The following is a 111123-nucleotide window of genomic DNA, read 5'->3' on the forward strand; positions in this document are numbered from 1 at the left end:
GGATTAAAAGCACTCATGAGCTCTGTCTGATAGCCTACTATAAATTCCCACATCAAATCGCGCGCACACGTGCACGGGCACCGATGGGAGAGTTTAATTGTCCCTAGTGTGAGCTGGTAATAGTGCATTAGTCAAAGTAGCAGGAGAGCCTCTTCATGTGGTCTGCCGTTTCCTCTGTGCTGGACTGGCTAGAGACAGTGGGTGTGAGGGATGTGGGTGAGAAAACAGCGGGGCGAGGGGAAGAGAGGAAGTGTGTATTTATCTCCACTGGTGGGGCTACTGCTCCAGCTTTGATCTGTGTGGACCAGCTCCCCTTAGCCGCGAAGTCCATGGGTTAAAAAAAAGCTGGCTCCGCTTTCTTTTATTCTCAGCTTCCCATAATCTGTTGTCAGTGTGGCGTATGCCAGCCACGCCTGCAAGTGCAAGATATAGATTGGTTTTGGGTGCCACCAGGAATATGAGGTGGTCTTACTCTTTTCTTTTCCTTTCTTCTACTTTCCGTTCTTTTTTTAAAAAGGTGATGTCATGAGGTCTTGAGAACGAGGATGTGTAACATCATTGCAACAGGGGTTATGTTTGTGTAAAGCGCAGACGGTGAACTAAACCATGGGCAAGGTGCAAAGCTGGGCAAAGAGCAGACAAAAATAAGGTGGTGTGTGTCACGCTCTCATACATCTCAGCTTTCGAAAAGGAGATTTACATAGATTTGAAACACACCCTAATTTTCAAGGCTGTCAGACATTTATAAAGACTTAACTGTCATCCACCTACACGCTGGTGGTCCCCATTCCAATGCTGGGCCAAGTGCTTTGAGTGGAGCAATAACAGGCAAACAAAGTGTCTCTCCCTGCAAAGCTATCAAGTGGCGTGTGGGAGCATTGTACTGACCCACCCATGTTTGCCCATTCGGATACCTTATGGTATTAAATTAGTAAGCCAAATGATTATGTTTTTGTTTCTTGTTTTTGGCTCTTTGCTCTCCGCAGTGCAATTTGTCCATGGTTTCGGTTCAGGTTTCATTATGGACTGGGACACAGCCCTTGTTGCAACAGCGTAACATATCCCTCTGCTCCTGACATTCAGGATTTCAAGCCACAGTCGTCTAGAGTGATTTTTTCTGTATTAGTGGCACTCCTACGCGTTGTCTGCTTCTTAGGGTAGTGCCTGCCTAAACTTACATTACTGCATAAAGGCCTGAGGCAGCTCCACCGGCTGCTCTGTTAATATGGGGATATATCATCAACATGTTTAGAGTATTTACCCGACCTTTCATCATGCACTTTCTTGATTGTTTAAGTTATTCTTTCATTTAGACACTGAGGTGTGTATGTTGGTTTCATCATGGTTTCTGATTTCATCATACTTTGTCAAAGTGAGGAATTCTTCCAGGGAGGCAAAGGGCTGAGCTGAGGCCCAAGGCACCCTTGATATGTACAGTAGATACACAAAAATACACATTGTGAGTATGATGTAATAACATGTACTACAGTTGTACTTACATGTTATTAGACCAGTTATTTGACTGTACCTAATGAGTAAGTACACTGTAATTAAAGTCCCATTAACCCCTTATCGCAGCACTATGACTCTCTGTAATGTCATAGCAATGTTGTTATGATGTAGTTAAGCATTTTTAGCAAGTGAATAGGGTCGCCGACAACCACAGCATAAGAGGCTACAATAAAGAGTGCTACCATGAGTGAATGTATGCCGTGTTCAGAAACGACCTGAACAGTTTCTTTGCCCGCTTTGAAGCACAAAATGACACTCACCCACAGAAAACTCCCCCTCCCCCCCATGATCAACCCCTTTACCTGTCCTCTGCCAGTGTTAAGAGGACACTGGCCACCATCAACCCACGCAAAGCAGCTGGCCCAGACAACATACCAGGCCGAGTGTTGAAGGATTGTGCAGAAGAGCTGAAGGATGTCTTCACAGACATCTTTAACATCTCTCTGGAGCAAGCAGTCATCCCATCACTTTTCAAAGCTGCTACCATCATACCTGTGCCGAAGAAATCATCACCATCATGCTTCAATGACTACCGTCCTGTAGCACTGACGCCCATAATCATGAAGTGCTTCGAACGGCTAGTCCTGTCACACATCAAAGCCACACTACCCCCCACCCTAGACCCCTACCAGTTCGCATACCGAGCCAAGCGATCCACGGAGGATGCAATTTGCTCTGCCCTCCATCCAGCCCTCACCCACTTGTACAATAAAGACTCATATGTGAGAATGCTGTTCATTGACTTCAGTTCAGCATTCAATACCATAATACCACAACAACTCATCAGAAAACTGGACAAACTAGGTTTCAGCACCTCCCTCTGCAACTGGCTGCTGGACTTCCTGATGCAAAGACCACAAGCAGTACGGGTAGGGAACAACACCTCAAGCACCCTGACCCTGAGCACGGGGGCTCCGCAAGGTTGTGTTCTCAGCCCCCTGCTGTTCACGCTGCTGACACACGACTGCACAACGACCCACAGCACTAACCATCTAGTGAAGTTTGCGGATGATACAACACTGGTGGGCCTCATCACCAAGGGCGATGAGACTCACTACAGAGAAGAAGTAGACCTGCTGGCCAGATGGTGCAAAGACAACAACCTCCTGCTGAATGTCAACAAGACCAAGGAGATTGTTGTCAACTTCCAAAGGGTCCAAAAACAACTGCCACCACTGACCATCGACGGCGATGCTGTGGAGAGAGTGAGCAGCACCAAGTTCCTTGGAGTGCACATCAGCGACGACCTCTCTTGGACCACCAACACTACATCACTGGCGAAGAAGGCCCATCAGCGTCTCTACTTCCTGCGCAAACTAAAGAAGGCAAGTGCTACACCCTCCATCATGACAACATTCTACAGAGGAACCATAGAGAGCGTCGTGTCCAACTGCATCACAGTGTGGGGAGGAAGCTGCACGGAGAAAAACAGGAAGACACTCCAGCGTGTTGTGAACACAGCGAAGAAGATCATTGGAGTACCACTCCCCTCCCTGCAGGACATTTACACCACACGCCTCACCCGGAAAGCACTGATGATCATCAAAGACACAAGCCACCCTGCACACAAACTGTTCAGCCTCCTGCCCTCTGGAAAGAGATACAGGCGCCTCCGTTCCCGTACCACCAGGCTGGCGAGCAGCACAATGCACCAAGCGATCAAGATGCTGAACACTCAACCCACTCTCCCTCCACTGTCAGCCTCTAGCCAGCAAGGCCACTGACAACCCCCCCCCATACCCCACCACCATATCTGCGACTGAACATTCCACCTGCACTACTATACTTGTGACTGAACTTTCAACCTGCACTAACTCAAAACATGTGCACACACACACACACACACACACACACACACACACACACACACACACACACACACACACACACACACACACACACACACACACACACACACACACACACACACACAAGCACACTGCACTTTCTGCACTAAACCCAAACATACACACACTGACACACACTGACACACACACACACACACACACACACACACACAGACACACGAACACACACACAGACGCACACCGCACCTTCTACCTGCACTAAACACATACACACATACACACACACACACACACACACACACACACACACACACACACACACACACACACACACACACACACACACACACACACACACACACTGCTGCCGGTGTACTTGACAGACCTTTTTAATATTTATTTTTCTTCAAAATGCTACTATTACCATGTCAGAACGCTATAAAGGACTTTTTTAAGAAAAGCACAAAAGTACAACAATACCTCTTAATGTATGTCCTCTACAAGTCTTCTGTTGTCCAGTCTTGCACTTTAAATGTCTGTATGAGCACTGTCTATGTCCATACTGTCTTAAGTCCATGTATAAGTACTGTCTATGTCTATACTGTCTATGTCCTTACCTAGATTAGTCTATGTCTGTATGGGAAAGCAAGAAATGTAATTTCAAATTCTTTGTATGACCAGTGCATGTAAAGAAATTGACAATAAAACCTACTTGACTTGAGAATGTTTACTCTCTTGTTAACACTTAGGAATCTGTGACATAGTTGAGTGGTGGAGCTTCACCACACTGTAATGGGAGGGTTCCACAAACAACCCCCAAGTGGTTCGTGGAGGAACCCAAAGGCTCCCTGAGGAAGCCCAGAGGTAAAAAATTCTTGCAAAAACCCCAGAGAACCCCCAGAGAACCCTAAAGGTGAGCTCAAACTACACGACTATCAGCCCGATTCTTGGCTGAAAACCCTCCTTACCACAATCAGTGGAACGTTACCCCGCAGGATCATTGCAAGCAGTTGTCGGGCAAGATTTTCTTGATGTGTGCGACGTTCTAAGATAGAATTTTGACAGCTCAAAGAGTCGCAGATCGCAAATCGTAGAAATCAAACACTGTTTGATATTTGCATCTGGAAATAGAATATCGGGCTTTGTCTTGGATGGTTGCAATCAGGGATAAAATGGACAGTTGCAATTCTCTTTATGTGTGCGCTGCAACCCGGCGTCAAAATCGGACACAAAATTGGGGGTCGTGTAGTTTGAGCATGGCTTTGGGGTTCTTCCACAGTGACAATTGAAGGGCTTCTCAAAGAACCTGTAGGAGTTCTTCAGGGGTTTGCCACTAACGACCCATTGTACTCCTGCAATATTGGCTGCAGGTGCATTTGATTGACTCAACCACTCACACCTGATAACCTCCGTCCCCATGTGAAAGAGCACTGCAGGCCATTCGGAGGAAACATCAGGTGTGATTAGTTGAGCCAATTAGCCAATTAGAATCCTGTCAATCAAGAGCCTAGCTGTAGCCAATACTACAGTCGCTTTGGAGGAACCCCTGAAGGTTCTCTGAAGAACCATTTAGAAAACGTTGGAGTTCTTCCAAGCACTTCTAGGTTCTTCTTTTTACAGTGTACCTGCCTTCCCAAGAGCTAGCCACCACTCAGCAGTATTAGCTATCAACTATTCCAGCTGCACATAAGTAGTTGGCTAGCCGTGATGTGACTCGTACTGCAATGTTGTCTGCATTTTATGTGGCTACCTTTGCTCATTTTAAATAATAATTTATGTTGTGATAGGCCACCGCTCATCTGTTTAGAAGGTGCAGGATTCAGTAGAAATTTCTGTATAAAAAGAAGACAATCCGCACACTTCAGGTCTAATTAAGTTTCTTCTCGTTTTTCTCCTAAAATCTTTGTCTGAACTTACAACTACAAACAACTGATTCGATGTAGTGTTACTTTTGCGTTACCTTGTTATCACTCTTACAACAACATAAACACATAGGCTAACCTCCCCACCATCCAAATAGATTTTTGCTTTCCACCAGGCTAGCCTACATAACTTTTTTCGCGCCGAGCCCTACTCGGCTTTAGTTTCGCCTCACCTCATAGTCAATTTTGCAACACTACACCAACTATCTCGCAAAAATAACCTTTTCTGCTGCATCCGCAGACCTAATTATGGCCAACTCTACCTGCGCCTGCAGTGATCTAGCTAATGCTAATGAAAGACTAGCCAAAGCCAACATGACGATTGAAACACTTAGAAGTGACATTCGCCGGCTACGTTGCGAGATAGTCATAAAATCCCATAACACCACGTTGAAACACCAAACCAGTAATACTAGCGCCAACCTAACTACACTATCTTTTCTCCCCAGCCACAGCAAACACCAGCCGAAGTCCCCCCCGAATCCACCGTGCTCCACTCCCGCGCGTCGTAGCTGGACGGAGGTGGTTAACGGCGGCAGGGGAGTACTGCAGAAATGTTCACCACCTCTAGTGACTAGCAATCGTTTTTCTGTACTTGACTCAGTCATCGATGCAGAAACTGACCCTGTCCCCCCCTCCCACCAGGTGCCCAAGCCTCTACCACAAAGAGTGCGACCCAGTAGCCGCCGGACCCTCGCTACCCCCAGGCAAATCACCCGAGAGCAGCCTGCCCATTCAGAACCCCGGCGACCATCAACAGTCCTCATAGGATCTTCGATGGTTCGCCACGTAACCCTACGAAACGCCCAGACGTGGTGCCTACCTGGAGCTCTCGTAGCCGATGTCCAGTCGAATGTGCCAGACGCGCTGTCACAGTATCCTACTGCCACAACTCTCATCGTCCACGCAGGCTCCAATGACATCCGGCTGCAGCAGTCTAAAAAACTTGAGTCCGATTTCCTCTCCCTTATTAATACCCTTCGCAGCACTGGAAAAAAATACGCTATCTCAGGCCCCATCCCCTCTGTTTGTTTCTCTGCCTTCCAGTTCTCCCGAATCCGCCAACTGCACGTCTGGCTGATGAGACACTGCCGCCAAGAAGCCATTCCCTACGTTGACAACTTCTCCGCTTTCTGGAACCGCCGAAACCTCTTCGCACGAGATGGAAGGCACTTAAACAGAGCTGGTGCTCGTCTCCTCGCGACCAACCTGGAGCTGACCCTCGAAGCCCATCGGTCCTTGGATTGACTAACAGGTGTTTTAAATCCAAAGCACTACACCAACTTAGACACTGCGTGCCCAACAGAGAGTACTCCACTAGCTATCCACGCTGTCACTACCCGTAGGAAAGCTCGCAGATGTAGACCCTCTGGTTGTGTACACAACAACCTAATTACGATTGCACCTGAACGCATAAACAATAGCTCTACTACTTTGAATGTTAATGCTGCATTACTTAACGTGCAGTCCTTGACCAACAAAAGCTTCGTAGTAAACCAGCTGGTCTCGGACAAAAACATAAGCTTCATGTTTCTTACCGAAACATGGCTTAAAGACGACGGGGCGGCTACTTTTATTGAGGCTTGCCCTTCCGATTACAAATTCCTTCACGCCCCGAGACCAAATAAACGAGGCGGAGGCGTAGCCATACTTTTCTCCAACAAATTTAATTGTACTAAGATGAATCTGGGCTCTTTCTCTTCATTTGAATACATGGCAATGAGGGTCCAAGCAACAACAAGGCAACACACTTGACCTTGTTATTTCACATGCGCTTGATATCAACAATATATCGGTCACGGACGTCGGCCTCTCCGACCATACACTGTGTGTTTTTTGATTTTGACATTTCAACACAAATTAGCACACCCAACAATGTCATTCACAGACGACGCATTAATGCCTCTGCTGAGCTTAAGATTTCAGACCTCATCAAATCGGGTGACCTACTAAATGGTCACTGCACACCTGATGAAATGGTTGATAGCTTCAACAACAACTTAAGAGGAATTCTAGATAACATAGCTCCAATTAGAACGACGACAAGGACCAGAGCTAGGTATTCACCTTGGATGAATGACTCACTGAGAGCCTTAAAAAGAAAATGCAGAGTAACCGAGCGTCTTTGGAGGAAAACTAAATTAGAAGTCCATAGACAATCCCTTAGGGATGAGATCTCCTCCTACAATAATGCGGTACGCTCAGAGAGAAAAGCATATTTTTCCAAAATCATAACAGACAACCAGCATAATGCGAAAGTTCTTTTTACCACTATTGACCACCTGCTTAATCCAACACATAGCAATAACAACCTAAATGCAGCATCACATGCCAAGTGCGAGGAATTTGCTAGATTTTTTAATAAAAAGATTGCCGACATTAGAGAAGGCATCCAAGGTGGAAACGCAGCAACCTCTGTCGCCCACTCAGGCGATACACCGAGGGGAGGGTTAAACCCCCCTAGGAGACCTGAGAGCTTCCAAAAGTTTTGTCCAATTACAGAGGACGACCTCTGTAAAATAGTCAGGGAAAGCAAGCAGTCTACCTGCAGCCTTGACGCGATCCCCACACATCTGCTAAAAAACATACTTGGTTGCTTAGCAGCACCTTTACTGCAAATTGTTAACACCTCTATGCTTACAGGAATTTTTCCAAGCTCATTCAAAACAGCCATGGTAAAGCCACTCCTAAAAAAGACAAATTTAGATCAGAATTCTTTAAACAACTACAGACCTATATCAAACCTCCCCTTTATAAGCAAGGTACTAGAAAAAGTTGTCGGATTTGAGCTTTGAGCCTCACATCAACAAGATAACAAAATCTGCTTTTTTCCATCTTAGAAATGTCAACAAAGTGCGCGGCTTGGCCCCCCGACAAGACGCTGAGAAACTTATTCATGCCTTTGTCACCAGTAGGATAGACTACTGCAATGCTCTCTTCTCTGGTCTCCCAAAAAAATTAATTGACAAATTGCTACTCATTCAAAATTCTGCGGCAAGAATCCTAACAAGAACCAGAATGAGAGAGCACATCTCTCCTGTCTTGGCAGACCTGCACTGGTTACCTGTCTCACACAGAATCGACTTTAAGATTCTGCTCACAGTATTTAAAGCATTAAATGGACTTGCCCCTAGTTATATCTCAGACATGCTCTCTTTTTATGCCCCTGCTCGAGCTCTCAGGTCCACTGATGCCAAGCTGCTAAGGACCCCCACCCCCCCGCAGAAGAAGATCGGCGACGCCGCATTTGCCTGCTATGCGCCCAAGAGATGGAACACCCTCCCCATCGAGATCCGATCAGCCACCTCCGTCGACTCCTTCAAGAAGCAGCTGAAGACCCACCTCTTCATCCTTGCCAACTCCTAGCTGCCAAGGCGTCATAGTGTCCCAGCTGCCGCAGCGCCCTTACTACTCGCAATCAGCCCTGGCAGGGGGCTCCCCTAGGTGGCCGCTGGTCTCTGCCTGAGGTTTCTTCCTGACTATAGGGGGTCTTTTTTCTCAGACTTCACTGAGCTTTTTTTCCCCCTTACAAACTATGAATCAAGCGAAAGGGAGTTTTTCCTCACCCCTGATGCCACCAGGGGCCGCACCTGAGCGCCCAATCTCTGTGTGACTATCTATGACTTATGATAGGCCCAGCCACTATGGACCTTACACATCTAAGAATCCTGGTCCTATCCTACGTTGACCTTATGACTCTACATTCTCTGTCTATCTCTTCTTCCTCTGCCTTCCTGCTTTTTCTGCCTCTCCTCTATACCTCTCCTTTTAAATCTATCTCTAACAATGTTTTTTTTCCATTTGTTAAGCACTTTGAGTTACATGCCTTGTATGACACAGTGCTATACAAATACAATTATTATTATTATAAAAAAATATTATTATTTTTGTGCAAAGAAGCTTTACTTGAATCTGCCTGATGAAGGTCTAAGTAAGGACCGAAAGCTTGCAAGTCAAGTAAAGCTTCTTTCCACCAAAATAGACCTGAAGTGTGCGGATTGTCTTCTTTTTATACAGAAATAATAATTTATAAAAAAGAAAGAGCTCTGTATATGTGATACAGTAACTGTACGGTATCTCTGTTGTTATCGTCTTGAGCTTGTGTGGGAAATGTATTTTAAAAGGTAGACCTATACTGACAGGGCTGTCTCACCCTCAACTGAGACTAGAGCAGTCAAACACCCTGTATTAGTAACACCACCCTGTTACTCATAGAATAAGCATTGTGTGTTTGTTTGTGTGCGTGTGTGCGCTTGTGTGCTTGTACAACATGTGTGAGCATCATTTTGTTGCTAAGGCATGCATATGTGGCAGGCACCATGTTGGAAAAAAAATATGGCTCACAGACAGTGGCAAGTGACCGACTGACCCTCCCATGAGCCTTCAGCACGTTGCACAACCCCGACTGGACTGTCCAAGCGTCTGTGGATCTGAGCCCAAAGAATGGAGGCTCTCATGTCAACAGTGTTATTAAGGCTCATTATTTACAACTCGGAGTCTCCAAGGTTACAGCTGATTTGCAGATGATACCTCAAAAACAATTATGGATGCCGCATCCGTCAAATCAACCTGGTTCAGTGTTTCTGACGTGCTGAAAGATGTGACGTATTTGTCACTGATTTATGCCTTGATTGTGCTGACCGTAAATATGCTTCTCATGACAATGCTTACTCCACTGCCTACGTTTTTTTAAACTGGGGGGTTTCAATCAAATAATATCAAACATACGGATGTGTAGGAATTGTTACTGTTTCTACTATACCAGCAGGCAGAGGAGAATGAGCAAAACTTTCTCTTTACGTGTCACAAGTCTGTTCAATAAGTCTAGATGATCCCAATACACAACAAAACTTGAACTTGTACACTGGCACTTCTGTTCTGTTGACTTCTACTACGTTACTACCATTCACAGGTAGTGTTTGGAGGTAGGGTGCGCACATCCACAGGTAGTTGTCCAGGTGCAAGACAAAAAGTAGTAGGTAGTGTGATGAAGCGGTCTGCACACTGTGTATTAACTCCAAAAATACTTTATTTCATTTAAACATACGGCAACATCTCGATCCAATAGGGATCTTCCTCAGACCTGAGGAAGATCCCTCTGTTGGATCGAAACGTTGCCGTATGTTAAAATGAAATAAAGTATTTTTGGAGTTAATACACAGTGTGCAGACCGCTTCATCACACTACCATTCACAGGTATACATTTTTTATTGTTTCAATTCATTTAATTATTGTTTCCATTTCGAAAGTTTCAATTGTACTTGTGAAGGAAGCCATGATGCTGAATGTGTTCTTTTGCCATGCACTAAAGAAGTGATTCTCAGACTGTGGGCCGGGGCCTATTGGTGGGCACTGAAGGTATTCCAAGTGGACCTTGAAATCATTTTCTAAATATCTAAATAATACTTGTGTGTGTGTCTATGTTTCTGTTGACTATTTATTTGAGTTGTATTGTTAAATGTGCCAGTGTTGGGCCACAAACATTTGTGAAAATGTCAAGCGAGTGTTCAAGTGTTCAGGCATAAAGTCAGACCGCTCTAATGTTCCCCTGAAGAAGAGCCTGCAGGGCCCCATTCCGTCTCCAGGCAACTGTTGTCTCCTTAAAAACCATTATCATAAATAACCACAAGTGAGAAACACTCAGATTGAGAAATACTACCAGCGGAAACATAATCAACAATCTCAAGAGGAATCCTGTCAAACCGCTTTAAAACCCTGGATACCATCACCAGTTGAAAAGGTTGCTTGTCCTGGCTAGTTGCTGTTATAGTTGCATAGATATTGGATGAAAACCAGTTGTCCTCGGAAAATAACAAAGTAAACATTTTTTCTTAAGGTAGTATTTGTCACAGTACTAAAACACTGCCTTATTCCAGGAGAGCAAAAATTCTTTGAAATAGGTTGACGGTAATCCATTGTCTTTTACAGTAATATGCCGTATCACCTTTGGACAGCAAGTCAAAAAAGAAGTAAATTCTGGAGCTCACAAAGAGACTTCAAAAACACACACACACACAAACACCAATTTGTATAGATTTTGCTTTGATATTACCACTTAACGATGGCATGGTTGCCAAGCACGCCATTATCCAAACATTAGAGGTCATGTGGCTGATTGGTTCCATACCATATTGACATGACAAGTAAATTTCATGTGGTAAAAAGGTCCAATAACCCTCTGAAGGGCTTTCTGGAAGGGTTTGCGAGGATATGAAATCATGGGGCTTGGTCCCACTCTCAGCCATGCGCTTGTTGAGACATTTCCATCCATCCCACTTCTTACTCACTGTGCAAACAATCCTGTATTCCTTCTGCACGTTTATGAGGGGGGAGAGGTTGATTAAATGATTTACTTTCCATTGTCTTAATGTTGGGATATTCAATTACGAGTCCTGTGTCAACACTTCGGAGGCATGCGGCATGACATAAGGCAGCCGTCCTGTGGTGGTGGTGCTGGTGGTGGTGTCTTCGGATGTCATCTCTATGTGTCTGTCTGAGTCTCTCCAACTGTGTTTGCGTTTTGTGTGTGTGCAGTCAGTCGGTCTCGTTGAACGATGGATGCACTTACCTCGTCCTCTCATGTAGGAAATCTCTGTATCCAGGAATCCCTGTATCCAGTGTGATCACATGTTTGAGGCCCCACCATTCACCCCCCACTCATGTGCCGCCCCCCACCAGTCACACAGGACTCCCCACCCCCCCTCCTCAAAACCCTCCACCAGCCCAGCACAGGGCACCATAGTCACCTAACTCCTCTCCTCCCCACCCCTCCTCAAATACCTCCACCAGTCCAGCTTGGAGCACCAATAGACACCTAACTCCTTTCCTACCCCCACTCCTCAAAACCCTCCACCAGTCCAGCTTGGGGCTCCAATAGTCACCTAACTCCTCGCCTCCCCACCCCTCCTCAAATACCTCCACCAGCCTAGCTTGGGGCTCCAATAGTCACCTAACTCCTCGCCTCCCCACCCCTCCTCAAATACCTCCACCAGCCCAGCACAGGGCACCAATAGTCACCTAACTCCTTTCCTACCCACCCCTCCTCAAATACCTCCACCAGCCTATTGGAGGCACCAGCCACCCCCTCCTCCAGATCCCCCCACCCCACCTCATGGGTTCAGGATGTCCATCTGCGGGGCCCACCGCCCCCACTGCCCCCCCCCACTGCCCTGCCCTCCTAATGTGTCCAGAGGAAGTCTGTGAATGAAAGTGCAAGTGGCACGGTGGCAAGGGAGTCAGATTAGCTGCTCCTCTGGCTATCTGGTGCTGACAGTTCACACAGGCGGTTTTTCCACTGGCCATGGGCGTATCAACACACAACGTTTCCCTTCACAGAGGGGCTCGGTCTCCAGGGCGATGGCTCTGTTGCCGAGGGATGATGACCCCTGTGCACTGTCAAGGTGTAGTTCACATGAACACCAGCAACGCACGCACGCACGCACACACGCACGCATGTACACACGCACACACACACACACACAGACGCGCAGACACTCACACACACACACACACAGACGCGCACGTGCACACACACACAGATGCGCACGCATGCAAATGTGCATATGCACACACACACACACACCGTTCCTTTTTTCTCTCTCTTTCTCTCTTTCAAGTCTTTCTTTCCTTTTTTTGTTTCCGAAGGTCGTTGCCTTCATTAAAGCCTTAACAGCTCCGGAGCTGTTGCATGCGAGCGCTTTGAGGCCAATCTTTCTCTGACATCATTAGGTGGGCTCGCCCTCCTCCGTCTACATCAAAGTGTCATGATCCAGCGTCTGAGGCAGGGAAACTCCACCAGGCTTTGGCACCAGCCACACGCTCATGATGCTATTGTCTCCAGGTCCACAGACAAGCCGCCCATGACTTGGACAAATATTAACTCCACCTTCCCTCCTCTCTCTCTCTCTCTCTCTCTCTCTCTCTCTCTCTCTCTCTCTCTCTCTCTCTCTCTCTGTGCCTATACGGGCCCCTGGGCAAACTGCCCTTGTTGCTCTAGGAGTACCACAAACAAGCTTGAGAAGAAGCTATTTAGAGCGAAAGGAAAACACACAAATAAATATCGTTGCGCACGAGGCTGCCCGTCCAACCATCTGGATGTTATTGGCTGGTGTTGCGCTTTTTTTGGAGACTTAAGGGGAGACATTTATTTGGCTTGTTCGGGGAGTTTTGGAGGTTTCATAGTATCTGAGCTGAGCCGAGGCTGTTGAATTGGCTAAATTTAGCTTTATGTAATGTTGTTTGGCCTCTGGTGAAAAACTACACCTGTTTTTTACACTTTCGAGAATGAGAGGAAGAAGTGACAAATACGGTCATGGTAATTATTGCGATCATTTGATCCAAAGAACATTCCAAGTAACTCATAGATTGTGTTTAGACAGGTGGTCATGGCACTTCCAATGCATAAATTATGAAGAAGCTTTAGCTGGAAAGACTGCATTGTAGATTGACCACATCCAGACACAAACGTATGCTTGATTTCATGCTGTCCTTGCAGGAGATCGAAGGAGAAAATCAAACAGAGAACATTTCAGATGGGGTTGATTTAAAGTTTGGGAGTTACATTGTACCAAGATGGAAAAAAAAACAAATCTAGATGGAGGTAAATTTACATCATAAGAGGACTTTATCACAAGTCTGTCTGTGTCTAAACGTCATGCCCAGTGGCTTAGCCAGGGCGACTCTGGAGGCCCAACAGTGGGCAGGCGCTTGAGGGTGGGTGGTGGGGGCATGTGGAACTTCTGGCTACCTAAGAGGCTACATACTGTATCAGGAATTACTAACAGACCCTATCGATCGCCAAGCATTTCAATGTCAACATGAGCAACCGTACATTGTGACAAATAAAATCCAAAAAAGGAACTTTCAAAAAGCACATATTTTGTCCAGTAGGGCAAAGTAGCAGATGCTTCAGCACCACAGCATCCCTATCCGTGCACGCCTATGAGGCCCAAAGCTTCATTGTAGACCACGGGGGACTATGACACGTTAGGATAGGATGGGGCCCCCATTTTCTACTTGTGTGTACATGAATCTGTACAACATTGTATCAGTTTGCCTGGAAAACAAAAAGAACAGTTGGCTCAACCGCGTTCTTTGATGCATACACACAGCGTCTCCACTCTTTTGTGCGGGATGGTCTCACAAAGAGAGGACTTGAGCAGTCAACCCTTCACCCGACACCGGTCCTCTCCCCCACACCCAGGCCACATAACTTCTGCAAACCAGCAACAAACCCCTCAACACCACCACCACCACCACCACCAGTTCCATGATGAGCATGTCCCTAAGGACAGCTGATGAGAGCCATCTGTTTCAGTATCTTTATTAATGGCTCTTTGCCGCATCAAATCAGCAGTTTTTCGCCGCAAATCCTGGCGGCCGGCATTGTTTATGACAGCTCAAAGTGTGCCGCCGTGTCTGCTGAGCCTCACGTGAGGTACGCTGACAGGCCTGGACAGGCTGAGGCTGAGGCTGCCGCGGCGCAGCCGACCGCTCAGCGCCGCCCAGTCGGACCTCGGACGGACCTCGCGGGTGTCTGGGCCCCGTGGCATCACAGAGTAAACGGATCTCCCAGCAGGCAGACGGCAGTGTTTATGAGGGTGGGATTATGAACGACTAAATAGCCCTATCTCTCAGCCTCGCATACCCAAGATAACAGCTGGAGGCAACACGGAGGGACGTTGCACCGCCTGTCACATTAATGAATAAAACACCCTCTCAGGGGGGGGGAAGAGGAGACTGCTCTCACATCACAACTTTGCCATCGGTCAGGGCGAAGTGACGAGTGAGAAGGGGAAGGGATCCATTGTGATTTGTTATGTCAAAGTTTGGCTCACGCAGCACGGCTTTGAACTAGCACAGAGCAAGACATGCTGAAAAAAAAAAGCCTCCACTGTAAACTGCAATACTGTGGAGAATAGTCAGGGTCAGGCATGGAGACAGGCAGCAGCTAAAGAGAGTAACAACCCTGCCTGTCACATTTGATTCGTCCACAATTTGTAAACCAGATGACTGTATGAATGAGCATACTTTTCATCACATGGTAGAGGCACTAATTAGTCAAATCACCGGCAGAGGTGGAAGAAGTACTGAAGTTGTGTACTTAAGTAAAAGTAGAAGTACCCTGCGAAAAAAATACTCAAGTGAAAGTAAAAGTTGTTTCCCAAAAACGTACTTAAGTAAAAGTCCTAAGTACTAACTTTTAAATGTACTTTTCAGTACAAAAGTACAAGTAGGCCTACTCACGCAATGGCTGTCTTTCTCCATGTCTACCTACTTGATCCAATAGGAAAAAGTGTCTGCAACGGTTTTCGGTTCTATTTGAACATGACTATGGAGTCCTGTTAATGTTTTTAAAAGTATATTTTCTGTCTGGGTGTCAATTTGGAAGAGGGGCTTGGTCCCGCCTCCCTGCCCGCAGCTGAGGCTACTGAAATATCCACGAAACACAACAGGAAAACCTAGGATAAATGTAACTAGTAACAAAGTCTTCTCCTAGAAATGTAAGGAGTAGAAAGTACAAGTAATTGTCAAAAAATGTAATTGAGTAAAAGTAAAAGTCTGCATTTTTATTTTTACTCAAGTAAGTACAAATTCCAGAAAAAACTACTTAAGTACAGTAACGAAGTAAAAATACTTAGTTACGTTCCACCTCTGATCACCGGTCATAAGTGACAGATGAGATGAATGACAGGGTTCTTTTCTGAAGATCTCCAGCGATTCAGACATACTGTAAGAAGGTCCTTGGTGTTTTGGTTCTCCTGTCATACACAATACAAAGTACAAATGAATTGGATTACACATGTATATGATATATTATAAAGATTATATAGGCCTATACATAACACATTTGATCACAAGGTAAATATAGCATTTTTCATGACATTCAAAGTCACTTTAAAGTTACTTTGTTGTATAAATAAACAATGAATGTCTTGCATTTAGGAAAATGCATGTGTTTCGTGAGAATATACCAGTACTTACAACATATTAACATAATATCAACTACACGTATATTAACAAAACAAACTTTCCATTGTAACATTTTTGCAAAGTTGTGTCACACCACCACAGAGAGAACTGCAGCCTTTCTCACGGTGTAAAATATGTGCTGCAGAGAGGATGGAACACTTATCACTCCACATTTTCACACAAACGTCCCACTGACTAATGGCCCCCTTATTAGACTTATTAGATTGTACACACGGATGTCAATATCCACACATGCGCACACATGTACACAAGGCCAGACACACACATGTTTGTATACTCACACAAACATACATTAACCTGTACACACACGCACAGCCATGCACATATGTGCGTACAAACACAAGCATGCATTTACACACCTACATATACAGAAGCATGCGCACGCACGCACGCACGCGCGCACGCGCGCGCGCACACACACACACACACACACACACACACACACACACACACACACACACACACACACACACACACACACACACACACACACACACACACACACACACACACACACACACACACCAGCATGCAAGTGCACACCCACTCACATACTAGAATGCACACAGACACACAGACACACAAACATTTGTTACTGATTAGCATAAGCAAATAAGAAATGAATGGTTGCTAGTGCTGGGAGCCGAGGCAGAGATTGAGCGCTCCCTTTGCAGTCACGCACACTAATGTCATCACTCGGTGGGAATTACAGCCCCTCTCCCCCTCTCCCTCCCCAGCTCCAGCTCCAGCCGTAAATTAGCAGGCCAAGAACATGCTGCCGTTAAGAAGTGCCGCCGCAGCCACCTGACCTCACCGCCGTCCAAAGTCTCCGCCGGATATGTGTGTGGGTGTGTGTACATGTGTGTGTACATGTGTGTGTTCATGTGTGTGTGTGTGTGTGTGTGTGTGCATGTGTGTGTGTGATCGTGTGTGTGTGTGTATGTTCATGTGTGTGTGTGTGTGTGTGTGTGTGTGTGTGTGTGTGTGTGTGTGTGTGTGTGTGCATGTGTGTGTGCATGTGTGTGTGTGTGTGTGTGTGTGTGTGTGTGTGTGTGTGTGTGTGTGTGTGTGTGTGTGTGTGTGTAAGTAGAAGGGGGGGGGGGGCGTCTGTGAAATATGCGAGGAGGTGCTCCAGGTTGAAGCAGGGTCTCTTGCACCGCCGAGCCCCAGGGTGAGGGTGTGGTACTCTGGGCAGAGAGACCATTAAGCTTTCACCACTCGATTTCATACAGGGTGGCACTCCGTCCAAGTGGCCTGCTTCGTCGAGATGAACTACCAATTGGCTGTTAACATGTTACCCCAAACCCCAACCCCTACTCCATGCTAGCACGACCGTAGTGTGTTGTAACGTCTTATTAGCTCAGCCTGATGGGGTAGCTTATATTGACATAACACTGGCCCTGCTTTGCCGCACTTAGCCCCATAGCCCCAATACACCCTGCACTGCACTGGTTTCTAATGAGAAATGCGTTCACCCCTTAACTCTTCGCTGTGCTCAGTCAGTTCCCTGCAGGAGGACTTTAAAACAGTGGCGCAAGGTTGAAATTCATTCGAAGGGGACACAGGGACGAGGGAAAAAAAGTTAGTGGTTCCCAGTGCAGGAACGATATAAACAGTCATCTGTACCTGTCGTGCAGTTAAGCGAAGAACAAATGCAGCATAGCATTAGTTACACTAATCATGTGGGATAATTAGGAGTAATTAAAGAGCGGAGTTGTACTTCCTGACCCCTTCGAAGCGAGTATGTGTGTACTACAGGTCCGTTACCATGGCAGCAAGCTGTTTATGGTAATAGCTGTCAAAAAAGATCAGCGAACCCAGGGGGTTCATTTGGAATTGTATCCCCTTCCAATTTCAAACAGGACTTGGCCCCATTAATAAAAAAAATATTTTAACTCCAATAAGTCCAAATGGGGCCTTCAAAGATGATTTGCTGAAAATAAACAGACAGACCCCGTTTAACTCCAAACTCTATCATAAAGTTTAGTTTCTGTATATATTCCAGCACGGCATAATGGCATTCCTCCAAGGTGTATACTTACAAACCTAAACTCTGCAGCCTAACGTGTTTGCTGAAAATGCCACGTTTTGTTAACTCTGAGACACAGGAGTGCCACCCTGTGTCAACAGTGTAGGCCTGACACGAACATCCTGCCATGAGAAATGTTGACAACAGTCAGGTACAGGAAAAGTTCAACTCCACTCTGGTGATCGAATGCCTGATGCCTTGAAAATGGAAATTAAACACAAGAAAGCCAATCCCTTCCACATCATGACCACCATCTCTTATTGTTTACCTGTGAGTCAAACATTCTCGCACGGCGTCCAAGTACTGCTGAATCATGGCTCGGTGCACACTGGCGTAAGGGGGATGGCCGGGGTCACCTCATCCCCTTCTCTCCCCTCCACTCCCCCATCCCACTCCACCACCTCAACTCCCCCCAGTCCCCCCCCTCCTGCCTCTCATCGTTGTGTTTATTTGAGCAGAGAGAGAGCAAGCCTGCCCTGGCTCCTCAATCAGCACGCTGACACCGTCCACAACCACGCGCGGCCCTATCGTAAAGGCTCTGGCATAATTAGAACCTGCTGCGCATGGCTGAGGGGTGACATCATGCGGGACAGCATGGCTTCCCCAGCGAAACGCGCCAGCTGTTTGGACCTCATCGCCAACCCTGATCAATGGGGACCACCTCCCCCCCCTCCTACTCCATCCTTGGCACTGCTCACGACAGTGGTGATGAAAAAATGAATATGTTTGTGTCTTCAACAGAGAGGTACAGTAGAGGTGGGGAGTACTTGTGGTGTGTGTGCGTGTGCGTGTGCGTGTGCGTGTGTGTGTTTGTGCATGGGGGGGGAGAATAGACGCTGCCAGGTCTGACCAGATGTCATACTTTCTCTCTTGGTCCTTGGAGGCAAACTGGGCCTCACACCGCTCTCAAGGTCATACAGGGCCTCAAACCGCACTGAAGGTCATATGAAATCTCAAGAAATATGGTTTTCTCATTGTAGTCAAAATCATTGGGGTTTCTAAATCCCTTCGTTAGCATAACTAGATGTATCTCGTTTCGTTCACTTGTCTCCTCTTGTCTATCTATCTATCTATCTATCTGGTTGTTTATGTCCGTCTGTCTGCATGTCAAGCTGTCGGCCTGCCTGCCAGTGTCTGGCTGTCCATTTGTCTATCCATCAATCAGAGTGAACCAAACGGACAGTGATGTTGTTTATCGATCAATCTGTCCATTCAAGTAAAAACATCCATAAGTTTCCTCAACAGTCTGCAAATGCTCACCAAAACTGTGGCATATTTAATGACCAGTTTTCGTTACCTGCTGTGCTGTTTCGTTTGTGCGGCCCTTGTTCAGATGACGCACGCAACCCGATATTAAGCACACTCCCTTCAACACATTGTTTTCCCATCTAAAGTGGTCCTGCCTGTAGCGTACACTGAGTTCGGATGTTTTTGCTGGGAAAGAAAGGGAAGAAATCTCGACGTTTCTGTCTGGTTATGAGTCAGTGCAGAGGTTATTTCAACACAGTTTCATTTCAGCTTTGAGAATTATAAATGTGGGGATCCTCATGAGCGTGGATGCTTGTAATGCAATTCAGGGGTGAGTTTCTCAAAAGATAAGTTGTTAGCCTGTTAGCAACTTTGGTAGTTGCCAATGGGAAAATGCATTGAAAACAACAAAGTAGCTAATGTAGTAAGCAACTTTGGTTTTGGGAAATTCACCCCTGTATGTATTTGCAGAGAGAGAGCATCATGGACTGTACTGTTGTACAGTTTCTGTGACTGAATGGTGTCGTTGACAAATTATAATCTTATTGTTATTTAACTACTATTATACAAGCATTGAGCAAAATGGATTTTTTGTTTCATTGGATAACAAGATGTCCACTCCATGCATCCATCTGTTATGTAACAGTGCCATGTGTGCGTTGTATTTCTCCGCAACGTCTTTGCATCACTGCGGCAAGAGCTCACATGTGGTATATAGCCTGCACGGCAGGAAGAAAAACACAAAAAAACAAAAAAAACTGAGTGAAAAAAAGTGGCGGAATGAACTCCTTAGTGGAGGGCTGAGGGAGCGCTCTGGAGTCACCAAGGGGAAACTAAAGGTTGACCTTAAGGTCCCTGGCCTGCACCCCGGTCTCTAAACTTGAGGTCACTCCACTAGCTCCACTGCTGAAGCAGCGACACACCGCCCGTGGGTAGGCTGGCCTGGCCAGATGCTTTTTAGTGAATTGTTCCAACACATCCTGTGGGTTTGCATTGGAAATATGGCCTGCCAGAGGAGCTCTGAAATGTTTTCATCCAGCCACTGATACTCAGGAAAAGGCACTGAAACGAGGAGGAGCGAGCTGGATTGATTTTGCACATGCCAATTTTGTGGCTCTTTTGACGTAAACTGGCATTGTGGCTCCCCTCCAGCTTCTGTCCATTTTTATGCTCGCAATGATGCACATAGCATCTGCATGAGTGACGCCATTAACACTTGCAAAAAACAGACAGTTTGATTCTTATTTTAACCACGACCCTGAATACATCGATGAGCATGGTAAAGTCATAAATTCATCAGCAGCCGAATGGCCTGTCACTTAGAACTGGGAAATGTATTAAGTAACAGCAACTGTAAAAACACAGATCAATGCAGAAAAGGTTCAGGTAACGTCTTGACATATTTCCAGGACAAGCCTTGGTCCAGGAAAAACATGTCTTTACCCAAATTCAAATGCCTCTAGCGTGACAAAAAGTGAGCTAGCAATATGGGGCCGTATATATTTAAGGGGTGTTAGTGATGTATTTTACTGAACTGGACGGCGCTCTATTCCCCTAAAAACAACTTCAACAACTCAACCTGTTTACATTTAAACAACCAGCAAGAAAACAGATAAACAAAACATTATATAACCAGATTGTCCATTAAGTGTTAAGAACATCATGCTTTCACTTGAATATTATTCCATATCTTTTTCTCATTAGATACATTATTTCACAACATAAAACAGACACTCCGTATTTCCTCCCCAAAATTGCTGTACTCGCAGGCACTTTATGACCTAGGATGTGAATGGGCTGACCATAATACCATAATAGACTGCTCGATGGTACACAGAGGCGTGTGTGTGTTTATAAAAGATAATTGCTCCCACTGTGAAAATGAGGGATGAGCAGATTCCAAGAGTGTGTGCAATGCAGGTAGCCAGAACACAGGCCTCTCTGCAGGGCTGCTGACAGCCTTGGCTGGGCCCAGGACAAGGTAATCTGAAAGGGCCCTCTACCCAATATATAGACTTACTATAAGGACACAATTCTGGGCCCACACTATCCCTGGGCCTGGAACAATTGACCCGTTTGTTCCCACGGTCGTCCTCCTTGCCTCTCTGCACAGGTCTGCTCCTCTCTGCAGGTGTGGTGGTGTTGGAGAGGGAGACGCCGGCCTCCTTCCCGGGGGAGACCTGCTTTACATCACCCACTGGAGGGGAACTCGGTGAACTGCACTCCCTCAAATTTATATGTGAAATAAACCTGCCCAGTTAGAGAGAGGGAGAGAGAGAGAGAGTGGGCGCTGCAATACACCTCGAAAAGTCTGCTTCCTTGCTCAAGAGCTGTGTGCAGGCGTAGACCAACCTAGACACAAGGAGTGATTTTTTTCCACTAAATAAAACTTGATTTCATTTGCATGCAAGACCTGTAGTGTGTATTATTGTAGTTAGGAGAGACACTGTGTCGAATTATCTTTCACGGCTGCGGGTGTTGACTGAATATGGATGAATCTTGCGTATCTCCTACGCTTCAGCTGGAATCGCTTAATGCAAAGCACATCAGAAAAGGTGACGGGAAACAGGTTTTGTAATAGTCTCAGGTCGGATTTGGAGATAATCGGAACCTGAGCGTCTGTGCAAGTGCACTGGCTTCAGACTTAGTGTGTCTAGCGTGATTCATGGAGAGGAAATGCTTAGTTTTTCCTGAAGGATGGGCCAGTTATATGTTCTTCCCCTCCTCTCTGGCCCTCAGCTGCCTGTGTGAGCTACGGTGTGGTCCCGTCCAGAGAGACCCCTACCTCCTCCACAAGTCAGTCGCAAGTCATAAATTACTGACACCATTCGCAACAGTGAGAGATTCCCAGATGTGCGTTCAGTGTGTGCGTGTGCGCAAAAAAAAAAAAGAAACCCTCAACTCAACTTCCTGGAGGTTCTCTCTGAAAACCCGTCGGTGCTCTCCCAGGGAGCTCTCCTTTGTGTTCATTTCATTTATGAGCTTGAATGAACTCTCTAAGTAATTGTTGCCGTGCTGGGAAATTAGCCACTGGGGGCTGGTATCCCCTGACGCATGCAGCCATGCACTTCTACGACAGGAACCACTGCACTGTAAGCAGCGCTGCGCCAGTACAGTGAGGCTCCATCAGTGCAAGACTACAGTGAGAGCATCAGCCCGAGTGCCCTGCTCCCAAATCTGATGATGATGGGGGGGGTTGGGAGGTCAGAGGTGGCTTGGTGGGGTGGTGGGAGGTTAGGGATGTTTTGTGAAAGTTCTTCTGCAGAGAGCTGGGGGACTTGTGCAACAGCTGGATTTTTTTTTTATCACAGCCTCAACCTGCATTTTGTTTTTCCTGCCTGAACGTAAGTGGGAACACATTATAAATCATTTACAATGAGATATTTTGACAATTCGGCAAATGTAATGGACCTTTGTTGACCTTAGAGGTAGCATGGTCAATTAAATATCTGCCGTGGGACTCGTGCTGGACCGCAGCCTCAGCAAGCCCCCACAAAGCTATGTTGCAAAGTTTGAATGGTTAGCATTTCACGGTGAAGCATTGCAAATGCAATTCAACACTTCTTTTGGTACCCTTCCACACACGAATCTGTAACGCATTAGACAAAACGACACAAAATGTTACATCCTGCGTTTATTTATGTGCAAAGCCTGGAGGTGCTGTTTGTGGTCTGGCTTCAGGCCGCAGGTTGCACGCCGGCTGCATGCACGCTTGCATAGGAATAATAAAGTGCAAAGTCAATCGATGACCTCATAAACCTCAGCATTAACCACTGATCATTCAGATAATCCTCCACTAAACTAATGGAGCAATCAGCAGAATTAACAACCGGGAGACCATTTGAGAAGCATTATGCCATTCGTTTTCCTGTTTTCATTAAAGAACTGAGTGATGCATTAGCTAGTGCAACGGGAGACTAATTGATTATTGCCGTTTTCTGCCTCCTTATGGCTTCTCTTGAGTCATGCAACATTAACTCCCAAGCAGCAGATGAATCATGCGTGGTTGTTTGGCGAACCCTAATTAAGGTTCAAAGACGCCCCTATATCTATTACAACATCGCTTACATGCAGGCACTACTAATAGATGTTTGGCTTTATCTCAAGTAACGCTCTTTTGGAAATCAATCTCCGCTCCACTCTCAAGACAAAGATCACGGCACTGTACGACAATGAGGAAATGACACACCTCCAATCACCAGCTAGGGTGGGTTGGGTGTGACCCTACACAGTCACAGAGCCATTCAGGACTGGTCTGGGCCAAAAAAATCAAGCCGGGCATTTTAAGTCAATACGGGTCCGCCAAGTATTGACAGAGACAATGAAGCCTTTGACAACATTTTTGGTCCTCCAATACAGTATCAGTTATTTTGACATACAACAGTTTACAATGAAACATTAATATTCAAATCTGTCCCAGAGTGGTTTGCTGTGCCGGCATGAGCACTGATGCCATTACATAAAGCGGAAGGCCAGGCCAAAATCATCAACAGTCCACCGGGCAAATGCCCTGTATGTCCTATGGCCAGTCCAGCCCTGTAGCCATTGGATAGTTTGCTCCAAGGAGTTGCATTTGTAGTTACCAAGTACATGAACTCATCTGAAGTCAAACGGGCACGCGGCAGGGCCCCCATCTGGCCCCATTTACTGTTTGTTTCCTTTTTTCGTTTGTCAGACGTCCGTGAGACGTCCACTCCCTCACACTGTCTCGAAAGCGGGCCCTTTGGTTTTACACCTGCAACAGGCCCAGTGCTGATTGGCTGTGGTTGATTCCCCCCCCCACCGGCCAATATTCACTGCACGATATGGGTGGTTCAGACTGCCGAACCCAAAGGAGCAGTGGTAATAGGGTGAGAGGGGACTTTATGTTATGTCTTTTTTTGATGTCGATGTCACAATATTTTGCCTTGGCGATGTTAAATATCTTACTCACTTGCTGTCAGGGTAACCCAAGAATATATGCTCTCCATAAGGAAGTATTTCAAACATATTAACTTTCCGTGATTCACACATAGAACAGAACATAACAACCCCTGAAATCCCCTCCCAAAGAAGGAGAAAGAAGGGGGAAAATGGAAGATAACATCATTGCTTCATCTTTGATACATAAGCACACACTCTCGCATGCACGCACCCACACGCATACACAACCACACACACGCGCACACAGGCGCACACACGTACGCACGCACGTACGCATGCCACGCACACACACACAAACACCAAAATCTCTGATTTATAAAACAAAGAGTCTCCATTTCCATGCCATCAGCCCACAGATGTACTCCAAGTACTCAACTCAGAACAGTCATGTGCACACTATACACACAATCAACTGTTATGGGGATTCCCAATGACTATGTCATGTGGTGAAATAGGGCTCCTGACTATATCAATAACATCTACGTGATGGAGATTCTCATTGTGGTTTTGCTCAAACAGTATTTACCTAGCTGACTGATACTTAGCAGCTAAAATAACACAGATCCCAAAGGAAAGGTTATGACTTAAGCTTAAATGTTTTTTCTCTGGTCTCTTCCTTAAAATATGACAACCTCCATCGTTTCCCTTTGGTCGTAAAGAATCCCATATAGACAAGCAAGCTGCTAATCTCCCTTTCCTTTTCCACCGAGAGAAAGAGAGAGAGAGAGAGAGAGAGAGAGGAATGGCCTCTTTACTTTCTGCTTACATGTCTGGAATATTTGCCTAATGACTCTCCTCTCTAATTTGGAGATTAAAGGCCACCACAAATCCCTGCGAACACAGAAAGCAACTCCAGAGCACACACGGGATAAACTGGCCAAGGTCAGACACCCCGAGGCTGAGGGCGAGGAGGAGGGAAAATGACGCACAGTGTCACATATAACTTTCTTTTACTTTTCCCCTCCACCGGACGATAGGAATGATTTATGTCACGCAATGCCATTTTGACGTCACAGATTTTTCTGCTATGTGTTGCACAATCTTCTTATAGACTAGCCACGCTCGGGTGCATGCATGGTTCGGCTACAGCCATTCCAGAGGGAAATCACATGCAGGTGCTCTTATCATGGAACCATGACTTGAAAGGTTTTCTGTCCTGAAACCTGAAATGATTTCTGTAATAAATCATGTTTTATATATTTTTTTCTGAAAAAGTTTTTTTTTGTCTTTGAAAAAACACCACATGTACTCTATACACATCATGCATTCCAATGCATTGAGATAAGACATAAAATGTAGTTGTACAGCTATCCATGCCAACCACCCTGACCATGGTGAACAACAAGCCTCTGGAGAACCCATTTGTCCTTGTGAGAAAACTTCTCTTCTAAGAGTCTTTTCTTTTTTTCACTTGGCTTGTTCGAGATCAATTGAACTCCTCCTCATTGGACGCATACAAAAATATGCAATGTTCCTGACTCTGTCAAAACACTGGTCAACCACAGGTGCAAGTTTTCCATACCAATTAGTGAGAGCCCCACCTACAAATTTTCCGTCCAAATAAACTTGAGTGCACATAAAAAATGCACATTAAAAGAGGAGGGGATTGTCTTGGATACTATACACCCTAATTGAAACCAGCCAGTGCCATTACAGAGCAGTGTTTTGACGGCACCAATGGTTTACCTCAGTTGAAGGGGATTCCTGTGTGATATCCTGAGGAACACTCCATTTCCTCAACAGGGAGAGAGAGAGCCACGGAGCACGTCATTGTTTTCCACTCATTATAGGCAATACTCATGAAACAATTGCAATAGCTTTTCTTTTCTTTTCTTCTTCTCTCTCTCTCTCTCTCTCACACACACACACGTGTGCACGCACGCACGCACGTGCGCATGCATGCACACACACACACACGCACGCACGCATGCACACACACACACACACACTTTCTCACAAGGCGCACAAGTTTAAAGGTTCATAACCTTTTTTCTTTCTCTCTCTCTCTCTCTTCTTTGTAGTGACATATGGTAATGAGCCTAATTACTGGCACTGGCACAGTGTTTCCCAGCAGCTGATCTGAGGGACGGTGCCACACACACAGCATCTCACTTGCCGTCTCACTTCACCGGAGGTTTTTCTTTTCAACAAACACATGGGACTACAAGAAAAGTTGACACAAAATAGGTGTTGCCTGAAAATTCCGAGCATTTACTGAAATAAAACCATACGCACCCCCCCCCCCCTCTCTCTCTCTCTTTTTGAGGGTATGGGTGTGGCTGTCCCACCTATTATACATTTTGTTCACAGGCTCTAGTTTCATGTGGAATCACGGAGTGTCCTATGTCCATAATATGTTTACATTAGCGCCTTTAGGGCAGATAGTGTGATATCGACCACAGTCATGGCATTCCAGTTCTGAATGCTGCCGGCATGTTTTCACTCTTTCTGTTGAAAATAACATTTTTTATATACATTTCTATGCATATACTCTCTATGACAGCTGTGTGTATAGATAGCAAAACCTTTCCCACAGAATTTTAAGGCCAAAATGACAAAGCAGGTACTAGGTAGCCATGCTACGCCCAGAGGCGCATTTTGCCACCAGGCAAGGCAGGCAGCCGTTTGGGACCCCCAAGCCCCTAGATAGTGAATAACAACCCATACTGTACTACAGTAGTGGTGATTTTGGTTCAAATGTTCATTATTTTGCATTTTAGCTTGGGGCCCCACCTGACCCTAGAATCGCCTCTGGCTACACCCTCCAAATGATGCAACACCTTCGGCGTTGCTAGTCAGGTGAAGAGCAATGCAAATACTTTCTGAGCTCCGGAAAACCCAGGAACCCCACCCACTTTGTCAGGAACTTTGAGCAGCTCCAACGGCCCTGGGTAGAGGAGTGTTCAAGGCAGTGACGTAGTTTAAGCAGAGACCTTCTATTGGGACTAAGAAAATGTTTAGTTTAAACTTTGGCACAGCCTTTTCTGGCCTAGACCAGTAGCAAATCGAGGGAGGCGGGTTAACCAGGCGGTTTGGAAACGTTATTCATTATCTTCTTGGTCAGACCAGAATCTCGGTACAAGATTTGAAAGTCGATGATAATCAGGCTAGGTACTAGGCTCACTTAGCACCTAGTGAGTTGAGATATTTTATTCAAATTAATTTCAATTTTGAGCCTTTGCTACAGAATTGTTTATTGGCATTAAAATATCTGATTCAAAATTATATATTAATCTATCAGTCGCCTAAAGAAAGCAACATATATCATTCACAGTGAACAGGAATTGTTTGCTTGTGTGACGTACCAACCTTGACTACCTGTTGTTATTCTTAATTCTCAGCTGTAAGATCACCACCAACAACAACAATGCACAACCTAACCCACAGTGTTGCACCACAGCATGTACAGTAGAATGTAATATCTGTGGTACCTGTTCACTGTATGCGTGTGTTCCGGAGTGCACTCCCTCCAGTGTCAGGGCTCGGAGCTGAGGAGCGTAAGCATAGTGACTTCACAGGTCACCTGGTGGGAGCGTTGCTTACCCTCCTGGCGGTGGGCCGGGGGCCTTCCAGACTTCAAGAATTTTCCCAAGTCTCACCCAAGTGCTGTGTGCACCGTCATCCTGCTGAAAAGTAAACTCCTCCGTCAGCTGTGTTTGGAGAGGTATGCTTGCACCAGTCTCAACTAATGTGCAATGCTAACAAAGCGCAGCTACAATAGCAGGCCAGCTCGGTAATTCATAGTCTTTCTCAGCTTTGGATTTGAAAGTGTCAACAGTTTTTTTTTTCTCTTCACTGGTCTGATTTGAGACTTTCTACATACCACCTATTCCCCAAGGGTGTGAAGAGCTGAAGGGTAATCTCTAGGCCTCTTCCCAAGTCACTGGTGCCAATACCATGGGAACTCTGATAAACATTAGCCCAGCACCACATTGCACCTTCGACCAGTACCTGCAACTGGCCTCACCGTCAGCCCTTCCGTGTATTGGTTGTTTGTTTATGCAATGCATGTATGGGCCCGTGTGTGTGTGGGTATTTATGTTGGTTTACAATGTAAAAAAAGTGCAATATATTTGTTTTATGCATGTCTGGTCATTTTAGTCTTTCTGGGTTTTTGCATCAGGGACCAGAGAACTGTATGCTGTCCAACTTACACTGTCCCTGAAAAATCACTCACTTGCGCACAAGCGCACGCACACACACACACACACACACACACAGCTTAAAGTAGGCAAGCAAAGTCTTTCATGTAATGAAGAATTACCATGTGACCGTCGTTATTTACATAACTTGAGTGAATACTCTTATTTACACATCCAGTTATCAAAGTATTTAACAAACAATAAATCACCCTTAATGATTCACGTTAATACAACAGTGGGTAATACTTGGAAAGTCTCTTTGAACAGCTTTCACCTACTGCACTGTACAGAGCGCCCCCAAACCAGGAATGTCTGGACACGGACCAAAAACAACTGACAGCCTTTTAATACAGCTATCAACTGGAACCTTGTTGGGAAATAATACCCTTTTAAACTGTCATGATTAATCTCACAACACAATGGCCTACAAGGCAAGGTGAGGACGGCAAAAAGCATGAATATTTGAGTGGGGCTTCAAGAAAGTTGACTTAGTCACAGACATACCTCGGTGCAGACAAGGTAACATAGTTACAGTAACAGACATACCGAGGTATTTATGTACAGTATACTAGATAGCACAGATTGTCCTTACATTGTTATGCCAGGAATTACTAACATTTAACATGTAGCATATTTACTTGAGTCCCAAAGGGAGCCTCCTCAGATGTTAATAACTTTATTTTAATAATGATGTCTGTACAAAAATGGTAAATCATAGTGAATGGAATGCATTTATATAGCACCTTTCCACTCCTTCGAACAATCAAAGCGCTTCACATTGTATGCCTCACATTCACTCATTAACACGATACCAACCTGCCACCAGGAGCAACTTGAGGTTGAGTGTCTTGCTCAAGGACACATTGATAGGGTCAGGCAGAGCAGGGTTCGAACCTGCAACCTTCTGATTGCCAAACGGCTCCTCTACCACCTGAACCACCACCGCCCCACATCTACAAGTGACTTTCATGCCCAATAGTAAACTGTGTCAACCGAGCTAAACTCCTACAGCGGCCGCTAGGGGCGTCAAGATTTCTCAGCTAGAGTCAACCTTCTCATAGTTGCATTATTGTTTCACTTATCAAGAAGAAAGAGCCTGATAGGAATTGTTGAGGTCTTTTCTTTTAACAGCTTTGATGCTCAAGTAGCTAATGTCGGTTCTTAGAAGAAAGCAATAACAAAAGATTAACGTGAATGTTATCACCTGAGAACATGGCATGGCAATGGGTCAGTCACCTTTCAGCACCGCAAACGCTCAGGTCATGACGCACATTTGGAGCCAAGTCTGTCTGGAATCACTGGTGCACAAGCCTTAACCTGGGAACCAGTCCCTGGCACACTACACTTTATTTATTGCATAGTGGGTGCAAGTGAAACTACTTTCTCTCATGCTTTCTTGTGGACAGGGCCGATGGGGGCCCCTAGGCTACAGGTTATTGGAGGCCCCCACAGAAGGTAAATTTTGCAATACAATTACAAAGACTGTGTGATCATTTCAAGATTGGAATTAAGAATAACATGTTTGCAGGCAAATATTTCAATACTTGTGCCCCCACCCTTCCACCCCTGCTTTGGCCAACCGCGGGCCACGTGGCAGGTGGGGGCCTGTAGGATGTAGACATATCCAGCCTGTGCGGTGATACGACCCTGCTTATGGCCTCTGGCTTTGTGGCGAGAGGCTTGACGTCACTGATGATCAAATTTAACATTCAACATCTCGCAAAGACATGATTCAAATGTCATTCTCTAATTTGCAATTGAAATTATGCTTTTTCCCTGTTGATATTATTTTGTTTTGTTGACTGGCTGTTGATTTCTCTCTCTTTATAACATCTGAAGTAAATAAATTAATTCAATTCAATTCAAAAATCAATTCAATTCAATGAAACGGGGGGAAAGCCCTCCCAAATGTTCAAAAGGAAAAGGTTGACTGAGCACTCTTGTTCTCCAACTTAGTAAACTCCAAACTGTGGGTGCTCTTGAAGTAAGAAGACTAAAGTCCTTTCATTTAGAGCGTGTTGGCACTAGGGCCGACTTCAGGCAACTCCACAGTCCGACCAGGCAAGAGGATGGGACGGAAGAAAGTAAATTGACTCGCACCCAGGGTCTGGCTGCGCTTCCACTGAAATGATTGACTCGGGCGGTATAGCATGGCATAATTTTTGTTGGAACAATCAGTGAACAGAGGGTTAGCGTAGAGTAGAGGAGATACTTGATCCGGATCTCGAAGGAAATTAACCCTCTACTGCATGAATTATTATATTTACAATGTAAAAAATGTTTCAGTGCTTTTTTAGTGTTAAAATGAGTTAAATAATAGATTTCCAAAAAAAAAATTAAAAAAATATTTTTAATTAAGATTTTAGCTTATGGTTGCCATATGGCAACTTCATGCAGTCGTGGAATCTTGTGTAAAATCAGGTTTTTCCTCAAAAAGAGAATTTTTCCTTGATAAAACTCCAATATATTACTTTCCAAATGTTAAAACTCATTAAATTGCATAAATTAAAATATATATTTTTAGTATTTAGTGAAATTATTTTTGGTAAGATAGCAAAATATGGTCATCAATTCGGCCCATAGACATGTACACACATTTACAAAAAAGCTTCCGAAAAGGTTGTTTACACCTATTTGCAAACATGTACAATGCATTTTTACATTAAACATGTCTAAAATTACAAATATAAGTACAAATTATTCATTTGGCACAAGAATTATAAGAAATATCTGTAAAAATAGCCTCATACTACTCTAATTCTAAGTCATTCCAATGGGGTTGATTGGGGTGAATGGCCAAAATGTTGTTCCATAACTGCATGAAGTTGCCATATGGCAACCATAACATTTTACCATTTTACAAAAAAACCTTTGCATCTAAAGTCGTTTTAATGATGAAAAATAACAGTTTACATATTACAGATAGTGTTTTTATTTTTTTATAACAATATTTTGGGCTGAAATGTTGGTAATACCTTGGTTTATGGAGGCCTTGAGCCATGACCTCCACACACCGAAGTAGGTGATGAAAAAGGGCTTCCTGTGTTTATTTCTTAATCATGTGATCTGAAAAGTTTTTTTTGGTTTCAAAGTAAAAGGCTGTCTTATCACAAATAAGTCTAAATAAATAGGTTATAGTGTACCATCTACTAGAAAAACTGGAAAAAGTTAACGGTTGCCATATGGCAACCCTATGCAGTAGAGGGTTAAGGAACAGAGGGATTGCTAGTGTCAAAGCCAATGTCATCACTCACAAACAGAACGGGATTATGCCTAAGCAAGACTAACTGCATACATCATCACCAGACATTGGAAATTGGGGAAGGCAAAGCCACTTCTTTTAAACTCAGCAGATTTCTACTGCACCTCCAGAAAGAAAGCGTTTCCCGTCTACAGCGCACAGCCAAGACCCCCCTATATGAAATGAAGTGTAGCTAGAGGCTGGTTTAGCCGGCTACAGCAGCCTAAGACCACAAGACTCTGCCTTATAAAGCTTACTGACAGCATCTGACTTGCACTGTGGCTGATTTGTAGTTTTTCCTCTTTTGGGACCATTTGAAGTGAAATAAAACGTATCAGGGGGAGATCCTGCGAGCTTGTTTTCATAGTGGTTTTAGGGACTGAGTGAGTCCAAAGTGGTTAGCTTGAGGACAATGCCAATCCATTTTTTTTTTACACAGCCATTGACCATACAGTCACAAGGTCAACATTATCCTTGGATGACCCTAGCGTCCAGTGTATGGGGTGCTGTTTAGCTAGACACAGCTAAGCAGGGTTGATCCCAGTGAGTGCGGTGGGGACCTGGTTGGAGAGTCAGTCACCAGCTTTAAGGTCAGTGCTACCCCCTTCCTCTAGGCAAAGTCATTGTCTGGTGAACAGGACAGCGGTGATGCCTCCTGCCATCCACATACAACGGCACTGTCGACCCTCGTCCATCTCAAGGTGGGGCCTCGACATTGGAATACGGAAATGCTATCTCCAGCATGGTGGGGATGACCCGCCCATCCATCGGACAGACAGACACACACACACACACACCCACCCAGAAGTGCACTCTCGAGTGTCTTTATGACTCAGCCGGTGGCAGGACCTGAGGGGCCGGAGGAGTATGGCATCACTCAGTGAGTAATTTATTGTGGGAGCTAAGTGTTTCCATTTGCACGAGGGCCACTAAAAACAGTCTCGTTGACGGTTTCTGGGGGGCCCACTCGTAAAAATACTGATGCGGTGGGGGGCTGGCTCATCGCCTGACAACCTGTTTGGGGAGCAGTATAGATGTGATTTTAATGAATACATAATCCAGTCATCGCACAGAAAAGAAAGCCCTGTGCACTTGCCAAAGGTCCGGTCCTGACCATTATGTTTTCATTTATAGAGCATAGAGGAGCAAGAGAGAGGTCCATGTGTGAAAATGAAAAAACAAAAAAAAATGACAATATAGGTCTGACCGACGCAAAGAATAGGTTTCCATGACGATGTCTTCCATGAATTTCCTTGTGCAAGAATAGGTGGCAGAGAGGTCCAAAATCAGCCGCTCTTTAAATTTAGATTACAACCCAGACAGAAAAATAAACCCGAGAGCGAAACGAAACCGAGGAACAATAGTGATGGCCTAATGGAGTGATGTGAGTCTAATGGCTTTGAGATTATCCAGATAAATTACCTCCATTCTGCAACCTGTTTGCCAGAGTGCATTTTTTCCCCTGCATACCTTATTCACACTGCTGGGCATGCACCTCCATGAGGGTGCCGTGCAGGCCAGCAGGAAGGTCATTAGTGTGTGGGCAGTAGGGTGCGCCACTGAGCACATAACAACAACCACCCACCCGTCCCTGCTCCAGGAGCAACATTGGCTTTGAGCTCACAACTAGCAGCGCCTCAGACAGCTTTTGGCGGGCCTGGGACAAAGTAATCTGAAAGAGACCATTCTCCCCCATCCATATAATGTAATGAGGAGCAAAATCTGGAGCCCTCTCTCCCTGGGCCCCAGACAACTGGCCCCCTCTCACCTTCCCTGTACACAACAGTGACTACTGGTTTGAGGATCAAGTCGAATAACTGGGAATGTCTTGAAAGAAAATAGGTTAACACCTTAACAAACTTGTAGCACAGATAGTGTGTATCTCTCTCTCTCTCTGTATATTTTGTTTTGTTGTGTGTGTGTGTGTGTGTGTGTGTGTGTGTGTGTGTGTGTGTGTGTGTGTGTGTGTGTGTGTGTGTGTGTGTGTGTGTGTATTCTACACAATGATTAGGGCTACCTAGATTTGGCCATTGCTGCCCCCTGCTGTGCCCACGGAGAGCCTGTCTTCACAGCCAGCAGACACAGTGAAACTCAGGGCACCTATCTAAATCCACTGTGTTAGGAGATATTGGCCACCAGCCACCGTTTCATTATATGTCAACAGCTCTATGTTAAGTAATGGCTGGGACCACACAGAGCTGCGCCGTCGAGCCGCTGTGCTAAACCGAGCGAGCGCATGCGTTCCCCCTTTTTCCGGCTGAAAAGCGCCTGCAGTGTGTTTGCACACGTGGACGACGGGTGAGACACGGAGAGCCCGCCCCATCGCCGCTCATGCATGTCTATACTGCATAATCATTAAAATGCACGAACATAGATACTGTATCTGAGAGCTTGAACTGTGCCCTCTTGTTTTCGGCGAACGTGAGAGGGACAGCTCTTTTAGGGCCCCGAGTTTGTCTTGGCCTGACCCACGCTCAGCGCCTCCCTCAAGCTGAGATGAAAAGAGGCCCTCTCATGAATAAATTGAAACAAAACAACACAGGCACATTTAGTACCGAAGAAAAGATAACAATAATACGTGCAGGAGGCTGATGATATCATGTTCATCTCCATTTGGGTTCCCAGCAGCAGGAAAGTGCAGTAGAGTGCAGTAGAGACTGTAGAGGGGGCCCCAGCCACTGCAACACGGAGAAGGATGCATCTGTGGATGTGGGTGTGTGTGTGTGTGAGCTTACGGTTTGAGCCTCCATTAAACCCTACTAATTTGCAGCACACCAAAATGAAGGCAAAGCTAAATTCCAGTATTTAGAAAGAACAAAAAAAAAAATCCATTGCCAAGAGACACATTGTGCACATGGAAGCATGCCCACGCTACGCTACGCTACGCGCCGACCTTCTGCTGGCAGGTCCCATAAGCAAAAGAGCAATTAGCACAGAAGTGCCTTATCTTGCTGTAAAGTGCTGCATGGCCCCCAGCTTGCCATGGTGACTCCACCCTTCAGACACCCCCCCACCCCACCTCTCCCGCCCCACCACCATCCCTACTCCCCCCCCATGCTTGCTCCTTTCCCTGCTTTCCCGGTTCCAACAAGCCCTATTTCCTGAAACTCAAACCTCCCACAGAACAGCAGAGAGGAAACAGCACCTGCAGCTCAGCCAGGCCAGCCAGGCCATGAGTCAAAGGCCCGAGCTCTCGCATTCAGACATGTTCTAATGGTGCTGAAATAACGAACGGGCTGTGCTTTTGCTTTGGCTTGCTAAAAAAATAATAATAAAGCAGGAAAAAAATATTAAGACGCCTCCTGTTCACAAGAGCTGTTTGCATTTCCCCTTTTATGATAACTGGTTTGTTTTATCGTAAGACTGCTAGTCTATGCTGTTTTTTTTTTTTAAGTGTTTTTCTTCCACCAAAACATGAATGAAAGCAGTAAAGCAACGGTAGCCGTTTCAAAATGTGAACAACAAAACCCAGAAGTGACCCGGCACACTGCTGTTTCACTGTTGGGAACCAAACTTCAACCTCCGCTCACAGCAATGCAACGAGACATTTTCCCAGGACAGTTGATTGATTTACCATCAATGGAGACATCTCTTATAAAGTCAGGAGCCGCTCACCACAGGACCATGGTGTAAACAGACTTGTAAGTCAAGGCCAGTGAAATCCCTGGTGTCTCTGCACCATCCGCTGGAAAGGCAACGCCGGATCTCATGTATCTGTGGTCAGACGAGACCGCCGCCACTTCCTCTTATTGCATGGCTGCTCCTGACCACGCCAGTTATGTGTTCATTCTGTCCTGCCCCTGTTTTTAGGCAGTGGAATTCTCATCGCCATGAGGTGCATTTCTCCATGCTGCAGTAAGAGACATTCTTTCCGGCAGCCCAGCGAGAGGACAGCCTTGGCTCTGATGTTGTCTGCCATCCTAAACAACACCATGTAGAGAAGACCGACAACGCCAAATGTAATGTGCGTGAAAAACCTAAGTACTGGTAGTCGTGTTGAATGTTGAACTCTGTCACTGTTAGCAACAACTTGATGAGGGATTACAGAGATCCTAATGAGGAAAAGGTGGAAGGTGGATGGTGAGCCATGGAGGAGGCTGGAAAACAGCTGGCCCTCAGAACAGGTAGAGTGGTTAGCAACAAAGCGGTAGACTCAGGATTTCTCCTTGACTTTGTTGTGGCCCGCACCACAGCCAGCTACACTGTGAGCGGTATGAAGGCACCTCCGCCACAGCCACTCCATCCAACATCAACATAACCTTCCAGTGGCCTTTTCCAACATCCGTCCACTTCCCCTGCTCCTTTGAGGAGACCAAAACACCCAAACGTAGAGTTACTGCTGCTACTCTTTCTGCTCAAAGGGATCAATGAATCCAGAAACACCCCCACCCCCACACCACATGCAGCCCCCCCCCCCCCCCCTCCTTTACACCTCAGCGTAATTACGGATTCTCCAACTGGTTACTGGCCCAGTGTGAGGGAGAGAGCAAGCGCGAGCGCGAGCAGCAGACACAGCGTTCGGGAGGCCTGACTCGACTCCGCTCCACTTGCGCGGTGTATCGCCTCTGAAGTCATTTCAGGAAGGGTTTCCTTTTCGGCTGCGACAGCGGGCCGCTGCATGGCCGTGTAGTGCCGGGCTTGCCTGCCTGCCAAGTGAAATCCAATCTGGCTCCGCTGGCTGGCGCACGGTGGTCCCGCTCATTAAAGCCGCACGCCAGGGTGGCGAGCAGATGTGAAGCCCCCGATGCCAACAGGATGTTATAATGACAGGGCGCCGCGTGGAAGTATGCGAAGCCTGTTTACAAAAGTCAGCCCCCGGTCTCAGTCAACGCCAGTTTCTGCCATCACCGGGGTAAATAGCTTCCGAAATCCAGCCAGCCAGTGTTTTGACATTCGCTTTGCAACTTCATAACAAGCGTGCTCATTTACTGAGGGTGTATATCCCAGCCTGTCTTCAATCACTGAGCTTGGTCATGTGACTGTTGTGTTGACTGATACACATTGAGTTGTGGAAAGGAGATCGCTATAGCAACAAAGTGTTTGAACATAGCAGACTAACAGTGGTCTTCGTATGGAGCATGGGAGTTTATTGAACTTGTTCACAAACCGTTACAATACAGAAAGGACAAAAATTACATCATGGGACTTTTGCCCCTTTCATTTAACAAATATACAGTCAAGGTTTAAATATGAACAGGTGCATGGAGCTGGAGAGCTGTTGAAATTCATGTGTGTGCATATTTAGGGTTGAGAGATGAAGGCTTCATATCAATCTATCAGTCCATTTGGATTCATAGGAAGTCTTGTTTTGCTCCATCTATCTGTAGTCCATGTTTGAAAGTGTAGCGGCTCAAAACCCTAAACAGGCACTCATGTATGACATGCAGTACAGTATGTAAAGCTGGGGGATCATTTTGGGACACTCGTGATTGTCAGCATGGGCAGTAAAAAAAAACAAAAAAACAAACAAAAAAACAATAATTAATTCTTTAAACACTTGTATTTTGTCATACAAATGCTCTCCCTGTGTCGCAACCAGAAGGCTTTTTAACCACCGTATATGGCACAATCACATCTTTTTTCCTTTTTATAATGAAATTTGGACGTGATAATAGCCTAGGCTTTAAAACATGGGGTCGTTAACTGCCTGCAGCGCAGTGGAGTAGAGTGTTTCTGCTGTGGACTTACAGATGAGGGCATGAGGGATGGGGATGGGGAGGTCACAGCAGCTTCCGCATGCGGCGCGTGTGCTTGTCGATGGTCATGGTGGCGCGGTCGGTGGAGGACACCAGGGCATCCAGAGCCTCGTCCTGCCTCTCCAGCTCAGTCTCAGCCTCCAGCGCCAGACTCTTCAGCTGCAACAGCATCTGCACACACCAGAACACACACACACACACACACACACACAAACACACAAACACACACACACACACACACACACACACACACACACACACACACACACACACACACACACACACAAATGTTCACAAAACACACAGGCAACACACCCTGCAAATGCAACAACAAAGCAGATACATGCACGCACACATGCATGCTAGGGTGCATCAAATTCCCCTACAAAATCAAAACTTTGCAAAATCACACTCTGCTCTTGCAGTAGCGTTCCCTTGCACAACCATAATTTCCTCGCAAATGTCTAGCAAATTTGATTCATATTAAAGGGTGGCACAATAGGCTTGAAATTTTGAATTGCAGGGAATAGATGTTTTTAGCAAAATCATTGCAAAGTTTGTTTTGAAACTGTTTTGATTGCAACTAGTAAGAGATAACATTTGAAAGAATGCTCCAGTTGCCTTTCCATTTCTGCGGAACAACAAGCACCCAAAAGATGGCTAAAGCATGGCTACATGGGTGTTCGAACATGGCTAAAAGGTTAGCGCATAGCGGTTAAAACCTTGCTAAAGGAAGGCTGCAAAAACATGCACAATACTTCTGATCAAACTTATCTAAAAATGTCACCTTTCACACATTTTGTTGAAATCATTCACTAAGCCTACTGTGCCACTCTTTAACACTGGCCAAATTTGCTAAGATTTTACAAAGGAGTTATGTTAGTACTAAGGAACAATACTGTACAAATAGAGCAGGATTTTGAAACATAGGGGTGTTTGATGCAGCCTAACATACGGACACACGGACACACACACACACCACATGTAATGACACGCACACACCACATAACACAAGCGTATGCTCTCACACACAAACAAACAGATACACACCACCTTCCACATGTAATGACACACACACACACACACACGCACACGCACACACACGCACACACACACAACATTTTTACCAGGACTCCCTGGCAGAAGAGACTCTAGTCTCAATGGGACAATCCTGGCTAAATAAAGGATAAATGAAAAAAGAAAAAGAAAAACATATAACACAAGTGTATGTTCTCTCTCTCACACTCACACGCACCATTACAATGCTCAAGAATATCGCCCACTATTAGCCTAGAAAAGAAGTAAATATTTCAAACCCACCACTGTACCGTTTTTACAACATGCCTTAAGAGAGAGAGACTGACTCTTGACTCCACAACTCAGCCTCCTCTATGGCCATGTTAGGGTTAGGTTGCCATAACAACACGTATTCATGCCGGTGTACCCTCTCAAACCATGCTGAGCCAGCTTTGCTCTCTCCTGCTGCAGGTGGGTTCAACACACTGCCACCATGGAGCTAACTTGGCACACCGCAGGCAGTCCAAATATAGTAGTTTACGGCATCACGGTGTGTGTGTGTGTGTGTGTGTGTGTGTGTGTGTGTGTGTGTGTGTATAAAAAAACGCACAGCATGTCCAGTGCACAACACAGCCCCATCTGCTGAGCTCCGAAAATGGCCGGTGTATGTTATGGTCAATGGAACAACTCAAATAAACCCCGACGTGCCAAGTAAAATCTAATAAACACTCACTCCAACCCCTACCACTGTGGTTTCTGCACTAATATTACGCCGTCCAACACACACACAAACCCAATGACATTATGACAGCTTTCACCAATCAGCAGTCATGGACAAACCAACAAGACACACAGACTCTCAGTGCTGTGCCAGGCTGTCATGCGGAGTGATGCTATTTCCTTGCTGGTTTGGTGACAACAGCATATATTGCGCCCTGTTTGCTTAGGTGTTTACAAGACATTGAATATGGGTAATAACCTATTTATTGCAGACGACCGTCAGCATGAACTAATGGCACACCCCTAACAGTGCTACATAATATTTTTTTTTAAAAGAAACATGCGGTAAATGTATCTCATACGGTTTGATAGCGCTGCGTGTTGTGTTTATATTACGCTTATTATGTCTCCTCTAATGAGTGTGCGTAAATGTTGATGGATGTAAAAGATTCTGTAATGTTCACAACTACACACGTTCTGTTGCCTCTATGGTAGACTGCAGTTGGCACTGAAGGACTGACTGTCTGGCACCAGTGGGTGTATTCTGCTCAGAGGCCCATGCACTGCAACATGGACCAAGGTTATAATATAATATAATATAATATAATATAATATAATATAATATAATATAACATAATATAATATAATATAATATAATATACATAATATAACACAACATAACGTTGACTCTTGAAAATGTTACTAAAACAGTGTGTAGCAATGTATTGGAATAACCTCCCTATATTTTACTCTTTTCATAAAATAGGCTCTAACTTGTTTTTGTCAACCCCGTCAGAGACCATTAAATTAAATATTGAGTAATTATTTTAATAATTCAACAGCATTGTACCTATATATGGTAAGCATATTCTTAAAACACCTCAAAACATGTAAAACTCCCACTAATGTTGGTGACTTTGGTGACACCAATCTGACGTTGATGACAGGGGTCAGCTCCACATGTGACGGAATTGTGCTGGTTAAAGAAACATTACAAGATATATTAGTATTATTCATTGTGATCCCCATATCTACACCTCCACTGAGACACATTTGGAAACTTTTTTTGTCACCACCATCATACACAAAACCTGATGGTGGTGACATCTGACGAATGTGACAAAAAAGTAATCTTTACATAATATTCATAGCTTGTTTACATTAGCCATTTTGTTTTAGGCTTCTAGGTACTATATACCTCTTTTAAAAAGTATATATGAGTTAACATTAGGCTGGGCATACACTGTGCGATACTTTCAGTCGCGGGTATTCAACTCCTGTTCACATGTATGAGTGAATTGCACGTTTTAAAAGTTCACATCTCACAACTCACACTATACGATCCAAGGGTCGGATGTGACCAGAGTGCTCATACTGTATGAAAGACTTGAGTTTTGGAACTGCAAATGACAAAAAAAACATGGAAGGGAAAAGTGCACCTGAGGTGGAGGCGAGGATGTGCTCAAGGGCGAATTGCGCTGACCTGACAATTTGTGCGTTTTTATGCATGGATAGTGTGAAATGAAGTGTCAAATTTCAAACGGTTTTGATTTTCTTGCGCCCAATCGCTTGTTGTACAATACACGATGCAAGACTCATGATTGACCTCCGATTGAGCCAAAAATCGGCTTGACTCCCAAATTCGTGCAACTGACAAATCATGGCAAAATCGGGTCAAACATCGCATGTCCAAATCAATTAACAAAATTATGCGAAAATAATGAAACTACAGGAGCTTCGGTGAAGGTGAAGTATATGCAATAGGGCTGAAGTAAAGCACTTAAGTATGATGTTTGGTTCTTGAGCCATTTCAGAGATTGTGATTTATAGGTGGAAATGAGTTGTAGTAACATAGTAATAGGGTAGTGTTAAAGTAGATTACCCCACCTGACATGTGTTACTCCACCTGACACTCTGCCCAAACTAACATTAGCATTTTGGTGGAGTGTCAGGTGGGGTACTCTTCTCTAACAGAGCTCTATTACTACTTTATTACAACTCATTTCATTCTTTGTCACATTACTGTATCTCTAAAATGACTGACTAATTCCTACTTGGATGAACGGTATGTTCCATGCTGTTTGTGCATTTTGAAGAGCCCGCAAAGAGCTTTCAAACAGCATAAAAACCATCTCTTCGTGACTTAAATTGACTGATATAATCAAGCATGAATGTATAGTGTCCCACTGTCTTAATTAAATGTTTCATAGTCCGTTTCTCCCTTAGTAAGAGTGCAAGATTCATGAAAATGCCGTTCTGGGGTTCAACCTTGCAACTGAAAAGGCACACCTAGTTATATTAGTTAGGTCAGGAAGGGTGTCGCACCAATTACTCCAGGCCTTGTGGGTGCGTGGGTTCTGGGTATTGTAGAACACAGGAGGAAGAAGAGAACTCGCAAACCAAGAGTTGCCGATGCAGGAAAGGTGTTTCCAAGTGGTGGTGCAAAAGTTTCGGTCCTCAGACCTTCATCAGTGCAAACCATATATACAGGAAATGTGTGTATTTATAGTAGGCCTATGCGTCTAATAGGCGGTGCGCCTGTCAATCACCCTACGCACTGCAGGGTTGGTTGGACTGTGCGCTCAAGGAAGTAAATAAATACTATCACGAGGTCAAATACAAAAGAGAAAACATATTATGAAATGAAATAAATGAAAATATATACATAAATAAGAAAACTAAACCAGGAAATCCATGGATGGATATATGTACAGCAGAATGAACATTCTCAGATAAATACATAGTGCTTTATAAAAAGCAGGACAAGTCGAAATCATCATTAAGTCCATGTGGATGTAAAGTTTTCAAGTAATAGATCCAACGGGCTTCACACTGCAGGAGCGTCTGGCCTGAGACGCTCCTCCTGCGTGTGGAAAAGACTCTGTCTATTCCCATACATTTCAGATCAGCAGCAGAGTGGTTTGCTTCAGTGAAGTGCCGCGCTAGTGGTGACTTGGGGTCTTGCCTGTTGATGGCACTGCGGTGTTCGTTAAGGCGCACCCGTAATTGTCTACGAGTGCAGCCAGTGTACTGAAGCCCACAAGGACAGTATAACAAATACACAACAGAGTAGAGTTACATGTAATGAATTTTCTTATAGTGTATTGTTTACCCGTGGAATTACTAGTAAATGTGTTAGTCTTAGTGATGGAAGTACATGACATACAATTTCGACATGGGAAAAAACATGTAAGGTTATCGAGGCGTTCACGTGGATGTGAGGAAATATCGAATGTGTCCGAGTGGACCAGCCAGTCTTTTAAATTTTGGGGATCTGGAGTGAGCAAATAGTGGTGGGTTGGGGAAAAGTTCTGCGCATGTGGGGTCCGCCTTCAGAACATGCCAATGTTGTTTTATCACCTGCTTAATTTGTTGACTCAGTGGAGTGTAGGTAGTACTGCAAATAACTGTTGCACACCTAGTTATATTAAAATCTGTGTCGGTTGGGCCCCAAAGTGTCTGATTTCACGTGAAATGACCCAAATAATGAATCTCCTTAGTACACATTGCACAAGTTGACCTGCCTCCTACATTACACATAATTGATACCGCTAGAAATGCCTCGACTAGAGAAATAGAAACTACCTTGACTGTTTATGTGCAGGAATATTGTCATTCTGTGATGAGGGCGTAATCGTAATATAGCAATGGAAATATCACAAGACATTTTGAGCCATAGCTGAGGTGTACAAAGTCAAAATTCCATATAAACGACATGAGTTTTATGGCATTATCAGACCAATTTTACTGGAGCAGTAACACAGTGCAGAAAGAAAGGGAATAGTTTATAATCTCTGGAAATATACAGAAAGGATTTCCTTTAGTGAGCTTTCTGTTTACATTAATGCTTAGAGAGCTTCAACTGAACTGAGAAATTTGGATAATTCACTACGGAACCCCCAGAGTGACACAGGGAAAGAACAAAATTGTAAATATTTCTGGTGCGTACAAGAGAGTTAAACAAGAGCACCAGAAAGTTACTTAAACTTTCTCTAGCGTGTCAGAAAGCTTTAAATGCTTTTGTGTGCAGAAGACCAAAAAAAAAAATCCAAGACAGTCTTTTCCATTCCTTAAACCTGTACTCTGGCTGTGTACTGTTCCATTCAACAACAGGCTTACAATTGTAATACCGTACATGTACTGGTGCAGCCGTCACTAACAGTATGATGAATTGACAAACTATATACACACATGAACATACACACAATTGCAACTGTGTCCCAAAACAGTAAAATGAACATTCAAATTAGCCCTGTTGAAAACACTGTGTGCAATGTTTGTGTCATAGTGAAGTGTAATGCAAGTTTTATTTCAGAAGTTGTAGCAGTAACTGATTAACCCCTAGTTGTCCAATCTTGCCACACTAGCTTCTATCTTGGGCAGAGATGTAGAGTAATATACCGGCCAAATCGTTACCTGTCTATAGCTCTAAACGTTATCTGGTGGTGGGCAGTGACCATTGCCAAACAAATCATCTTTTTAAATAAAATATGCTTCCCCTACATGGGCACTTCAAATAGCACAAATTCCATGAATAGAGCCTTTAAATATAATATAAAGGTAAACTCCATGGGCAGGTAACCATTGCGCAGAACAAAGAACTTGTTTAACAGAAATGGACACTGCTATACACACGGCTGTGTGGTCAGCTACAGTACTCTGATGCTATTGCACTCCACTATATCACCAAGATTATCTTAAATAAAGAAGGAAATTATATTAAAGGGCTTTCATGTGCTTCTCAGTGACGCTCACACTACTTACTGGCAAATAGGAGTGGTCTAAATTGTAATAAAGTGAAAATTTCACCTTTTGAAGTTTAAAGGACCACTATTGAAACTTATCAGTAAAAGAAAAGGGCAATGATAGGAGAAAATAAAGGCTTTTTATTTTGAACTTGAAAAAAAAATGTCAGGGATATGATGAATTTGTTTGATCACTGATATCAAGACAAAGGTCATTTACATGACAAAACAATCTTTTGAGAAAAAATCTGCCATATAAATGGTTTGCTCAAAGCATTAAATTCACCATCACACACACACTCTTAAAGTAAGCTTGTCTCTTTGAACTCGAGGGTCTGAGTGGCACCTCTGTATGCCAAGTTTTTGTGACCACACTTGTTTCCCCCTCCATGATCGACTTTCAACATAATTAACCTTGAAAGTGATCTACATCAACTACTACTGAGCAGACATGAATGCCAAATCATAGCGACTGGAGTCATTTACAAGCACTACATCATGGCTGCGCAGGGCTTGGTTTAAATACATTACATACAGTACATACATAAGATTTATGTTTAAAACAAATATGTATATACTGCTGTATTTAGCAAGGGTACACTGCTCGGTTTTACAGGTAGCTGTTGATTTTAACACGAGACATGATGGGGCAGGGGTATGAAACAGCCATGTTGTCAACATGCATTCGGTTTCCAGAGAGACGTTGCATCCCCAGAGAAACTCGAATGTTTGGTTAAAAACAAGATCACATGATGGCCAAAAGGCCCGGATGCCTCTGGGACTTTTCGTTCCCTGCTCCTCATCACATTTTCACATATTACTGCTTCTTGCATTTCCAAACCCTAACACATCCTGAACTGAAAGCGATACCTGTAATGGTTCACCAACCATAAATTATCTTTGGTCGCAGCAATAATATTGTGTTTTGAAATGGTTTTAACATACAGAGCAACATTCTGTTGCAACCCATAATAACGTGTTAAAGGAGAAATGATGGAGTGATTATGCGTCAGTGTTTATGTCTGGCTGCCATGTGCCATGCCGTTCCCAGTAAGGCCCTCCGAAGCAGACGCTTACTACACCGAAAGCTTAGTGGGCACGGGCATGATGACATTAATGGGTGTGTGTGCATGTGGACGGAGGGAAAACCCTTTTACTAGGTGCCCGCGCAATCGACACCAACACAGAGAGCCTACAGTCTGCTGACCACAACCGGCCGGTGACACCAAAACCAAGAAGACACAAAATATGTTCAGCAGGCCTTAAGCACATTATATGATCCTGTTGGGGTGGGGGTATGGGGGGGGGGGGGAAAAATAGATTTAATGTACTTGGGAATATGTGATGAGGGTCTGCTAATACTATCTCACCCATGACTAAATTTTGAACAATATTTTGATATTCCAGGCAAAGATTACACTATAATACACTGGCTAAATCATACTTTTTGGCAATGAAATACAGTAACAGTACACTCCCACACGATGACCTTAGAGGCTCTCACAGGCTTGGCCACTGTAAGGCCTCGGTAAGGTCATCAAGGCACAGGGGAGCCAATAAGCAAATCACTGTAACATCTGCTTCACAACTGCAGTTTGTATTTCGCCCTGACCGCTGGTAATACAGTTATTACTCACCCTACTATCCACCAATCCCTGGCTGCATTAGGATGGATTAGGTACCGGTATACATGTATTATTTTTTGAAACACATTTTGAATATCAATTTGTATATGTGGCCCGCTGAAAAAAGTAGTCTGAACCACGGCTGGCCTGGGACAAAAAAAACAGGCAAGGCATTTTCCGCCAAGAAGTGTCTGCCAGGCATTGAGAGAGGCAATGAATCCTGTGAGAACATTTTTAGACATCTATAATGAGCTATTTTCACAACAACAGCTAAAATGAATGTTGAAATCTGACTCCGAGAGATCAGCTGTAGCCACTTGAGGACTGATACCACTACATTGAGGGGAGGTCCAGGCCAAAATCATCAACAGTCCACCGGCAAATGCCCTGTATGCCCTATGGCCAATCTGGCCATGGGTTGAACTATCCTTTGAAAAATGAAAAAAGGTCGCACCATGCATAGGTTTCTTTATTACACAGGCGCGTTTCGGCCCTCTGCCTTCCTCAGTGTGCACTGTGGAAGGCAGAGCGCCGAAATGCGTCTGTGTAATAAAGAAACCTATGCATGGTGCGACCTTTTTTCATTTTTCAGTTTTACAATATTTTGGTCAGCACCCTTAAAAGGAAGAAAAAAACGGTTGGGGGACGCCTGCTCCAACCCTTTTGAACTATCCTTTGGCATAATAGCCTGAAAAGTGAAGGGCATATGTTCAGGGCATAAGCACCATTTAAACGATGCTTTGTAGCTGATTAGGCTCAGTTTTCTATTTACACTCCTGGTGAAACTAGCACATGAGGCAAACTGAACAGACATGCACATGTTGATCAGGGCTTAGAAATGAACGCAGTAGCTCAATATTTACTCTGCAGTGCAATTATCTAACAGTAGGTGACATGTCAAGAGGAGAAATTGGGTTCTTAAGATTCGTAATGAGGGGCTGAGACGTCAACTGACACCCTCCCCATCAACCCTCCTCCTGCCATCTCCACTTCTATGATAAATAAATACAGAGCAGATGTTCAGCAGAGACGCTGCAAACATTGTGGCCATCCGGGCATGGGCATGATTACCGGGGGCCTAAATACTCCACCCTGCCCATCTCAAGTGTGGTTGCAGCACCCTCCGCTATAATCTAGGCAGGGGCGTAGCACCAAATTTGGGGCCCTAGGAACAACCTCTTCCATGGGCCCCCCTACACACACCCCAACCTAAACAACCCAACACCCCCCCCCCCCCCCCCCCCCCCCGTGCGCGCGCCTACCTCCTGATATTGTCATCCTTCTTGCCTTCCTCAGAATACCCCTCTATGCTTTCCTCTCCTTCACTTGAATCGTTCTCATCTTCAATCATATGACATAATAGACATACTAAAATATAAAATGTCTTAAATCTTTCACATTACCAGTTATGAAAAGTAGGCTATCATATTCATAGGGATGACATTTAATCACTTCATCACTATGGTGTGAGGGGGAGGAGAGAGACTGACAAATCTCTTTTCACAATGCTTCCAGCCTACTGTTTCGTGCACTATGGACACACGAGACATTGATATGTTGAACTGTACTTTCTTCAATGTGCATCGCTGAACAGAAACACAGGCGCTCGCGCGCACATTCGTTCACTCGCACTGCCCCGCACGCACGTCACGTTTGCCCGTATCAGTGTTTGGGAGAGCAAGGAAAAGAGAGTCAGCTGTGCCGGTAGAAGCTGACTTCGAAATGTCGCTTAAAACCTGCGGTAAAGCAGAGTAGCCTAAATAGAACAAAAGTATCGCTGTTTGGATTTGATGTCGCTCAACCTTTGAAAGTCAGGGCACCCCGAACCTAGTAAGGCTATTAGCCTAGGCTATTTATTTCTTTGAAATCATTATTTATTAGGCTACTACATATACTTTCAGATTTAAATGGGCCAGTAACTATTTCACAGTAGCTTGTAATTTTCATGAGCACTCAATGCAGATAGGCTACCTGCTCAGCACGGAGGTAGGTAGGCTACTCTGCCTCTTTTCTTGCGCTATGCAAACAGGGTCATCTCTTGCGCTTTGCGCAGATTAGAATGGCGTCAGCAACATTCAAACGCAGACTGGTGCCCCGTCAAAAATCTCGTCATTATTTTACCACACTTCAGCTATAACGGGCGTTGTCAGATGGTCAGAGACATGGCCAAGTAACCAGAGCTTTGAGACCGCAAAATAAAAGCAGAATGAAGGTTCAAGACTGACAGCTGTTCGCACCGCCACCTTGACATTGGCAACTGATGAATATGACGTCGACTAATATCGACAGAATCAATCTGCAAATTCGATGACCAGGGCGGGCAGCATTGCACCCGGTTGAGAAACCGCTTTTCTTCAAGACTATGATATTAGCTAAAATAGGCTCACCTTCTCTCAAGTTCACACCATTTGCACCTGCTGCGACAGGGGGCATCTTCACGTTCGTGACATTTTCTGAAATTGAGTGAGATTCATTTTACAAATAGCCTAGGCTTTGCTATAATTTGGATATTTGAACCAACATCGACCCATGTTGGTCTTTTGGGACACTTGTTATGAATATAGGCCTATCAAAGACAAATATGGGTTCACAATGATAAAATGAGATTATTTTTTTCATTTGACATCGGCTATCACAGAAGGCCACACGGAATGGTAATGGGATAGGCTAGTTAGGTATCCTACTTTGTAGGCTGTAATTTTGACATTTGGGCTCACCTTTCTTGCAAGAAATCAGCTGCAGTTGCTTTCCTTCATTTTGTTTCCCCTGTCTCTCTTGCCTTTCTATTCTTTTTGTGAAAGCCTGGTGTTTTAGAAGTCTTTCATTGCTAACCGGCTGCTGCGTTTAATGCCTAATAATAATGACGTGAGTGAGTGTTGATTCCGCATATTGTACAATCAAAAGTCCGCGAGAGGGCGGACTAAACCAATGCGTGATAATGGGGGTGTCTGATATAGAATATAGCCGATTTGCAGTATATCCAATTCAACAGATGTATTTCCAGAGAACATTGGAATTACATAAATTACCAACATGTATTGACATTATTTTTAAAATAATGTTTAAAAAAATGAAAGAAGAAAAATATTTTCCATGGGAGGGCCCCCGGTGGGCCCCCCAAGTGGTCTGGGCTCTAAGAATGAGTCAGGGTTTTCCCCCCCTGTTCCACGCCGCTGAATCTAGGTGAAGTGTAAACTAAAGCGTACTGAGGGGCTTCGAGGGCACACGACGCTCGCACAAACAAGCAGAAGTAGGCCTGGACGGGGGGTGGGGGAGGCTTTTTTAACGGATTTCACGACTTCTCTGTGCAGAATGTACAGAATCTTTATTGTGTGTAAAAAAAACATGGCTCGAAAGATTTTGGCTACGAGCAGCTTCTGTCAAGACAGGCCAAGTTGCTAGAAAGTAGTGTCTGATGCCAAACGATGCTTCCTCTCTGAAAAATAACTAGGCAGGAAGTGCATGCTGCTAGACGATGCTGAGAGAGAATTACTGCCATGATATGGCAGCTCTTTTGGAGTTTCCATTGTCCATACTCACATTTCAAAAAAAGAGGCATAATAATCGAGACTAAATAGTTCGGGATTCAATCAGATAAACATACATGATGAGAAAAGCTCCCACTTCCCGCACTTGAAAATGGCTTTGTGAAACGGGCCTGCGACTGGACATTATGAACTCTCTGTGCACCGGTATCTTGGGAGGTAGAGCGATTATCCACTGCCAGCTATGGCAGGAAGCATCAGAGTCATTGTTGGCCAAGCTGACATTTCAACAGCAATGAGACTGTCTTAAGGGAAGAAATATCATCACACTCTGAGTGACCCCTGCCTTGCAGACAGGCACGCAGACAGAAAGGCAAGTAGGCAAGGAGAGAGAGAGAAGCAGGCAGGTACAGGAGGCATCTCAACCAGGTAGGCTGGCTGGCTGGCAGGCAGGCAGACAGACAGACAGGCAGACAGAGGGAAAGAAAGGGGGAAAGGGAGACAGGCAGACAGACAGACACAGACCTACAGGCAGACAGACAGATACATAGACAGACAAACCGATATAGTAGACATACTGATAGACATATAGAAAGAAAAACAGACAGGCAGAAAGACAGACAGAAAAAAAAAAACCAATAGGCAGACAGAAAGGCAGAGGGAGAGAGACATACAGACGGACGGACAGACAGACAGACAGCATGCGCGTACCTGTCTGAGCTCCTGGGCCTCTGCGTCAGTGACGGTGGGCTGGAGGACCTGCACTTGGACCTGAGTGAGCTCACCAGCAGGGATCTCCACGGGAACCTCTGTGTCCAGCCTGAGTTGGCTGGGCCCTGCAGCTGAACAAAAATACTGCTGAGTCGTAAGGGGCTTTCTGCACACTCACACTGTTTTGATTTTTTTTTCACTTTTTTTCATTGGTCAGGGTTGGGTGTTGGGAGCAATTTTCAGAAAGCCCTGAAAATATCTTTATAGAAAGTAAATGTTTACTTACATTTTGAAACACACTCTATGCATTCATTAAGTTGTTCAAAATAGCCAGCTGAAATAGATACCTGCTGCTAATGACAGCCGAAGAATCGTACAAGCTTTACTCTCTGAACGGGGAACGACTGCACAGTGCTGAGCTGCCCCCATGTGGCCAAGAGTATTTATTGCACAATTCACAAGCAGACTTTTCATGTGAAAAAATTCGACTGCATGTAACTGGCTGGGGACTATAACCTTGCGCACCATCCTACATACTTCTGCCGAGAGACTTGGCTCCGCACTACCAAATGAAATGGTAGTATTATGGGATGGTCAGGACCAGGCTATGGGGACTATGCCTTATTTTGAAATTCACATTTGAGCAGGGTGACCGTGAGGATAGCTAGGCTCCCAGCCAGACATTTTCAGCTTTCCAAATAGCATGACTGCAGACCTATGTGATAAATTTGGAAACTAATCCAGAATGGTTAGATGCGGGAATCCTAAACCTAAAACCACACTGACACCTCGTTAAATAAAAATCTCATCCACCCCAATACAGTAGAATCACATATAATATTCACACAGTGCATATGCATGCAAGTCACGACAAATATTATGGTGCATGAATAATATGGAGAGCCATGTACCTGCACCTGCGATTGTGGCTGCTGCCCACACAGACCCTTCCCCCAGTGTGGCACCGGGCGTTGTGGCAGGGCTGGCCTGGAAGGCTGAATATTCAGCCGTGAACTCTATTTTCTTTTTGTACTGCATCTCCATCACTGACAGGGCATCCGCCATTTTGACCGAGAGCAGCCGGTAGCAGATATCAGGCTTTCCAATGAACCGTTGTCGCACGCTGACTTCGTAAGGACTGTGGACCCTAACATCGTCCACCTCGTCCCTTTCAAAGTGGTGCAGCACATTTGAGCTGGCATCCTTTATTTCCAGAGAGGACAGCAGCACCACCAGGCAACCAGGCTTCCAGTCTGATTCTCCGCCCTTCGACACAAGGGCAGGTATGGTTGTGATCACCCTCGGCCCCTTCCCTGAGGTCTTTGAAGACGTGGCCTTGGCAGCCTGCTCCGCCTTGGCGTCTTGTTGGCTCTTCCATGGCAGCTTTCCAAATGGCCACCACGGCGGAGACTCCAGTTCAGATAGTAGCCTGCAGTACATTCATACAAGAGAATAAAGAACGAGATGTATAATCATTCCTTGCTTTGTCAATGAGGCTAACCTAATATGATGAAAGGCAACTGGTTTCAAACCTAGTCTAATGAATGCTATGGTACAAAGCTGCTTGACTAGTTTGAAGAAACATCTAGTCTACGAAGCGTGGCATGGTGGTGGTCCGTAAGGCCAACAGTCAGTCTGGTACCTGGTATACTGTATGTGCCTCAGTTATCGGACAGCTTTAAAACAACATTATATGTGAGAATGCTCATAAACAAATGGCTATATGCATTAATTGAGTAGAATTAAGGTTAACACAGTAAGCCACCCAGCAAGAAAACAGTAAGGATAAACTTTACATTTTCCCCAGAAGTTTTGGTGTTTAGGCATAATTAGAAAGCAGCTCCTTTCCTAAATCCATATAAAATGAATCTTTTTTAAAAATATATAATGGGAATTTGTGCCAGTTTTGCCAGTGTAATGCAGACCTGAATCAGATATAAACAGGAGGGCTACACTGCAACCATCAATTTACTGTAGTCTAACAACATAAAGAGTTAATTGATATTATTTACTTGTCTGCGACACCCAAATTGGAGTCGATCTTGTCCAGATCTTGCATGACATTGTCAAACTGCTCTCCTTGGTGGTTTAGCACCTTCCCTGCATCTTCCAACCTCCGCTGGGCCCCTGACACCAAGTTGATGAGCTCCCTGCCTTTGCTGAGGGGGGCCTCTGCCCCACGGCTCTGTGTTGGGGAGAGCAGGCGCTCTCTCCAGAAGTGTTCCAGTACATTATAAACTACAACTCGGTTGGGGCGCAGTGACCCAAACCAGTGTTTGATGTTTCCTTCCTCTAGCACGGTCAGAGTACTAAAGATGAAGCTGGAGGACTCCATCTTGATCTCCATGATGCGGGAGAGGCGTAGGCTGGCCAGGCTGTCTTTGCTCTGCTCCGCGATGAAGCGCAGAGTGGTTCGGCTCAGGGAAAGGTTGCCAGTAACCCATCTCTTTTCACTGTTGATGTAATAGGAGCCAGGCCAAGTGTGAATGGGAGTGTCACGGCTCATCTTGAAGAGTGTCCAACTGGCTTCAAATAAATATTCCACGTGTGGCACAGAACACCATAGCTAAGAATGAATCTTTTGACGATTCAAACACAGCAAAAATAAAGCAGGACAAACGAGCCAAAAGGGATGGCACACACTTGACACAAAACAGGTCACTATGTCAGCACAGCATAATGCGCGCAATTGCACTCTATTGACAAACAAGTTGCTAATTCATAGTACCTTGTTGACAAGTGATGTTATGAGTTGCATAAAAGGACGTTCCACAAATTGCGTAAGTATCGAGATATGAAAACAACAAATCACGTACGGTGGCTGTTTTTGTGGCACATACCTTGTAAACTACACATTTCAATGTCACAATGACAGGCCTGCTCCAACCGTTGATACTATATTGGAAAATCTAGGCAACATTGAGCAGCTTCACTTCTCAGCTGTCGTACCGAAGTCAAATCACAGCCTTTTGACATGACAACATAAACACTGCAAAAGCGCTGTGCGTTCTGAAAACGGAAGCTACCCTGTCCGTGGAGCGCTCGTATTTACAGTCCGTACTGAAATGTACAGTCAGTTCCGAAAACGCTTGCGCGCACCCATTCTGTCTGCATTCCACAATGGGTGCCTTGATGTTGCACCAGTAAAAACAACGTAGCATTTGACAGGGTCAAAGTACTACACTTTACGCACAGGACAGGCTTGATGACAAATTAACTAGGACCATTACAGCAAGCCTGCTGGTTTGTACCCGGAACAGTGTACCGTTACAGGTCCGCCTCCAACAGGATTTAATTTACAGAACATAAGATGCGCCCGACGCCAGTTTTCGTGCATGCCTCAGCATTTGTAGATTTGCGTAGAAGGACATGAGGGAACACATTAATGGAGAAAAGAAAATCAAGTGTTTGCACAGCGTTGTAACTAACATCGCCTGTCCTCCGACCGATGTATCGTTTCTTTTGCAGGACATCATCATCGCAAGCCTTCCGCGCACCATATCGTTTGGCGTGTGTTAAATTAATGTTTTTACAAACAAGTCCTTGCTAACCAAGGTACAGCATGCATGCATGTAGAAAGCAGCTGGCTGGAATATGCAGAGCTAGCGTTCGGTAAATATACCTTCGATGTCAGACTTGACAAACGCACCAGGATTTTGTTAGCGCTAAATGGTTCTCAAATATGGATAGGGACACGCTACACATCGCCTCGAGTCTCATAAAAATACCGAGGCAGTCACAGCAGTATTGCTCTTCTCATTTTGTCGATTACGTGGAAAGGAACATAAGCTATTCTAAATTCTTCAAGAACTACTTGATTCCCAATCACCCATGTGTCTTTTCGAAGAAGTTTACAGAAGACTGGAATTGTAGGAAACACTGGGTAACCGAGGAGGGGAAACCAAATTTCTCGAGGCTCCTACAACAATTTGGTACGCTACGCGCGCGCGCACACAGACACACACACAGACAGACAGACACACACTAAACTGTTGTTTTCATGTCATTGTAATTCCAGAAGAAGCACCAGTGCCCGTGGCAAATTGTAACATGAAGGAGTACAATGCAAACCCTAAACAAATTATTCCCTTTAAAGAATTTGTCCAGTATTGGAAGGATTATATTCAAAATGGCCATTCATCACCAAAAGGATGCCTTTATTTAAAAGACTGGCATATGCACAGGTATGTAGGCTTCTGGTATCATTTTGCATAGTGTGTGTGTGTGTGTGTGTTTTTAGGTGGAACTAGATTATGTCACAATGCAGTTCTTACTAGGCCTTGTCTGCTTAATATCCCAGGAACTTCCCAGATCACAACTGCTACAAGACACCCATCTTCTTCTCTTCAGACTGGCTCAACGAGTACTGGGATTCTATTGAGGTGGATGACTATCGCTTTGTCTACATGGGACCCAAAGGATCCTGGTATATTAAGTTCAATTACAGAATTCTGCAATGCTTTGTTTGGTCCTGAATACATTTCAGGTATAACAATGACCTGTCACCATAGATGGACACATGATTCACTCTCTGCTTTTCACCGACTTTACAGGACTCCCTTCCACGCCGACGTCTTCCGCTCCTACAGCTGGTCCGCCAACATATGCGGCAGGAAGAAGTGGCTCCTGTACCCTCCCGGCCAGGAGGAGTTTTTGCGAGACCGCCATGGCACCCTGGCCTACGATGTGACGGCGCCCATGCTTCAGGACAAGGGGCAGTACCCACACATTGACAAGGCCTGCCAGCCCCTGGAGATCATCCAGGAGGCGGGGGAAATCATATTTGTGCCAAGTGGCTGGCATCATCAGGTTTACAATCTGGTGAGAATGACATTTGCAGAACATTTTTATACTCAACTGTCCATGAATGTATGTAAATCGGAATTGAAGGTGCATTGTGTAAGATTTTTAGTTGTTTATTTCCAGAATGCCCATTCTCAAATTTTGCCTTTTTCATGAATACTTCCCACTACCATAAAATTACAAGTATTCATTATGACTGAGAAAATTGCATGGTCATTTTGAATTCCAAGAAATAGCCATTTTTAGCTGCAAAATTGCGATGCTTCGGTCATACTAGTAAATATTGGTTTATTACTTAGTAAATATTCATGAAAATGTCATATTTGGCAATAAGCAGCACAGTTTCAATGAGCAGGGTAGTTGCAATACCTTCTCTGGCCACATCCTACACAGTGCACCTTTAATATTTTCAAATTTGACATTGTGACTTTGCTTTTTATGCAGGAGGACACCATTTCCATTAATCATAACTGGTTAAATGGTTGTAATCTGGACATCATGTGGCAGTTCCTACAGAATGAGCTTGCCTCTGTTCAAAGGGAGATTGAAGAATGGAGGGAAACTATGGACACCTGGCATCAGCATTGTCAAGTAAGAAAACGAATCATGTTTGGGTCAAAGATGTCCAACATGAAATTGTCCTTCAGTGCTAACGGATACTTTTGCTTAATGTAACTGTGGAAAACATGATTTTCAATTTTTTGAAAAGTGAAGGCATGAAAGCCAAGCCAAAAAAATAATTTTAAACCCCCGCCCCCCTTTTTTTTGCATTTACAGTAAGCAAAAGTATTCGTTACACTGAAGGACAATTTCATGTTGGACGTCTTTGACCCGTTTGTGTTTAACTTACAATGGCAAAATGTTGACATGGACACAATCTTTGAGATGTCTTTCTTTTCCTTTTCAGGTTATTATGAAGTCATGCACTGGAATAGACTTTGGGGAGTTTGCCATGTTTTTAAAGATTATCGCAAACAACCGGATCTCTTTTTTGAACTCTTCTCTGGCAAGCAGCTCTGTTCAGTCACGCCAAGTTGCAGAAGCACTTGAATCTTTAGGTCCTCACCATGCGACATTTGACCTCCAAAGAGTCACTTACATCCTTGAGAGTATGCTTAATAATGAAGACTTCAAGAGACTTGAGCCCTCCAGTCTTAAATTCCAACCAGAGTCGCTGCTTCAAGAAATACGAGAGGCAACAAGGTCAACTGCATGACAGTATGAACGCTAGCAAAACATTTCACAATTGGGAATGTCAACAGTTATGGCAAAATGTTTATTATTCAAGACAATATAAGTTATTTCTGTTGAAAACTTAGAATACACACATGTGAACAAACCTCTTTCAAGTTTCATTACCTAAATAAATTAAATTAAGTATCTAGTGTGTGGTTGTTTGTGTGGAGTGAAGAAGAAGTGTTACAATAGCTACCACATTTTTTTTTATCATGGCGCTAAAATCACTGCCTGCGATGATTCTGTGATGCTGATTCTAGTGCTTCATTGCCTTGCACTTTGTTGTGTAGTAATATTTCCTTTGGCTTACTTGGCTTCGTCTGGCCACCATTGGGGCACGCTGGCCTTCAGACTCACAGTGTCTCCATCTGCAGATGGCTTCAGTTCTAGTGGCTCTTTGGCGTTGGCCAGGCGGACCAGACTCAGTCCTAGTTCCCCTTTGCCAGCTCTGTACTTCCCGGCAGCTTTGCCAGAGTTTGTCTGCAGCGACGCCCCCTTCCCCTGCTCGTCGACTGGAGCCGACAGACACACGGGCATGAGGCGCTTGCGGACCACGCCCGTGTGGTGGGTGCGGGCTGTTAGCTCCTGGCCAATGTAGCATCCTTTCCTGAAGCTGATGCCGTTCATGTACACCAGGTTGGACTCCAGTGGCAGGGCTACACCAGGAGGAAGATCATCCACACCCTCTGGCAGACCTACGATAATGCACCGTGGAACAGTAGAGCAGCACTAATGAGACACTGATACAAGGATTTTCAAAATACTTGACAAACTCATCACAGAAAACATGGAGAGAGGAAAACAGGTTGACATGAAGTGTCTGAATACTCTCATAGCCCCCCACTGTGTGTCCTGAATACATACGCAATTGTGGACTTTGAGGCAGGACTCTCTTGAGTCTAAACTGTCTAAACAAACAAATGCAAAAGATAAGAGAATAATATTCCATTTCCTCACCAATACTGTAGCGGTGCCTGTGGTAATCCTCTGGGTCACCGTCTTCAGCGGAGGACACAATGTCCTTTGGGTTGACTTCATGGTTCAGAATGAGTCTCCACCCCATCAGTTCAGTTCTTGGGTCCTTCTCAAGCACAACGTCGTCTTTGTTGGCAGTAATAGCCGGTGTGCTTGGTGAACTGTCCTTGTCCACTGGTAACAATGTCCATATGGCCAGCTCAGGACAGGGGGCAAGGCTCACCTTTCGTCTGATTTTATACACCTTTAGATGCTTCATGAGGGTGTCTTTTACTGAGCTGTCGCACTCAAGTAAAAGACTAGGTTCAGTGGATGTTTCTGTCAAACTGAACAAATTGGGGAGAAGATGGTGATTAGCATTTGAATACATTTATTGGAGACTGATAGAATACTTTTCATATTAGATAATGAGTAGCTAATTAGTCAATCAGTAGTTCATACTGGTCAAGGAGGAGAACATTCTTTAGAATTGATCTAAGGAATCTGACTAACAGCTTGATGTGACAACAGGTCCAGTTACCCCATATTTAAAAGAAGACTGTATTTAGTGGCAATGTCTTATCAGTGGAAGACAGGCCTGATTTGATAAGTGTCACATGACACACCCTTATGCAAAACATCTTAAGTAACTAACAACAGTAAGCTACCCGATTAAGATATAAGGCCAACCAGAAGGAACAGACACGATTTTCTACGGGAAATTATTACGTTGACAAAGCATGTGAAATACGTCGCAAATGCAGCCCTACCTGTAGAGGATTATATCATAGAGCGTCCTCCCCTGTACATTCAACATGTGTGCATACATGCATCGTTCTTCATCCAGTTGTTCCATGTCATTTGTAATGATTCCTTGAAGAAAGGAATTTCTGTCACGGCCATGGATTTTAACTACAGCTCTGTGCTGCAATCGGTAGCAAATAAAATTTCCCGACCCAGCCTTCGACTGATCTTTACTGTAAGTCCGGTGTATTGTATTTAGGTTATTCCAAACCAAGGTCCTCCTCACCGATGCGAACGCGAGGAACGTCTTTACAGCCTGCTGCTTCATTAATGTAGCGTTCACGACGCCTAAAAACAAACTTAGATGATGCATTATATACAATTAATACCAGCAGATTCGTTAACCCGCGATGAAAACCACATTAGCAGATTAAAACGCAATTACGAACACTCCACAGATGTCAACATTGTGAACGTATGATCCATGGGGGTCACCATTTTGCTTCCCACAATGCATTGCTGATTGCGCAACCCAAACAATCTCTGGAAAGCATGCGCGCGAGTTGACAGCGCCAGCGGCGCCAAGTGGGTTCTTCTTCGCGGTCTCTGCTCTGGCTGATCGGCCAGCACTGAAAATAATTTGAATAACTGAAGACCATGTGTTTAAAAACTTAGTAAAAAGGTAAAGTTAAGTCAGCTATTAACGACGACATAATCCTCCTCCACTTCACAATTTCTTGATCAACATAATCGTGGCCCATTGAAATATGATCTCTGTTGTAGGTTGCGTTGATTTGCTAGGCCTTGGAAAGTCATTCAATGTGTTCTGCTGCTGGCCTATGTAAAAACTGCAAAACGCACTCTGTTCTTCCAATGTCCTGATTTATAGTGTCTCCTTTTCACAGATGCCATCCCCTGAAGCTTATCAAATCGGTCTGGGTTGGACAGGTCCTATTGCAGAATCATGTGTGGGTTTCCCCAAACAAGCCACTATCCATTAGGCTAAATGACAACTCACAGTGGGCCTAGGCCTAACCTTGAGACAAGAGGGCTCCCAGCGTGTTATACAGACACCCGTGTTACCACACTGACAAAGACAAGACGTGATAGTCCAGAGAGCAACACCAAGCCAGAAGCAAGTGATGTTCTGAAAAGGTCGCTGAGTGTATGTGTGACAAACAACCAGAAGAGGGCAAGCGAAGCAAAGAAGAGATGAAGGGGGAATCAAATCACTGAAGGGTGAGTTAGTTAAGGAGGCATATGCAGGCCACTATAAACTTTTCGCTTTTGTTAATATGCGGAAAATATTCACATTCACATGGCTTCTGAATAATAAATGTTAATTTTTGGTTTGTAGAAATGTTTGCCATCATGTTGGTCCTGTGGCGTGTGGCAGTGAGCTTCTACATGTGAATAGGAAGCCACTATCTTTGTGTGTGTACATCAGGGGTGAGGAACCTTTTTCATTCGAGGGGCCACTTCAAATTCATCCTAGGGCCGTAATAGTCCTCTGAGGGCCGTAGGCCTACTATGAACACAAACCAGGCTTTCCCCCTGCACTCTAGGCCTATATTGAAGGCATCCACCTTTAAAACAGACACAGTCTCTAGGTCCCCTGAATATAACTTGATTGTATTGCAAATGTATTTTCTAAGACTCCTTCACAAAATATATATATTTCATGTAAAGCTGCATAACATTAAAACTATATCGGGGGCCAGATAAAACAGCCTCAAGGGCTGCAAACGGCCCTGACATAGGTTCCCCACCCCTGTTACATGGAGGCCATACAAAGGGGACAGTTGTCCCGGGCCAAGGGAGATAGGGGGCCCATAATTGGTTCCTCATTACATTGTATGTATTGGGTTGGGTGGCCCTTTCAGACTACTTTGTCCTGATCAAAACCATTTACACACCTCTGTAGAGAAAAGTACTAGATTAATAGAAGACACAATTAAGTTAATCCCAATATTTATTTCCACATTTACATGAATATCTACAAACAGTTTTATTATTTTAAGGCACAGGCATGTGAAATAATCTCTAAAGGTGCTCTCAGTAGGCTTCTCTTTTGTGTAATTCACTCAATTGCGACAAACAACCAGAGGAGGGCAAATGAAGCAAAGAAGAGATGAAGGGGGAAATCACAGAAATATATACTACTACTTGTAGTAGAAATCATGATAATAATGATAACTTAATAATAATAATGATAATGACAACAATAGGAAATAGCATAGATAGTCCCTCTATTTAGAATTATAGGGGAAATTATCATTGTGTTTTCAGCCACAATGCCATGTAACACGGGCCATGAAAAGAACTCGCTCATAACACACATTTAAACAGTTTAATGTTTAAACTAAGCAGTATTTCACTTTTTATGCTAAATCCTTTGGCTTACTCTTCATTCAATTCTTATTTGTGCTAAAAAAAGTACGCTTTAACCACAAGTGAAATGTCTTTTTGCACAAATTAAATACTGCCCCACAGTGTTCAACACGCCACCAACATCTGACATGCCAGTGTGCAAAATGTGACCCTCAGTATTTTGCTTGGGGTTTTGCACAGCCGATGTGCTCTGCTGTCTTTGCAAATAACTACTAAGCACGCAATTAAACCATTCCCTTCCCCATTACTTATTTTCTTTTGCCGGTTGCTAACATTAGGTTTTGACATGCGTTATTTTAAACAAGAAAATATAAGTGCTAAACACATTTAATTTACCCAACTGGACATGTCAGGCCTACTGTAAACACTATGAAATGTTATGCCTTTGGCCAGCCAATCAGCATAATTCAAACACCTTTACACATATTATTTATATTATTGATGTAATTAATTTAAAATTGTAGATTTCTTGCGGCTGAGGTCAAACGTCATCATTGTGAACTTGTCAACCAGTATTTTACACTGGTATCATGACTTTCAACTGATACAACTTGGTCCCATGTGGAGATTTGTCAAATCATAAACAGGACTGCCATCAAAACTCAAAGGGTGTCTGGCAACACAAAGGTTTGAGTTGTGCCACCTCACAATGTCTAGTGGGCCAGCACCCTTTCTCTGCTCCTTCAGGGCCATAAAAGCAGAACAACAACAGTAGTCATCATGATAGCAATAAATATCAACAGTTGAGCGCAAATGTTCGAATGTTTGAATATTAATACAGCAAACATACAGTTGCAGTTATATAAGAAGTAAGCTCACGTTACCTTTTATTCTTAGCCAGTGCCTTGCTTTTACTAAACAATCAACGGTTGCTATCCAAGAATTTTCAGAAAGGGAGAGAGTGCAATTGAGCTGAATTTTCATCAGTGTGTGAGCTAACTTTTTTGTGTGTAGGTAATGTATAAAAACAGGGGCATAGGGCCTAAGCCTGTGTGCTATGTACCACCAGCTCCCATGGACAGTTTGTGCATAAAAGGTTAATGTTGTCTGGACAAATAAAACATCAATTCCAACCATTTTCATGTAGATGTTGACAGGGTGCTAAGTGACCTAAAATCAAATAATTACATGTATGACATGTAGACCGTTAATTTTGCAACCACAAATGAAACTGTTTGTATGTTGATATGGTGCTGGGTGACCCCATGTCAAACAATTCAATGTTATAAAGACATTTTTGCACAAATTCTAATTTAGCCTGCTGAAATGGACACAAATGATTCCAACCATTTTTCAGTCAGTTCAATGTTAGTGTGCTGCATGCCCAAGATCACCAAACTCTAGAATAATAAATATCATAAAGATGGTGTGTGTATTACACATGTTAATTTTGCCTGACCACTCATGCACAAAAGATGCACAAATGAATAAAAATAATACTTTTATTCATTCTGTATGTTAAAACATTGGGTGCTAACTTCAAATGGGTTAAAGTGCTTTGCGCTTTATCTACAGGTTCACCAGTCTTGAGAATGCTATAATAATTGTGTGGTAGATGATGAGACATCGAGAATGAGAAATCATTTCTATCTCAGTGACTATCATGAAGGGGATAAACAGTTAATTCAGGCTGTTTACAGTCGCCTTCTTTTATTTGGTGCTCTCTCACTTTCCTCCCATGGCATGATTAATATAACACAACTGTAAGCTATGTCTTCACCCGTATAAACTTAAAGCTAAGTGAAATGTGCATACTACAATACAATTACACTGTTAATGCTGGTTTCTGACTATCGTGTACAGTAGGCTACCGTACGGTACATGTGCGGTGCAGCACTACGCTGTAGGGCTGTAACGATATTGGATCGAACCGAGAAATCGTGATGCTCCCTTTCAAAGTTTTGTTATTCTTCAGTCCAGAAAACAACCACATGATTCAATGTGATGATGCTTTAAAGCTGCTGATGATGTACATTTCAGAAATCGTGGGGTGTATCGAACCGTAGAAAAAAAAATTGTGATACGAAACGAATCGTAAGTTGAGTGTATCGTTACAGCCCTACTACACTGGGACTCAAAGTTGAATCTATTCTGTTTTCCTCAGAATATTACATTTGCATGAATAACCTACATTTATTGAGATCTTAATATGGTATTAACATGTTAAAAAGGGACCACCCTGTCCAACCCCCCTCCCCCACCCAGCTCTGGTGACTCCCACTTCCCCACCCTACTTCGATGACAATTCTGTCATTTTCAATGTCAAACGTTGTATCAAAAACTTATGCTTACAGATAACTTATTTGTATGGATTTGTGGGCTCAGTCTGTACATTGTTAGTTCTGTACATTGCAGGTAAATGTATAATATGAACACTTTCTAGAAGACTCTCTTTTGCATTTGTGAACAGGAGTGGGCTATAGATGTTTAACAGACAGCAGTTCCTTGTTACTAAATGTTCTTGATTTGAAGGTAAATGTGCATTACTTACACAAATTATTAAAATAACTCTTATGCATATAATGCCCACAAATAAATATACAGATATGTAGATATTCAGATGTTTGAACTCTCATAATGGACTGCTGTCCATCGTAACAGTTTCACATTTTTTTCACACAAGACGAAAAACATTATTACACAAAATAAACTTAAAACTCATTCAACTACCTCATGAAATCCATAATTAAATAAAGATTGTGCACTTAAAACTGTGCACTGTCTGAATGACTCATACTGTACATATCTAAAACATCCATTTGGTATAGCTTTTTGAAAGTAAAGATATATAGATCCGCTTGTTGTTGATCTTCTGAAAGGTAGACATAACAGCTTCAGACAACTATTTACCATTTCTATGTGAAGAGAATTGAACTCATGCATGCTTGTATGACACATGGCCTTTCATGTGAAATGAATCTCTACTTGTAATGTAATCACACAACTGATGTAAATCATTAGGCTATTATGGGGAAGTACTGTAAACCCATAAGAATGCTGCTGCATACAGTATATTTAAGACAACCTATGAACATGCTAAAAGTACACCAGTAAGATAGGCCTACAGTTAAACTACAGAATGTTGAGTCTAACACTAAGGCAAAACATAATAAAAGAAAGAATGTATTGCTAACAAGATTTTCTCTGTCAATTGTCATGACAAAGTTCACAGGTAATACAGGTGGTTAAGACCAGGCACATTGTGCTTGATCCTGTAGTGTTAGCCAAGCTATAGTTAGTTGAGTTCTGATATGCAGTGTCAAATGTTTGAATGATCCTGCACAGCTCATCCTCAGTCGTTGTACACACCTGCAATGGGGGTAGTCAGGGCTTGACTCTGTCTCCTGCCCACTTAGCCAGGTCACACCCTCCTAGACGCAACACTTTCTCGGTACGAGATTTGAAAGTCGATGATAATCAGGCAACTGCCCACTGGCCAAATACGGGCAAAACTTGGCTGTGGCTAGTAATCATTTTCACAGTCTCACAAGTCACTTTGGCAGGCAGCTTGTAGTTGTTCAGATGTTTTTAAGTGTATTCTTTTTTTGTGGGGAGGGGGGGGGGGGGCTGCCTCTTATTGAGATACAAAAATTAAGAATGGAACAGGAAACAAGTTGGAGAGAGACTGGGAGGGGTCGGGAAATGACCTCAGGCTGCTCAAACCTTGGGTCCCCTCCATGGCCATGCAGCCTTTTCATGGAGCAGTGTGTTAGTGCAGTGTGCCACAGCACTCTCTATCTGTATTTTCATGTACAAATCCCATTTCAGTTAAGGTTTGGATACTTGGACAATTGAAAATAGAAACAAAATACTGTCTTTTTCAAAACATTCAGTCAGTACATTAGATGGAGAATAGTGTGAAGACGTATCACTTGTTAAAACTGCGCAAAAGATTGTTTCTGGGGAAATATATGGTCATTTATAATTTTCATGCATGCAACATGCATCACAAAAGGTTTGGACAGGGCTAATAACATGTGGTAAAAGTTGGATAATGCACTAAAAAACACACAAGGAAAAACATGTATGTACTTACTACCAACATGAATGGACAAATGTACTGTTAACAGATTTTTTTTTTAAAAACCTCTTGCACATACATGCCAGAGATGATTAATAATTCAACTTGTTGGCTGTGGTCTACTCATTTGGAGAGTTCAAATTTATGCTGAATGATACAGTATGTATGGTTTTGAACAGCGTTAGTAGCAACCACTACATTGGATGTTGAAATAAGCCCTTTACATATTGCCACATAATTGCACCATATTGAATTATCTGTCATGCTTCAACAGTAAAGCTGTATCATAATGACAACCAGATGATAAAATGGCAATTTAACAGCATTTTATTTGTCCTTTCCCTACTTTTTTGACATTAAAATGTATACAATTTCAAATTGGCTTATATTCTCCCCAAAACAATACTTTTTCTCTGTGTTAACCATTGGCATGTTGTCAAGGCACAATTCTTCCTTTACTTTTTGGATTGAATGTTTTGAAAATGATAGTATTTGTTTTTCACAATTGGCCAAATGTCGTATTTTTTCAGATTCGGTTGTAGGACGCTATGTCCATAGCACAATATTCTTGTTTTAGCACTTCATCTTCTGAGCTAAGATGTATCACGGTAAAGAAAAAAAATACTTCACAAGAGAAATGTGGCCAGTAAAAAGGATGAAAGGCTTGAAAGTGACTTGGGAGAACCAGCAGACACTGTAGCCGATAAGTAATAAAAAAAAGTTAATGTCAAGCCCTGGTAGTAGTAGCTCTCAGATCCACACGGATGTCTTTCCATTCTTGACTATGGTTCCCGCCTTCTCCGAGGGCACCTTGGGCCTGGCGCCCTGCTTTTCCTGGGCCGTGTTGACCCGGTTCTGCTCCGCCATAGTGCCGCCGGAGACTGGGCTGCTTGTTCTGGAGGTCTGGGCGTTGTTCTTGGTGCTGTACGTCTGAAAGGCCATGTCCAGTTGCTCCTGGGCCACCCGTAGGTGCCGGTGCAGACTGGCCAAGTCAGTGGGGATGTTCTCGTCGGGGCTCGCGCAGTGCTGCTCTTGAGCCGCATTCGCCATGTTCTGCTCGTGCGACACGAGGCTGTTGGGCACCTTGCTTGGCTTGTCCGACTTCATGACTAGGTTGTAACCAGGCGGAGAGGCCTGGATGGTGCGAGAGTAGGCGTAGCTGAAGGGCGGCTGGCGGCCCCTGCTCCGTCGCCTGCGAAGAGTGTCTCTGAATGCGCCAATGCCTAGATGGAACATCTCGCACACGTTGAGCACCAGGCACAGGCAGCTCACCACGTACATGATGAGGAGGAAGATAGTTTTCTCGGTGGGTCGAGAGATGAAGCAGTCCACGCGGTGTGGACAGGGGACTTTGCTGCACACGTATGACGGGTTGACACGGAAGCCATAGAGGAGGTACTGGCCTATGAGAAAGCCGATCTCGAAAACGGCCCGGGACAAAAGCTGGATCACGTAGAACTTCATCAGCCCTTCCTGCATGATCCTTCGCCGGCCGTCATGCTTTGGGGGTTCCTTGGCTGTGTTGGTCACGTCGGGCTTCGCTTCCTGTACCTCCGAAGCGTCCTCATAGATCATCGGCTCTGCGTCGTCTTCCTCTTCCTCTTCCATTGCTTGCTCTAGTGGGTGGCTGTCTCGCCACCGGCTGCCTTGTCTCTTCCTGTGGTACTTGCGGTACCTCCGTCGCTCGTCCTCGGACGAACGCGCAATCTTGTGGATGGCATAACCGAGGTACATCACGGATGGAGTGGAGATCATGATGATCTGAAAGACCCAGAAGCGGACGTGCGACAGGGGTGCAAACGAGTCATAGCACACGTTGTCGCAGCCGGGCTGCTTGGTGTTGCAAATGAACTTGGATTGCTCGTCTGAATAGATGGACTCGCCCCCTACAGCAGTCAATACAATGCGGAAGATGATCAGAACAGTCAGCCATACTTTCCCCACAAATGTGGAGTGGTTGTGGATCTCTTCCAGGAGACGTGTGAGGAAGCTCCAACTCATGGTGGTCACTGAGTTGTTTCAACTACAGTCTGAAAAGAAAAGAATAACAAACGAAAGCATTAGCAGTGTCAATAGCCAACCCAAAGCATTAGTAAGACAAAGTATTTCAGTTTGGAGCAGAAATAAGTTCTGCTGACCCCATTTTTTTTAAACAGTGCAGACGTAAATATTTTCACATGAAACAATGCCAGAAGGTTGTTTATTTCAAAGAGATTTTCTACTGTCTCTGTTTTTTAGAATGTGAATAATTACAGATTTGGCACACAAATGGGGCATGTGGCCTCAGGTAGACAAGAATGTGAGAGTTCATTCAGGGAGCACAGATCCTGGGATGCTCCAGCTCTGAGTGAACACTGACTGACTGCCAGACTGTTTGCTTTTCCACATAATTTGACGGGATTTGATTGCATATACCTTGAAAAGTAACTTAGTGGTACACAAGGTCAGTCACCTCCCTCCCATCAAAAGGTCTGTGTCAGGTGAACTGGTTATGTGCTCGTCAAAGCCAAAATAAAATAGCTATGCATTAACTGAGTTCCAAGTGGTAAAATGGTAGAAACTCATGTGGTTAATTTGTGGACATTGAGACGTTTGCAAAAAAGCAACAATTTCAAAGCCAACAGTGATAAATATTTGTTATGTTATACATGTTGTTTGCTTGGCAAGCTGTTATAGATGTCTGAATAGATGCCTAGATGCCTGGATTGCTGATATTTTACCATAGCCGTCTGCTGAGGCTCAGTGTAATATGCTGCCTCCCGTTTCCCGATGCAAAGCGTGAAACCCTAACATCTGCACCGAGGGAAAAGAGTGTGCGTGGCCACAGATGGCAATGCAGCGGGCTTTTCCTCGTTGCATGAGCACTCGGGGACATGGGGTGTGTTTGCATCACTGGAGCCACTTCCAAAGTATATATATTTTTTCCAAAGTATATATTTTTAAGCACTCCTCTTCTGGGAGAGACTGTTTTGTTGGTGGACAGGCTGTTGAAACACAGAGTGGCACTGGCTGGCTGGGGGTGAAAGCTCACACGATACAAATGTAGTTGTGACCCACTCTGGGTCAACTGTCATGCCACCCGTAGTCTTAGGAATGCCTAGTAGTTTAAAAAAAAGAAAAAAATGTCAACCCAAGCCAAATTTGATTTAAAAAAGCCCACCACTAAGCATTATTTAAATCTAACTACACTGTTACTAAATTAATTAAAACAAAAAAATACATAAAGCAGTGATAACAATAGTTATAGGAACAATATATTCATAAGTCATAATTCTTCCTGATTTGAATGCTGCTTGTCATGTTTATGTAACGTATAAGCTTGGAATTCTTTGCTACTTTTAAAATAATATTTTAAAATAATTCAATATGTAGAAAACAAAGAGAAGCAAACCCAAACATCCACATCTTGTGTACACAGCACATTTTCAAAAGTGGTTGAGCCATACAATTTTGTGCATCCACACCATTTAATTTATGTATACTTTAATTGAGACAAAGGCAAAATTGCATTGCAAATCTCAATGCCTCATAATGCACAACTTACAAAAAAATTACAACACATTCCAAACAAAATTCAACCTAATATGCGGACGCACCCAGACTTGCAAACAACTACTTCCACAATTCCTCAAAAGCTGAACCACTAGGGCTAGTGATCTCCAAAAGGTTTGGAACAACAGAACCCACCTTGTGGAACTGCACCCACCCTGCCCGTCCAGCCACAAGTCGTCCCTGCATGGTTGCCCGTGCTGTCTAAACATCACCAGATGAATGACTTCTTTGCCCAAACCCATGGTCCACGCTGGTGCCCTGACCTGCCTGCCTCAGCCAGTGCAGGAGTGCAAGGATGGAGAGCCCCAGAGAGGAGTCCGTAAAACTGACAGTGCGGGTCCTCTTCCACAGAGGAGCTGAGCCTCTTCCCTTCTTGTGGTCGCCTTCCGTTCTGCATGGAGTCTAGACTGTGCAACAGCAGCCTTCTGTATGCCCAAGTATGAAGCATGGATGGTGTGAAAAAAAGAGAAAGAAAGAAAAACAGAGAGCCAGGGGGTTCTCTGCTGGCTGGTCACCCTGATTCTACGGGTCAAGCGCTTGATACTGGAAAGAAATGAACACCCGTCTTATTAGTCATTATTTACCATCATTATTTAACCACTTCTGTATATGGACGGCTCCGTTGCATAGTTGCATGGTTACAAATAGTGTAAGTGGAGGTGAAATCGCTACTGTCTCTCTGCTCGTTGGCAAACTATGAGGATATACATTTAAAACACATATGCACATGTATAGTGAGAGAGACAGAGGTCACATCCCCTCCCTCTTCTTTCTCTTTATCTCCCTCCCTCCCTCTTTCTCTCCCTCCCTCCCTGTCTCTCTCTCTCTCTCTCTCCCTCTTTCCCTCCCCCTTTCCCCCTTTTCACTTATTCTCTCTCTCTCTCTCTCTCCCTCTCTCTCTCTCACACACACACACGCATACATACACACACACACACACACGCACGCGCACACAGGCATGCATACACACACACACACACACACACACACACACACACACACACACACACACACACACACACACACACACACACACACACACACACACACACACACACACACAGCTGTAAGCTATCACACAGTGAGCCAGTTGCCTTCGAAATGCTATGATGCAAGTATTAAGATGGCAGAAAACGGCCACAACTGACTGAAACTGGCTTTATTCACTGGCGTGCAGAAGAACATAGCAATGGAACACACTGTGTCACAAGCCACAGACCCGCTGGAGTGTGCCCCACAGGTACATTCAGTCATATCCATCGTCATAATATTTAGACGTTCCATCTGGGCAAGTAGCCAGAGATAGGACACTGAAGCAGGTTGTGGTCTGCGTTGCATTGTGTCTTTTCTGACATATGGCCTGTGTGTTTACACTGAGTGCTCTTTGTTAAGGATAGCGAGGGGGACCACTATAACGTGTGGTGGATGAGATGGCGGTGAGCCGCCTGGTTCTCAAAAATAACTCTGCACTCCCTCCGCATAAACAGTCGGCAGTGGAGAGAGGGCAAGAGCATGGCTGTTAGCTCTAAGGACTGCTCTCGAGACGAGAGGATGCAGAGCATGGCACGCACGAGACGGGAGCCCGGTTCAGAAGCAGCTCTGGGGTAGCCCAAGGAGAGATTAACCGCCCACTCCTCTCTCCACCTCCCAGCATGCTCTGCGTCTCAAAAGGCAGGGGCACATCATCACCTGCGCAACGTCCAATAACGTGCCCAACAGCAGTTTGTTTGGGGAGATGCCAAAGCTTGAACAATGTTAATTGAATAATCTGCAGTCAGATGAGAGGACTTGTTACCACCAACATTGCAAGATCACCTGGGGGGAATTTATCGAAACCAAAGTTGCTTACTACATTAGCTACTTTGTTGCTTTCAATGCATTTTTCCATTGGCAACTACCGAAGTTGCTAACAGGCTAACAACTTCCCCTTTGAGAAACTCACCCCTGCATTAGATACAGACATGAAGAATAAAAACAAAGGCAGATCTTGGTACTGTTCGAAAGACAAGGTTTATTTGACGTTTATTTCCTTGCTGAAACATAAACTCCCTTCTCCTGGAATACCTCACACTTATTCAGGGACACTTTTCAAATAATGTGTCCCCTTTTGTCTAACTTAAGATCAAATTTGGCAAGTGACATGAACCTTTCATGTCGTCTAAGTGACTAAAACACCTTTTATGTTCTCTTGTAGGAAAGAAAATGTACCTGGCTTGTGTTGAAATAAGATATCTGTTTTTCGTCTCAGCTGATCTCCCACCCCACAGCTGACTGTGAACTTTTGCAGTTAAAATTGAACCAAAAAAACCCCAAGAAATCAAGAAACCTGATTTGTCATACATGAAAATGTTTACGATCATTTTCCCCATTATTTATCTTCAAGCTACTTTGTGTACCCCTTGTGTAGCCTTTCTCATCAAGATAAATTATTACCTTCTCAGATTCCAAGATGGTGGTCATAAATGTGTAGGGTCACACTAAATGGAGTCAAACATGGCTCAGATCATGTATAACTGTACATCTGTATGGAAGCACATGTTATAGTTACGATGCAACAGTGCTGTGAGAGGGCTTTGACAGTCTATAATATGCTGGTCTGATAAATGTCCCCCTGTCAGTCGTAACAGTTATTTAGCATTACACAGAAATGTGTATTTTAAAACAAAACGTTCAGGAATTTCCTTGTCAGTGCTTGACAGGGATATTTCAGTTAATCCAGCCAGCCCCTTACGTAATCCTCGTTACATTTATTTTCCCTCCCAACCAACTGAAGGAAAGGACTTGTCTTTATTGACTGGGGGGATCATCCACACTCTCGGCAGGCAGGAAGAAGAGGCATGATAGGGTGCTGTTTGCTCACTGAACAGGAAGTAGCTCAGTCAGCCGCCAAGGATCCGTTGCCTTTTGCACTGAGGGCCTCAACCCCGTCTCGGCCTGCTCTGCTCTGCTCTGCTCTGCTCTGCTCAGCTCAGTGTGGTGCCCAGGATCCGAGGGCAAGGGCCCTTTGTGTCAGCATGTCTCACAGCATACATTTATCTGGCATGGCATGGCATGGCATGGCCCGCCCCCCAGACAACACGCCCCTCCATGCAGAGTGAGATGGTTGCTGGCCGTCTGATTGCAATCGGGGGTGTTTGCTGCACAGACATGTGCTGCTTTTCTTTGAACCTAACTTAGTGTCACGTGTTACCCTGTGTTAGGTCACATAATTTTATTTCAACAAATCGCCCAACACCCAACCAAGCATGCTGAGCGCCTGCGTTTGAGGAGCTAAGAGGAGATACAGTATATGTTTTGACCACTGCTTCCTGAGAGTGATTCCAGATATATCGTTTCTTTAAACAACCGCAATAAGTGAGATAAATATCCACGTCCTCGGATTGACCGCCATTCCTTAAGGCACTAAAAAGAACATTGAAAAACTGAGACTGCTGAAACGGATTGAAAACACAGTGCCACGCAACACGGCCACTCTGTGAAATGAGGATCCACAAGCTTGTCGGCTCTCTACACCCAATGTCATTTCTGGAGTTGTTCTTGGGGAGTAAAGTTGATGTAGGGGGACTAGGGGTCTTGTTTATGTAACAGATCAGACACAGCCACGTGACTTGGATGAGCCCTGAAGAAAGACTGACACAAGGCACCAGCAAAGCATCTACGCAACGCAACCCTCATCTTCCCCCAAACATAATGCTAAAAACACACACGCGCGTGCGCACACAAGCACACACAGACACACACAACAAACCATGTGCACCCTACAAAAAAAGTCGGACGAGCAATAGAAGCATCATATCAGGGTTCTCCTGGGGCAACCCCACCAGTTCTGGCCGTCTAATTTGTGCATTTCTCCTTTTGGATTGGCCAGGCCTGTGCCAGCCTTGGGTCTATGGCCCCTCAGCCGGGTTTGACGGATACTTGAGTCCACTGAAGCGACTCGCAACGGGAGCCCAGCGGTGGATGCCAACATTGCCTCGGAAGCTTCCCTCAACCAGGCCTGATTCTCAGAGTCAACACTTGCTTTAACTGCAGTGAGGGCGATGCATGAACCACACACATACGTAGGCCTGCACAAACAGTACACATACACAAACACATACACATACACATACACATACACATACACATACACATACACATTCACATACAGTACACATACACATTCTCTCTCTCTCTCATACACATACACACACACACACACACACACACACACACACACACACACACACACACACACACACACACACACACACACACACACACACACACACACACACACACACACACACACACCAGCAGAGTGTGAGCTCTCACTGGAAATCAAGACTAATGAAGTATGTGTGACTTGAAGTGCGGTTGGTGTGAGCTGAACTCACACCACACTGAACTGACTTCAATGGGGTGGCCACATTTAAATCATCTGGAACAGTGCACAGTCTAAGAGGCTCTGGAAATGTAATGTATTAATTATGGATTTCAATTACAAAAAAAAAACAATGTCAGGCTATGCTGTAACAGCGGTGTGAATCAAAATCCTAAATTAAAGACGCGGGTACTGTATATAAATTCAACATAGCACAGTGGTGAATGTCATTTTAAAGTAGAGTTGTGGTAGTGTCAAAATGAGTGACTCAGGTCAGCACGGAAACATGGCCTCTCAAATTGGCAACTTCTGTGGGAGACAGACATGGACCTTCAAGTGAACATCATGTAAACAAAGGATGCCTATGCTGACCAAGTCCTAACATAACGATTTCCTGTTCTAGACAATTATCGGTAGAAGAGGAGACTGTACAGTCACGCTTGCCTTTGTGTAGAATAACCATCTCTGCAGTGCTGAGGAATTCGCGTGAGAAGTCTCCCCATTTCAGCTATGGCAGCCTTGCTACAATTTTTATTATATTAGTGTAATGATAAACTTGGTAACGCGTTAAAGTAAAAGGCACTGTGTACTAATTCCAAGAGAAACTCAAATAGAAAGGACAGCACGTCTAGTCACTCTGTATTGCCCGTCAGACGTTTCGGTGTCCTTTCGGTGTCCTTCAGTGTCGGTTCCCCTGTCCTTTCTTTTTGATTTGGGTGATACCTAAAGCCATTCAGCCCTGTATACTGTTTATGTTAAGAGCATGTGCATTTCTTTATCTAAGTCTTTGAAACATCTTACATCTCAAAGTCCCCTGTAATATAATCATATTTAATCAGTTATTTCAAATGATAGAGAAGTTCAAATATAACCAAATGATCCATTTGGCTATAAACCTTACATGTATTCACATCTACAAGTTTTGTCATGGCCTTGCCATGTCATGTTTGTAATAATGTGCACAGCATTGTCCCTGTCAAATACTAAACAACAAATAAAAAATAAATAAATAAAAGTAGGCTATTACATATAAAATATCTATAAACTATGTAAACACTATGTAAAAACTATGTAATTCTATGTAAACACACCTGCAGGATCTAAAAGCAGAGATATTGTAGGGAGGACATGACATAATAGGCCTATCATCCTTGTGAAGACAGAAACACAATCCGAACCGAGATGTGTACCGGTAGATTAATAAAGTAAAAATTTCACACACGCACTCATAGACACACACATACACACACACGGGTGCTCTCTCTCTCTCTCTCTCTCTCTCGCTCTCTCTCTCTCTCTCTCTCACACACACACACACACACACACACACACACACACACACACACACACACACACACACACACACACACACACACACACACACACACACACACACACACACACACACACACACACACACACACACACATTGGGCAAGGAAGATGACCAAGCTACATGATAATGCCCACTAGATGGGGTGTGTGTGCTGTTCAGCGCTCCTTGTGTGGTTGACTACTGATCAAAACCAGGTTTTTACAGGACAATTTTAATGAAATATTTTAAATGGTAATATGAATTCCCTTATCGTCATTTTGGGAAATAAAGCTTGACGTGGAAGAGGGCCTCAGGCTAAGGACAGGTTGGAGTTATTGCGATAGAATCTAGAATTACAATGCACTTCAGTGGCAGAAGAGGCTCTGCTGACCTGTGATTAGCGGTAGACTATAGGTATCACCCCATAACAATAATACAATATGCTAAAGGTCACCAATTGTCATTGTACTGTATGCTCTAAAGGGCAGAGGGATGGAAGAGGTACCTTGTGCTCTGAAATACCACAAAATGTATTTTATCTACAAATAGATTTGATGTTAATAACATTAATTGCAGGTTTCTGTAAATGTATACCTGCCCATTTATGTTTACAATGCCGTTTAACTCAAGTTTTCTTTCTTTCACTAGGTGGCAGTGTGTTTAGTGAATCAATTGTCTCTTGCGTAATACTAAATGTCACAAGGCAGAGACAAAGCATCCTCTATCCTTAGCTACGTCACCGACTGAACCCACTGCATTAGCATGCCATCTTGCTGCAGTGTAAGAGAGACAAATGATTGCGGGAAGAAAGCTTTGTTGGCTGCTCACTTTATTACCAGTCCTAACATCAGTTCAACTACCCTACTTTACTGGTGGTGCAGTCAGGACACACACAGACTATGCTACTTGCTTGGGCCCCTCAGGTCATGAGCCCCTCAGGCTGATACTCTTTAAAAGGCAGCAAAGGGGAAAAAACATTTCCCAGAAAGGGGTAGGAGTTTGCAGGGAAGTTGATAGGGGTCAGTTGTCGCACGCCCAGGAAGAGAGGGAGCCCAGAATTGGGTCCTCATTTTATTGACTGTATTGGGAGGGGGGCCTGCCAGATGAGTTTGTCCTGGGGCTTTGCCTGGGGCCCAAGCAGAGTGTAAAGTCACCACTACCTGGAGCAAGGGCAGTAGCTCTCGAGGTTATTCCTGGACAATTTAATTTCCTAGTACAGTAGGATGCACACGTGTGAGTCTTCTTATATGTGTATCTACCCTGTCTTCAAACACAGGAGTGAAATTGAACCCTGAACTGTGTACCATAAGCTTTTATATGGGGCATGTACTTAAATGCCACGTTGCCACACTGTAAAGAGTTGATAATTATAGCCTGTTTATTGTTAGTCTCGGAAAGACAATCTTTACATGGGGAATCACTTACTGTAAGCCTACTGCACATGACATGAGGTTCATGAGGTTCAAATGTAACCACGCATCATTGTTATCAGAGGTCAATTTCGGGTCAATGGAGAAACATGAAATACCATGGACACATGCCTGTGTGCTTATTCTTTACCAATAATAACTCTGAATCACTTACTGCACATACCGGTAATAATAACTAATTGAGGTTCAAATGTAACCACACGTCATTGTCATCACAGGTCAACTTTAGGTAAATGACCTAAAGGTTAACAACTCTAGTGTTCATCATACACCTTTGCCTCACATTAAAATGCTGATATCAAGAGGGATGTCCCTCTGTAGTAGTCCATTTGAACTGATAAGATCCAGCCAGTGGATCTTATCAGCAGACATGTCAACTGATAAGATCCACAGGAGCTTTTGCATGCTGTGAAATACAGTACAATTTTACCACCCAAAAGCATTGTTCGTTCATTCATTCGTTCATTCGTTCATTCATTCATTCATTCATTCATTCATTCATTCATTCATTCATTCATTCATTCATTCATTCATTCATTATTTCTATAGCATTATACACATTTGTGTAACTGATTTCCTCTTAATCATCAACCTTTCCAAACATTTCATTCATTCCTACATTTTGAAAGGCACAGTGAGTCTGAATCAAGGCTGATGATTTCCTGCTCTCCATTTCAAGGATACTTTATATTCCTTGATGTCAAGGGGTCTAAATGACAAATTCAGATAGCTGATTTGACAACGCACGCGTGAAACCCACCCAACATTCAGAAATGATTTTACGTGGAGAAACATGAACCACATGCCTGTGTGCTTATTCTTCACCAGTAATTCCTCTGAACCCGCAATCATAATTGTGCGGCCTCTACCTAATTTTGTAGTACTTCTTAGACTCATCTTAAACATGAATGGCAAATGGGCTTACACTGTCAACTGAGTCAAGATCAATACAAATCTGTACACATTCTCTGATGCACTATTTGCTTCTCTGCCCCAGGTTTGGACACACACAATTCCTGTGCATCCACTCAACTCCTCCAGTGCTTAGATGGAACAGCAGCCTATGGTATGGCACATTAAATGAAGGACAACAACTCACAACAAGTACCAAGGTATTCTGTCAAAGACTGATTAAACTCATACACATATTCTGTCACATCTTTCTTTACAGGGTCAGTGTCCAATAATATTGTTAAGCTGGCTGTGACTAGATACAGCATGCGTGCCACAACAAGTGAGCAGCTCCGAAAAGCTGTCCCCTTATACGCTTGCAGTAAACCTACAGTACAGTATGAATGTCCACTGACAGCTTTGACTTGGCCCGAGACAAAGTCATCTGAAAGGCCCCTTCACTTTACAAAGGCCCCCTCTTGTTACATACAATGTAACAAGGACCTAATTCTGCAGGGCCCCATGATATATCCTGTATGTGAATGTGTCCTGTATGTGAATGTGTCCTGTATGCGGTTGCTGGTTTGACGCAACTCTCCAAGTAAAGTGTATGAGCCAGATTTGGCGGTCGTGTACTTGGGTGGTCAAAGATGGCCGACCCAGAAGGTCCCCAGGTGAAAAAGTGGTTCAATTTAGTACAATAAAAGCACGACTGAAGTGTACTTAGCATGTTAAAAGCGCACTCACACTTTTTGTGCTAAGAAAAAGTATGTTTACAATATGCTTATTTAAAGTGTACTTAAAATTAGATATAATTAAGTTGCTCTCAAAGAAAGTACACTTTGCGAACCATACATAAAGTGCACTTAGAAGATGTTTGGCTAAAGTGTATTTAGAGGAATATACTAATAGTGTTCTAATAGTGAACTTACTAAAAGTGTATTTTTTAATAACATATTGCAATTGCACTTTTTTAAAGTGCACTTTGATTATACTTCACCCAAGTGACTTCGAAGTGTGATTTTCTATAGTGCGCTTTAAAGTAAATCACTTTAACATATTGGAAGTATACTTTTTCTAAGTGCACTATGATTGTGCTTCATCCAAATATATTCAAAGTGTGCTTACACAAAGTGCATTTACCCATCATGCATCATCATGCATGTACCATCATGCAATGCACTTCTTGGAGCTAAATTTCTCAAACAGAAAGCCATTTACCTCTAGGAATATCTTTGGTTTGCATGAAAATATTACTCATTGTTATATTCTGCATTTATTGTAGGAGTTTTAACATTTTAAAGTGGTACACAAAAAATGGCCATGTTCCCACCGTCATTATGATGGTCACGTATATGTTCTGGTATATATAGACTCACACTTCTCATGACATCATGGTAAGAGGTAAGTTGGAACTAGTTGTTCAAACAAAGAATTAAGGGTCACCATTCGTGATCAATTCAAATGATCAACTGCAGGAAGGTGGAACAAGAATGAAGTAAAGTGAAATGTGTATCTGAAATCTCTGTAACAATGCAATGATTGTAAATGTCAGTCGTGCTAGGCATGCATACTGTATCACTACTGTAACATGTGGCTGTGTGTAATGTACAAGCTCTGAGAACCAGCATGGATTGTAGTATTACATTTATATTATTCGTTGTACTTGGGAGTGTACTGTAAATATACTTCAAGCATACCTGTTATATATTTACAATACTTAATATGATATACTTTTTACATACTTAAAATGTTCCAATGTAGTCCAAAGAAGCGTGAAGTTAATATACTTTTATTGTACTTCTAGTAACAATAAAATGTTATAGAAGTGTACTCAAGCACACTATTAATGCCATACGAATGCATGAAAAGCGTGTTTGGAGCATACTTTCAAAAGTATGCTTGTAGTGCACTTAAAGTTGTCCAAAAGCGGTGCCAATTTAGCATCCTCAGTGTGCTGCAAGTGTGCTGAAGTACTGCTTTAGTAGTGCTTCAGCGCACTAATAGTGCAATGAAGCGCACTTTAAATTGCCGAAAATAGTACACTTTGTACTAAGTACGGTCAAAAAAAGTACACTTTAAGTATATGGGTTTTTTCACCTGGGTCATCTTGCAGCACCACCATCTGCTGGAAGCAAACTCTGAAACAGGCCTTCGTCCGATAGTGAACATTCAGCTACACACAGACAGCTGTGATGGACATTTCTTTGTCAAGCATGCCATTGACTTTTTCCCGACTCATCTGAGGCATCACAGCTTTTGTCAGCTCTGTCTGCTCTACCTTAGTCTGCCACACCCAGGGACAGATTAAGATTGCCTGGGCCCCCTAGGCGACAGGTTGCTGTGGGCCCCCTTGGAAGGTTCATTTCACGACTAAATTATATAGACAATGTCTTACAAAACTGGGAATTTTGGCCAATCGGGGGGCCCCCTGGCAGTGGGGGCCCCTAGGCTGCAGCCATATGTAGCCTGTGCATTAATCCGGTCTTGGCCACACCCCTGTACTGAATGGCATCACTGCATCACTGAGCAAATGGTTTCTGGCTGAGATTTTAGATGCCGGTCATGAGAAATCGTGTACTAATGCAAGATAGTAGCCCCATAATGCCTGCAGTTCCACCAGTGGAACGCTGTAATAGTATCGGTTATTGAATAGTTAACTACCATAGTACTACACTACTATGACATAACACAGCACCTTCAGTAATGCCCTGTGACCATTCTGGTGACAGCAAACTTTTAATGCTGTGCTTTAACAGGATATGCTGGTATGCTCACTTAGGGTGTCACACTTCATAGGACATCCATATTTAATATATGTTGTTTATGCTTTATATTACTCACATTGCTACGTGTACATTTAGCATCTTTGTTTTAACTGTGTCAAAAACAGGACTCATGAAGGCTTTTGTGAATGACCAATGGGAATGTAGAGAAGGAATTACTGGGTCAGTGAGAGTAGAAAATGATCCAAAGGGTGAGCATTGTGCTCCAAGACATCAGGTGTCCATCAATTTTGGTGAAAACATAAATTAGCATGGGAGGGACCATTGTATGGTTAAAGGTACACTGTGCAGGAAATGGTCAAAAAGGGTACTGCAACTATGCTGCTCATTGAAACTGGGCTGCCTATTGCCAAATTTGATCTTTTCATGAAAGTTTACTAAGTAATAAACTAATATTTTCTAGTATGGCCAAAGAACAGTCATTTTTGCAGCTAAAAAAATCCATTTCTGGAAATTCTAAATGGTGGACTATGGAGAAGAGCCCTCTTTTCATGTATGAAAAGTGCAGTTTTATCCAGTCATAATGAATACTTAGAATTTGATGGTGGTGGTAAGTAGGGCTGGGTATTGCAGCTATGTTCCTGTATCGATTCGATTTCGATTCTGAGGGTTTTGAATCGATTAATCACGATTCGATTCGATTCGATTCGATTCAATTCGATTCACTCCGAATCGATTCAATCCGTTCCCTTTTTGGTGCAAGGATTTCCCCCAAAAGATGCTGTTGCCTATTTTTATATAAAAATGTCAAAGGGCTGTGGCTTGACAGTGTTAACAGATTGCTAATTTGTAATAAGTAGGCCTAGGCCTAATTGACTAATACCTACTGGGTATTTTCCATAGACCTAAATGAAACAAAAATAACAAAAAGAAAAAGAGCAAAAAAATCGATTTTGTGCCCTGTGAATCGATTATGTGAATTTTAAATGATATCGATCGATTATCGATTGAATCGATTATTTTACCCAGCCCTAGTGGTAAGTATTCATGAAAATGGTAACATTAGTGAATGGGTAACATGAATTCTGGAAATAAACAACTAAAAATCTTACTTCTGAAGGAGCCCAGATGGCCAAACACAACTTCATAAACTTGCATAAAATAAAATGAGCATGGAGCAGTGTGTGGCATTTTCATTTTGTGATAATATTTAGGTCAGTGAGAACAACAATAGCAGCCTGAAATGCATGGCGATCGGCTAGGAGTATGATTTACTTGTGACCGGATGAACTTGTCTGATTTGAGTGTGGACTTTGACCTCATGTAGTAGACAGAGCTCAGTTAACCCTCCTGTTACCCTCAAATTTTGGAACATCTGTGATCCTTGAGGTCAATTTGACCTCAACCACTTAAATGTCTACAAAACCAGTAGAAAACAACACTTTGGCACATGTTTATGTCTCAGATATGTATTATTTCTCTTTTGGTGACATAAAAAGTTCTTTAAATATATACTAGCAGCACCCCCACACATAGCCCACACACCAAAAAAACGTAATCTATGACTAGGCGAAAAATAGAAAAAATAGCAATAAAATGTCATTAATTGGTCTAAAAACAGATGGACACATATTATTGAAATTTTAGTGGCTCCATATACTCCCTAAATATGCAATTCTATTACTTATAACATTTGAAAATAAAAAACAATTTTGATTATCATGGATATTATCTATCTATTACCATATGGGTCAATTTGACTCTAAAAGAAATAGACATATTCCCAAACATTCAGAAGATTTTTTAAGTCCAACATTCATTTTCCTTGACTGTTTGAATGTGTATTTATAACACAAGTGTAATAGTTAGGTAAGAACATGGATACATTGCCAACCAAGAGTTTCGGGAACATCATAGAAAATCATTGTTTTCTACATTATTTCTATGCTTGAATTAGTGTGCACATAAGGAAAAAAGCATAAGGAGCGCAAAAAAGCATAAGCAAAAATGAGCATGTGCTCCTTGTAGACATATTACATGTTCATGGTGGTGGGGTAATGTTTGAAGGAACAGGGCTAGCAGCTTGTATGTTTACTTCTATTCACTATGTATGCCCACTGGAGAACTTGTGGTATGGACGTCAATGTGTATGTCCTTCACAAAAGTTACAGCTGTTGCTGTTCCTGCCTTCTCTATGTCAGGTAGCACCAGTTTATAACCAATGCTGCAGATAACTATGTCAATTTGGAACACCATACTGAACAGAGGAAAATAATAGCACCATTATGTCTCAACATAGCAACCAACCTTGAGAACGCATCCATCTAAAGAAGTACAACGGCTTGTCACTATCAGAACAGTCCATTTCAATATTTGGATCGCAATCATAAAGCTTCTCTTCAAATATACTGTACCATCACTTATAATTATGTATGCTGGGCACAGAACAGTCTGCACAGCAATGCTGACTATATGTGACCCATCTTGTATAGCGTTTGTGTGTAGTGGGAGGGTGCAAAAGTAGCTCCCAGGGTACAGTGCTGGGGGGGTTGCTGTGGTGGGTGCCATGATGGTGCTATAGGTACAAAAAGGTTCAGTTGGTGGATTTTTTTCAAAATGTCAATGCTGTAGTAGCCACCACTGTCCAAACTGTTGCCTTGAATTAGTTTTGGGCCTCCCCCATGTCATTAGTATTTTTTAGTTATCAGGGGCCAAACAAAAGCGAAATGTTCAGAAGAAACATGGCTGAATAGCTTATTTTCATGTATTTCACATTATCTAAACAGATTTTAACATTTATTTGCAAAATATGGATGCTCCATTTATGTTTTATACACTTGAAACAATTGGGGTCAAATTGACCCCAAGGAACACGGATGTAACCAAAATGTGTACAGCACTTAGGAAAAACATTTTTGTTGAAATTTCACTTTTTTCAAAATTTTCCCATCTATTTAGGAAAAGACATCAAAGATGAGGCAGAAGAAATATGTATTTCATGTATTTTTCAGGTGTTAAACATTGAAAGGGGTCAAACAGACCCCAAGGATAACAGGAGGGTTAAGTGGAATACGCAACCTATACGTCCATATGTGTTCAACCTATACTGTTTGTTGAAAGGTCAATGAACCATGAGGAAATTACCTCGACTGAAAATTGGCGTCAGTGCATGGCAGGACACACTTGCTGCATGAAAATTAAATGACAGTCTGATTGTACTCAAGAGAGAGAAATGCTGAGCGCTCTCCTTTGTTGAATTAACTCCTATATGCCAGTGTACTTGATGTCAAAATACAAACGTCCCTTCCTCAAAACTTGTCTCTATGTAAGAGCTGCCTGACGTAGGCCTAATGACTACCAATTGTTGACAGTCTGATTGTTTTGTGTGTCATTTTGATCCACAACACAATAACCAGAATTGTGAAAAGAAGCAAGTTATTACCTTAGTTGTGAATACCCTTTCCCATTGCCAGAGTCAAATCCTGTCTACAGTATAAGTATATTTCTTTAACAACAACTACTACTACTACTAATACTACTACCAATACTACTACTGCTACTAAGGAGTACTGCTAGCAGGGACAAGTTAGGATGATTCTAAGGACCTGGCATTGACATGGGCCCTTTGAAGTGTATTTATTTCATATTTTCGTAGTATTTCCTTTGGGCCCAGGATTTCTGGCGGCTCTCAATTCTGTACATTTTATACATGTTTTTGACAGCAGTGTGACCCAGTAGCACTATTCAAATGACAAGTCGTCTTATGCGCAGAAAAAAAGGAATTGGTCCATCAGATAGACACGAATGCTGAAACACATACCTCTCCATGGCGGATGGTGGCGGACGGGGATGTCCAAACAATTCTTCCAGAGTGCCAAAGATTCTTCCTGTGTGCAAAGAATTCTTGCCGTGTGCAATCTTACAAGCTCAGAGCATCCACGGATGGCTTTCAGGCTGCAGTCCACAACTAAGGCTCCATAACAGAAGGAGGACTGAGACAATGGCTCATTTTCCTTCAAAACCCCTCACCACCAAGTACAGGGAGGGACATCCAGAGAACCGACCACCGGCCAATAGCCCCATTGTTCTCACGGCTGTTCTATCATGGGTGTTCTTTCTAGGCTCTCCTGGTCCCACATTTCATCAGTCAAGACATCCCTATAACCACACATCCATTACATTACATTACATTACACTTAGCTGACGATTTTATCCAAAGCAACTTATAGTTATTTCACAGGGTATTGGTTAAAGTCCCTGGAGCAATGTGGGGTTAAGTGCCTATAGATCAAAGGCACTTCAGCCATGGATGGAGGTGTAGGGAGAGGTAAGGGTGGGATTCGAACCTGCAACCTCAAGACCACCTTAAGACCACCTCCCAAACTATTAGGCCACATCCATTCAGTGTGAGCGAGGGTTCGGCGCACTACACTGCAGCTTTTGAGGCATAGTACTGCTCTTGGACTCTCACAATTGAGAATGCAAAGTATATACCATGCGTGCCCTGGCACTGCATTTTATTCATCAATCAATTTCAATCATTCGTTCGTTCATTTTTGGAAAGCATGGAAGTTTGATCACATTTAAAGAAAAAAACATGCATGTGTATGTCTTATGTCTGGAATAAATTTTCAAATTTTTTTCAGATGTGAAATTATTTGTACTTCCTTTTTGAGTAGTGTATGTTTTTTTCAAAAGCTATGTAATGGACTAACCGACACATTTATTTAGTATTTGAAATACTGAAGATACAGTCCCACAACAGTAACATATAGCCTACAACACCATATCCTGTTTGGGAAAGGAGGTCCCTTGCACTCTAGCCTTCTTCGTGCTCGCAGTCTAGGACTGTAGTCAGTAGAAAACAAACTGGTCCACTTCAGAGAGACTGGGCCAAGGATGACTGGAGCACACAGGACGCACTGCGTCAAACCGTTAGTCATGCTTGCACCACAATGAAATAACAGAAACAAGTATCATGTGTGCTCTAGTCATCCTTGGCCCAGTCTCTCTGAAGTGGATTAGCTCGTTTTCTACTATATCCTGTTTGTTTACATTCTAGCTCAAAAAAGGCTGTTATTCTGGCTGTGTTTTGGTGTCTGTGAACTTCGCTGGAAAAAAAGATATTTTTTTCTTTCTTTCTTTCTTTCTTTCTTTCTTTCTTTCTTTCTTTCTTTCTTTCTTTCTTTCTTTCTTTCTTTCTTTCTTTCTTTCTTTTGTTTTAAAAAGTCTCCATTTTCCATGCGCAGTATTTCCCTGACACACCATTCTGGTTTTACACTGAAACTTAAATCAGCAATGGAAATGTTATGTACATTTTACATACAGTAACTGTACCATGCTGCATAGAAATGTTTCTTAACAAAATTCCTGTTTAAAGAATTCCCCAAGAATTTGGATATTTTCCCAGGCATCACGTATTGTTAAACCAAATTACATAGAGTGGTGTAGGCATGGTCTGGGGTTAGGTTAGCACAGCAGCAAAATTTAGTGTTGTTACATGACAGAAATTTGTGCAAACAAAATAGACTGAGACACATTTCCAGGCACACAGCCCTTCCCTCTCTGCATTTTTATCTGTCTATTCCTGTCAGGGCTGCAGGGCTGCAGCTTTTGCTGGGCATGGGGCAGCAGGTTAAAGCATCTAAACTTTCTTTAGATACGTATTGTACAAATAGACATTACATATTGCTACGGTATTATTAAAGGTCTGTGTGATTGTTTAAGCACTTGTGTATGTTGTCCCTCTATAACAAATACTGCTACTACTACTACTACTACTACCACTACTACTACTACTACTACTACTACTACTACTACCACTACTACTGAATGCTGAGAATGTTGCTTTCTGACTAGACTTTTGTTGTAACTTTAACACTTTAACCACTTTTGTGTACTAATATCCATGATTCTCGTTTAGTTTCTATTTCTTTTTACTATGTTCCTACAGCCAGTTTTACGAGGACATTTGGCAGAACAGCAGGAGGGAAACACAGGCAATGGCTCAACCAATCCGAGCTGGCATGTAGGTGGGTGAGGTATGTAAAAGTTTTACTACCAGCCTAAGCTTTTCAAATGTTACCTTTGTGACTGAGTGTCTTATTTAAGATAAAAGAAGCTCTCTCACTATCTATCGATAGTTTCAAGGGATGTGCCAAAGCAAAGGCATTAGAGATCTTTGACATCTGAAACTTTTTGTGACCACCTCATTAGACGAGTAGTTATCCATTAGCCTGGCTTTCAGATCAAGCTTGTTATCCATTCTTCCTGTTCCTGAAATGCATGCATGCCTGATGACTGGCCCTCTGTGCTGTCCTGAATGTGTTTACAGTTACACTGATTTAAAAAAGATGGAATAAATTGCATTACGATGAATTTAACCTTCAAGTTCAGGTGCCTAGAAGAAAATATACTTAAAGAAAAGGAAGAAAGGAGTCGCACACTGGAGCTGAATGCAGAATCAAAAACTGTATTAAACAAAGCCGAAAAAAGTAAATAAAACCGACAGACAGGGGACAAACGTTTCTGGTCTAGCTCATCAGTTCTCCCAGTTTGAAAGAAAATATACTTGCCAATAAATAAATGAGCAAAAGGCAACAACAGCTGTCGTAGGATCAATCTCCTCAAGGCTTTATAGTGACTGAGCCACGTAGTATGTGCTATGCACGTCTCTGTGTCAGGTTTTATTTGATCTAACTTATTCATACACTCTGAATGCCTCTCTCTTTTAACACTGTCCCCTTGTAGGCCTATACTGCCCTACAAAGGCAATAACATTGAAAACACTGAAACTAAGAAAACTGCCTTCAAAGCCTTGGTATTAGGTTGGATATTGTAGTCACTGCAAACATGACATAGTGACATCTCTAAAACTGGACACATTTGGATCGGCCGCTAGGGGCGTCTAGATTTGAAGGGTTTATTTGCAAAACGGTGTATCTCCATTTTGTAGAATGATGGGAAATTTACATTTTTGTATTGGGTATTCCATTGAATTGCATTGCAAAATGCATTTTGTGTAGGTTAAAAAAGTATGCTGTTAAAGTATTTGAATGGTAAGAATTCACACATAGGTGATAGGCCCTCTGAACAGTCATTTCCAATAATAAAATGAAAACGTCAAAAAATGGAGATACACCGTTTTGCAAACCCTTTATTTCTAGACTAGTAATGAAGACCATTTTCAGTCTAAACTCAAATTTGACTAAATACATGTATGTAGTTACTGCACTTTGCCTTTGTAGGGCAGTGCAGCAAATTTGACTAAAGCTGCAAACAACAGGCTACAGAAAAATAATAAAGCGCTCAATCTAGACGTTGCTATGGCGAGCATACCAGTGATGTGAAAACAGTTGTATCCCAAGCCTTCTTTGGGAAGAGCTAACAAAAAGAAGTGAGTTAAATCGAACTATTGTAATCTTTTAACCGAGGACAAGTGTCTTTGGAAGCTGTGAGGAGACTCATTTCTACAACTACAACGTCAATTTGATCTTGCATGCCAAGTCTGCATCTGTACAGAATTGAACATGTAATGAAATCATAGTTGTATGGGGACAAAAGGCAGTGCAATGTTTGTCGCAGAACATTTGTTTTTCCAGGTGGTGAGGAGGTTGGCCAGTATAGAAGACATCTGAGACTATTATTATCATTATACTGGCTATGTAGAGCAGTTCAGTATAAAATGTGATATGAAGGTCCTACAAAACACACAGCTTGTGTTTTTTGTAAATCAGCTTTACAAATTACATTTGCCATTGCACCTGGGAGGTCAACTTGACCTGCTTAACAGTATAATGTGCCCAGTGCACCAAAATGTTAATCAGGGAATGCAACCTTGTCGAGATATTACTTCCCTTCCTGTTTGGTGACTTTGCCTCTGATCTAAAATTGTTGAATCTGGCTTGAGCCAAATTTGAAAAAAGGGCAATGACTAGAACAATTACGATGTATGCATGTCTACAGTATGAGGCACACACAGGTTCAGCACTTGACATAAAGCGTATATCAACATTCTTGACAGAGCATGAAGCATAATGCATTTTAGGGAATAGTTAAAACACAATCTCACCCACCCAATAGCAGAAAGAGGTTAAAGGGAATGGATTTTATGATTTGAACATTTAAGAATTAATATAATAGTACACATTGTACATTAATCAACCACAAGCTTTTATTCTCCACATGAATTGCTTACATAGTAAGTTGAAAAGGGAAAACAAAGTTGCAAAATCATTAATTGCATCGCTTTGGCATTCTTTACAGTGGTATAACGGTGTAATATCAATGTGCATATGTGTTGCATGCAGTTTTCTGTCAAATCTACCTGCATGCTTTGCAGTCAGAGAGGCATATCACTAAAATAGTTTACAGTAAAGTAATAGTAAGTAAAAATACAGGATAACTTTGCGAACAGTAAATATATCTGTAATCTGATATCTGTAAATAGCTTGTGAGTTAAGCGCGTTAAAAAAATCTATACAGACAACAAGATTATACCCTGGAAGCCATAGTATATTACATCAGTGGGTGTATCATAGTAAAAGGAGTTACAGTGTGATTTCCAGTCATTAACAATTATTATCAATGCTAATCACAGCAAAACAATGCTGTTTTGCAATGTGGGTTCAGAACTTGAGCCTGTATCTGAATGTAATATCTTGTTTGGGCTGCATTGACCCAAATCCCCAACGTCGTACATCAATATCTGGGGTCTTCTCGTCAGGATTCTTCAACTCAAACTCAAAGTAGGAGAGCATCAGGAACACAAACTGCTTCAGCTCATTGGTGGCAAAGAAACGGCCGGGACACATGGTCACACCTGCTCCCCAGGGCATGGTGTAATATTTCACTTTTTTCCCATTTTTGTAAAAATCTGTTTTTCTCTTCCCATCTGCTGTAAGGAAGCGGTTATATTTAAACATATTTGGCTCAGGGTGAACTTCTTCATCCATGTGCACTGCAGAATAGGGGAAAAGCGCCACCCTGTCTCCCTCTCGAACATTATACTCACGGCCATCTGCCATCCTGATGTCCATGTCTTGCAGCACAGCACGAGTGAGGACGGGAGCTGCTGTGAGGCGTAAGGTCTCCTCCACAGCGCTGTCCAGGACCGGTGTCTTCATCAGCATGTCCCTTGTCAGGTCCACCAGGGGTCCTCCACGCTTGACCTCCTGCCCAGTCTCTTGAAGCACCTCTTCCACCTCAGCTCTTACGGCTTTCATGGCTTCAGGATGCTTCATTAGGAACATGAGCAGCCAGAAGGCAGAGGGTCCCGTGTTGCCTTGCGATGCCCAGAGCAGGAGGAACATGAAGCGGTCCTGCATGAACTCTTCCATTCCACGCTCAGCTCTCACTTGCTGTTGGTCAAAAACCCAGCCACTGATGTTGTCTCTGTTCAGCATTTTTTGCACTGACAGTGTATTCCAGAAGTGTTTCTTCAGACGCTCTACTTCTCTTTTCTGGCTGGGTCCCAGGACACCGTATGCCAGATCGGGGAACAGTTGGTCATACTTTCGGAATTCATAGAAGAGTTTTTCTGATTTGTGACGATCCTCCTCTTTGGCTTTCTCTTGGCTACCTGATGTGTCAACAGTCTCATTGCCAAACAATGCCAGATAGCCTGCTCTGAAAACAATGTTGTAGCTGTACTTGAAAAGTCCGTCTTCATGCCAGTCACATTGATTGTCTCCAGCACTGTGCAGCATTAGATTCTGGAGGTTGGCCATCATGGCTTGGGTCATCACAGCTAGACCATCACCCATCAGGTGCTTGTTGCTGTACATTTGCATGTACTTATGATCGCCTTCCAGTCCACTGTATCCAAAAACTCTTCGAACAAGATGCTGGGCGAATTTACTGAAGTCCAGTTTTGCCCTTGCCTCCTTCACCACTGAGCCAAGGGACAAAGGATCCATAATGAATGTGAAGTAAAAACCTCCCAGCAGCACGGTGAAAATATCTCCATGCTTCTCCTTCATTCTCTCCAAAAACTTTGCTGTATCTTTCCTGAACTCGAGAACGTGACCCAGCCATGGCAGTGGACCTTTATCAAGTGGAGGCTCTCCTTTACGGTGCCGGCGGAAAGCTCCCAGGAGGTACAGGCCACCTAACACTGAAAGAAAAAGAGCGAGCAAAACAGGCAGTATCAAGCCCATGGCTGTTCTTTTGCTCAATTCCTGTGCTGCTCTGTGCTCTGGTCAAAGATTATTTAAACACATGGCAGAGCTGTTGCTCCACCCCTTCTGGAAGAAACGAAAACACACATCTGGAGGCTATTTCCTCACAGGGTAAGGGGAAGAAACCCTTTTGAAGATGCCCCGTAAGAAATTCAACCCTCTGTTGTGATATAATTTATCATCGGCGTGTGAAAAGTTACTGGAAATGATGGCCTTGGTAAATGATTACTTGTGTTGATTAAAAGGCTTTACCTACTTTGGATGTAACATGCTTACATATGCCTCATCCATTTGCTGTTTGTATACTTACAGCACTTTCACCTTTCACTTTCAATATGCATATGTTACATTTACCATTTTACTTATTCACCAATTCTCAGAAATCCCAATTTCCAGGCTATTTGTTGTACATCTGGTTGGTCTGTAAATTGTATGCAGGTATGCAGTATACAGAAGTTTAACATGTACAGGAGTACAGAAATAATGAGTACACCCCTCTTGAAAAGTAACATTTTTAACAATATGTCAATAAGCACAAAAGTTATTACAAATACTGCATGTGCGTAGTTTAATAGAACATCTGATGAGCTTACAACAGAAATGTAAGGTTAATAATATAACTGAACTTTTAATAAACATTTTTTGTGAAACCAAAAGTAAGTACACCCCTGTTACAATCCCAGAGAGAGGATCGTGAACTGCTTCATCGTCGTCAGGGTACATAGTATTCCCATGCATATTTAATTTGGTGAAATTGACCTTCCCAATGTTGGCGGCATTCTTGCAGTCCAAACAATGCCTGTCCCACTACCATGCTTGACTGTAAGCATGTGACACTTTTCCCTGTATTACTCACTTGGTTACCACCACATATGCTTGACACCATCTATAGTAAATTTGTTTGTTCTCTTTTTTGCTGTGCGCTATAAGGTCTATTATCAGTATGCCACAGACAGTATGAGAGAATAATTGAGCATCCAGAACTGACTTTAGCATATGACATCGTACAGTATACTGTAGTGTTCTATTATCATATAATCTTCTATGACAGAGCAGGAAGTTACAAAACACAGGAACAACAAGATATGTTGTTTTGTGAACTTACTAAATCTTTGCCACCATTTACCCACCGCATAAACCAGCAAAAGAGGAAGTCTTTACTTGGCAATGACGTCTGGAGATTTTCACATGAAATTGTGGAAAATTACTTTGTTTTACATTACCTATCTACTTTGTGTGAAAAAAAAGATGTACGTCTCTCTAGGCCAACCCTGAATGGGTGTATGGCACATGTTCAAGGACATGGCCAAAGTTAGTTCAATGCCATGTTTTATTTGCTGTCATAAAACTTGTCTTCAAGGCTGATATAAAAAAAAAACTAGGTGTTATGGAGTATTAAGTATTACAAAGCCTTTCATAGACAGTAGACAGTAGAGTCTGTTCTCCTCTATGGCAGTGAATGCTGGACCCTGAAGCCAACCCTAGAGAAATCCCTTGATGGGTGCTACACCAGCATGCTGCGTGCAGTGCTTAACATCAGCGATAGTGCACATGTAACCAACGAAATTCTGTACGAGGGAATTCCAAGGGTGAGCGAGAAAATTGCTGTAAGGAGAATGAGACTTGCAGGACACTGCCAAAGGCACCAAGAACTGCCAGCCAGCAAACTGGTGCTGTGGGAACCGTCGCATGGGTGCCGGTCAAGAGGACGCCCCACACTAACTTATGTGGACATACTTAAGAAGGACGCAGGAACCCAGAGTACCAGTGAATTGAAAAGATGTATGGAGAATCGGGATGATTGGAAGCAACGATGGAAGGCTCGTCTGAGGACGACCTAGAGAGATTTCATCATACATTTGACTTTCTTTCATTAAAGAAAATCACTTCTTATTGTTTCCATGTGTCGATGTTGATGACAGGGATGGCCTGGGACCAAAAAAGGGTCTGGCATTTTGGCATAGTCCAGCCCCTCACACAAACACCCACACATTATTATAGTCCACTGTCTGTATATTCTGGATGCACCAATGGGTTGTGCCGCCCCATATAAATTATAGGCTGGTCTTTAAGGGAAAAATAAAAACAAACAATCAAACAAAACAAAACCCCAAATGCATCTGCCTCTGACAACTGTCGGCCCATCGGGTAAATGCCCCATATGCCAGGTGACCTGTCCTATCCTGTTGTTTGACATCATAGCAGGCGGATGAGTCGGATGGCGGATATGACCACATGGCCGGTCATAGCTGAATTGTCTGCCTCTCTTACGAGATGTCTATGTCTAGAGACCTGCCAATCTGTTCGCACATCTGCTATCCCTAAAGGTATTGCCATATTCACATAAAATGAGAGATTGATATCGTGGGACACTTCTACTGTGACAAAGGGCATTTCAGTGCAGCTACTGTATGTGGCGCCATCTACTGACGTCATGGCTTTGGTGCGATGTCGGCCTTGGACACGTTGGCAGCATCCGCAAATCTGAAACAGCCTTAACCTTCATCAGTAGGCCCACAGCCAGCTAATTGACACAGGACACAACACTGGGTTGTTCATGCCATCTGATCAAAGGTAGACTTTGGCAAGTGTGAGTAATCTAGTGAACCAGCCCTTAAGGTAAGGAGACACAAGGTGATGTTTTTGAGTAATGTAGCCTGGGAACAACATGAATATGGTGGTAATTTTCTGATTGAATGATTTTCAAAAAGTCAAGTTGTTTTGCTGCTGATCCAAGTTATCTTGATTAAAATATTATGGTGATAAACAACCAAATCACATCTGGCAGCACCCTTTCCCATAAACAACCAAATCACATCTTGTTGTAGCCTTTCAAACATAGCTCAAAACGGTGTCCTTTGAATCACTACCTTTAGTATTTCAACTTGTTTCCTACACAGTCTTGGTTCAGCTCTCTTTAATTCATTTATTTCATCTTTATTTCAGAATCTTGCCTAATAAATGAGCAATTGGGGAACAAAGTGAGGTTTGTGATTGATGTTGACTGTGTGGTACATCTGAAGTGTAGTTTGGTGGCAGGATGATGGACTGGCTAATTTCATATACCTGTATGTAATATAATATAAGCTAATATAATATTATGATTACAAATATTTGATGATTAGCGAAAGGCAGATGCAATCATTTTGAACAAAAGCAGAGAGTTCACACCCTGGAAGAAAATGTTGGAACCAATAGTCAACATAGTCAAGGCCACACCAGTAATAACAATAAATATATTGCTCCAAGTATGATGCCATAACATTGCTAGAGAGAGTAGAATCCAGAGTCTAGCGTAGAGTACTTCCCAGTTTGGTGGTGATAGAGAAATGGGGTAAGGATCAGGAAATGACCTTGAGCTGGACTCAAACTCAGGTCGGTTCCTTAGCCAACGGAGCCACGACGCCCCCACTTGTGTATTTTTGCTAATACAGTTTGCATATACACGTACATGGTGTGTGGTAAATTCTATGTACAAACTGTATGTAGTATTAAAACTATGGTCAATAAAGAAATATATGCCATGTCTAACTGACTAAGAACAATACAAGCCATACATTATTATCACAGTTCTTTCAGTATTCACTCATTGCCCAAATAAATACCTTTCTCTTCATGTTGGAAGGACGGCACATGCTAAATTAAATGTCTTTTGCAGGTAAAGCTGATCCACATTTCTATACTGTGTATATGTATATTTATGTTTTCACTCTAGAATTAGACATCGGGAGCTTACAGAATATTGCTCCGTGGACCAGTATAGGCCGTGTATAACTGACAGATCAGATGGTAGCTACTCATTTAATTTGAATACATTTGCTCAGCATATACACTTCATGCCAACTCATGAATTATGTTTCATGTTAATCCGCATGTTAAGAATTTAGTACAGTACAACTCATTTGGCGCAGCATGTCAGAGACACAGCACATTCCTGATTTAATAGGTGGATGTTTGATTGTAGCTGTTGTTGCTTGAATTCCAATCTGATCCACATTGGGTGATGGGTCCTCCCCTGTACCTCAGTGTTGCATGCAATGACATGTCCCTATCCCTTCTCCTTACAGCTGCTTTTGTGGTCAAAAAACGCTGCCACATACAGTAATTCCTTAACTCATGAACATCCCAGCGTTTTACATCATAATCTAGCTGAGGTTAATCATCATGATGTTGGCAAATAACGACCGATGTTGGCAAATAGCAACCACCTGCTGTCTATTAATTAGAATGCTGTAGTTTGGTGCTGTAGAGAAGGAAATGGAGAGGAATTTAAATGAAGGACATTATGTAGCCTAAGTAAGAGAATACTTATGTAATGCCTTAGGTCAGGGGTGTCAACCTCTAATTGACCAAGGGCCAAAATCAAAATCTGGAACAAAGTTATGGGCCAAAGCCAATATTTATTTTAAAAAACATGCATCACATACTCATATTTGAATTTCACAAACAGATTCCCATCATAGTTCAAATGTGCATATTTTGGGCCCACTTATATTCCTGTGACACACCAAATTCCTTACACTTTATAATGCTGTATTGGTGTTGGTGTGCCAACTGTAATACACATTTGAAATTATCTTGCGGAACAAGTAAAATGATTCCGTGGTCCAGATGTGGTCCCCGGGCCTGAGTTTGACATCCCTGGCTGCCTCTGGTCATCGAGTTGAAACACGTTACGCTTTTCGCACAGTGCGTCATCAGGTTCGCTCTTGGTACCTAATTACTTTCAAATGTATCTCTCAGCTCTGCTGTCCCTGTACGCTGTTCAAGATACACATGACTGAAATCCACAATAGTCTTTTCATACAAAGCCCATTTATGAGATTAGATACATACTTCTATACTGTCTAATAATATTGTTTGTAATATAATTTCTAAAATGGTAGATTAAAGCAACTGCAGACAAATGTTCAGTTTTAAACTATTATCAAAAGTATTTGATGTATTCATATGGTACATATCCATAAACCACATTCAGCTGGTCTTTTATTTTATGTGGTAACATGGTCAGAAAGTGCAGGTTCTACATTTCGCAAGTATTTTGGTTATTTATTTTATTTTATGTGTGCGTGCGTGCGTGTAATTGGTCAACAGCTACCAGATAAATATTCATTTAAAATTTCAAAACGTCATTGACTTACATCGTTGAAAGGAAAAACAAAGCTGGAATATGGAGAGTTCTAAATACAAAAGGCTTTAAAGGTACACTGTGTGAGATTTTTAGTTGTTTATTTCCAGAATCCATACTACCCATTCACTAATGTTACCTTTTTCATGAATACTTACCACCACCATCAAATCCTAAGTATTCATTATGACTGGAAAAACTGCACTTTTCATACATGAAAAGGGGGATTTTCTCCATGGTCCGCCATTTTGAATTTCCAGAAATAGTCACTGCAAAAATGCTGCATTTTTTAGCTGCAAAAGTGACTGTACTTGGGCTATACTAGAAAATATTAGTTTATTACTTAGTAAACTTTCACGAAAAGATCAAATTTGGCAAGCATACATAGTTTCCAAGATCTGGAACCCCAAAATGGCAAGACTCTTCACGCTTTTCACGGGCCATGATGATTTTAGGCCTGTATCTTTCAAACCTTCAAACTAAAACCAGAGGTGTCAAAATCTGCTTGTAAATTTTGTATGCAATTTGCAGGCTTGAAACGTGGGCATGGCACCCCAACTTTGGAGGGCTTCATCTCCGCAACCGTTAGACATAGGGTGCTAATCAGGGCTCTAAATTAACACACGCCAACCCGCAAAACACGGGTGAAAAATCATTTTGGCTAGTAGAAAAAAATACCAACCCGCCTATTTGGCTAGTAGCGCCCGAGTACGGTAAATTATGAACGGTAAACCACTGCTATGACGAATGTTAGACGGTGAGATTTCCTACATTAGCCATGGACACTAGCGTCACGACGTAGCCTCCCACCAGTGCAGCGAGCGGCACCTCCATGTCCATGCTGTTGCGCGCGCCAGGATTGAAAACATTTCAGACGACCAGCCTTCTGTCAGCTACGCTCTCACTATTATGACAGGCAGCTCTTCTCCTATGCTCCCGTCGCTTTCGCTACAACCTTTTTAACGTCACTACTGCTATTATTACTAGCATGAACCTTGCTGTAACAGGCTGCCTTTTTGAAGCTGCGAGGGCCTGACCGTTTCAATAACAGGACTAACGCAGATTATGCATAGAGCTACTTCTGTTCTGTATGTTTTGTGCGAGTGATGAGAATGTGGCGGGGGTTAGAGCAAAGTTCTCTGTGTTGGTGAATGCTAGTAGTAATTGTAACAGTAATAGTAGTGACGTTAAAAAAGTGGTTGTGGAAGGAAATTGAGACAAGGGCAGAGGAGGAGAGCTGACTGTCAGAGTAGTGTGAGCGTAGCTGTCAGTTGTCTTCTGAAATGTTCTGAGTCCTGGCGCAACTAAGTTGGAAAGCCCACGCCATCGGAAAGAAAAAGAATAACAAAAAAGCAACTAACGACGAAGCTATGGAAGTAACAAAAGAAGCGAAGATTCCCGTTACTTTTAGTTAAACATAGGCTTCTTGTCATTTTGTTGCGCATGGTAGAGAAGAGCTCCTCCTCTCTCCTCTCCTTTTCCTCTCATCTCTTCTCCTTCCTTAGGGTGTGAGAGGTTTTGTAGTGTTTGACTGTGTTTGGTTACTGTATGTTAAAGGTCTGTTATGTGAGTGGCTTGTGATGTGATTCACTGTTTTCAGAGGAATTGAATAAAAACTAATGCAATTGATTAGGCCTAAGTAATAAAGGTAAAAAATAAAGCAGAAGTTAAAAAATAATGAAAAAATATAAAGCATAATATGCTAATTGCGTAGGCATGTAGTATGCAGGCCTATACTGTATCTGTGTTGTAGACATAGTTGAACAAAATGACCATAATTTAAAAAAATAATTCGCCTAACACATAGTTTATTTTGGAGAGATTAAAAAAAATGGCTAGTTGAACTTCTGTTTGGCTGGTAAGAAAAAATGTCCACTAGCCAAATTGGCTGGTGGTGGAAAAAGTTAATTTAGAGCCCTGGTGCTAATACTTGGTATTCTTTCAATTGACATCAAAAGGTACCTGTATGTGAGATATCGGGTAAATCGGAGAGGGTCATGTGGGGAAGGCGTGTGAATTGACATGGAATGACCCAGTAGCTTTTTTGACCATTTCCTGCACAATGTACTTTTAAGTTATTGCATAGCATGCACATACATGTGCTGGCAAAGCGTGGTGAGCCCTGCAGTTCTCCTGCAAGTCTTGTGGTCACTGTGTTTTCAGAACTTTACTATTCTTACACGGAAATCATGTCACTGAAACTACTTAAACATTTTAACCTGTGTGACCTTTTTTGGTGATGGCGACTTTTTTGGCCATGCTGAGTAGTATATTTGTTGCACTGATACTGTAGGTATTCCATTGCATTCCATTGCAATAGGGCACACTTTTAACCAAAAGAAACCCTTTAACCCATTGGTGCCTAAACCACTTCTGATGAATGCCTAAGCCCTTTAAAAAGTTGCCCTCAGCCTATAAAAACCGAAATATCTCACCCTCATGCAATAAATTGCATTTAAATGCTAAGAACCTCATCTAGCATTAGCATGTGTTCATTCAGCTCTAACATACCAACATTTTTAAATAAAATTGTCTTAAATCTCATGAGCCTAAATGTTGCATCATGCAGCTCCAGGCGCCAGGGCCAATGTTGCGCAACACAACATCCAGCATCAATGGGTTAAAAGAGGACATAAACAGCGGACATGTACTGTATATGATAACAGAGAAAACTTTAAGGACCAATAAGTTTAGTGCAAAATGCTGATGAGGCTGGTAGAGGTTAGCTTTCTGTTAGTAATTGGGAAGCTCCCTGGGAAAAGGAGATGTGAAGAGGGATGAACCAAACCCACTCTTGTTTGTGCTGGTTATCCTATTCCAGCCCTGAGAGACAATGGCAAAAAAAATATTTGGACAGAGATTTTGTTGTGACGGCAAAGGGCAAGACCAAACAGTTCCCCTGAAGTAATTGTATAGCCAGAAAAAAAATATATTAGGTATTCTCAAGAAAACTGGTGTTCTCAAGAAAATGCTGGTGTTCCTTTTTTCAGATTCATTAACTCCAAAATAATACATGAACCATGTATTTTAACAGAGAACAAATGCAACAGCTGCAAGCCATAAAGGGACACCGTGCCCATGGATGAAGAACACATCATAGCACGTGTGTGCATACTCACGGGGCCCATTTAAACCCATTTAATCAGCATCTGAACAACAACACTTTTGTGTTAAAAACGTAACTTATAGTACGCAGTATTTGCTGCTACTGAATTCACAGGACAAAAAGGTGTGGCTTGTCTTTGAATGCATGAATTATCTCCTCACATTCCAATACCTTGGCGAGCTCCTTTTCAAACATAAGCAGTGAAATCAAGTGCGTATCAAGTGACAAAAGACAACCACGAGCGTTTAATGGACTCTGTTGAAAGAAACTGGGCACATGTGAAAGTGATTATTGATAGGCTATTTTGCCCTTCTGCGCAAAACAGAGCATTGCACTGTGTGGTCACAAGGAGGATGCAGAAAGCCTCAACAGATTAAATGTTCAAACTGATTTGTAATTATGACCATGATATAATAAACGCTTCGATGATAACTGTAAACATAATTACATCAGCCTGAAATAGACTACAGCTGGCTGTTCCATAGCCTACAGAACAACTGACACTGCCTCCATGTCATTGCACAGCATATTGTTCCATTACATGTCAACTTGAACTACTCACTATAAGGCATTAATAGCTGTAATAGATAGCAAGTAGATAGTCTGACCTTTAGTCTTGTACTACTTGTTTAATACATCACGTGATGCCATGCATACCGCAACTCCCCAAAGTGACTGTTGATGGCTTTTGGCCTGAAGCTGATGACGTCAGACGGTGCCCAACCTTCTTGGGGTGTTTCGACCCTTAACTGCTACACCCTCCAGTTGGTGGGTCACCAGGGGCCACATCTGAGTACCCCATTCACTGTGACTATTTAACACTTATCCTGGACCTAACCCTTGTGGACCTTATGCCTATGCCTTTGTGCTATACAAATACAGTTATTATTATAGCAGTGGTGGCCAGGTCACTGCCCATCAGCTCCAGGCCTCCAGCCCCCCTTATCCATCTTGAACCACAACAAGCATGAGGCCCTCTCTGCTTGTCTCCCCAATCCTGCGCACAGCTGTCTTCCTCTCCTTGCCAGATATGCCAAGTGTAGTGAGCAGTGAGCACCGACCATGTTGACGGTGCCGGGAACCCCCTGCACCCTTCTAAACTCTGCACTAAATGGTAACATCCAGAACACGTCTCTCTCCCCGAACATACAATCAATATCCTAACCTGCAAATGTAAAAACTACATGTAAATCATGAATTCCGCTAAAGCTACATACAAACTGAACAGACATGACATTCACATTTCATAACAGCTGTAATACAAATTAAAGACATTCCATTCATATTCCATGTATTGTTTTCTTTTACCTTTTTTTAGTATTCCTTTGTTTTTTTGTTTTGTTTTTTTCAAGTGTCAAGTTTTTTTTTTTTTTTTTCGTTTTTTTTTTTTTCAAAGATCAAGCCTCTCTGGAGCCTTGGAGACTCTTCCAGACTTGGTGGTGTTTACAGAGGGATCCTCAGTGGCTCTCAAGTGAAGCCTGTTTCTTCTTAGAACCCCCTTGTCAGTTTCCACCAAGTATGATCTTGGCATGTTTGCAGTGCCAAGCACAGTCCCTGGAGCTTAATAGGTGATTAATACCTTTTGTCCTGTGTCGAGGTCTTGGAGTGGTCTGGCCAGGTGGCGACGATTGTAGTGTGATCCTTGTTTACGCCGCTCTTCCTCATCCTCCCTCCGGAAAGTCTCCAGGTCAGGCCATTTTGGTGTGAGCTGACCTGAAGACTGTGGGAGGGATGCGCGCAGGTGTCTTCCCATTAGTAGCTGTGCGGGTGAGTATCCATGCTGTAATGGTGTGGCCCTGTCTGCTAGGAGTGCTGTGGTTTGGTCAGTGTCTTTTTCCCACAGACTTTTTTATTGTCTGCACGACCGGTTCAGCCTCACCATTTGCTTGTGGGTAACGAGGGCTGCTCGTGACATGTGTAAAGCAGGCCTCTTTCGCAAAAGCTCTGAATGACTCTGAAGGAAACTGTGCTCCGTTGTCGGATATCACAGTCTCTGGGTATCCACGACATGCAAAAGCCTTCTGCACAGCATGAACACTGACTTTCGAGAATGTGGTCTTGAGCTCCATGACCTCGATGTGTCATGAGAAGTAATCGATGATGAGAAGGTAGGTCTTGTTTGCCCACTCAAACAGATCCATTCCGACTTTTTGCCAGGGCCTATCAGGGACACGTGACTGCATGAGGGGTTCTCTGTTCAGAGTTCTGTATCCAACAGATTTTACATCTGTCTACAGTCTCTTTCATTTGTGTGGAGATACCTGGCCACCACACAGAGTTTTGGTGCTCTGGAGGGGCATTTGGAGATTCCCTGGTGCCCTTCATGGAGTTTGCCCATAATTTCGCTTCGGAGTGCCTGGGGAATGACTATCGTCTCCCCTTTCATCAGAAGCCCTCTTACCGCTTGTAGCCCTGCCCTTACTCGCTAGTAGGGTGCGATGTTGGACCTACCCTGTGTTTCTCAGGCCAGGTTGTTTGGCAGTATTGTGACACTGTTTTTCATGTCATCTGTTTGTTTAACCTGCTTGATTTCTGCTAGTCGTGAGTCTGTAACTGGCAGCGAAGACACAACAGTATCCAAGAACACATGGATGTCCCTCTCCAGCCGCAGGTCCTCTGCCGATGGAGGATCATCCAGTGGAGCTCTGGACAAAGTATCAGCAGTGATGAGGGTTTTGCCTTCCACATGCACAATGTCATAGTCATACCTGAGGAGTCTCAGTCGAAATCTCAGGACTCTGGTGAGGGAGGTTGTCCAACCCTCTGCTGCTCAACAGAGGGACCAGGGGCTTATGGTCTGTCTGCAGAGTGAAATGAAGTCTCTCACTTCCCCATGGGTTGTCGCCAGCGCCTCTTTCTCGATTTGCGCATAGCGCTTCTCTGTATCTGTCAATCCGCTAGAGATGTATATGACAGGTTGGCAGGTCCCATCTGCTTGTTTTTGTGTCAGGACAGCGCTTATTCCATATGGTGATGCGTCTGCAGATACTTTTGTCTCTGCTGTGTATGTGTACTGTGCAAGTGCCTTTGGTGAACTAAGTCCCTTTTTCAGCTGTTCAAAAGCAGTACACTGTGGTTCATCCCAGACCCACTCGTTTTTCTCTCTCAGCAGGTCTTTGAGTCGCACTGTGATGGTGGGCATCTGAGGTACGAACTGGTAGTTTGCAATACCCATTCAAACGTTTCATGTCCTCCATGCAGGGAGGCTCTGGCAGGTTCTGTAGAGATAGGCTTCACTTTGTTTGGGTCTGGCTCAATTCTTTTTGAGGATACTTTGTGTCCAACAAATGTGATGTGCTCTTGTGAAAACTCACACATCTCATTAAGCGTAAGTCCTTCCTTCTGCAGCACACGGTGTAGTCTCTCGTTGTGTTCCTGTCTGTGTGCCGTCCATACACCAACACATCATCTGCATAACACAGGACCCCCTCAAAAAAATTCTCGAACATCTGCGACATTCTTCTCTGAAAATGTTCGGGAGCAAATACAATTCCAAAGGGGAGTCTGTTGAAAAAGTACCTCCCAAATGGAGTGGCCTAGACTCTGGAGTTAAAGGAATCAGCCAAAACTCACATTGCATCCAATTTGGTGAACTCTTTGGCGTCTGACATCATTGAGTTTGGTCTACAGCTGGCAATATGTGGCACTCTCGCTTCACTGCTGCAATCAGGTTTGTGAGATCAACACAGATTCTCAGCTTGTCCTTCTTTGGTTTCGGTACCACTACCATGCCAGAACAGCATGCTTTTGGCTCCGTTACTTTTGATATGACACCCATACTTTCCATTCTCTCAAGCTCTTCACGTACCTTGTCTTTGAGTGGAAAGGATTCTCTGCGTGGAGTTGACAGTGCATGGGGTATGGCTCCTTCTTCCTCTGTGCACAAGCCTCATGGCTTGTATGGCTGGCAGACCCAAAAGCGGCTGTGCCAGCGCCTCCACAACGTGAACCCATTGCTCTGTGAGTCGGCCATTTGCATAAAGGTTGCCCGGGAAGCAGCCCCGACCAGCACATTTCGTCCTGGGCCCACCAACCTTTTCAGCGGCTGACCGTCTCTGTCTGAACAGAACAGGCGTTCTGGAGCGCACAGTCTGAATTGCTGTCTGACAGTTATTCTGTGACAGTGTGAACTGCTTGACCAATTCGACAGACCACAGCTAAATTTCCTTTCCTGTGGCACTTTCGACATTCTACCTCTCTAGCTGGGCATTTTTTCGTCCCTCACATCGTCGGGTTTATCACACGTTTGAAGCCTTTGTTTCCATGTCGGTTGAAAGTTTTTCTCTCTACTCATTTTTTTGATTGCATCCATGTTTGACTGTACTACTGCCCCATGTAGTATTGCCTGTTGTTTCTTAACCCTCTGGAGTCTAAAGCTAGATTTATGCTTGGTTCGTGGCCACTCCCACGCGACTTTTCACGCTCGCAGTTGCTGAAGTCTAATCTGACCTTTAGGCCTCTCAGAGTCTTTGAGGTACTTCGCAACACCTTGACTTTTTTCAAGTATTTCAACCAACTATAAACATCTATGCAAAAGTGGCACACATGGTTGTATTCTGAAAAGCCTAACAAAAAGGAATATGACAGTAAAGTGAATGTAATACAAACAAGTTTTATTTAAATTGAGTGTAAACACAACTGTACCAAACAGTGCCAGAAAACACACTCTAAATATATGTTGCCAAGACTTTTGAAGATTGAACCTTGTAAACACAAGTGTTTGCTACTTAAAAGAAAAAAGAGCATTTAGAAATGTTTTGTTGTTTCCTTATAAAGTGTGAAAGAGTAATTGTAAGTCAAGCCAGTTTCTCTGTAAGTTGAATACTAATTAGATGGACCTGTAACACCTCTGATGGCCCCCACCCCCATGTCACTTTCCATTTGATAATTGTCAGTATATATTTTAAAAAATGAAGTTTCAAGGTTTTTTATGGTGTCACTTATATGTTTGAATGACAAAAACTCACAGAGTTACAGATGTTCACTTGAGGGACCACACCGGAGCAGCACAGATGTAATTGTTTGTGTTTTTTATTATTTAAGTGCACAACATGACCATGATTTCCTGCCTCTCTCCCGTCGATGCACCAGATCATAAAGCATAAGCGCAAAGAATTACCCTTTTGTTTGAAGAGTGACAGATGTGTTTTTGTAGAAGTGTCAAATCCGGTCACTGGTGACCACCTAGACCTCAGGGTGTTAACAGTCTCATTTTGTCTCACTTGGTCTATCGCTGTTTGTAATATCAATAGCCCCATACGACTTTGTTGCTGTCGATCAACATTGACGAAGGGCGTGAGCGAGAACTTGTTGTCACGATGTGGGTGTTATTAAATACAGCGCATTTGCAGTCGGCCACAAATATGAACGAGACGATGAGCTCTACTAACACACCACGTGTGAGGAGTGGGGGGACAGGCAGGGAGGAGGAGCTGAAGTGGGGACCTGCGCAAACTTGTGTAGAGGTGTGAGACAAGACCCATATACACACGTGAGTGAGTTGTTGACCAACCAGTTCATGGGCGCGTGACCTCGGAGGCAGTCCTCAGACGAGCGTTGAAGGGGATAAGCAACTGCAGAGGTTGCAAGATCTGACTGCAGTCGCATTCATCCCGCGATAGTTTGACACCATGTGACATGTCACCTCGTCGACGCAACATCGACGAAATTTCGAAGTTTGACAGGAAATCTAACCGTCATGCAGCATTTTCATCCAGGCTGCATTGCTGTCTAAATGCGCATGCATGCGTTGACGACAAGTCGATCGCGCCTAATGTAGAGTCCATGTGCAGCTTTTTGGAACTTCCTGTCTCTTATCCCCACCACAATTTGGTCTCTGATGAGCCCATCCTTCAGTAAGCCAAATTTACGGTGTTCTGCTAACTTGTGAACTTTTGTCTGCTTCTGCACTCTCCCCTTCTTGCTGGCATCGCATATTAAACTGTGCCCTTTCAAAAATTATGTTTGCCTATGAAATGTTTTTCAATTGCTATAGGCTACGTATCTATAGGCCAACCCTGAATGGGTGTGTGTCACATGCTCAAGGACATGGCCAAGGTTATTTCAATGCCATGTTTTATGTACTGTCATAAAACTTGTCTGCAATGCTGATATAAAGAAAACTAGTGTGTTATGCGGTATACTTTATTACAAAGCCTTTCGTAATGCATTTTGCTTTCTTTCATTGAAGAAAAAATGTCCTGGCATTTTGGCACAGACCACCCCCTCACACAAAACACCCACACATAATAATATGACAGTTCATGTTTCGATAGTTCATGTGTCGATGTTGATGACAGGGCTGGCCTGGGACCAAAAAATGGCCTGGCATTTTGGCATAGTCCAGCCCCTCACACAAACACCCACACATCAAGAATATGGTATGCTATTGTGGGACGCTTCGCTTCTACTGTGACAAAGGGCATTTCAGTGCTGCTACTGTATGTGGCGCCATCTACTGACGTCATGGCTTTGGTGCGATGTCGGCCTTGGACACGTTGGCAGCATCCGCAAATCTGAAACAGCCTTAACCTTCATCAGTAGGCCCACAGCCAGCTAATTGACACAGGACACAACACTGGGTTGTTCATGCCATCTGATCAAAGGTAGACTGTGGCGCGTGTGAGTAATCTAGTGAACCAGCCCTTAAGGTAAGGACACACAAGGTGATGTTTTTGAGTAATGTAGCCTGAGAACAACATGATTAGGTCATAATTTTCTGATTGAATGGTTGACAAAAAGTTGTCTGCTGCTGATCCAAGTTTTCTGGATTAAAAAAGCATGATGATAGACAACCACATCACATAGCCTTTCCCACAAACATTGTTCAAAAAGTTATCCTTTCAACCATTACCTTTAGTATTTCAGTTTGTTTCCTACACAATCTTGGTTCAGCTATGTTGATGTTTATTTCATTGGCAGAATCGTACCTAAAAAAAATAGCAATTAGGGAACAGAGTGAGGTTTGTGACTGATGTAGAATGTGTGGTACATCTGAAGTGTAGTTTAGTCAGAGAGACTGGATTATACTCCTAGAATCTCTGGTTTGGTGGCAGGATGATGGACTGGCTAAATTCACGTTCTAACACGTTCTAAATACACGTAATTAAAAGCATTTGGTGATAAGCGAAAGACAGATGCAATCACTTTGAACAAAAGCAGTCAATAGGTTGAACTTACTGATCGCATAGTCAATGAGTTGAACATACTGACAGCATAATCAAGGCCACACCTGTAAAAGCAATAAATATATTACTCCTAGTATGATGCCATAAAATTGCTAGAGAGAGTACAGTAGAATCTAGAGTCTAGAGTACTCCCCAGTTTGGTGATTATAGAAAAATGGGGTAAGGATCAGGAAATGAATTTGAGCTGGACTCAAACTCAGGTCGGTTCCTTAGCCAACGGTGACACGACGCCCCCACTTGTGTAATTTTGCTAATACAGTTTGCATAATATATATATGGCGTGTGGTAAATTCTGTGTTTGTAGGTTAAGTCATATTTTAAATTTTGGTCAATGAAAAAATACAGTATGTGCCATGTGTAACTGATGTGACTAAGAACAATGAAAGCCATACATTATTTAAGTTCTTTCAGTATTCATACATTGCCCAAATAATTAATACCTTTTTCTTCATGTTTGAAGGACGGATCATGCTAAATTAAATGTTTTTTGAAAGCAAAGCTGATTCATATTTCTATACTGTGTATATGTATATGTATGTTCTCACTCTGGAATTAGACATCGGGAGCTTACAGACAGAATATTAATCCATGGAGTAGTATAGGCTGTGTATAACTGACAGATCAGATGGTAGCTACTCATTTAATTTGAATACATTTGCTCAGCATATACAGTTCCTTCCAACCCATATCAATTATGTTTCATGTTAATCCGCATGTTAAGAATTTAGCACAGTACCACTCATTTGGCGCAGCATGTCAGAGACACAGCACATTCCTGATTTAATAGGTGGATGTTTGATTGTAGCTGTTGTTGCTAAAGTTCCAATCTGATCCACATTGGGTGATGGCTCCTCCCCTGTACCACAGTGTTGCATGCAATAACATGTCCCTATCCCTTCTCCTTACAGCTGCTTTTGTGGTCAAAAGACGCTGCCACATAATTCCTTAACTCATAAACATCCCAGTGTTTTACATCATAATCTAGTTGAGGTTAATCATCATGATGTTGACTAATAGCGTCCAGTAGCAACCACCTGCTGTCTATTAATTAGATATCTGTAGTTTGGTGCCGTAGAGAAGGAAATGGAGAGGAAGATTTTATTTAATACTTGATACAATAAAACAGTGTAACTACTGGTATGAATGACTCAGCATATCTAAATGAAGGACATCATGTAAATAAGAGAATAGTTGACCTGAGGCATCACATAACTGTCAAGTCAAGTCAAGTCGATGTTATTGTCGATTTCTTTTCATGCACTGGTCGTACAAAGAATTTGAAACGTAATTTGTCTTGACTTGATAGATATGTGACCTGATTAAATGTTGACTTGACTTGATAGTTATGTGATGCCTCAGATCATGGAGTTAAAGAGTGGCTGCCAAACATCTCACCTAATTACTTTCAAATGTGTCTCCCAGCTCTGCTGTCCCTGCTACACTGTTCCAGATACACGTGACTGAAATCCACAAGTCTTTTCATACAAAGCCCATTTATCAGATTAGATACATACTTCTATACTGTTTAAGAATATTGTATCATCTAATGGTAGGTTAAAGCAAATGGAAGAGAATGTTCAGTTTCTAACTATTTGTAGAAGTATTTGATATATTCATACGGTACATAGGCCTATCTATAAACCACCTTCAGCTGATGACAAACAAGATTATGGTTTGGTCTTCATTGATAATGAAAGAACAAGGAGTATTTTTGATTATTTATTTATTTATGTTGTGCTGGTAAGTAACATGGTCAGAAAGTCCTCCGATTTTTTCAGAACATATATACGTATAGAGTAGAGTAGAGAAGAGTAACTTTAAGGTGTCAAGTAGCTTACATAAAATATACATAATACCCACATGGACATTTCAAGACACATGTAATACAGGTAATAGCCAAGGAGCAAGAAAATAAAGACTACAGAAAATAAAAAAATAAAAAGGCAAATGTGCGATGTAATTGGGCAACAGCTACCAGATACATATTCATTTCAATATAAATATAAAAGCTATATACTTTGTACACAAGTTTGTCCTAATCATTATCACCAAGTCATTGACTAACATCGTTGAAAGGAAAAACAAAGCTACAATATGGAAAGCTCAGTTCTAAATACAAATACACTTTAAGTTATTGCAATGCATAGCATGTGCATACTATAGATGTGCTGGCAAAGCATGGTGAGCCCTGCAGTTCTCCTGCAAGTCTTGTGGTCACTGTGTTTCCAGAACTTTACTATTGTTACATGAAAGTCATGTCACTGAAACTACTCTAACTAACCCTGCCTTTAATTTCAAACAAGACATGACAATGGACAGACAGTTCAATGATAATGGCACATTTTTGTTCTACACACACAATGGGATTATACATTGGCAAATATGTTCAGAGTGGAAATGTTGAATGCAGAGAATTAATATTGCTCTAAATTGGTCACATTTATAGATGTTCAGTATTATTGTGATTCCTTGTTATTGATATAGACTAACAATCAGCAAATGAGTGAAAGAGAGCAACTTAAAACTTCAGTACTGTATTTTCAGAACTTGAGCCTGTATCTGAAAGGAATATCTTTTGTGGGGTGCATTGCCCCAAATCCCCAACGGCGTGCATCAAAATCTGGGGTCTTCTCGTCAGGGTTCTTCAACTCAAACTCAAAGTAGGAGAGCATCAGGAACACAAACTGCTTCAGTTCATTGGTGGCAAAGAAACGACCGGGACACATGGTCACGCCTGCTCCCCAGGGCATGGTGTAATATTTCACTTTTTTCCCATTTTTGTAAAAATCTGTTTTTCTCTTCCCATCTGCTGTAAGAAAGCGGTCATATTTAAACGTGTTTGGCTCAGGGTGAACTTCTTCATCCATGTGCACTGCAGAATAGGGGAAAAGCCCCACCCTGTCTCCCTCTCGAACATTATACTCACGGCCATCCGCCATCCTGATGTCCATGTCTTGCAGCACAGCACGAGTGAGGACGGGAGCTGCTGTGAGGCGTAAGGTCTCCTCCACAGCGCTGTCCAGGACCGGTGTCTTCATCAGCATGTCCCTTGTCAGGTCCACCAGGGGTCCTCCACGCTTGACCTCCTGCCCAGTCTCTTGAAGCACCTCTTCCACCTCAGCTCTTACGGCTTTCATGGCTTCAGGATGCTTCATTAGGAACATGAGCAGCCAGAAGGCAGAGGGTCCCGTGTTGCCTTGCGATGCCCAGAGCAGGAGGAGCATGAAGCGGTCCTGCATGAACTCTTCCATTCCATGCTCAGCTCTCACTTGCTGTTGGTCAAAAACCCAGCCACTGATGTTGTCTCTGTTCAGCATTTTTTGCACTGACAGCGTATTCCAGAAGAGTTTTTTCAGACGCTCTACTTCTCTTTTCTGGCTGGGTCCCAGGACACCGTAGGCCAGATTGGGGAACAGTTGGTCATACTTTCGGAATTCATAGAAGAGTTTTTCTGATTTGTGACGATCCTCCTCTTTGGCTTTCTCTTGGCTACCTGATGTGTCAACAGTCTCATTGCCAAACAATGCAAGGTAGCCTGCTCTGAAAACAATGTTGTAGCTGTAGTTGAAAAGTCCGTCGTCGTGCCAGTCACATTGATTGTCTCCAGCACTGTGCAGCATTAGATTTTGGAGGTTGGTCATCATGGCTTGGGTCATCACAGATAGACCATCACCCATGAGGTGCTTGTTGCTGTACATTTGGTAGTACTTGTGATCTCCACCCTCCATTGTTGAATATCCAAAAACTCTTTGAACAAGATGCCTGGCGAATTTATTGAAGTCCAGTTTTGCCCTTGCCTCCTTCACCACTGACCCAAAGGACAAAGGATCCATAATGAAGGTGAAGTAAAAACCTCCCAGCAGCACGGTGAAAATGTCTCCATGCTTCTCCTTCATTCTCTCCAAAAACTTTGCTGTATCTCTTCTGAACTCGAAAACGTGACCCAGCCATGGCAGTGGACCTTTATCAAGTGGAGGCTCTCCTTTACGGTGCCGGCGGAAAGCTCCCAGGAGGTACAGGCCACCTAACACTGAAAGAAAAAGAGCGAGCAAAACAGGCAGTATCAAGCCCATGGCTGTTCTCTCAGTAAATCAGCCACTGTGTTTCAAAGAGCTCTGCTTGAGACACATTTATACACACTGGAGCTTTAACTCCTCCCCTTACAAGAACACTGGCATTGTTTTTCACATATCCTAATGTAACCCTTTTTTAGTTGCCCCATTTTACGCACAACCCCTTGTGCAATACAGTGATTGCATTGGTAAATGATTTCTCTCTTTGATGATACACCTTGACACATTTTATAATGAGGTACATCACATTCAATAGGGCCTACCTTCATCCAACCTTGAACACATTGACAGAGCTACCAGATCGCCCCCCAGTGGAAACTGTAGCCTCCCAAGTCGACGCACAGCATTTGGACAATCGGCCCCAACTGAATTCTAATGACAGGACATGATGATGCATACAGGAACAAGATATTCAGTGTTAACTTGCTACAGATTTGCCTTACAACACTATTATTTGGCATCACTTACACCATTATTGAGTTGTGGATCCTCTCAAGGTAACAGGGAATTAAGTATGATGCAAGGGTGACTGCAAATCTTAAAAGAACTTAAAATTGATTTTCGTCAAGTGTATAGTTATTAAACAAACTAAAACAAGTTTAAACCAACTCTTAGATAAATATTATGCCCTAATTTGCTTAAACCACCATGTCAGCTGACGCGTTTCGGCCCTCAAGCAATCGTCAGTGTGTAACGTGAACAAAGGAATGCCTGTGTTCACATTATGCACTGACAATGTCTTGAAGGCCGAAACGTGTCTGCTGATATGGTATGTGACGGTCTGCTGACGTGACGGTCTGCTGACATGGCGTCCATGCATTCACATTGCGTTTGAGGGGTGAAACGCCTTTGCTGATGTGGTGGTATAAATAAATAGTCAGGCATATATATTTTTGCTACATGTTGGTTTATATTTAACTGATTCTTGTATATGTGGCTAAAACAGGTTTTATTTTTGAAAGAAGAAAAATGTTCAAATCCAAAATATAGGCCCAGAAGTATATTATTACAGGCAAAGGTCTTGACTGTACAGCTATATATTGGAACAGCCTCCCTATATTTTATTTTTTCATGAAATAGGCTCCTACGTATTTTTTGTCGACACGTCAGACTCAATTAAAAGTAAAAAAAAAAAAATACAAAATACCTAAACTAGACCTATACCATTCCTTTTTGACTACCCACTGGTGATTCATCAGTTGACTGCTCACGGAACAGTGACGTCTTACTGCTACATGTGACATCAAGAAAGCATCTGTCATAGGTGATACACCAAACCGCTCAACAAACCACAAAATACCTCTGTCCTTCCTTGAATTATACTTCATCTGTCAAGCCATGCATCATCCTGTTATCATACATGCATTTACATTTACAAGACACCACTGTCTTTGGGATATGTTGGAGAGGGCTTTACACAGCATTCAGAATGTACCATAATCCATACAAAATCTTAGTGAAAACCTAATGCAACACTGCAAGGAAATAAACTCCTTGCAGTTTATGGAAACAATACAACCCCAAATGTGCTGTGTGATCAAAGCGAAAGCCGGTCAAACAACATTTTAGTCTGTGTGACCTTTTTTGGTGGTAAGTGGTGACTTGTCTGCCCCTGCTGAGTATATTTGTTGCACTAATACTGTACATTACATCACATTTCATAACAAAAAAAGAGCACACTTTTAACCAAAACACACCCTAAAAGAGGACATAAATAGCTACTGATATGTATGAGGTAACAGAGAAGACTTGAAGGACCAACACGTTTAGTGCAAAACGCTGATGAGGCTGGTAGAGAAAAAGAGACGAAGTATCCAAGGCACTCTTCCCAAAAAAGTTAAAATAGCTTTATTAATGGCTAAATCATTGTAGAAAAGTTAAAAACGCCAACACATTTCGGCCAAAGAGTGGCCTTCATCAGGGCAGAGTCCAGGAAAGCTGGTAGAGGTTAGCTTTTTGTTAATGATTGGGAAGCTCTCTGGGAAAAGGAGATGTGAAGAGGGATGGACCCAACCCACTCTTGTTTGTGCTGGTTATCCTATTCCACCCCTGAGAGACAATGGCAAATATTTGGACAGAGATTTTGTTGTGATGGGAAAAGACAAGACCAAACAGTTCCCCTGAAGCAGTGGAGTATTAAAAGTCATCCTTTGTTAGTCACATTGGATTAAAAGTCTGCTGCATGTAAAGTAATTGAAATGTAATGCAAAAAGCCAAAAATGCAAAAGCTACACCTGCTGTGTGATAGAACAATTCTTGGAAATGTTGTTTTATTAGCCAAAAACCTTGTAAAATTGAAAGAAAAAATGTCTGCACACTTAAATCCCTAGTGAACTGAGCCCTGAGGAAGGTCAGTAGACCGAAAGCTTGGCTTATTAAAAAGAACACAAAGGGGATTTAAGTGTGCAGACATTTTTTCTTTCAATTTTACAGTTTTTGTTTATGTTTTGCACCTTTTAATCGAGAGTGCGGTGTGATCCGGCTAAACACAGATTAGCCAAAAACCTACCTGTGCAAATCAGATTTCTCATAAACCGATTACTGCAATAAAACCGATTATTATAAACGGTTTATTCAGTGTATATGAGCACTTCAATAAACCGGTTACTCCAAAAACCTGTTTATTGATGTGCATATAAACGGGCTCAGTGTGTGTGCTCCCCACAAAGGTTACAAAGTTACAGAGTATATCCAAAAACGTCAGAGAAAATTCTCTTTGATAACTTTCAAAAATATATAAATAAACCTTGCCACAATCACCTAGACAACAGTCCACAGAGTACAAATTCTCTCTATAAAACCCATCCCCTACTCTATCTTGGGCCTCCATGGAGGAAATTACAAGCAAAGGCAAATGAATGAAGCAGTACAGCTGTATAAATATTAACACTGAACAAAGTGGGTAAAAGGAAATGATAGTGCTATAAAATGATTCCACTGGTCATCAGGTAGCACTGTCATATCCTGTGTCTTTACTGCAATCAGGCCTGCTGATAAACATGGCTGGGCCTGGGACACTAGCACCTGAACTAAGCCCCACTCCCTTGAATATGAGTCAGTGTAGTAGGGCAGTGTTTCCCAACCTTTTTTCTCCAGCGTACCCCCTAAGCCTTGTTTTCATATCATGAGTACCCCATATGTACGGAAGCCGAGAGCGGCCTCGTATCATCTTTTTTTTAATTCACTTCGTTATCCCGAGATAACGGTATA

At 43.1% G+C, this 111123-nt stretch overlaps 7 protein-coding genes and 1 long non-coding RNA gene across 13 annotated transcripts; 3 read left to right on the top strand and 5 right to left on the bottom strand.

The window, feature by feature from the left end:
* Positions 1 to 5294: 5294 nt before the first annotated feature.
* On the top strand, positions 5295 to 9071 carry LOC134466480 (uncharacterized). 2 transcript variants are annotated; one of them, XM_063220377.1, is made up of 2 exons: positions 5295 to 6497; positions 8425 to 9071. In XM_063220377.1, the coding sequence occupies exon 1, from the start codon at positions 5492 to 5494 to the stop codon at positions 6488 to 6490; it is 999 nt and encodes a 332-aa protein (XP_063076447.1). In that variant the 5' UTR covers positions 5295 to 5491; the 3' UTR covers positions 6491 to 6497; positions 8425 to 9071. The 2 variants fall into 2 exon arrangements, with proteins under 2 accessions (XP_063076447.1, XP_063076449.1); XM_063220379.1 differs by lacking the exon at positions 8425 to 9071 and having other exon boundaries at positions 5295 to 5764; positions 5888 to 6960.
* Positions 9072 to 36889: 27818 nt separating this feature from the next.
* Positions 36890 to 53042, bottom strand: snap47 (synaptosome associated protein 47). Of its 4 annotated transcripts, none has more exons than XM_063219309.1 (5): positions 52657 to 53039; positions 51829 to 52342; positions 50728 to 51245; positions 49817 to 49941; positions 36890 to 37684 (listed from the first exon to the last, which is right to left on the bottom strand). In XM_063219309.1, exons 1-5 carry the CDS (start codon positions 52670 to 52672, stop codon positions 37538 to 37540), a joined length of 1320 nt encoding a protein of 439 aa, XP_063075379.1. In that variant the 5' UTR covers positions 52673 to 53039; the 3' UTR covers positions 36890 to 37537. The 4 variants fall into 4 exon arrangements, with proteins under 4 accessions (XP_063075379.1, XP_063075378.1, XP_063075381.1 ...); XM_063219308.1 differs by having other exon boundaries at positions 49817 to 49947; positions 52657 to 53038; XM_063219311.1 differs by having other exon boundaries at positions 49817 to 49947; positions 51829 to 52269; positions 52657 to 52691.
* A 78-nt stretch (positions 53043 to 53120) lies between these two features.
* jmjd4 (jumonji domain containing 4) lies at positions 53121 to 56006 on the top strand. Of its 2 annotated transcripts, none has more exons than XM_063219313.1 (6): positions 53121 to 53748; positions 53835 to 54000; positions 54117 to 54242; positions 54370 to 54637; positions 55064 to 55210; positions 55527 to 56006. In XM_063219313.1, exons 1-6 carry the CDS (start codon positions 53499 to 53501, stop codon positions 55833 to 55835), a joined length of 1266 nt encoding a protein of 421 aa, XP_063075383.1. In that variant the 5' UTR covers positions 53121 to 53498; the 3' UTR covers positions 55836 to 56006. The 2 variants fall into 2 exon arrangements, with proteins under 2 accessions (XP_063075383.1, XP_063075384.1); XM_063219314.1 differs by having other exon boundaries at positions 53125 to 53748; positions 53913 to 54000.
* Positions 55877 to 58087, bottom strand: iba57 (iron-sulfur cluster assembly factor IBA57). The gene is made up of 3 exons (XM_063219315.1): positions 57580 to 58087; positions 56813 to 57156; positions 55877 to 56550 (listed from the first exon to the last, which is right to left on the bottom strand). The coding sequence occupies exons 1-3, from the start codon at positions 57924 to 57926 to the stop codon at positions 56162 to 56164; spliced, it is 1080 nt and encodes a 359-aa protein (XP_063075385.1). The 5' UTR covers positions 57927 to 58087; the 3' UTR covers positions 55877 to 56161.
* A 54-nt stretch (positions 58088 to 58141) lies between these two features.
* On the top strand, positions 58142 to 84530 carry LOC134466482 (uncharacterized). The gene is made up of 4 exons (XR_010038311.1): positions 58142 to 58235; positions 58459 to 58792; positions 75622 to 75736; positions 84195 to 84530. It is a non-coding gene; the product is annotated as an uncharacterized LOC134466482 (long non-coding RNA).
* gjc2 (gap junction protein gamma 2) lies at positions 63981 to 65985 on the bottom strand. Its single transcript, XM_063220380.1, has one exon. It carries the CDS (start codon positions 65964 to 65966, stop codon positions 64716 to 64718), a length of 1251 nt encoding a protein of 416 aa, XP_063076450.1. The 5' UTR covers positions 65967 to 65985; the 3' UTR covers positions 63981 to 64715.
* Positions 84531 to 84679: 149 nt separating the features above from the next.
* Positions 84680 to 88693, bottom strand: LOC134466483 (5-beta-cholestane-3-alpha,7-alpha-diol 12-alpha-hydroxylase-like). Its single transcript, XM_063220381.1, has one exon. The coding sequence runs from the start codon at positions 88396 to 88398 to the stop codon at positions 86869 to 86871; it is 1530 nt and encodes a 509-aa protein (XP_063076451.1). The 5' UTR covers positions 88399 to 88693; the 3' UTR covers positions 84680 to 86868.
* Positions 88694 to 105377: 16684 nt separating this feature from the next.
* Positions 105378 to 108088, bottom strand: LOC134466484 (5-beta-cholestane-3-alpha,7-alpha-diol 12-alpha-hydroxylase-like). The gene has a single exon (XM_063220382.1). The coding sequence runs from the start codon at positions 107911 to 107913 to the stop codon at positions 106381 to 106383; it is 1533 nt and encodes a 510-aa protein (XP_063076452.1). The 5' UTR covers positions 107914 to 108088; the 3' UTR covers positions 105378 to 106380.
* Between the last annotated feature and the right edge of the window lie 3035 nt (positions 108089 to 111123).

Source organism: Engraulis encrasicolus, chromosome 16, assembly GCF_034702125.1.
Source record: "Engraulis encrasicolus isolate BLACKSEA-1 chromosome 16, IST_EnEncr_1.0, whole genome shotgun sequence".
Taxonomy (NCBI): Eukaryota; Metazoa; Chordata; class Actinopteri; order Clupeiformes; family Engraulidae; genus Engraulis; species Engraulis encrasicolus.

Bases quoted from the DNA above. Each gene is read 5' to 3' on its own strand.
- LOC134466480 (XM_063220377.1), top strand. From the start codon at position 5,492: ATGGCCAACTCTACCTGCGCCTGCAGTGATCTAGCTAATGCTAATGAA.
- snap47 (XM_063219308.1), bottom strand. The intron at 51,246-51,828 runs GTAAATAATATC...AATGTACTGCAG, and splicing joins AATTTGGGTGTCGCAGACAA to GCTACTATCTGAACTGGAGT. The intron at 49,948-50,727 runs GTACATGGCTCT...ATTTTTGTTCAG, and splicing joins AGCCACAATCGCAGGTGCAG to CTGCAGGGCCCAGCCAACTC.
- jmjd4 (XM_063219313.1), top strand. From the start codon at position 53,499: ATGGATAGGGACACGCTACACATCGCCTCGAGTCTCATAAAAATACCG. The intron at 53,749-53,834 runs GTACGCTACGCG...TTGTAATTCCAG, and splicing joins GAGGCTCCTACAACAATTTG to AAGAAGCACCAGTGCCCGTG. The intron at 54,001-54,116 runs GTATGTAGGCTT...TTAATATCCCAG, and splicing joins AAAGACTGGCATATGCACAG to GAACTTCCCAGATCACAACT.
- iba57 (XM_063219315.1), bottom strand. From the start codon at position 57,926: ATGCATCATCTAAGTTTGTTTTTAGGCGTCGTGAACGCTACATTAATG. The intron at 57,157-57,579 runs GTAGGGCTGCAT...CAATTTGTTCAG, and splicing joins TATGATATAATCCTCTACAG to TTTGACAGAAACATCCACTG. The intron at 56,551-56,812 runs GTGAGGAAATGG...GCATTATCGTAG, and splicing joins CAGGCACCGCTACAGTATTG to GTCTGCCAGAGGGTGTGGAT.
- gjc2 (XM_063220380.1), bottom strand. From the start codon at position 65,966: ATGAGTTGGAGCTTCCTCACACGTCTCCTGGAAGAGATCCACAACCAC.
- LOC134466483 (XM_063220381.1), bottom strand. From the start codon at position 88,398: ATGGGCTTGATACTGCCTGTTTTGCTCGCTCTTTTTCTTTCAGTGTTA.
- LOC134466484 (XM_063220382.1), bottom strand. From the start codon at position 107,913: ATGGGCTTGATACTGCCTGTTTTGCTCGCTCTTTTTCTTTCAGTGTTA.